Raw genomic sequence first — 144179 nt, forward strand, 5'->3', positions numbered from 1 at the left:
ACCAGTTGTCTGTCTCAGAAATAGTATGGGTATAGGTAAATAGCCTTTCAAACAGAAATTTATCTGTTAGCTACTTTTTGGGCTTTTCATTAATTTACCTATTTGTAGTACATGATACCAGTTTTAACATCTGTCGACAAATTTTTCCCTGTCTCCAGTCTATACAAACCGGGGTTTTCTTGTAGGTGAGGTTTGAAATTTTTGTACTCATAGATCGTCTTAGGCTCCTGGAACACTAATCCATAACTGATTAAAAGGAAAACGCCAACTCATAGTAATAACACACACACATTTTTTATCATACTCTTTTGTAAGACACAGTACGTCCGGCAAAGCTAAAACTCAAAGGAGTAAGCTAATCAAAAACGAGCACGGTGAAGAAAAGTATGATGTTAATAACGCGATATGAGACAGACTGCTTCAAGTCGACACCGTGTGAAGCGAGATACCACAGAGCAGCTACACTCGGAACGATAGGTAAGATAAGGAAAGCTTTTATTTGCCGCCTGCTCTTTGTGGGGGGTACTGAAACTTTGTTGTCATGGCACACAGACTGCAGACATCTCGAGCACGTGCTGACTGTCAGGTTGACAATTTTGAAGACATTATAGCATATGTAACCAATGTTTTGTCTCCCTCGTCCTTTTATGTTCTGATTTAGTAAACTATTTACGCTGCTTTTGTCTAGACCTTACAATCGTGAACAAGCGTTAATCGCATATGAGGGCGTTCTCCACAAGCTTGTTATATAGGAGTTGATGAAAAAACAACACTATTTTCTTTCTTTTATGTAAGAGGAAAAGGGAATTTATTATTCAGGTTATAGAGTAACCATTAGAAATATTACATTGGGACAGTTTTTAGAAATATTACATTGGGACAGTTTTTAGAAATATTACATTGGGACAGTTTTTAGAAATATTACATTGGGACAGTTTTTAGAAATATTACATTGGGACAGTTTAACTAAAACATGTAAGAACAGCTGTTGTTGTTGTGGTCTTCAGTCCTGAGACTGGTTTGATGCAGCTCTCCATGCTACTCTATCCTGTGCAAGCTTCTTCATCTCCCAGTACCTACTGCAACCTACATCCTTTTGAATCTGCTTAGTGTATTCATCTCTTGGTCTCCCTCTATGATTTTTACCCTCCACGCTGCCCTCCAATACTAAATTTGTGATTCCTTGATGCCTCAGAACATGTCCTACCAACCGATCGCTTCTTCTAGTCAAGTCGTGCCACAAATTTCTTGTCTCTTCAATTCTATTCAATACCACCTCATTAGTTATGTGATCTACCCATCTAATCTTCAGCATTCTTCTGTAGCACCAAATTTCAAAAGCTTCTATTCTCTTCTTGTCTAAACTATTTATCGTCCACGTTTCACTTCCACACTCCATACAAATACTTTCAGAAACGACTTCCTGACATTTAAATCTATACTCGACGTTAAGAAATTCCTCTTCTTCAGAAAAGCTTTCCTTGCCAGTCTACATTTTATGTCCTCTCTACTTCGACCATCATCAGTTATTTTGCTCCCCAAATAGCGAAGCTCCATTACTACTTAAAGTGCCTCATTTCCTAATCTAATTCCCTCAGCATCACCCGACTTAATTCGACTACATTGCATTATCCTCGTTTTGCGTTTGTTGATGTTCATCTTATATCCTCCTTTCAAGGCACTGTCCATTCCGTTCAGCTGCTCTTCCAGGTCCTTTGCTGTCTGACAGAATTACAATGTCATCGGCGAAACTCAAAGTTTTTATTCGTTCTCCATGGATTTTAATACCTACACCAAATTTTTCTTTTGTTTCCTTCACTGCTTGCTCAATATACAGATTGAATAACATCGGGGAGAGGCTACAACCCTGTCTCACTCCCTTCCCAACCACCGCTTCCCTTTCATGTCCCTCGCTTGACACTACTGAAGTCGCCAGTGATTAAATAAAATATTACTTTCCAGTATTTCTCGGATAACAGTTCCATAAAACGTCAAGATACAAATATTTGTGCATAATGTGGAAACCGTCTATACTCTAACAATGCGGTACTAATTCTCAGACATAAGACCTTACAAAAATACAATTATAGCTGACAAGGTTAGGTACTTTTCCTTAAATATTCTTATTATTACATTCGACGTAAATGAATTATGCAAAGGGTGCATGAAATATACTGACGGGACATAGTCGCAGTTGAGCGACGCAACTGAGAGTTGGTAGGCTCATATATAAACATCTGAGAGATGGTGTATGTTCAAATTTCGCGCCAATCGCCTAAGAGTGACGCTAGTAGCGCCACTATGAGGATAAAAATCGCTTTTGCTTTAAATACACTCTGTAGCGGAAGTAAGAGCTAGTTACGTTTGGACGTGATGAGTTGATGTTAGTCAAGAAGTCCTTTAAGGCGACAAAGCCGCCATTATCACCATCTCACTTCGATTGAAGGAGGTCATATAACAGGGCTATGAGAAGCCGGATGTTCCTTCTGCGATACTGCAGGAATGCAGCCACTGTACGAGACTGACTGCTGCTGCCAGCGGTGGTCTCGAGAATGTACGGTGCAAGGAGACCTGGCTCCGGACAGACATTCGTGCTCCGCCTGGGGCTCTGGCGCATCACACTGCCTCTGCAGCAGCGATTTGAGCATCAGTTGGAACGACAGTGACTCAAAGAACTGTTACAAATCGTTACTCCAAGCGCAGCTCCTAACCAGATGTTTTGTATCGGGCATTCCATTGGTTCCAAGCCACCACCATTTGCGACTTCAGCGGTGTCAAGTGAGAGCTCGTTGGAGGACAGGGTAGAGGACTCATGTTTTCTGTTGAAAGCTGGTTCTGCCTTGGTGCCAGTGATGGATATGTGTTGATAAGCGGAGGCAAAAATGGTTCAAATGGCTCTGAGCACTTCTGAGGTCATCAGTCCCCTAGAACTTAAACCTAACTAACCAAAAGACATCAGTCCCCTAAAACTTAAACCTAACTAACCTAAGGAAATCACACACACCGTAGCGGTCGCGCGGATCCAGACTGTAGCGCCTAGAACCGCACGGCCACACCGGCCGGCTAAAACGGAGGCAAGTTGAGGACCTACAACCAACCTGTCTGCGTGCTAGACACACTGGACTTACATCTGAAGTTATGGTGTAGGGTGCTATTTGGTATGACAGCGGGAACGCTCTCACGCAACCACACCGCAAGTTTATACGTCAGCCTGTTGTGCTGCGATTCATGAACAGCAATCCAGGGGGTGCTTTCGACAGGGTGTTCTCCACATACTTGTCCACATACCGCCGTTGTAACCAAACATGCTCTAAAGAGTGTCACCATGCTGCCTTGGCCTGCTCAATCACCGTATTTACAAATGTTCAGCAAGGAAAAAAACGTATCCGAATCTTCGGAAAAAATTAATATTTTGGTCAACATTTGTAAAACTCTAATTCCTCTGTCTCAAACCCCACCCTACGGGGAGAGTGGGAGAGTTTTACTTTTAGCAAATCAAAATTTACGAAGTAAGTATTTTTTATTTATCCGTAACCATCTTCCACTCAAAAATGAGGACATGGATTTTCTTGAATTACAGTGCCAACTGCCAAGAATCAAAACAAATGTTAAAGACAAAATGTACGTAGTTTTTTATGTAGAATCTGATTGTGCAATAAAAAATGGGGGCTCCCATTTGAAATTTTAAAGCTGCCTCCTGCCCCACCCCCAGGGGCCGGGTGGCTGGCTAATTTTAGCACTCTTCAGAAACCCGGGAGTATTACTGGAAAGTACACTCATGTGTAACAGAACAAATGGCCTAGTTTATTCTGTTTTGGCAGTAACGAAGTCAGCGATCGAATTCCGTGACATACTGAAGAACTGCAAGACAATGTACAAGATTACGGTCAACGACGAGGGGGCACAAGCTTTGACAGGATAACGATGGTAAAGGAGATCAGTCCTCTTCTTCGCAAAGGCATCTTCCTGGTATTAGCCTTTATTATTTAGGAAAACAACAGGCAACCTAAATCTGGATAGCTAACTGATATCGGGCATCTCGAATGGGAGTTCTATGCGTTTCATAGCACTGCCGCAGCCACCTCGTTAGGATCAAATTTGTGGGAGGTGTCCTGGTCTTTGAGCGGTCAATCGGCATTAAAATTTCACGGAGACAGATGGTTAGTTCATATAACACACATCCTGGATGTGCTCCATCGGACTAAGTTCACATAACCTGGGCAATTGTTCTCGTGTCTGCTCTGTGTTACTGGAACATTTCTGACTCAGTTGAAATATAACAGGGTGACATATTGTCAAGCTGAATGTCGTGAATGTACAGGTTATCGTCCAGCTGCTATGAGTGATCAAAATTATGCACTAAAATCTGTGGTCTGTTTGGTATTAACTGCAGTGGGACACACCTGGGCTTTGGTACTCATAGTGAGGAGATAGTTCTGGATTCTATGTTGCTCCCAGGTTGTTGTTGCCGATTATGACTCCACTAATTAGAAGGTGAAGTGTCTTACACGTCGGAGGCCAATGACATGACTACGACCAAACGTGCTGGGAGCGCATACAGCGCTACACTGCCACGCCGGCAACCAGTCGAGGCCAAACACTACCATAAAGTTCTGCCTCAAACACGGCAGGAATCTGTAGTCTACATCTACATCTACATCTATACTCTGTAGAGCACTGTGAAGTGCGTGGCAGACACTACCTCCCTTTGTGCCAGTTACTAGGATCCCATCGCGTTCCATTCACGTATGCATCGCGGGAAGAATGATTGTGCCTCGGAGTGTTCTAATGTTATCCTCACGATCCCTCTGTGAGCGATGCGTAGGGGGCTGTAGTATATTCTTACAGTTATCATTTAAAGCCGATTCTTGAAACTTCGTTGGTAGACTTTCACGGTATAGTTTATGTCGTTCTTCACGAGTCTGCCAGTTCCGGTTCTTCAGTATCTCTGACACTTTGAATCAAACAAACCTGTGTCCACATCTGCTGCCCTTCTCTGTATACACTGGATATCCCCTGTTAGACCTATTTGGTACGAGTCCCACACACTTGAGCAGTAGCCTAGAAACGGTCACATGAACGGTTTGTAAGCAATCTCTTTTGTAGACTGATTGCGCTTCTCCAGCATTCTACAAATAAACCGAAGTCTACCACCTGATTTGCCCACGACGGAGCCTATGTGATCATTCTATTTCATATCGTTACAAAATCTTACACCCAGGTATTTGTATGAGTCGGCCGACTCCAACAGTGACACATAGATACTGCAGTCTCAGGATACCACGTTTTTCGTTTTGAGAAGCGCACAATTTTACATTTTTGAACATTAAAGTAAGTTGCCAATCTTTGCACCATTTCGAAACCTTATCGTGATGTAACTGGATATCTACCCAGCTTCTTTCAGTCAGTTCTTCATAATAGATAACTGCATCGTCTGCAAAACGCCTGAAGTAACTCTTTATATTGTTTACAACGTCATACTGTATAACATGAATACCTAGGGTCCCAACACACTTCTCTGGAGCACAGCCGAAGTCTGACGGTGACTCTCCGTCCAAGATAACATGTTGCGTCCTCCCTACCAAAAAGTCCTCAATCAAGTCACAAATTTCACTTGATACGATCGGACTTTTGACAATAAGTGTATGTGTGGTATCGGGTCAAATGCTTTTCGGAAATCAAGAAAAACCGCTTCTACGTGATAGTCTTGGTCGAAAGTTTTCAGGCTATCGTATGACAAAAGTTGGCATGGAGGAAGTCGTTCTGTTCGGGATACCTCACTACGTTTGAGCTCAAAATACGACCTAAGATTGTTCAACAAATCTATGTCAAGGATATCGAACGCTAGTTCTGTGACTCACTTCTACCACCCCCTTGTACACAGGTGTGACCTGTGCCTTTTTTTCCAAGAATTGGGCACGATTTTTCGTTCGAGGTATCTACGATAGTTTATAGTTAGAAGAGGTGCTGACTCAGCCGCAAATTCAGTATAGAATGTGATAGGAATTCCATGGGACCCTTGAGCTTTGTTCAGTTTCAACGATTTCAGGTGTTCCTCAACACCACTGACGCTAATACTTATTTCTCTCATCTATTCAGTGGTACTAGGATTAAATTGGGGCAATTCTCCTGAGCTTTCCTTTTAAAGGAACGTTTCAAAATGGAGTTAAGTGTTTCAAGTTTTGCTTTGATACCCTCAACTTCCTGTCTCATTCGCTAAGGACTGGACACTAACTTTGGTGCCGCCAACGGCCTTTACATTACAGCCTTTCTTTGGGTTCTGCGAAAGATCACTTGACAGTATTCTGCTACGGTAGTCATTGAAGGTTTCAAGTATTATTCTCTTGGCAGCCAAATATATTTCATTCAGCATCTTTTTGTCTACAGCCCTATACTTTGTTTTACACCCATTATGCAGCAATCTCTGTTTCTTAAGAAATTTCTTTACAGTGATCCTTCCATTATGAACTGTTCTACTGGGCACATGTCTATCCAATGCTGGATCAATTATTCTTTTAAACTTGAGCCGTGCTACCTTTATATGCTCCTTCCCCGTGCTGAAAGTTTCAAGTTCCTCACTGAGACATGACACTACTGATTTTTCATCTAGTTTATTGAACATATATCTCTCTCTGCTTGTTTTATTTATCCTTTATACTTCGATAATCATTGCTGCGTCATCGTCATTGATACCACTTTGGGTGTGGACGTCCTCAGAAATCAGGTCTACTTGTTGCCATTAGATCCTAGAAGGCACTTAGTAATGTTTCGCATGTCTTATATCCCCCACCACTAACAGAATTATAACTTCCCCAACTGATTGTTGGATAATTGAAGTCTCCACCCTGATTGCAGTGTGATTGGGGAACTTACGTACAAGTAACTGCGGTTTCCTCTAATGTTTTCGGTAACATCTGGAGATGGGTCTAGTGAGTGACAGAAGGATAGAATTACCTTTTTATGACCGCCGCTGACACTGAGTATTGCCCAAACAATTTCACATGCAGATTCAATTTCTGTCACGGTGGATTTAAGTTTCTTGTCTACTGCGACAACTACAGCACCTCAATTTCCCATTTGCCTATGCTTTTGATATAAACTTAAACATTCTTCAAAAATCTCACTGTTGTCAATTTAAGCTTTCAACCAGCTTTGTGTACCTCTTATCGTTTGAGCCTGACTGCTTTTCAGTAGTTCATCAAACTCTGGCACTTTGCTGCGAATGCTTCGGCAGGTAACCTTTAGGATCTTAACACTCTCACCTGCGGGAGGTATTTCTTTTGATCTTTCACTTATACTTCTACAACTATTTTTATCCAGTTGCTCCTCGTAGCTATGTAATGGCAAGGTTTTTAATTCATTAGTATTCTGATTGGTTCGGCGCGGCCCAGTTAGTATACTCTAAGGAAATCGGAGCTTTAACCTTAGTATCAATACAGACAGGTACGTTGATAGACCCTCGCATTCATCTAGCAGTAACGATGATTGCCGCTTTGAATATAAAGTGTTTATTTCTGTTTAGCTTGTTATACTTCAGGATGCCAAGGAAGTTCAAAATGGTTCAAATGGCTCTGAGCACTATGCGACTTTACTTCTGAGGTCATCAGTCGCCTAGAACTTAGAACTAATTAAACCTAACTAACCTAGGGACACCACACACATCCATGCCCGAGGCAGGATTCGAACCTGCGACCGTAGAGTCGCTCGATTCCAGACTGTAGCGCCTAGAACCGACTACGCCAAGGAAGTTCTCACATAGTATTTATTTTACCATACGACGAGGGAAGCATTTTATGATATTATTTTGTACTTCTATTTGTCTGGACAGCAGAACATGACACTGGTGACAAGTTTAGCTGCGAATGTCCATCAGTTGTATGTGCTGCGCCTGGCGTAGTTCAGTTTGGACCTTTGATTAAATCGATTATGCCATGAAACCAAGATTACAGTTTCTAGAAACATCTTTGAAGTACACTCTAAGACAAAAAAAACGGTGCACCAAGAACGAATATCGGAATGGAACAGACATCAGCAGGTGTGATGTACATGTGCAGAAAAACAAATGACTACAATTTCAGAATGAGCTTCACAGACTAATGGAGTCAATAACGCGTTGGTCCATCTCTGGCCCTTATTCCAGCAGTTATTCGACTCGGCCTGGATCGACAGAGTTGTTGGATATCCTCCTGAGGTGTATCGCTTCAAATTTCGTCGTAATGGCGCGTTAAATCGCCAGAATACTGAGCCGGTTGGACGGCCCTCCATATAACGGTTATGGGTGGGGCACAGCAACCGTGTCGAGATTGTGATGATCTAACGCGCCAGTTGGTCATAATTTGGCATGATATCTGTCAGAAGGACATACTCTGTAAACCGTGGCAGAGGCGAATAACTGCTTGGATAAGGCCCAAAGGGGGACCAACGCGTTGCTGACTTGCTCAGTTTGTGAGGTTCTTCCTCTTGATCCAATCATCCAGATTTTCTGAAATTGTAATCACTTGTTTCTATGTACTTGTATATCACAGCTACCGCTTTGTGCCCCATGTCGATAATTCATTGTGTGTGTGTGTGTGTGTGTGTGTGTGTGTGTGTGTGTGTGTGTGTGTGTGTGTGTGTGTTTGGTAATTCACGACATACAATCTAGATTTGTCAAAAGCACAGCTACGTTGACAAGAGGTATGGAAGTGACTCAGTGTTTTCACCCCTGTGCCCCTTTGAAACGTTGTTTATGTATTATTTGAAGTCTCCTGAGTGAGCACGCCAAGTTTCCGTCACTTCCGACAGATAGCGTAGCTGCAGGAGAGTTTCAAAATGACGTCTCTAGGTGATGTACGTTACAAGCAAAGGGCCGCCATTGAATTCCTCACTGTAGAGAAAGAAACTGTGGGGAATATTCACAAACGCTTGTGCAAAGTCTATGGAGCATCTGCTGTCGACAGAAACGGAGCATGAGGTCATCAGAAGGCGGTTCGGCAGAGCTCCACGATTTTCAGCGGTCGGAGCGACCACCCACGGCTGTCACACCTGACAGCCCTGACCTAGCCCCCTCAGACTTCCACTTGTTTGGACCATTAAATGATGCCATTCTTGGAAGACATTTGGAGGACGATGAGATGATTCACGCAGTGAAGCGCTGGCCCGACCAGCAGGGCAAGGGTTGGTACCGACAGGGCATGCATGAACTTGTTTCGCGATGCAGGAAGACCATAAAATGGAATGGAGACTACGTGAAAAAATAGTATGTGTAGCTGAAACACCAGTCTTTCGTGTGTGTAAGTGTCATTATGTTCAATAAAGAATTGTTGAAGAATAACTGCGGTACATTACTTTCTGGACAACCCTCGTAGAATTAGAGTACGTTTCACCCTTAGATACGAAGCACCCGCCACTCTCATGTCGCTTAGTCACTGTTGCAATTTTGCTCTTTTTAAGGAAACGTTTGACGGTATCGAGTATTTAATGCCTTCATACATCACACTCTTAATGTAATGTTGCAGAAGTCTACTCTCAAGCCTCGAAATCTTCTGTTTAAAATTTTACATCTACTGCCTAGTATGAAAAAGAAAGTAACTTCTTTATTATTCGCTCTTCATTCAACCTACAGATCATTGAAATTAAGCATGGTAACGGATCATTCGGCCTCTTTATGGTAGATCGATTTCATATTCAATAACAAATACGGTGGATTGTGTTCCACTAATATTTGTTTGTTACATATCGGTTTCGGCTTTTAGGTAACAACTTTTACCTGATGACGATCTATAAAAATTAATTTAATCTTGGTGGAGATGCAGTAACTGCATAAATTTATGACAAAGCTTTTCAAAGAATTATTAAGTGTTTCTCAGTGAAGAGACTCGTCCTCAACCTCGATAAATAAAAAGATGGCAGCGTATTCACTTCTCCATGGTTTTCAGAAATTCCCTTACTTGTAGAGGGGAGTGAATACATACTGTTTCCGTTCTACGATGGTTTCAATTCAGGTGTTTAAGTCATCCAATTCTGTTCGAGGAACTAAATTAGGTTTGTACATGGTAACGGGTAAATATGGTAAAAAAATTTTATTGTATTCTGCTTCCGGCATTTTAACTTAGCCTCAGGCAGTGGCGTGAGCAGCTACGTTAACTACTCTGCAGTACTTGTGGTCGATTCCAACGCTATTACGCTCAGCTAGGGACGCCACCTTTCTGCCACAAACCCACCAATTGGACGACCGTGTGCCTTCACGTGAGGTAAGAGAGAGGGTCGGCGAGGTAGCGGCCGCAACAGCGGGTCGCTTTCTTGCCTGTCAGCTTCCTTACCCTCTACACGTGTCCACCTTCCTATTGAGGGCAAATTGCTCTTTCCGCACCATGTACGGTTCAATCCGAACCGTAGCCAGTTTCCATGAACATTGTGTCTCTTAGTGGTAGTTCTTGGGAATAAAACCCATTTTTTCCCCTGAATCCTGGCATTTATCATTTTACGTGTAGGAAAAACACCCCGGGTGCCCACCTGATGTGATCTTGACATGTACAGTTTGGTTCAAATGGCTCTGAGCACTATGGGACCTAAATTCTGGGGTCATCAGTCCCCTAGAATGTAGAACTACTTAAACCTAACTAACCTAAGGACATCACACACATCCATGCCCGAAGCAGGATTCGAACCTGCAACCGTAGCGGTAGCGCGATTCCAGACTGTAGCGCCTAGAACCGCTCGGCCACCCCGGCCGGCACAGTTTGATAATACTGACGCATTACAACAGCGGCTGGATCTGGCGACGACCGCCGTTGTCACAGACACTGTACACGTCATCCTGTCTGTCTTATTGCAAACCAGAACAGGCAACTCTGAGACTCTCCTGTTTCCCCAGCAGATCTAGACGTATCACACGTCTGAATTTAAACCGTCGCAGAACGGAAATTGTACGTTTCCGGTTATGGTTTCTATTCAAAATATTCAGTGCTCACACCTCACTACAAGTTCTAGAAGTTTGTAACGGGAATTTCCGAACGCCCTACATGAAACAAATACAACAGCAGTTAAAACATTCGGTGATTATGAGTCACAGAACATGGCAGAATGCTCCTGATTTTTGGGGGGAATGTTCATGAAAACATTTTGATTAGAAATATATTATGAATAGTCGACGTAACACAGAAAAAACGGACTAAATAACAGAATAGAAGTTCAACGAACCTAAGAAGTAATGTAGTCACACAAGATAGTTCATTTCTTTATTCTGCCACTAGCGCTCCATTCTTGTACGTAATTCACTGTATCTGTCGCGTGCTTGCGCAACAATGTAAGAGAACAAAATCACAAGTTTATTATTCTGCCATCAACAAATATTTTCGTATGTTTCTGATCGTGTGCTTACTTCGTTATGTAATACGCCAGGTAACAGTATTCTGGCGGGATTCCAACTGAATAAGGTACACATTTGTATTTCCTTCCGTGGTGAGGTACCAGCAGCACGGCATAACGTCCTAAGCATGAGAGAGGTGTAGACGTTTAACTCGCCGCTATTGAATACTACTGTTTCTGTAGCAATCTTTACATAGTTCTGTAACAGAGTACGTTATCAGTAATGGAGAAGGAATTCTAATGAACAGATGGTCCCTGTCCACGTGAATATTTTGCGAAATATGGAAACGATTTAAACCAGACGCTTGTCCACGAAAATTGAGATGGTCCTCTGTTCACATATAACACTCTGTGAACGCCAGTATGGGTAAGGTATTGCGAATTACTTTCTAAAATGCTGTTTGCTTTTATGTAGCCACAGAACTGTTGTTCTTGGCAAGGTGTTCCGCCTCTTTGAACTACTTCGGGGTTTTTAAATGCCATTATCATTTTTCCAATGTTCTTATATATACAGCCGAAGTATTATAATGGTGTCTAATAGGACTTCTAGTAACAAAAATGTGAACTCGTCTCCCCCACAATCTGTGCAGCGGCTAGCTACCGACCACTGCACTATGCCATGTACCAGGCATAAAGCAGTATTGGTAAATAGCGAGCAACTTCTTCAGCTAGCCAGTTAGTAGTCGTCTTGAGTGTAGGTGAATTCCCTTTCTGGCTCTCTCGTGAACTAAAATTCCTGAAGTCAAAATCAGACCTCCATCGAAAGTCGGTGACTGGCCTGTCGAGAGGAATGACAGATCGTTGAAACAAGTGCTCGGTTAATGCATCATCCATCGTGCAGGAGAAAGTTCACATAAAATACCGAATTCAATTGATGCTGATAGTCGCATTTTAGATTTAGGTATTAGTTTACTTTGATCTGATTAGCTACATTTAGTGACCTCAAATGGAGTAATGTATTTGTACGTCGTGCGTATGACTCCCGTTTTCTTGTTGGAGGGCAGCACCGGACGACGAATCAAAACGATTGGCTTTTGAGGTCGACGGAGGGACTGGATTACCGAGAAAAAATTAGAAGAAATTGGAAGTAGTGGATTGAAAGGAAGCACGTGTGGTTTAATGTGTTTTGCATCAAGAATTTGTTTCACATGTGATTATGTTTCTGAAGGAAGTAAATTGGAAAAATATACAACTTTTGAGCATGAAATATTGTCAGCGTATTTACGGTCAATAAATACTAAAAAATACACAAATGAAAATCATTGTTATTAATGACACTCAGGCAGCTAATTCTTTCTTGTGGAAATTGCAAAGGCAAAAGCACCTTGTTGATTAGCAGAACAGTGGAAGTTGCTAATATACAAAATTTTCCAGATTTCTGTTTACGGCCTATCGATGTTGAAGTTCTTGTCAAGGAGCTTATTAAACCTATTTGTAACTTATCAGTATTAAAGTTCATGATCAGCAGTCTATTGTGAGTAACAAATGAACATAATACTTTGACCACTCTGCCAAACGGAACTAATATTTCAAGAAGATAGAACCATACAAGAACTAGGAGTTTTTTGGGTTAGTTAGCTATGTGTGTTGCTTATTGATTGTATTTTCATATGTTATAACGAGTATTTTCTGTGGTTTAATCGTAATTTTGATTGAATTAAGTATATTTCGTTGTTTGTTTTGGTTGCATTTTGTCATATTTCATTATCTATTGAGCATAAAAATATTTGTTATCCTTAGAGTTGTGAAAGTTGGTTTTTAGATAAACATCTAACAGTCGGCCGGTGATGGTTGAAGTGATCACTATAGCAAACATCTACTAATACCAGTATTTCTGGCCCCTGTTGGGATCATAACCAGGGTAGATTCTCCCTACACGTCAGTAAGCGGCCCGAAGATGGCGTAGTAAAACGCTGACACTGATTCCCAAATAAAATAAGGTTGGAAACTAGACGGCTGAAAGGTGTTTCATTTGACATCCTGTATCAAACACCGAGTCCCGTAACCATATCTACAATTATGGAGATACGTACTCTTACCGGTGTTGTCAACTGTCATAGTCAAGAATGGCTAGAGAAGATATGCTAAGCTGTTGAAGCAGGCATAACTATGTCGTGATAGGCACTGTCAAAAGGAAAATTAAAGAGATCTTTGAAGAATAGAGGATAATTCACAGGAGTAATAAGAGCTCAGATCGTAAGCCAGCTCTACGCAATAAAGGGGTGACGAGCTATTGCTGACCATGGGTTCCTTGGTTCGTTGATTTGGGGGAAAGGACCAAACAGCGAGGACATTGGCCCCATCGGATTAGGAAAGAATGGGGCAGGGAGTCGGTCGTGCCCTTTCAAAGGAACCATCCCGACATTTGCCTGAAGCGATTTAGGGCAGTCATGGAAAACCTAAATCAGGATGGCGGGACGCGGGTTTGAACCGTCGTCCACCTAAATGCGAGTCCAGTGTGCTAATCACTGCGCCACTTCACTCGGTACGGGACCTTTATATCAAAACAGAGTAACCTCGGAAATTTTGTCGGTGGATTTCAGGCTCACGCTTTATCATACAAGGGGTCACTACAGTCTCTACAGGACGAGCTCTGTTTCACAATGCAGGAATTACAGTCAATTTTATGGTGTCATTTTAATACACACCGTTCACTTGTGAATAAGTCATTACTGTTAATATACTGCAAGTGAAAATAGTTATGTTTGTCGCTCTATGTTGCAGGTGACCAAGAGTCTGAGATTGGGTACTTCATGGTGAGTGACAAGGATGGTTCTTCAATCTCGTGTGAGGAGAGTCATTCCAACGAGGAGCACCCGAGGGCCAGCAGGTGTAAGATGACTGTCATGGACGTCGACAACGATGGCCACTGTCTCAATATACAGGCGTCAATTGATTCCTCCACGTCCGTTATCTCTAGCTGTCTGTACCACCTGGACAGCCACGTATATATTGGACACAAGACGACACTCACTACGCTTACGTCACCAAAGAGGTGGAACACGTCGGCATTGCCGTGCGTGACTGACTTTTCTCTGACGGGAGACTGGTCCACATTCTGTCGTACACACCACTCTTCATAAGCCAGATTCGGTGGATTCGTTGTGATTTATCGCTGAGAAAGAGGACCTGTACCCAGAGGAACGAGCTGACAACATTATGGAGTGGGATGTGTGCTCGTTCGACATTGCCAGGGAGGCCCACGAGTACGCCGTCGGGAAGTACCTGGGCAAGCCGACGGCGATCCCAGACGAGCGCATGGCGACGCACCCCATATGGTCGACTTGGGTGCGCTACAAGAAAGACGTCGACGACGAGAAGGTGAGACAACTGGCCGCAGAGATTCTCGCCAACGGCTTCAACAACAGCCACATTCAGGTGGACGACAACTGGGAGACCTGCTACGGCAGTCTCACATTCGACGCCAACAAGTTCCCCGACGTGAGGGCGCTGACGGACGACCTCCGCCAGCTGGGCTTCCGGTCGACGCTGTGGATACACCCGTTTGTGAGCGAGGACTGTGAGCCCTACCACTCGGAGGCGCTGTCCAAAGGCTACTTCGCGACCAACACAGAGGGCAGCACCCGCACACAGTGGTGGCGTGGCTACGGCGGAGTCATCGACTTCACCAACTCCAAAGCCGCAGATCAATCGCATCTGGGTGAGTCAGCTTGCACGGAAAACGTTTTTACTGCGTACACTGAGGGACAAAAGATGTGGGATAGCGATAAGCAGCATATAGAGATGGCGGTAACATCGTGCACACGAGGTATAAAAGGGCAGCGCATTGGCGGAGCTTTTACTTGTTCTGAGGCTATTTCAGACGTGATTGTGGACGCCCGACAGCAATTAACAGACTTGGAAAGCGGAATGTTGGAGCTAGACACACGAGACAATCAACTCTGGAAATCGTTAGGGAATTTAATAATCCGAGACCACTGTGTTAAGAGTGTGCCGAGAATACCAAATTACCCCTCTCGTCAGACAACACACTCACTAACAGCAGCGGCGTGTGCATAAAGTTGTCAGTACTAACAGAAAAACAACACTTTGTGGAGTAACTGCAGAAATTGGAGCGACACGTACAATGAACGTATGTGTTGGGACAGTGCGGCGAACGCTGACGTTAACAGGCCATGGCAACACACGACCGACGTGAGTGCGTTTGCTGCGACGGTTCTCCTGGGCTCGTGATCATATCTGTTGGACCCTAGACGATGCAAAACTCTGGCCTGCTGAGTTTCGATGTCAGTCAAATGGTTCTGACCACTATGGAACTTAACTGCTGAGGTCATAAGTCCCCTAGAACTTAGAACTACTTAAACCTAAGTAACCTAAGGACATCACACACATCCATGCCCGAGGCAGAATTCGAACCTGCAACCGTAGCGGTCGCGCGGTTCCAGACTGTAGCGCCTAGAACCGCTCGGCCAATTCGGCCTGCAATGTCAGTCAGTAAAAGGAGATGGTAGCGTTCATGTGTGCCGCAGACGCCTCGAAGCCATGAATCCAAACTGTTAACAAGGCACCGTGCAAGTCGGTGGTGGCTCCTCAATGGTGTGTGCTGTGTGTACATTGAATGGAATGGGTTCTCTGGTCAAACTGAACTGATCATTGACTGGAAATGGTTATGTCCAGCTACTTGGAAACGACTTGCAGCCATTCATGGACTTCTTTTTTGTCGATTACAGTGCACCATGTCGCCAGGTCACAACTGTTGGCAACTGGTTTGCATAAAGTTCTGGACAATTCGAGCAAATGATTTTGCCACCTAGGTCGCCCCACATCAGTTCCATCGAACATTTATATTATCTAATCGAGAGGCCAGTTCGTGCATAAAATCCAGAACTCGCAAGATTTTCGCAGTTGTGGCAGGCTGTAGATGCAGCATGGATCGATGTTTGTACAGGGGACTTCCAGCGACTTGTTGAGTCCATTCCACGTCGAATTGCTGCACTATATTAGCAAAAGGAGGTCCAACACTATATTAGGGAGTTCCATAGTGCTCAGAGCAATTTGAACCAATTGAATTATATTAGGAGCTATCCCGTGACTTTTGACACCTCATTATAGACACGACACTTCCACTTGCTTATGCGATGTCTCTTTGACTACAGCCTACTGCAGGAAGCTAAAGGAACAGCGAACAAGTACATGTGCTTGAAGCAGAATTACAAACATATATACACTACTGGCCATTAAAATTGCTACACCACGAAGATGACGTGCTTCAGACGCGAAATTTAACCGACAGGAAGAAGATGCTGTGATATGCAAATGATTAGCTTTTCAGAGCTTTCACACAAGGTTGGCGCCGGTGGGACATCTACAACGTGCTAAGTTTCCAACCGATTTCTCATACACAAACAGCAGTTTACCGGCATTTCCTGATGAAACGTTGTTGTGATGCCTCGTGTAAGGAGGAGAAATGCGTACCATCACGTTTCCGACTTTGATAAAGGTCGGATTGTAGCCTATCGCGATTGCGGCTTATCGTATCGCGACATTGCTGCTCGCGTAGGTCGAGATCCAATGACTGTTAGCAGAATATGGAATCGGTGGGTTCAGCAGGGTAATACGTGTAAGTAGGCTGTTCAGGTTTTTTTATTGGTAACGCCACCTCTGTATGAAAATCACTGGCTGTGCTGTGTGCAGTCTGTGGCTGCTTTGCATTGTTGTAATACTCGCCATTGTAGTGTTAGGCAGCTGGCTGTGAACAGCGCGTAGCGTTGCGCAGTTGGAGGTGAGCCGCCAGCAGTGGTGGATGTGGGGAGAGAGATGGCGGAGTTTTGAAATTTGTCATGAACTGCTATATTTATATATGATGATATCAAGGTAAATACATTGTTTGTTCTCTATTAATATCTTTCATTTGCTAACTATCCCTATCAGTAGTTAGTGCCTTCCATAGTTTGAATCTTTTATTTAGCTGGCAGTAGTGGCGCTCGCTGTATTGCAGTAGCTTGAGCAGCGAAGATTTTTGTGAGGTAAGTGATTTGTGAAAGGTATAGTTAAATGTTAGTCAGGGCCATTCTTTTGTAGGGAATTTTGAAAGTCAGATTGCGTTGCGCTAACAAAATATTGTGTGTCAGATTAAGTACAGTCATGTATAATTGTTCAAAAGGGGACGTTTCATACGGAACGCCGCGCTCGATCCCAACGGCCTCGTATCACTAGCAGTCGAGATGACAGGCATCTTATCCGCATGGCTGTAACGGATCATGCAGCCACGTCTCGATCCCTGAGTCAGCAGGTGGGGACGTTTGCAAGACAACAACCATCTGCACCAACAGTTCGACGACGTTTGCAGCAGCATGGACTATCAGCTCGGAGACCATGGCTGCCGTTACACTTGACGCTGCATCACAGACAGGAGCCCCTGCGATGGTGTACTCAGCGACGAACCTGGGTGCACGAATGGCAAAACGTCTTTTTTCTGATGAATTCAGGTTCTGTTTACAGCATCATGATGGCCGCATCCGTTTTTGGCGACATCGCGGTGAACGCACATTGGAAGCGTGTATTCGTCATTTGTCATCGCCATAGCGGCGTATCACCCGGCGTGATGGTATGGGGTGCCACTGGTTACACGTCTCGGCCACCTCTTTTTCGCATTGACGGCACTTTGAACAGTGGACGTTACATTTCAGATGTGTTCCGACCCGTGGCTCTACCCTTCATTCGATCCCTGGGAAACCCTACATTTCAGCAGGATAATCCACGGCCGCATGTTGTAATTCCTGTACGGGCCTGCCTGGGTACAGAAAATGTTCGACTGCTGACCTGGCCAGCACATTCTCCAGATCTCTTACCAATTGAAAACGTCTGGTCAATGGTGGCCGAGCAACTGGCTCGTCACAATACGCCAGTCACTACTCTTGACGAACTGTGGTATCGTGTTGACGGTGCATGAGCAGCTGTACCTGTACACGCCATCCAAGCTCTGTCTGACGCAATGCCCATTCCTGTCAAGGCCGTTATTACGGCCAGAGGTGGTTGTTCTGGGTACTGATCTCAGGATCTTTTTTTTTTTTTTTGTTTTTGGTCATCAGTTTACCGACTGGTTTGATGCGGCCCGCCACGAATTCCTTTCCCGTGCTAACCTCTTCATCTCAGAGTAGCACTTGCAACCTACGTCCTCAATTATTTGCTTGCCGTATTCCAATCTCTGTCTTCCTCTACAGTTTTTGCCCTCTACAGCTCCCTCTAGTACCATGGAAGTCATTCCCTCATGTCTTAGCAGATGTCCTACCATCCTGTCCATTCTTCTTATCAGTGTTTTCCACATATTCCTTTCCTCTCCGATTCTGTGTAGAACCTCCTCATTCCTTACCTTATCAGTCCACCTAATTTTCAACATTCGTCTATAGCACCACATCTCAAATGCTTCGATTCTCTTCTGTTCCGGTTTTCCCACAGTCCATGTTTCACTACCATACAATGCTGTACTCCAGACGTACATCCTCAGAAATTTCTTACTCAAATTAAGGCCGGTATTTGATACTAGTAGACTTCTCTTGGCCAGAAATGCCTTTTTCGCCATAGCGAGTCTGCTTTTGATGTCCTCCTTGCTCCGTCCGTCATTGGTTATTTTACTGCCTAGGTAGCAGAATTCCTTAACTTCTTTGACTTCGTGACCATCAATCCTGATTTTAAGTATCTCGCTGTTCTCATTTCTACTACTTCTCATTACCTTCGTCTTTCTCCGATTTACTCTCAAATCATAATGTGTACTCGTTAGACTGTCCATTCCGTTCAGCAGATCATTTAATTCTTCTTCACTTTCACCCAGGATAGCAATGTCATCAGCGAATCGTATCATTGATATCCTTCCACCTTGTATTTTAATTCCACTCCTGAACCTTTCTTTTATTTCCATCATTGCTTCCTCGATGTACAGATTGAAGAGTAGGGGCGAAAGGTTACAGCCTTGTCTTACACCCTTCTTAATACGAGCACTTCGTTCTTCATCGTCCACTCTTATTATTCCCTCTTGGTTGTTGTAGATATTGTATATGACCCGTCTCTCCTTATAGCTTACCCCTACGTTTTTCAGAATCTCGAACAGCTTGCACCATTTTATATTGTCGAACGCTTTTTCCAGGTCGACAAATCCTATGAAAGTGTCTTGATTTTTCTTTAGCCTTGCTCCCATTATTAGCCGTAACGTCAGAATTGCCTCTCTCGTCCCTTTACTTTTCCTAAAGCCAAACTGATCGTCACCTAGCGCATTCTCAATTTTCTTTTCCATTCTTCTGTATATTATTCTTGTAAGCAGCTTCGATGCATGAGCTGTTAAGCTGATTGTGCCATAATTCTCGCACTTGTCAGCTCTTGCCGTCTTCGGAATTGTGTGGATGATGCTTTTCCGAAAGTCAGATGGTATATCGCCAGACTCATATATTCTACACACCAACGTGAATAGTCGTTTTGTTGCCACTTCCCCTAATGATTGCCGGCCGCGGTGGTCTAGCGGTTCTAGGCGCGCAATCCGGAACCGCGCGACTGCTACGGTCGCAGGTTCGAATCCTGCCTCGGGCATGGATGTGTGTGTTATCCTTAGGTTAGTTAGGTTTAAGTAGTTCTAAGTTCTAGGGGACTGATGACCACAGATGTTAAGTCCCATAGTGCTCAGAACCATTTGAAGCGTAATGATTTTAGAAATTCTGATGGAATGTTATCTATCCCTTCTGCCTTATTTGACCGTAATTCCTCCAAAGCTCTTTTAAATTCCGATTCTAATACTGGATCCCATATCTCTTCTAAATCCACTCCTGTATCTTCTTCTATTACATCAGACAAATCTTCACCCTCATAGAGGCTTTCAATGTATTCTTTCCACCTATCTGCTCTCTCCTCTGCATTTAACAGTGGAATTCCCGTTGCACTCTTAATGTTACCACCGTTGCTTTTAATGTCACCAAAGGTTGTTTTGACTTTCCTGTATGCTGAGTCTGTCCTTCCGACAATCATATCTTTTTCGATGTCTTCACATTTTCCCTGCAGCCATCTCGTCTTAGCTTCCCTGCACTTCCTATTTATTTCATTCCTCAGCGACTTGTATTTCTGTATTCCTGATTTTCCCCGAATATGTTTGTACTTCCTCCTTTCATCAATCAACTTAAGTATTTCTTCTGTTACCCATGGTTTCTTCGCAGGTACCTTCTTTGTACCTATGTTTTTCTTCCCAACTTCTGTGATGGTCCTTTTTAGAGATGTCCATTCCTCTTCAACTGTACTCCCTACTGCGCTATTCCTTATTGCTGTATCTATAGCGTTAGAGAACTTCAAACATATCTCGTCATTCCTTAGTACTTCCGTATTCCACTTCTTTGCTATTGATTCTTCCTGACTAATGTCTTGAACTTCAGCCTACTCTTCATCATTACTATATTGTGATCTGTATCTCTCAGTCTGCTTGTCTCCCTCTGTTCATTTGCTGCTACCCCCTCCACCCATCTCTTCCTACCCCTGTTTCTGCCAGTCTACTCTTCTTCCTCCATTCATCTGCTGCTTCCCCCTCCATCCATCTCCTACCCCCTCTGTCACTGTCAGTCTGCTCATCTCCCTCTGTTCGTCTGCTGCTTCCCACCCTGCCCAACCTGTCAGTCTACTCTTCTTCCTCCATTCATCTGCTGCTTCCCCCTCCATCCATCTCCTATCCCCTCTGTCACTGTCAGTCTGCTCATCTCCCTCTGTTCGTCTGCTGCTTCCCACCCTGCCCAACCTGTCAGTCTACTCGTCTACCTCGTTCATCTGCTGCTTCCCCCTCCATCCATCTCCTATCCCCTCTGTCTCTGTCAGTCTGCTCATCTCTCTCTGTTCATCTGCTGCTTCCCACTCTGTCCAGTCTCCTTCTCTGTCAGTCTGTAGGCCGTGCGTGGCTCGTGTTCATGCCATATCTCATTTGACGTCCTGTTTTTAGTGTACTACCACTTCATTATGTTAATTTCAATTACTGATGTCACTGAGTTGCCGCCTTGCCTCACCGTGAGTGTCGCAGCGGCGCTTATCGATATAAACCCTGGCGTATTATCTTTGCTGACTGCTGTTACTTTCCGACTGTCGTGTGTTCGGAGTTAGTTTGCATCTGGCAGTGAGTTGCAAGGTGCTAGCAGTGCAGTTCGGACCTGGCAGTGTTTGACTTAGGACGCAGCAGAAGTTCTGTCAGGGTGCGGCTTCAGTAAGGACCAGACAGCCATGACTCACGCGACGGTTAACGATACACATCACTTGAGTGTGGACTGCCTTGGTTGGTCGCCGGTCGGTCGTCTTGTCGGACAATGTGTATATTGGCCGCAGTTACTTATGGGTTGCCTGCATGTGGCGACTCGTAATTCGTCCTTGTTATTGAACAGTCATTATCGTTGGTATTGTCTAATCCTTCATGCAAATGTTCGTGAAACTGTGTGTAGCTTGTGATGTCGACTGTTCAGTTATTTTTAGTGCTGTCTCCATGCTGATGTGTGGGCGTCAGTCAGTTGGTGTGGATCAGCCAGGAAATTTCGGCACGGTGCAGTGGTCCGGGCCCACTGGTGGTCTCTACGCAGTGTTGGAGTGTGTGGGAGCAGTTCTGACTGCTATGAGGTTCGTGGCTCACCGATCCAGGACATCAAGGTGCTTATCTTAATGGCAGTCAGACAGTGTTCGAGGATCGGCCTGCCCCGAAAGGACCATCTTGTTTACGAGTTGGCAATAAGGCACCAACGGATTGAGGGCAGTGTTCCGGAACTGGTAGCCAATTTTCACGCTGCTGTTGGTCAGTGGGTTGATGTCACGTCGGCGGTGGTGGGTGAGATAGGAGTGGCAATTTTTGTTTGGGGCTGTTACAGGCCTTGAGCTAACTAGTTGGATTTTGAAAGGAATACAACCTACTGACAGTCAATTAGACAGTGAGCGGGCACTGTTTATGTTCAAGACATCTCCTTCTGGTCTTAAGGTTCTGCTAGCTCTTTGGTTGTCAACTTCGAACAGTTCCTTTAACTTCGTCATCTTGTGAGGCTTAGCTCGGTGGCTTCTTCAGTGTAGGGAATGGGCGTGTTGCCTCTGCATTGTTGAAGTCCGAGTGGGTATCTCGCTATCTTCGTTGCTGACTTAGCAATGACTTTGAATTGGTCGTCTTGCGGGACTTAGGTCGGGCCCTTCGTCGTGCAGGGATGTCGGGTAGCCAGGGGGCATGTTCCGTCTGCAGGGGTGAGCCTGAGCGAGTGCTTCGCTTGCGGCTTTTCTTGGCTATTGTGTTTTGCCTTGATTTTGGAGCTGCTAATCAATTTCATTTCGGCATGTGACCCACGGGTTCATGTTTGAGGGGAGGGGGGAGGGGGGGGGGGGAGGTTGAGCTGTGCGTGGCTCGTGTTCATGCCATTTCTTATTTTACATCTTGTTTTTACCATACTGCCAACCCCTTTTATTAATTTTCAATTACTTGTGTCACTGAGTTGCTGCCTTGCCTGTCCATGAGCAACAGCAGCAGCGCTTATCGATAGAAGCCCTGCCGTATTATCCTTCCTGGACTGCTATCACTTCTCGATGAGTCAGTTGGAACGTGCCAGCAGTTACTTCGGACCAGGAAATCACCCTGCAGCGCAATGGGCCAGGTTCGCTTTCAATCTCTACAAAGTGTCGGAGTGTATGGGAACTATTCCGATTGCTATGAAGTTCAAATGGTTCAAATGGCTCTGAGCACTATGCGACTTAACTTCTGAGGTCACCAGCCGCCTAGAACTTAGAACTAATTAAACCTAACTAACCTAAGCACATCACACACATCCACGCCCGAGGCAGGATTCGAACCTGCGACCGTAGCGGTCGCTCCGTTCCAGACTAGCGCCTAGAACCGCACGGCCACTCCGGCCGGCGCTATGAAGTTCGTGGCTAGCCAATCCATGACATCAAGGTTGGTGATTTAATTGCCGAAGCAAGTCCGTTCACATTGTGCCGTTTGTTTTCATGTTTGGCTGTTGGGGGTATTCACATGAGCAACAGCGAGTGTTCGAGTTGGCGAAAGTTTAGCCACCATCCGGTGGAGCTTAACTGTATTTTGGTTATTGAAGTCCAAGTGCATCAGCGGAATTTTCTGCCTTGTGGCCGTTCGCGTTTCGGTGACCTGCCCTGGCCACCGACGTAAAAATTAGGCAGTGTCCTTTCCTCACTGTGTTGTCGCTGTCCAACACGTGTGTGTAGTTTTGACAGCTTGTGCATACTTGGTTGTGGGCGGCTACGCCTTTTACGTTTTGGCATTGGTGTTCCTTGTGTACTGGTCGGGTGGAAAGCAAGTCGTCTTCTTGGTGGGTCCATTGACTGTCTCTTGGTTGGGTTGCCCGAGGATCGGTTATAGTTGGGCCGACTACCTGTCTTCCCTAATAAAACGTTAATATTTCAAGTGCAGACCGACCATCGGAAACTTCTGAGGGCCGCTGGCTGTACTTCCTCTTCTTGTTGGTGTTCGATTGTGTATTTCAATCACTCATGCCGTTGGTTTGAATTTGTATGGTTTTAGTTGGGTTTTAAATTATGGGCCTTCAGCCGTTTTAAAATAGAAAGTTCCTTACCTGTGAAGTCTTTCATTTTATGGGCCTTCAGCCTCATTTAAATTTTTTTTCTGGATAAAGCTTTAGGTCTTCTGCTTTTTGAAAATTCATTGTAGCTGTGTTTTTCAATCATGGGCCTTCAGCTGTCTTAAAATTTAAATTCATTACTTGTTAAATCTTAGATTGTTTGGGACATCAGCCGCATTTAAAAAAATTATTTAAGGATAAAGCCTTGGGCTTTCTGCCTTCTAAAAATTTATTGTAGTTGTGTTTTGATCATGGGCCTTCAGCCATTTTAACAGTAAAATTCCTTATTATTAAGTCTTAGATTGTTTAGGCCTTCAGCCTCCTTTCTTAAAATTATTTAAGGATAAAGTTTAGGCCTTCTTCCTTTCAAAATTTATTGTAGTTGTGTTTTTAAAATCATAGGCCTTCAGCAGTTTAAAATTAAAATTCCTTATTTGTCAAATGGTTCATATGGCTCTGAGCACTATGGGACTTCACATCTTAGGTCATCAGTCCCCTAGAACGTAGAACTACTTAAATCTAACTAATCTAAGGACATCACACACAACCATGCCCGAGGCAGGATTCGAACCTGCGACCGTAGCAGTCTCGCGGTTCCGGACTGCAGCGCCTAGAACCACACGGCCACCGAGGCCGGCCCTTATTTGTCAAGTTTTAGATTGTTTGGGCCTTCAGCGTCATTTGAAACATTATTTAAGGATAAAACCTTGTGCTTTCTGGCTTTTGAAAATTTACTGTGGTTGAGTGTTAAATCATGGGGCTTCAGCCATTTTAAAAATTAAAGAGGTATTACCCTTAAGCCATAAGACTGTGTGACATATTCAGTCCATACAAAGGGTAGGAAATTTGCTCTGTAACGTTTGGGCAACTAAATAAAATTTTATGTGTTCGAGTGTAACTGACAGCCGCTCATTTTTGGCACCTTTCAACAATTCCAGCTACCTGTTCTGACCTGCGGATTTAACCAGGCCTTACAGTCTGCTCCTCTGTTCATCTGCTGCTGCCCCCTGTGTCCAATCTCCTCCTCCCCCTGACTCTGTCTTTCTCTCCCCCTGTTCATTTGCTGCTTACACCCCCCCCCCCCCCACCCATCTCCTACCCACTGTGTCTCTGCTCGTCTCCCTCTGTCGATCTTCTGCTTTCCCTCCCATCCAATCTCCGCCTCCCCCTGTCTCTGTCAGTCTGATTCTCTCCATCTGCTGCTTCCCCCTCCAACCATGTCCTACCCCCTCTGTCTCTGTAGCCTGCTCTTCTCCCTCTGTTCATCTGCTGCTTCCCCCTCTGTCCAATTTCCTCCTCCCCATGTCTCTATCTGATTCTCTTCCTCTGTTCATCTGCTGCTTCCCCCCCCCCCTGCCCATCCCCTCCTCTCCCTCTCGTTGTGGTCCCCCTCTCTCTGCACATCTTTGCCTGCCTCCTCTCTCTGTCCATTTCCTCCTCTTCCCTGTCCATTTCCTCCTCTTCCCTGTCCATCTCCCCCCTTTCCTTTCTGTGTCTGCCTCCACCTCCCCCTCTCCCCTCTCATTGTGCATCTCCTCCTCCTTCCCTTCTCTGTCCACTTCCTTATCCCCCTGTTCATCTTCCCCTCATTCATCTTGCTGCCTATCTCTACGTCCACCTGCCTCTGACCAACTCCTCGTCTTTTATTTCTCTGTTCATCTCTTCCTCTCCTCTCTCTCTCTCTAATATCACCTCCTCTATCTCTGTCAATCGGTTCTTCAACCTCCTACATGTGTAGATCTTCTCCTTTGCCCTAGTTGTCTTCGAGCCCCTCATCCTTCCTTCTCTCCACGTTATCACATTCCCCCCAATTGGAGGCTGGCGCTTCTTATCCCTACAGTAGTTCCTATCACACTGTAGCTAATATGTGTACCAAAGTTTACTGATGTCGTGACATGGATTTATGATGCGCTACTTACCTGTGACTTTACCCACAAACGCACATGTCAAATATATTTCACACATGTTTAACATATTTCATGCGTATTTGTACCAATGCATCAGCTGTATGCCTAGTGCATTCCATCCTGCAGTTTCACACTCGCGCATCTCAATATTTATGACGTATCTGTTGAACTACGTGCTGTAGAATGATATAATTATGCACGCCCATCCAGTGGTGTATGTACCTACAATCTGCGGAACGTGTTGTGAGTATATTTAATAGAAAAGAAGAAATAAACTAAAACATTATGCATAATGCCGCAGTTCCTCAGGCATCTCACCATTTTAGTCGTATCTCCTGAACTATGTGTCACACAACGATATATTGTACAATTCAGCGAATCACTGACAAAGGGAAATTGACTGCAAAAACTGTTGTGAATAGATTTATTGGCAACGAAGTAATAAATTTAATCGTCTTATGTTGCGATGATTTTTCATGCACTCAGTCTTTGTGACATCGTATCTGCTGAATGAGCTATCGTACAATGACGTAATTTTTCAGTGGTATATGTGAATACTGTATGAAAAATGTGCCACGAATAAAGTTAGTACTAATAAAGTAAGAAATCAAAACGTCATGCTTTATATCGCAGTTTCACTGTAAGAACAGCGAAAATGTAGTAAGGGATAACTTTTTTCCGTTCATCCTTCTGGGGGGCGGGGGTCGTCAGCGAGGAAGAGTTTCGTAGAGGTTTGAAATTTGCAAGTGTTTAAGTGCTCTTATTCTCAAGTGCACCCCCAGCCACCCACCGGCCTCGGCAGTGACGTCACGGCCGCCGCTGCCGAAGGCACAAAGTAGCACCGTGTGGCGGCCGTGACGTCACGGCCGAGGGTCAGTGGGTGGCTGGGGGTCGTTGGCAAGTAGTCAGTCATGTAAAAATGTCCTCATTTGTATTACAAATGAAGTTGCGAGTAGGTATATAAGGGGCAGCGTTGGACTTTATGGTTAGTTCTACTTAGTTAACGATGGGTTATGGAGTCAAATCGTGGGAAGTTTAAAAAGTATACTGCTCGTGGTTAAGAGAAACGGTTACCTTGGTCAGCAATACGAGAGATTAATCGTAAACGTGCCGCAAAACGTAAGAGAGATATTTTAGATGAATCATTGGAGCTAACTACTGAAGACAAGGATTTTTTTGATGCTTTAGAAGGTCTTCATTTAACTGAATTATTTTGTAATACTCCATCTGAAGCGAAACGTCCTAAACAAGACGAAGAACCGACACCAGGACCATCTTCAAGACCTGATAATGAACCTAATTTAATAGACAACGAGTTTCAAGATCAAGGATTACAAATTCCCAGTACTTCTGCAGCCACAGAAATGGAAGTAGAACAACAACCAAGATCTTCTCAACAACTACGGCATGGTACTAGTAATACTGATTCATCAAATGGTACAAGTTCTGGACAATTAACTACATTTCAGTTATGGAAGTCAGTAGAAAAAATTAAACAAAACAGTGTGATAATTACTAATACACATAAATTTTTGGTATGGGGTTATGCATATAAATGTTTTGATGTAGTTGCTCCTGCTAATAATAACAAAGTTGTAGCTAAAAGATTAGTTACGTCTGGAGCTCAATTTATGACCAACGAATTAAGTCAGTTTATGAGTAAAGCAGAATTTGATTCATTACCACATAATTCATATGTAAAGAAATTATGGCTGCAGTGTGGGTATTCTCGCCTCATGGGCTACAGTGCTTCTTCACCCCCATCCCTTCCTCTTGTGTAGGTGGATTGTCTTATCCTATAGTGATCCTTTCCAGACAGTAAACCAGAGGCTCAGACGATTCTACGGAGATCTGGAGTCCCCCTGAATAGGTCAGGCGTGCACTACACGCAGGAAACGGCTACAGCGGTAGCGGAGTACGCGTGGAGTGCACATGTGGGTTTTTTAGGTTAGAGAATTCCCTCCCTAGGCCCTATAAGACGACTCCTGAGACGCGACAAGGTAGCAGTAGGCAAAACATAACAGGGAATGACAATATTAATGAGGTAATAGTAATCTGCTGGAGCGTCAATAGAAAGGTCCCAGAACTGCTCTCATTAATAAACAGTCACAGCGCCCACATAGTACTAGGGACGGAAAGTTGGCTGAAACCAGATGTAGACATTAATGAAATTCTACACTCAGATTCGAATGTATACCGCAGAGACAGGCTGGACAGCGAAGGGGGAGGCGTGGTTATAGCGATAAAAAGTACAATAGTATCGATGGAAATCGACGGAGATCCGAAATGTGAAATAATTTGGGTGAAGGTCACGGTTAAAGAAGGCTCAAACATGGTAATTGGATGTCTCTACAGGCCCCCTGGCTCAGAAGCTGTTGTGGCAGAACACCTGAAGGAAAATTTGGAAAGTATTTCGAGCAGATTTTCCGACCATGTTATAGTTTTGGGTGGAGATTTTAATTTACCAGATATAGACTGGGAGACTCAAACGTTTATAACGGGTCGCAGGGACAAAGAATGCAGTGAAATTTTTAAAGCTCATTATCTGAAAACTACTTTGAGCAGTTAAACAGAGAACCGACTCGTGGCGATAACATATTAGACCTTCTGGTGACAAACAGACCCGAACTATTTGAAACAGTTAACGCAGAACAGGGAATCAACGATCATAAAGCGGTTACAGCATCGATGATTTCAGCCGTAAATAGAAATATTAAAAAAGGTAAGAAGAGTATTCTGTTTAGCAAATGTGACAAAAAGTAGATATCAGAGTACTTGACGGCTCAACACAAAAGTTTTATCTCAAGTACAGATAGTGTTGAGGATCAGTGGACTAAGTTCAAAACCATCGTACAATATGCATTCGATGAGTATGTGCCAAGCAAGATCGTAAGAAATGGAAAAGAGCCACCGTGGCACAACAACCGGGTTAGAAAACTTCTGTGGAAGCAAAGGGAACTTCACAGCAAACATGAACACAGCCAAAGCCTTGCAGACAAACAAAAATTAAGAGAGACGCGTTCAACGAATTCGAAAGTAAAGTTCTATATACTGACTTGGCAGAAAATCCTAAGAAATTTTGGTCTTACGTCAAAGCAGTACGTGGATCAAAACAAAATGTCCAGACACTCTGTGACAAAAATGGTACTGAAATAGAGGTTGACAGACTAAAGGCCGAAGTACTAAACGGCTTTTTCCAAAGCTGTTTCACAGAGGAAGACTGCACTGCAGTTCCTTCTCCACTGTCGCACAGATGACAAAATGGTAGATATCGAAATAGATGACAGAGGGATAGAAAAACAATTAAAATCGCTCAACAGAGGAAAGGCTGCTAGACCTGATGGGATAAAAGTTCGATTTTACACAGATTACGTGAAGGAACTTGCCCCCCCTTCTTGCAGCGGTGTACCGTAGGTCTCTAGAAGAGCGTAGCGTTCCAAAGGACTGGAAAAGGGCACAGATCATCCCCGTTTTCAATAAGGGACTTCGAACTGATGTGCAGAACTATAGACCTATATCTCTAACGTCGATCAGTTGTTGAATTTTGGAACACGTATTATGTTCGAGTATAATGACTTTTCTGGAGACTAGAAATCTACTCTGTAGGCATCAGCAAGGGTTTCTAAAAAGACGATCGTGTGAAACCCAGCTCGCTCTTCGTCCACGAGACTGAGAGGACCATAGACCCGGGTTCCCATGTAGATGCCGTGTTTCTTGACTTCCGCAAGGCGTTCGATACAGTTCCCCACAGTCGTTTAATGAATGGACTATCAGACCAATTGTGTGATTGGATTTAAGAGTTCCTAGATAACAGAACGCAACATTTCATTGTCAATGGAGAGAAGTCTTCCGAAGTAAGAGTGATTTCAGGTTTCCCGCAGGGGAGTATCGTAGAACCGTTGCTATTCACAATATATATAAATGACCTTGTGGATAACATCGGAAGTTCACTGAGGCTTTTTGCGGATGATGCTGTAGTATGTCGAGAGGTTGTAACAATTCGAAACTGTACTGAAATGCAGGAGGCTCTGCAACTAATTGACGCATGGTGAGGGAATGGCAATTCAATCTCAATGTAGACAAGTGTAATGTGCTGTGAATACATAGAAAGAAAGATCCTTTATCATTTATCTACAATATAGCAGGTCAGGAACTGGAAGCGGTTAATTTCATAAATTATCTGGGAGTAGGAATTAGGAGCGATTTAAAATGGAATGACCATATAAAATTAATCGTCGGTAAACCAGATGCCAGACTGAGATTCATTGGAAGAATCCTAAGGAAATGCACTCCGAAAACAAAGGAAGTAGGTTACAGTACACTTGTTCGCCAATTGCTTGAATACTTTTCACCGGTGTGGGATCCGTATCAGGTAGGGTTAATAGAAGAGATAGAGAAGGTCCAACGGAGAGCAGCGCGCTTCGTTACAGGATTATTTAGTAATCGCGAAAGCGTTACGGAGATGATAAAAGTCAAGTGGAAGACTGTACAAGAGAGACGCTCAGTAGCTCGGTACGGGCTTTTGTTGAAGTTTCGAGAACATATCTTCACCGAGGATTCAAGCAGTATATTGCTCCCTCCTACGTATATCTCGCGAAGAGACCATGAGAATAAAGTCAGAGAGATTAGAGCCTACACAGAGGCATACCGACAATCTTTCTTTCCACGAACAATACGAGACTGGAATAGAAGGGAGAACCGATAGAGGTACTCAAGGTACCCTCCGCCACACACCGTCAGGTGACTTGCAGAGTATGGATGTAGATGTAGATATGTGGAACGAGTGTGGTTGAGGGGCAGATGTGGAACATACAAACATATACATGCATATGTACATATATATGTATATCTTTTTTTTATAATTTGTATGGACTGCAGCATGGAATTCAGACAACTGGTTATTCTTAATTTCGCTCGTACTATTCTTTGGAGCTGAGACACGCCTGGAGCTGTGGAGCATTATTACCACAGCCGGATGCGTACTATAGGGTCGCAGCTATTATTCCTATACTTGTAAAATACTGTTTTCAGGGAATGTTTATTTTAGGCTTCTAATAGCGGTGGCTCACATGATTTAGACTGTATAAAACTTCAACTTAGACTTCGGTTACAAATCACTGTTTACAGCTGTTTGAAAATGGAGCCACTTCACCTCTCGAAACTTGTTATCGGTTTCTAACTACCTCATCGTCGAGGCGTTTTTACTCCGGAGTCTCATTTCGCATGTATCTCTTGAGAAACTGGTGTCGCTGTTAGTCGTGAGAATATCGTTCACAAGGTGAAGCTGATCAGAACACTTAATGTGGTTGCAAAAATGTGCCATTTTAATGCACTCTATCAAATGATCGCTTGATAAGAAATACGTTACGATTGAGAAAAGCAATTACACCTACGTAAATGGAAAAATGGTGTCTGATAACGGCTACCTATATATTCGAGTGTCGACAAAGAGAAATCGTTTACAGTACTGTCTACCAGCTGGGGAAATGTTTAAAGGTGAGTTAATGCTTTCAAAAGATATTTATTCTTAATGTAAACTCGATAGAATGACCACGTTGAGTGTTGGATGTATATTACACATTTTTCTAATTCTAAATTTAGCCGCCGTTCGTTGGAAAAAACGAGTAGCTACAATGCATAGGATGCTAATGCCTCTCCTGATCCATGCGGCCGGCCGGGGTGGCCGAACGATTCTAGACGCTACGGTCTGGAACCGCGTGACCGCTACGGCCGCAGGTTCGAATCCTACCTCGGGCATGGATGTGTGTGATGTCCTTAGGTTAGTTAAGTTTAAGTGGTTCTAAGTTCTAGGGGACTAATGACTTTAGAAGTTAATTCCCATAGTGCTCAGAGCCATTTGAACCATTTGATCCATGCGGAGGGGAAAAAAAACGACAGCTCAGATAATAAGAGCGAAATACTCTTCAGCATGTCCAATATACATTTAAAGAGATTGTTTTATGGTGAAACTTTCGAATGAAAACCAACAGAAGCGTGAGCTGCAGATTCATTAACACTCAAAGTACTTAATTTCGGTGTGAGACCATTTTGAAGTATCCTATTAAAGAGAAGAAACATGAATTCAATACATTAGTAATCGGTTAAAAGTTAATCTTATCTTTTATTAATTCCAGCATATTTTAAAATCTGCTTTGTTTCTACGTTTCAATTTTAAGGGATTCCTAATATACTGAACCCAAGTTCTTTCCGTTTAATATGATACTTAAAAATTGTCCAACATCGAAACTGTGCAATAGTACAACAGATAAAGAAAAATGTCACGTGCAAGTGGTAGAAAATTATTTAAAAACTCAAAACACTGAACTTCACTGCTTTTAAACCAACGAAAACTGCAGCACACAGGATATTGAGATGAAAGAGGCTTTAAAAGTGTCTCAAAAATAAATTTCATTTCGCACTTTCATCACTTGTCGTATATGTCTCATAAGACAAGACTTCGTTTAAGAAATTTGTTTGTTAACCACTTCTTGCAAATTCATCACTCACATTTCTTAGATGGTACGGACTTATAGCACATCTTATCAGTTTTCATCCTTCGCCAGTTCTTTCTCTGTCTTCAATTGATACAAATAAAGAATATTGTCAACGCAATGTAAAATTTTTGTACTCTCAGATCGGCAAGGTCTGCTGGAACAGTAAAGTTTTTAATTTAATACATTAAAAAGAAAAATCCAACACATAGAAATAAAAAACACAGTTTTTAGTAAACTGCTTTCTGAGATACAGCGCGTCCCCTTTTTTTCAGTAGGTAGAAGTGGGCAGCTTGTGTCAAATTTTTTTTGTTTTCTGCAGTACAGGCGTACACTAAGCAGTAAGAAGAAAAACAAGCATGAAAAATATGTAGTACTTTAATAATGTGACAGCAGACAGGCTGCATCACAATGCACAGTAGAAACCAACTGAGATGTCGCGAAGTGAGATGCGTCTCCGGCTACGCAATGGTGTCGTAACCAAATGTCAACACGGCAGGCCTGAAGTACAAACAAGCTGGAAGCTCATTTCATCACACTATGTGAGAGGGAAGCCAAGAAAACTGATTCGGCACTTTGGCAACACTGTGGGGTAGACACAACGCTCTACTACAAAAAATATTGTTCAAATGGCTTTGAGCACTATGGGACTTAACATCTGTGGTCATCAGTCCCCTAGAACTTAGCATTACTTAAACCTAACTAACCTAAGGACATCACACACATCCATGCCCGAGGCAGGATTCGAACCTGCGACCGTAGCGGTCGCGCGGTTCCAGACTGTAGCGCTTAGAACTGCTCGGCCACAGCCGCCGGCGCTCTACTATAATGAGGCTAAATGTAGTAACCCAAATGTAGCAACTTCACCTAGAGATGTCGCAAGAATGCCTTTCCGGTTGCAAACTTCGCATGAAGAAACGTTCTGAAACCGTGAAGTTAAGCGCTAGAGCAGCCGAGAGCGCTGACAGGCTCAGAGAACAACGACAGCACTTTCGGTCACCAGTTTGGTGGCGCGGAGAGGGGGTTGGGGAGGGGCGGGAGGAGGAGGAGGAGGAGGAGGAGAGATCACGTCATAACCTGCTACAAAGCCCCCACCCTTTCAAAGTCATTCTGAGGTTGAGGCCATTCAGTCTGCATCATGGATACCAATGGAAGCCCAGCTTTGTTAAGTTGCAGGAATTTAGTAAATGTCTACATGCTGACGCCAACTTGGAGTCAACTGCTACAAGTTCACAGCCGTCTGGCTGTGAAGGGGTCTTCTGATCTGCAAGCCGCAGTCCTGACGGTCATAACAGTTTCTGACTGAGGATTGGGAACGGGATGATCTCCCGTGGATGAAGAACCAGTCCACTTGTCCACATGCTGTTCAACTTGGGTTCCTGGGGCCTGTGTCGCCGTTACTGCGGCAGTACAAGTTCTGCTTTACCAGGGATTGCCACTCAGGCTGTCCTTCATATTGCCGTTGAGTCTTCCGACACCACACCATTTCGCCAATCGACTACATAAGTATGCAGTATTCTGGGAACGAGCCAAAGCGCAGTTTCACTGATCGAGAGCACTGAACCTCCATCAGAAGCCTACAGCCTCGCTGGGCTCTGGAGACGCACAGTCGCTGTACCCCCTGCAGGACGCAGCACTGACCAAAGCCAACGCCAGAGCCTGCTCTCAGAAAGTTCCTCACTTCGCCTTTTCACGCTACGCGGGCTCACCACGGTCGCTACTAGGCAGAGCCGGGGACAACGTAATTGTCAAGCTCTCGTTTCGTTCCAGAGGTCCACAGGATCACTCCCTCCCCCCCCCCCCCTCCCCCTCTGCTCTCGACATCGTGATAACAACACGACCTCGACTCAGGTCGTAACATTACTGTTAAGAGGCGGCGTCGACACTTAACATTATTGTTAGCAGTGGTTCTGGTACACTACATTCGCGCCAGAACGTGGTTCTGACACGCTGCACGGTGACAGCAGGACTTGGAGTCCTATAAAGGGCCACCTGAGGTACTGACGTCTACGGTCGCCGCCATCGACGAGCCTCACCTGTACATTAGCAGCCACTGGCATTTGTCATCATCCGGAGCAGTGACTGACCAATTTCTATTCGCCTGTTCCGTTTTTCATTGCTGGGGGGCCCTATTAAGTGGCTAGAATCTGCATAGTAACTTGAAAGTGACATTTTATAGGCCACAAGAGCCTTTAGAACTATCATAGCTCGGGATAACCGTAGGGATGAATATTTACGTCTGAATAGGTGCCAGTTTTATAACATATCAGGGCATGAATCACCTTGTACTAAGGCAGTGCTAGTAATATGTGAAACCTGCACACGAACTGGCCAAGAAGCACGGCAGTGAGCTAGTCTCGCCGGTCTATGATACGTAGAGAAACGTTAATACAGTTATTTTTTCTGGTTGATTGTGACGGTATAAAGAGATCCCAGTTGTTCTGAATTCAGGCACAACGACCAGAAACGCATTCAGTAACTTTGAGTGAAACCATTCAAGTTTCGAAAAAAATCATGAAGCTGCATTTCTCCAGGGTAAAACAGAGCAGAACAAGGCTAGCGAAGAATTGCATAGGGAACTAGAAGCATTAGCGCAGCAGAAGGGCCGACGCAAGCACAAGGAGGAGATACCAAGACAGTAGTTAGCGTACCAATTCTATCTATTGATCTTATTGCAGCTAGTCTCATAATACCTTTTCCTTGGGAAACATCTGAGGATGTGTCAGCTTTTCTGGGTGACGGTAACGAAGCAACTCGGTTAGGCAGTTGTCCGATGCAATATATCTTTCTATGGCTAATTTACGGTTAACAGCTGACATGTATCACGTGCCATAAAACCCTTAGTGAACACAAATCTTTAAGCAGCTGGCTGAAAGACTGACCCAATGTTATCGTAAGCAAAATGGTGCTATATTTCTCAGGGAGGAGCTCATGTGGTCAATGCGGAAACATAATGAATCAGCAGAAGCGTTGTCTGACAGGATTAGTAAGCTGAATTTGAAGACTTGTTCTAGCGCACTAGGCAGAAGCAGATACAGTCCACTTGTAAGAAACAAGAGGGGTACTTCAGCCAATATGTCGTGAACAGTAAGAATGGATACTCCTCGTGATATGTCCTCTGCTATCGGAACTGCCACACAACGGGAAAAGATTTTGCCATTCAACAACGGTGTGACCAAAGTGCTTTCCGCTCTAATGTTAAATGTCGCAGATGTGCACAAATGGCCCACGTGAAGAGGCAGTGACGCCAAACACAATGCTTTTCCCTATGGTGAGCTGCGAGGTAAGGTGTGTGACTGCAAAAATAGTAAGCAGAAGAAGCACAGTAAGAAGAACCGTTCGTTAACCGCGAAACGGGAGTGCCTCGACCGTCAGTAGCCATTCATAATAAAACGGTACATTACAAGGACGAGTGCAGAGACAGAGTGTAGGAAGGAATAAGGAGCGTATTTATTGGTGGGCAAAGATGTTCATGGTCTGGACCTCTCTGGTAGGAAGGGACTTCAGGGCAGCTCTAGTAGAAAGATTTCAGTCTCTGCGATATAGGGTACATGCAGTGGATATCGACGAGGTAGAATAAGCGGAGGTAACACTTCTCACTTTTAGCATTGGGGCTGAAAAACTAAATAAGCTCATGGAAGTGTTGCCACACGTTGATGAGTACTGTGCAATTCTTGGATCCGATTATTTGAATAAACATCGCGCAGTAATTGATCTTGTGTGCCATATGATGGAACTTGGTGGGACTTCGTTATGGGAGAGAGCTACTAGTGAAATAATGTCGCCAGGTGCGCCTGTCGTGAAGTTAGTACCAGCTGAACTCCGTACACATGCACTGCTGGCTAATTCACGGGATAACGTACCAGGAGACACAGGAAAACCGATATGTATTATTGTAAGTATGGACTTGCCAAGTGAATTGTTGTGCATGGTAGAACCATTGCCATGGAACGAAGAGGTAGATAAGTCGTCGCACGGTGTGATACACAGGAGCGTAGTATGCATTATGGATATAGATGGAGAATTTGTGCTTCCCGCGAGTTTAGGCAGTTTTGGCATGGACGAGATGATTCTTCCTAGACCTAGAAGATGATACTGACAAGTCGGGTGATGTCCACAGCCACAGGCATATGGTTAACAATTCTTCACTATGTGGTAAATTTAAACACTTGCAAAGGAAAGATAGGGATAGCATGAAAGCTTTATTGCTTACATTCATGGATGCGTTCAATTCAGTTGGTCCATTACCAGCGACACCACTACACAGCATAGAACACCAACAGGAAGCAATGCTCCAGTACATAAGACACCATACAGGGTCCCAAAGCAGTTACAACTGCTAATGGAGGAACTCACTGACCTGCAGTTAGCTGACGCAATCGCTGAGAATAGTGATATTACGTGGAATGCAAACGTTGTCATTGTGCTCAAAAAGTCATTGGATGGTTCCGTGTCAATTATTACATCTTAAATGCAAGAACAGTCACCGATCCATGCAATGAAAAGATTACTAGAATCTAGAAAACCTTTTCAAATGCTTTGTTTAGATATTCATGGACCTTTTAATATGACAGCAGCTGGTAACAAGTGTATTCCGACGATAATAGATCATTTCCCCGTTCACAGTAATAACAGCAACTCCGGACCAGCGAATACAGACATTCAGGAACGCAGTGGTTCACAACTGTATAGTACCGTGTAGTATTTCTGATGCTATAATTACAGATCAGGGAACAAATTGTATTTTAGACCTTTTGAAGCAGTTGTGTAGCCTCCTTCACATCCAAAAACTTCACATTACCCCTTTACATCCACACAAACAGCCATATTGAACAGGTCCAAAGATGTTGAGCCATTATGTGAATAGTCAACATGATAATTGGGACACATAGATGCAATATGTCGTCACAGCATATATTTCAAAAGTACACAGTAGTACAGATCTTTCACCATATGAGGTTGTATTCGGTAGAAACATGCCCTCTCCTATCTAGGTTATGATGCCTCAATTAGATGCTAATTAACAGTCAGTGAAGAAGTTCACGAAACATATAAGAGAAGTATGGCAGTAGGTCAAACGAGCGAATACAAAAGCACTCGAACATCAATAAAAGATGAGGCAACTTACAGCGATATTGCCACAACATTAAGTAGATCAGTGGGTTTAGGTAACCAACCCATTCGCACCACAAGAAAGAATAAACAAATTTTTAACTAAGTACTAAAGCCCATATCAGGTGATAGAGATGACATCCCAAGTGAATGTGAAGGTACAGCTTCTGACAAAAACATCGATTATTCATGTAAGCCAAATCAAACGTTTCAGTGGAGTGGTAGACGCTTTGTCACAGAGTCCAACACCATAGGTGGTATGGAATAAGAACTCTAGGAAGGCGATGAATCCTGTAGTTCGAACTGTTCACTCATCAGTGGACGCTTGGTTTAACTCTGAATGCATGGAAGATGAGAAATTAGGTGTGTAGGTTAAAAGATACTTTTGCGGAATTTTAGAAAGAAGCAGGGAAAAAGGGAGTTCTAGTGAAAATGAATACAGCGGATTGCAACTCTATTATAATAAAGTCAGGGAACTCTTGAAGAAGGCAATCAACCTGGTGCCAAGGACATCGTTTCTGGGAAAGAAAGGATGGGTAAACACAGTGGAAAACTTTTGAAGGTAGTGTCTGGAACAGCATTGGAAAATGATATTCGACATTTAAATTACACACTAGGCCAGGTACAAGCAGTAGGAGACGTTACAAGGAGTAATGTAGAATGGCATATCACCTAGCTGAGGAATATGGAACAAGCTGTATTAAATAACACAAGAGTGGCACGGAAACTGGCAACGGATTTAATGCAATACGGTAGAAGCACTAAGCAGATAATAAATGAAGATTGAATAAATGAAGGTCTTAAACAGGTGCAGCACCAACCACAGGAAATAGACGAGCAGACAGTTATAGCCAGACTCTTACGACTTCTGTCAGCTAGTATCAGTAACGGAAGATTGGAGACCGCAACACTGCAGGAATCTGTTTTCCATGCCATATATGGCTAGCTAAGCGCTACACTACTGCCACTGCAGCACTTCTTAGCAGGACTACGAGAAGAACAAAAGAATTTTGTAACTGAACTACACAGTAAAGCGGAACCGACTGAGGGCAAATTAGCATTATTTTCCAGCATATTGTCAGTTGAGAACAGATGGTGCGCGGCTACGTGTGTCAATACATCTTGCAGTGGTTGTCTTAAACACCCAATATCAATGTTTTCTTATACATCCTGCCCCTGTAAACTTGAGCACGGTAGGAAAATTGGTAAAAGTACGCACTAGCGAAGTAAAGATAATTTCAGAAAACAGGAAAATATATACGCTGATGTCCAGGGAAGAGTTACGGGATTCAAAATGGTTCAAATGGCCCTGAGCACTACACTACTTAACTTCTGAGGTCATCAGTCGCCTAGAACTTACAACTAATTAAACCTAAGTAACCTAAGGACATCACTCACATCCATTCCCGAGGCAGGATTCGAACCTGCTAACGTAGCGGTCGCTCGGCTCCAGACTGTAGCACCTAGAACCGCACAGCCACTTCGGCCGGCCTGTTACGGGATTACCAGCAAAACAATGTTACTGAGTTGTTCGGACTGACACGCATGCATGTGAGGTACACTTGTTCTTGAGACAATACATAGCAACAGAGTATTGGAGGGAAGTACTAACCCGTTATCTGCATTTCCAAAGAATGAGAGCGCGCTGGATATATTCATTATACACTCTGGGGATCATTATTTTGAATTTCTATAAAAAAAGGAAAGGAATGAGGCAAGTCCCAAATGGAGTTAAAAATAGTAGAATTTTAATATATGGAACATTTTATGATATATATAGAACAACGTTTCGCTTATCATCAAGAGTTATGTACAACAGTAATGAAGTTGACAAACAGCTTACTGTTTTGGGCAGAGAAGCTGTTAGAGATACTGCTAGTCCAAAAGCTCACATTTTTTAAGTATACCCAGAGCCCTGATATCCTTCTTTCAGTAGACCAACTATTAGCACATTCCCACAGAACAGTACATCCAGCAGTGCTGCGTGAAGCAGTGTAATCGGGTTATAAACATAATCATTTCAGTTACGAGTACTATAGAGATTTGGTGGCTATTTGTGTAATTTACGTTTGCTACAAGAAGAAACATATACAACGCCCAGAATTACCTGTGCACGGGTTAGCTATTCCTTGGGTTGCTTATATGACGGTAAGCACCACAGAGTAGTTAGAGTCTAAGCACTAGGAAGTAGGAATAAGCAATGGTTAGGAATTGGTACAATATTTTAAGGGCATTAAAATTTGTGATATCAAATTCGATTTTTATAACAACGAAATTCCATAAAGGATGGATGTATAAGACTTGTAGACTAATAGGAACACGTGAAAATTTGGGATGAATTTTATAAAGGATGGGGGAATATTGCGCAGGAGAATGATAAGCTGGTGCAGGAATAAAACTGTGTTAGAAACCGACTGAGAACTCGCCAAGCTGGGTGCATCTGCCAGCTACGCAACGATGTCGTACCCTACTGTCAACATGGTAACCCCGATGTACATACAAGATGGAATGCTCGTTTCATCAGACTGGGCAAGACGGAAGCCATGAACAACTGATTCAGCACATTGACAACAGTGCGCAGTAGACTGACTGCTGTACTGTAATGAGGCCAAATGTAGTAACTTCACCTAAAGACGTCACAAGAATGCCTCTCAGGATGCAAACTTCACGTAAAGGAATGTTCTGAAACCCTGAACTTACTCAGAAAACGAAAGCACATTTGGACAACAGTGTGGGGGTGGCGAATCACGTCATCGCCTGCTATCAAACCTTCACCCTCCTCAAGCTCTGTATTGGGGAATGGCCATTCCATCTGCATCACAGATACCGATGGAACACCTATTAAGCTGCGGAATGCTCTGGTGAATTCAGCAAGTGTCTAAAAGCTGCCGCCAACTTGTAGTCCACTGCTACAAGTCCACAGCCGCCTGGCCACGGAGAGGTCTCCAGAACTACAAAAAAATGGCTCTGAGCACTATGGGACTCAACTGCTGAGGTCATTAGTCCCCTAGAACTTAGAACTAGTTAAACCCAACTAACCTAAGGACATCACAAACATCCATGCCCGAGGCAGGACTCGAACCTGCGACTGTAGCGGTCTTACGGTTCCAGACTGCAGCGCCCTTAACCGCACGGCCACTTCGGCCGGCCCAGAACTACAATCAGTAGTCTTGCGGTCGCAGTGGTGATGGTCTGAGGATGATGGCCAGGTCGATCTACCATGGATCAAGAACCCACCTCCCCATCTGCAAGCTGTTTAACTTGGGTGCCAGACGCCTGTGTCGCTGCTACTGGAGCAAGACAAGCACCATCGCTCGGGCTGGCTGTCCTTCGTGTTGCTATTGCGTCTTCCGTCTTCACGCCATCTTAGCAACTGACACAGGGGTAGCAGTGTTCTGGAAACAAGCCTAAGCGCAGTTTCACTCATCGGATGCACTGAGCCTCTAACAAAAGTCCACAGCTCCGCTGGGCTCCATCGGTCCAAGGCTGTGGTGCTGACCACAGGGACTACACTCGGTAAGCTCCTCGCCAGAGAAAGACGCACTCCTTTCGCTTTCAAGCAGTATAGTGACAACTCGGCAGCACCGGGAAGAAGACGGAGTGATCGTGAAACTCTCGCCGGTAAATCATGGTTAATTAAATGTGTTTCATTGGCGCCCCAGCGCTCTACAGGATCTCACACCCGTGGTCTTCGCTCGACCTCCTGATAACAATAGGACCCTAGCTCTGATCGAGACAGTACTCTCAGCAATAAATTTCATTTCTTGCTTTCACCACTTAGACTGTCTGTTTCATAAAATATAGGCAAAACGAGAAATTTGTGTGTTAGCTACGTCTTGGAATTTCATTCATTTACATTTGTTAAATTGTAGTCATTTATAGCACATCTACAGCTATAGCATTCATCTGTCGGCAGTTTTATTCTCTGTCATCGATTTATACAAATCAAGACACTCGTGTCGACGGTATGTAACATTCTTGTACTACCAGATCGACAAAGTCTGCAGGAACAGTAAAGGTATTAATTTAAAGGATTAAAAGGAAAAACTCGGCACATAGAAATAACACAGTGTTTATTAAACTACTTTGTGAGACACAGTACGTCCGCTTTTTTCCTCAGGTAGAAAAGAAGTAAACAGCTTGTGTCATCTTTTTCTGTTTGTGAGATATGTTGTCTCTGAAGTGGTATGGTGGCAAGACAACAACACAGACGAGTAAACTAATCAATAATATGAAGTAAAACAAATATGGAATAAATATGGAACTTCAGCATTGCGATAGCTGGGAGGTTGCATTACATCGAAACCAGAGGAGTGAGATACCACGACGTGACCACACTCGTAACGATAGGTGAGACAGTAAAAGCCTCTTTGACGACCGCTCTTTACGGGAAACTATGAAAATCTGTTGCCTTGGCACATACACTTCAGATATCTGAAGCACGTGCAAACTTACACGTTGACAATTTTTTTCCAAGGCACTGCAGCTATCTCTAACCAATGGCTTACCTCCATTTCATATTCTAAAACTGTAACGTAATAACTGTGCCCTTATCTTGGTGAGTAGATTCCACACTACGGAAATTTCTTGATGCTAGATGTGGTTTCCCACGGCACTAGACCCAGCAGACCACTTTTGGAGACAGATACAGCACTTATAATTATGACCAAATCATAATCACATAAGGAGGCATTCTGAACAAGCGTATTTCATAGGTATTGGTAAAAAAGGCAATCTATTTTCCTTTCTTTTTGTAGGAGAAAGAGGGAGTTTAGTTTTTAGGTTATAGTTTCGCCATTAGAGATATTCCATTGGGACTGATTAACTGACAAACAGTAAGGATAAATAATTCAAATGGCTCTGAGCACTATGGGACTTAACATCTGAGGTCATCAGTCCCCTAGAACTTAGAACTGCTTAAACCTAACTAATCTAAGGACATCACACATATCCATGCCCGAAGCAGGATTCGCATTTGCGACCGTAGCAGTCGCGCGGTTCCAGACTGAAGCGCCTAGAACCGCTCGGCCACCACGGTCGGCTAAACAGTAAGGTTAGATAGTCATCATCATCATCATTTAAGACTGCTTATGCCTTTCAGCGTTCAGTCTGGAGCATAGCCCCCTTATAAAATTCCTCCACGATCTCCTATTCAGTGCTAGCATTGGTGCCTCTTCTGATGTTAAACCTATTACTTCAAAATCATTCTTAACCGAATCCAGGTACCTTTTCCTTGGTCTGCCCCGACTCCTCCTACCCTCTACTGCTGAACCCATGGGTCTCTTGGGTAACCTTGCTTCTCCCATGCGTGTAACATGACCCCACCATCTAAGCCTGTTCGTCCTGACTGCTACATCTATAGAGCTCATTCCCAGTTTTTCTTTGATTTCCTCATTGTGGACACCCTCCTGCCATTGTTCCCATCTACTAGTACCTGCAACCATCCTAGCTACTTTCATATCCGTAACCTCAACCTTGTTGATTAGATAACCTGAATCCACCCAGCTTTCGCTCCCATACAACAACGTTGGTCGAAAGATTAAACGGTGCACAGATAACTTAGTCTTGGTACGGACTTCCTTCTTGCAGAATAGAGCAGATCGTAGCTGAGCGCTCACTGCATTAGCTTTGCTACACTTCGCTTCCAGTTCTTTGACTATGTTGCCATCCTGTGAGAATATGCATCCTTGGTACTTGAAACCGTCCACCTGTTCTAACTTTGTGTTCCTACTATTTGGCACTCAGTCCGTTTATATGTGTTTCCCACTGACATTACTTTCGTCTTGGAGATGCTAATCTTCATACCATAGTCCTTACACTTCTGATCTAGCTCTGAAATATTACTTTGCAAACTTTCAATCGAATCTGCCATCACAACTAAGTCATCCGCATATGCAAGACTGCTTATTTTGTGTTCACATATCTTAATCTAACCCAGCCAATCTATTGTTTTCAACATATGATCCATAAATAATATGAACAGCAGGGGAGACAGGTTGCAGCCTTGTCTTACCCCTGAAACTACTCTGAACCATGAACTCAGTTTTCCGTCAACTCTAACTGCTGCCTGACTATCCATGTAAAGACCTTTAATTGCTTGGAAAAGTTTGCCTCCTATTCCATAATCTCGTAGAACAGACAATAACTTCCTCCTAGGAACCCGGTCATATGCCTTTTCTAGATCTATAAAGCATAGATACAATTGCCTGTTCCACTCATAACACTTCTCCATTATTTGCCATAAGCTAAAGATCTGGTCCTGACAACCTCTAAGAGGCCTAAACCCACACTGACTTTCATCCAATTGGTCCTCAACTAATATTCGCACTTTCCTTTCAACAATACCTGAGATGATTTTACCCACAACGCTGATTAAAGAGATACCTCTGTAGTTGTTACAATCTTTTCCGTTTCAATGTTTAAAGACTGGTGTGATTACTGCTTTAGTCCAGTCTGATGGAACCTGTCCCGACTCCCAGGCCATTTCAATTATCCTGTGTAGCCATTTAAGACCTGACATTCCACTGTATTTTATGAGTTCCGACTTAATTTCATCCACCCCAGCTGCTTTATTGCACTGCAATCTATTGACCATTTTTTCCACTTCCTCAAATGTGATCCTATTTCCATCATCATTCCTATCTCATTCTACCTCGAAATCTGAAACATTACTGATCGTATTTTCACCTACATTGAGCAACTCTTCAAAATATTCCCTCCATCTGCCCAAGGCATCCATAGGATTCACCAGCAGTTTTCCTGACCTGTCCAAAATACTTGTCATTTCCTTCTTACCTCCCTTTCGAAGACTGCTAATTACACTCCAGAATGGTTTTCTAGCAGCTTGACCCTTAGTCTCCAACCTGTTTGCAAAGTCTTCCCAAGATTTCTTCTTGGATGCTGCAATTATCTGTTTGGCTTTGTTTCTTTCTTCAACATAACTTTCGCTGTCTACTTGAGTTCTAGTATGTAGCCATTTTTGATACGCCTTCTTTTTCCTTTTACAGGCTGCCTTGACTGTGTCACTCCACCAAGCTGTTTGCGTCTTCCTACTTTTACACACTATTGTTCCAAGACATTCTTCAGCCACTTCTAGTACCGTGTCCCTATACCTTGTCCATTCCTTTTCCAATAACTGTAATTGACTACATTCAACTAACTGGTACCTTTCTGAGATCACTGTTATGTACTTCTGCCTGATTTCCTTATCCTGAAGTTTCTCCACTCTTATCCTCCTACATATGGACCTGACCTCCTGCACTTTCGGCCTCACAATCCCAATTTCACTGCAGATTAAATAATGATCAGTGTCATCAAAGAATCCCCTGAATACACGTGTGTCCCTCACAGCCTTCCTGAATTCCTGATCTGTTATTATATAGTCAATGACAGATCTGGTTCCCCTGCCTTCCCAAGTATACCGGTGAATGATGTTTAAAAAAGGAGTTTGTGATTACTAAGCCCATACTGGCACAGAAATCCAAGAGTTGTTTCCCGTTCCTATTGGCCTCCATATCCTCTCCAAATTTACCCATAACCTTTTCATACCCTTCTGTTCGATTTCCAATCCTGGCGTTAAAATCACCCATGAGCAGAACGCTGTCCTTGTCCTTTACTCTAACAACTACATCACTGAGTGCCTCATAAAAACTATCTATCTTGATCTGTCCCTTCACAATGCGAATATACTGACACAATCCTAATTTTCTTGCTAGACACTGTCGTTCGTTTACATACCTTATTGCAACTACGCTGGGTTCCATTTCTTTCCTGATGTAAAGCCCTACACCCGATTGTGCTATTCCTGCTTTGACTCCTGACAGGTAGACCTTGTATTCTCCCACTTCCTCCTCTTTCTCACCCCTTACCCGAATGACACTAACAGCTAAAACGTCCAGCCCCATCTTACTGGCAGCCTCTGCCAGCTCTACCTTCTTCCCAGAGTAGCCCCCATTGATATTAATAGCTCCCTATCTCATTACCATTTGTTTGCCAAGTCGTATCTTAGGAGTCCCTGGTTTGTCAGTTAGAGGTGGGACTCCGTCACCTCCAAAGGTCCGAGGCATTTTGCTCTGATTGTTGCCAGCATCATATTTAAAGTACCAGGGAAGCAGATTGCTAGCCTTACTTGCCCTGAGTCCCATTGGGTATTACCCCTAACAATTGAGGGACTAACCGGTGGATTTGGTAGTCTTTGCCGTATGAGCACAAAGGTGACCACGACTCAGAATATGTCCGAGATGCCCTGCCTTATTCCAAAGTAACTGGTATTCCGACTGTCGGGACCACTTACTTGGCCAGTCATAGGTTGCCCGTGGTTCATGAACTAGGACATGACTACAGGAACCCACACCATGAACCACAGGATAGATAGTGATCAACTGAAATATTACAGTTCAGCATTTGCGTGATATCAGTACGTGATCGAGTGAAATATTACAGTTCAGCATTTGCGTGATATCAGTACGTGATCGAGTGAAATATTACAGTTCAGCATTTGCGTGATATCAGTTTGATAAAAAGCAAAGATATTAGTAGCTACGCACAAGGCTGAACTTATGTATGCTCTGATAACTCTCAAGTGCTTCCCGGATATAACCCCCCAGGGAAATTGGAACTATAGCTGCGATGGCTGAGAACTTTAATATTTTTACATTCGTCGAAAATGTCTTATGCGAAATGAGCAAGATACAAGATGGAACTCAACCTGCGACCAGCTTAGAGACAGAAGTGATGACACTTTCTACAGGACCTGACCATCAATTTGCAGGACAATTCTCAAGCACGTACAATGCAAGCTGTTACTGATTTATTTGACTGATGGGGCTGCTAAGTGCTATACCACCTACTGCACCCGCTTGACTTAGGCCCTCGTGAGTTCAACTCGATTTCTCAAGACATTCGCTTCAGAATTGCTACAAATTCGTCCGGCAATAGACCGCGCCGCTCGAATTGTCAACACAGCTGGAACTACTAAGAGTATCCTACGACTTCCACATCGCATACATGTACGCAATGCTGGTGACTGTTTTGATGGTCAGTAAAACTTAACACGCATCTATTTTGTACGAGCTGTAAATAAATAGTTGCCACTATTAAAATTCCAACCCTCGTATAAATACTTCTATTTGGTTCTTTGTTTTTTTTGTCATCAGTCTACTGACTGGTTTGATGCGGCCCGCCACGAATTCCTTTCCTGTGCTAACCTCTTCATCTCAGAGTAGCACTTGCAACCTACGTCCTCAATTATTTGCTTGACGTACTCCAATCTCTGTCTTCCTCTACAGTTTTTGCCCTCTACAGCTCTCTCTAGTACCATGGAAGTCATTCCCTCATATCTTAGCAGATGTCCTATCATCCTGTCCCTTCTCCTTATCAGTGTTTTCCACATATTCCTTTCCTCTCCGATTCTGCGTAGAACCTCCTCATTCCTTACCTTATCAGTCCACCTAATTTTCAACATTCGTCTATAGCACAACATCTCAAATGCTTCGATTTTCTTCTGTTCCGGTTTTCCCACAGTCCATGTTTCACTACCATACAATGCTGTACTCCAGATGTACATCCTCAGAAATTTCTTCCTCAAATTAAGACCGGTATTTGATATTAGTAGACTTCTCTTGGCCAGAAATGCATTTTTTGGCATAGCGAGTCTGTTTTTGATGCCCTCCTTGCTCCTTCCGTCATTGGTTATTTTACTGCCTAGGTAGCAGAATTCCTTAACTTCACTGACTTCGTGACCATCAATCCTAATGTTAAGTTTCTCGCTGTTCTCATTTCTACTACTTCTCATTACCTTCGTCTTTCTCCGATTTACTCTCAAACCATACTGTGTACTCATTAGACTGTTCATTCCGTTCAGCAGCTCATTTAATTCTTCTTCATTTTCACTCAGGATAGCAATGTCATCAGCGAATCGTATCATTGATATCCTTTCACCTTGTATTTTAATTCCACTCCTGAACCTTTCTTTTATTTCCATCATTGCTTCCTCGATGTACAGATTGAAGAGTAGGGGCGAAAGGTTACAGCCTTGTCTTACACCCTTCTTAATACGAGCACTTCGTTCTTCATCGTCCACTCTTATTATTCCCTCTTGGTTGTTGTAGATATTGTATATGACCCGTCTCTCCTTATAGCTTACCCCTACGTTTTTCAGAATCTCGAACAGCTTGCACCATTTTATATTGTCGAACGCTTTTTCCAGGTCGACAAATCCTATGAAAGTGTCTTGATTTTTCTTTAGCCTTGCTTCCATTATTAGCCGTAACGTCAGAATTGCCCCTCTCGTCCATTTACTTTTCCTAAAGCCAAACTGATCGTCACCTAGCGCATTCTCAATTTTCTTTTCCATTCTTCTGTATATTATTCTTGTAAGCAGCTTCGATGCATGAGCTGTTAAGCTGATTGTGCCATAATTCTCGCACTTGTCAGCTCTTGCCGTCTTCGGAATTGTGTGGATGATGCTTTTCCGAAAGTCAGATGGTATGTCGCCAGACTCATATATTCTACACACCAACGTGAATAGTCGTTTTGTTGCCACTTCCCCCAATGATTTTAGAAATTCTGATGGAATGTTATCTATCCCTTCTGCCTTATTTGACTGTAAGTCCTCCAAAGCTCTTTTAAATTCCGATTCTAATACTGGATCCCCTATCTCTTCTAAATCCACTCCTGTTTCTTCTTCTATCACATCAGACAAATCTTCACCCTCATAGAGGCTTTCAATGTATTCTTTCCACCTATCTGCTCTCTCCTCTGCATTTAACAGTGGAATTCCCGTTGCACTCTTAATGTTACCACCGTTGCTTTTAATGTCACCAAAGGTTGTTTTGACTTTCCTGTATGCTGAGTCTGTCCTTCCGACAATCATATCTTTTTCGATGTCTTCACATTTTTCCTGCAGCCATCTCGTCTTAGCTTCCCTGCACTTCCTATTTATTTCATTCCTCAGCGACTTGTATTTCTGTATTCCTGACTTTCCCGGAACATGTTTGTACTTCCTCCTTTCATCAATAAACTGAAGTATTTCTTCTGTTGCCCATGGTTTCTTCGCAGCTACCTTCTTTGTACATATGTTTTCATTCCCAACTTCTGTGATGGCCCTTTTTAGGTGTGTCCATTCCTCTTCAACTGTACTGCCTACTGCGCTATTTCTTATTGCTGTATGTATAGCGTTAGAGAACTTCAAACGTATCTCGTCATTCCTTAGTACTTCCGTATCCCAATTCTTTGCGTATTGATTCTTCCTGACTAATCTCTTGAACTTCAGCCTACTCTTCATCACTACTATATTGTGATCTGAGTCTATATCTGCTCCTGGGTACACCTTACAGTCCAGTATCTGATATCGGAATCTCTTTCTGACCATGATGTAATCTAATTGAAATCTTCCCGTATCTCCCGGCCTTTTCCAAGTATACCTCCTCCTCTTGTGATTCGTGAACAGGGTATTCGCTATTACTAGCTGAAACTTGTTACAGAACTCAATTAGTCTTTCTCCTCTTTCATTGCTTGCCCCAAGCCCATATTCTCCTGTAAGCTTTTCTTCTACTCCTTCCCCTACAACTGCATTCCAGTCGCCCATGACTATTAGGTTTCAGTCCCCCTTTACATACTGCATTACCCTTTCAATATCCTCATACACTTTCTCTATCTGTTCATCTTCAGCTTGCGACGTCGACATGTATACCTGAACTATCGTTGTCGGTGTTGGTCTGCTGTCGATTCTGATTAGAACAACCCGCTCACTGAACTGTTGACAGTAACACACCCTCTGCCCTATCTTCCTATTCATAACGAATCCTACACCTGTTATACCATTTTCTGCTGCTGTTGATATTACCCGATACTCATCTGACCAAAAATCCTTGTCTTCCTTCCACTTCACTTCACTGACCCCTACTCTATCTAGATTGAGCCTTTGCATTTCCCTTTTCAGATTTTCTAGTTTCCCTACCACGTTCAAGCTTCTGACATTCCACGCCCCGACTCGTAGAACGTTATCCTTTCGTTGATTATTCAATCTTTTTCTCGCGGTAACCTCCCCCTTGGCAGTCCCCTCCCGGATATCTTTTGCCAATGGAGAGATCATCATGACACTTCTTCAATTACAGGCCACATGTCCTGTGGACACACATTACGTGTCTTTAATGCAATGGTTTCCATTGCCTTCTGCATCCTCATGTCGTTGATCATTGCTGATTCTTCCGCCTTTAGGGGCAATTTCCCACCCCTAGGACAAGAGAGTGCCCTGAACCTCTATCCGCTCCTCCGCCCTCTTTGACAAGGCCGTTGGCAGAATGAGGCTGACTTCTTATGCCGGAAGTCTTCGGCCGCCAATGCTGATTATTTATCAAAATTTAGGCAGTGGCGTGGATCGAACCCGGGACCGAAGACGTTTTTGATCATGAATCAAAGACGCTACCCCTAGACCAACGATACTACATTTGGTTTTTAGGCATTTTTAATACTTTTGAGACCGTCTTTCTCATTTACCTTCCCGTTTCTGTATCGTTCAGTGAAAGCAGACATATTCAGCCATTCTAGAGGCAGAAAAGCGCATCGGGCGCAGGAACAGTACACGTCAGTGTCTTGCAACGTAGCAGCCGCAGTAGCGGTAATCAGTGTGACGGAACTCGGGGAACTGCATTCAACAAACACTTCAAAACAGTCACATTAAAGTCGCATTTACCACGGTCCATGACTTCTGGAAAACAATACAGTTATTAACTGACATATAGGATACAAAACACGAACGTGTGTGACATGGTCCATTGCTTCCTACTAGATCCGACGCGATAATTCGTTCTTAACAGAGCGGAATCTTTACCTGAAGAAATAACTTTGGGGTACCACAGGGGACTGTAGAGGGGCTTATAGTCCAGTATATCTGTGGGTAGCTTAGGAAACTCTGCTAGGCTATTCGCAGATCAGCCGTATATATGAAATCTGCAACGCAAAAAAAAAAAAAAAAAAAAAAAAACTGAAACGAAATACAGGAAGGCTTAGAGAAGATCGATACATGTGTAAGAGATTGGCAGTTAACCTGACAGTTCATTAATCTAACATATAGTGCACCTGTAATCGGGAGAGACCGTTACTGTTCGTTTAAAACATTGGTGCCAACTCGCCGGAAACAGTACAGCAGCATAGCCGTAAACTACCTGGGAGTATCTGTCCGGAGCGATATAAAATTAAACTACTTGAAGGAAAAGCAGAAGCGAGGTTAAGATTCAGTGCAAGTATTCAAACGAGAAGTAGTCCGTCCAAGAACTGGTGCCCTCTCGAAAAAAACATCAGCAATCTACACTTCAACTGCTCGTGCCTGTATTGTTTCTAATGAGAATACTGTAAGGAAGTCGCAGTTTTAACCTGTGTGTGAATAAAAGCAGATATGCTGATAGATGCTCAGTTCATCTAGCACTTCGATAACTGCAAATATGAATATACATTACGAAGATTTTTTTATTTTAGTTATTAATTTTTTAGTGTACCAACCTCTTCATCTCAGAGTAGCACTTGCAACCTACGTCCTCAATTATTTGCTGGATGTATTCCAATGTCTGTCTTCCTCAACAGTTTCTGCCCTCCACTGCTCCCTTTAGTACATGGACGTCAGTTCCTGACGTCTTGATGTCCTATCAACATGTCCCTTCTCCTTGTCAATGTTTTCCACAAACTCCTTTCCTCTCCGATTCTGCGAATAATCTCCTCATTCCATTTCTTATCAGTCCACCTAATTTTCAGTATTCGTCTGTAGTACATCTCAAATGCTTCGATTCACTTCTGTTCCGGTTTTCCCATAGCCCATGTTTCACAACATACAATTCTGTGCTCCAAAGCCGGCCGGTGTGGCCGTGCGGTTCTAGGCGCTTCAGTCTGGAACTGCGTGACCGCTACGGTCGCAGGTTCGAATCCTGCCTCGGGCATGGATGTGGGTGATGTCCTTAGGTTAGTTAGGTTTAAGTAGTTCTAAGTTCTAGGAGACTGATGACCACAGATGTTAAGTCCCATAGTGCTCAGAGACATTTGTGCTCCAAACGTACATTCTCAGAACTTCCTCAAATTAAGGCCTATGTTTGAAACTAGTAGACTTCTCTTGGCCAGAAATGGCCTTTTTGCCAGTGCTAGTCTGTTTCTGATGTCCTCCTTGCTCTGTCGGTTAGAGATTATTTTGCTGCCCAGTTAGTAGGATACCTTAACTTCATCTATTTCGTGACCATCAATCCTGATGTTAAGTTTCTCGCTGTTCTCATTTCTGCTACTTTCTTTGATTTACTCTCAGTCCATATTCTGAACTCAGTAGAATATTCATTCCATTCAGGAGATCGGGTATTTCTCCTTCAATTTCACTCAGGATAGCAATGTCATCAGCGGATCGTATCACTGATATCCTTTCACCTTGAATTGTAATTCCACTCCTGAACCTTTCTTTTATTTCCATCATTACTTCTTCGTTGTACAGATCGAACAGTAGGGACGAAAGACTACATCCTTGTCTTTCACACTTTTTAATCCGAGCATTTCGTTTGGCTCTTGTATATGTTATATACTACTCGTCTCCCCCTACAGCTTACCCCTATTTTTCTCAGAATTTCGAACATCTGCACCATTTTACATTGTCGAACGATTTTTCCAAGTCGACAAATCCGATGAAAGTGTCTTGAATTTTCTTTAGTCTTTCTTCCATTATCGGCTGCAACGTCAGTATTACCTCCCTGATGCCTTTACCTTTGCCAAAGCCAAAATGATCGTCAAACAACACATCCTCAATTTTCTTTTTTATATTAGTCTTATCAGCGGCTTGGATACATGAGCTGTTAAGCTGATTGTGCGATAATTGCCGCACTTATGAGCTCTTGCAGTCTTCGAAATTGTGTGGATGATATTTTTCCGGAAGTCAGATGGTATGTCGCGAGTCTCATACATTCTTCGCACCAACGTGAATAGTCGTTTCGTTGCAACTTCCCCAAATGATTTTAGAAGTTCTGATGGAATGTTATCTATTCCTTCCACTTTATTAGATTTTGAGTCCTCCAAAGCTCTCTTAAATTCCAATACTGGATCCCCCATCTCCTTAAATCGACACCAATTTCTTCTTCTGTCACATCAGACATATCTTCCCCCTCACAGACGCCTTCAGTGTACTCTTTCCTCCCATCCGCTCTCTCCTCTGCATTTAATAGAGGGATTACCGTTGCACTCTTAATGTTTCCCGTCTTGCTTTCAATTTCACCGAGGATTGCTTTGACTTTCCTACATGCTGAGTCACTCCTTCCGAGAACTATTTCTTTTTCGATTTCTTCACATTTTTCATGCAACCATTTCGTCTTAGCTTCCCCGCACTTTCTATTTATTCCATTCCTCATCGACTTGTATTTCTGTATTTCTCAATTTCCCTGAACGTTTTTGGACTTCCTTGTTTCATCGATCAACCGAAGAATTTCTTCTGTTACCCATCGTTTCTTCTCGGTTACCTTCTTTGTACCTATGTTTTTCTTTCCAACCTCTGTGAATTCCCTTTTTAGACATGCCCATTCCTCTTTAACGTCACTGCAAAAATGGTTCAAAAGGCTCTGAGCACTATGGGACTTAACATCTGAGGTCATCAGTCCCCTAGAACTTAGAACTACTTAAACCTAACTAACCTAAGGACATCACACACATCCATGCCCGAGGCAGGATTCGAACCCGCGACCATAGCGATCGCACGGTTCCAGACTGAAGCGCCTAGAACCGCTCAGCCACATCGGCCGGCAACTTCACTGCATATTGAGCTATTCCTTACTGCTGTACCTCTAGCCTTAGAGAACTTCAAGCGTCATTATTTAGTACTTCCGTATCCCACTTATTTGTGTATTCATTCGTCCCGTCTAATCTTTGAAACTTCAACCCACTCTTCATCACCACCATATTGTGATCTGAGTCTATATCTGCTCCTGGCTACGGCTTACTATCCAGTATCTAATTTCGGAATCTTTGTCTGACGATAATGTAATGTAATTGATATCTTCGCGTATCACCTGGCCTTTTCCAAGTATATCTCCTCCTCTTGTGATTCTTGAACAGAGTATTCGCTATTACGAGCCATGTCCCAAACCCACATTCTCCTGTAATCTTTTCTTCTACTCCTTTCCCTACAACTGCATTCCAGTCCCCAATGACTATTAGATTTTCATCTCCTTTCACGTACTATATTACCCTTTCAGTATCCTGATATGCTTTCTGTATCTCTTCATCTTCAGCTTCCGACGTCCGCATGTATACCATAACTATCGATGTTGGTGTTGGTTTGCTGTCGATTCTGATAAGAACAAACCTATCACTGAACTGTTCACACTAAGACACTCTCTTCCCTACTTTCCAATTCATATCGAATCCTCCTCCCATTACACCATTTTCTGCTGCTGTTGATATTACCCCTTACTGATCTGGCCATAAATCCTTGTCTTCTTACCATGTCTAGATTGAGCCTTTGCATTTCCCTTTTCAGATTTTCTAGCTTCCATACCACGTTCAAGATTTTGACATTCCACACCCCGACTCATAGAACGATGTCTTTTCGTTGGTTACTTAATCTTTTTCTCAAGGTCACGTCCCGTTTGGCAGTCTCCTTCCGGAGATCCGAATGGGGGACTATACCGGAATCTTTTGCTAATGGAGACATCATCGTGAAACCTTTTCAATTACAGGCCACATATCCTCTGCATACATGTTATGTGCCGTTGATGCAGTGGTTTCCATTGCCTTCTGTATCCTCATGCTGTTGATCATTGCTGATTCTTCCGCATTTATGGGCAATTTCCCACCCCTAGGACAAGAGAGAGTACCCTGAACCTCTATCCGCTCCTCTGCGCTCTTTGACAAAGTGACATGAGGGTGACTTCTTACGCTGGAAGTCTTCACCAATGAACACTTAAAGATTAATTATTCAGATGCACAGAACGCATTTTTTGCCGCCATCATACACCAACTACAAAGTTGCTTGACCGTGATATGCCATAACGTTTCTTCCGGCAGATTCTTAATGTAATTACATCACCAGTATAGACAGACACAGCTCAAGAGCGTCAAGTATTTTGCACACAGGTTTTATAGGCACTTTTATTATTAGCATTCCATATCTGCCTGAAAGCAAGGGGAAATTACGGCAGTTGTTTTTCCTGGGAGCCTGCAGAGCTATTGTGTTGTCAGATCGTGATGGCCTCGTCTTGGGAAATATATTCCGAGGGTAAAAATGATATCCCGTTCGAAACTTTTGACAGGTACCACTCAGAAATACGTCGTTATCAAGAAACAGAAAACTAGCATTCTATGAATAGTAGTGTAGAACTTTAGGTCCGTTACTTAGGTAAGTAGATTAGAGAATTTAAGAAGGAAATTCGATAAGTTGAAATTAGTTGTGGGAATTACTGAAGTAGCAGAAAGACTGTAGGGTTATAAATACTAGACCAAACAGGGGTAATGCACTAGTAGGTACAATATGGGAATACGGGAATGTGGTTGTCCTATGACCAGCACAATGAACGCATTATCTTAGCCAGAGAAGCCAACACCCATCCCAGTAGTACTAGTTTTTATATCAGATTACAAAGAAGTTGACATGATGTATCACGAGAGTAAAGAAATTATTCAAGTCGTTAAGGAACACGAAAACTTAATTGTGATTGGAGACTGGAATTCGATACTAGGAAAGGAAAGAGAAGGCAAACTAGTAGATGAACATGGACTGGGGGAAAGAAATGAAAGAAGGCGCCATCTGGCAGAACTTCGTAGAGAGCACAACTTAATCATCTCTAACACTTGGTTTAAGAATCACGCAAGAATGCTGTAGACGTGAACAGACCAGGAGACCTTGGACAGGTTGATGATATAATGGTAAGTTAGAAAACTCTAAATCAGATTTGGAATTGTTTCCAGTGGCAGATGTGGACTCTGACCATAACACGGGTCAACGATAGAAAAACTTTTTTGCTAAAAATACCTTATTCTTATGTTTTTAAGGGTGGGAAATCCAAATATGACACTTAAAAAACTGTTCCACACACCATTTCTTCACATTTTACAGTTAAATTTATTGAATTAAGCGATTTTTTAAAGAATTTAACAGCTATTACATACTCAAAATAATTTAAAAATGAGGTGTAACGAATGCAAGTGACGTTGGTAGCACTGCTGAGAAACATTTGCTGGCAAAAAATGCACAGTATTACTGTTCGTTTTTGGAACATCACCTGCGACCAACTTTGCGAAAGAAGCTGCGACTTGTTCTGCGCAGCCCACCCGTCATTTTTCTCGACAATGCGCGGGCGCATACAGCGCAAGCTGTGGCTGCTCTGTTCGTTCGACGGGACTGGGAAGTACTGTACCATCCACCATACTCCCCGTACTTAGGTCCTTGTGACTTTGATTTGATTCCGAAGATGAACGAACCGCTTCGCGGCATTCGCTTCAGAACTGTTCCACAGATTCGACAGGCAGTAGACCGCTCCATTCGCACCATCAACAGAACAGGCTCTGCTAACGGTATACTACGCCTTCCACATGACAATGGGTTCTACATAACGCTGGTGTCTTCTTTGAAGGACTAACAAGTGCAAACATGTGATTCTTTTGTATCGGTTGGGAATACATAGTTACCACTATTTAAGTTCCAACCCTCATAGATTGCGTAATTACTTACAAGAGAACCTCCCCATCGCACCCCCTCAGATTTAGTTATAAGTTGGCACAGTGGATAGGCCTTGAAAAACTGAACACAGAACAATCAAGAAAACAGGAAGAAGTTGTGTGGAACTACGAAAAAAATAAGCAAAATATACAAACTGAGTAGTTCATGTGCAAGATAAGCAACATCAAGGATATTGTAAGCTCAGGAGCGCCGTGGTCCTGTGGTTAGCCTGAGCAGCTGCGGAACGAGACGTCCTTGGTTCAAGTCTTCCCTCGAGTGAAATGTTTATTTTCGAAAAGTTATGATGTGTCCGTTCGTTCATTGGCGTCTCTGTTCACTGTAATAAGTGTAGTGTCTGTGTTTTGCGACCGCACCGCAAAACCGTGCGATTAGTAGACGAAAGGACGTGCCTCTCCAATGGGAACCGAAAGCATTTGATCGCAAGGTCATAGGTCAACCGATTCCTCCACAGGAAAACACGTCTGATATACTCTATACGACACTGGTGACGGCATGTGCGTCACATGATAGGAATATGTTGTCGACCCAACTAACTTGTACACTTGACGAATGGGTAAAAAGATTATTCTACCTTGCCCGATATAGGTTATCTTGTCGATGTGACAATCACTCCCAAAAAAGTGATGAAAACATAAGAGTTTGTGACATAAACTGCAACAAATGAATGCAACAGTTTCACAGTCGCACAGTTTTCCCTTTAGCGGTGAGGACGCAAAACACAGACACTAAACTTATTACAGTGAACAGAGACGTCAATGAACGAACGGACAGATCATAACTTTGCGAAAATAAAGAAAGTAAACTTTTGGCTCGAGGGACTTGAACTAAGGACCTCTCGTTCCGCAGCTGCTCACGCTAACCACGGGACCACGGCGCTCCTCAGATCCCACTATCCTTGATGTTGCATATCTTGTTCATGGACTACTCAGTTTGCATATTTTGCTTATTTTTTTCATAGTTCCACACAACTTCTTCCTGTTTTCTCGATTAATCTGTGTTCAGTTTTTCAAGGGCTATTCACTGTGCCAACTTATAACTAAATCTGAGAGGGGTGCAATGGGGAGGTTCCCTTCTTAGGAGGTTCTGAATTGAAGTGGGGAGAAAATAAATCTGCTGCAGAGTTTGACTAAATGAAGTCATCAGTTGACAGGACACGTTGTGAGGCATCACAGAAATCACTTTGGTAATGGAAGGATGTGCATTGCGGGAGGGACTGGGAGAGAGGAGGTAAACATTTTGTAGAGAGACCAACGGATGAATACAGTAAAAAGGTTCAAATGTGTGTAGGTTGCATTAGTTACTCAGAGATGAAAAAGGCATGCACAGGGTTGAGCAGCATATAAACCTTCCTTCGTGCTAAAGACCACAGCACCAACACATGGAATGGATTTTCCTAAAGGCTCATAACAGACAAACATTTTATATCGTCTCGTTGTCTCAGTAGACTTGTACCAAGGGAGCAAGGAAAGGACATAGTTTGGTGGCCAGTATCCTATTTCTGTAAGATAAACTGCAAACATACATTAACTGGCTTCTTTACTCCTATGAATAAGAAATCTACTTATGATAGTCGTTCTGGTACAAGTTCTCTGTAATAGTCCACGTTAGCCTTACTGCTGTTGAAGCACGAAGTTCGCTATGAACACTATTCTGGTCACTGTGTGTTGCCTGATTCTGAACTAGAGGCTGTGACCGCAGATCCGACTCGGCTGCGACTAATTACAGGCTCGTACTCACTCGGCGTAACAGACTGCTACAAACTGACCCACCGGTCCATGGCGGCGATCTAAATACTGGTCGCCGGGAGGCCGTTGGTGGCGCGTTTCCTGCGAGTGTGTCGTTGGCCTCTATTGATCTTCTCGCAACCCCTTTGCCGCCTGGTGTGCTGGCGTCAGCTTGCGCCAGCACAGAACATAGGAGCACTTCACTTGTTTATGAAAAGTTCAAATGCCACTATTTTCGTTATAGGAATAGAAGGTATGTCCATTGCTATTCCTATATCATTTTGCTGCATCTCTGTTGTTATCAATTATGCTCCTGCAGCATTGCAAAGTTATTTCCCAGTACGCCAAAGTGGAAGTTTCCCTAAAAAGGTGGAATCTGGAGCATTCTCACAATAAATAAAAAACTATTTCCTCCAGGTGAGAATTAAAATTTTATGAGTATGCCTTGTATGCATCTCAGCACGTCACTTTTGTCAAAAAGTACATCAAAAGTGCAAAACATGCCGAACCGAACTGTTTCCTTATTTTATTTGTGATCGATTTCTATTTAGCTTGTCATCCATCAGGATACCAAGAAACTTCTCGCATAGTGTGTTTTACAGTATAATTATATCAATGTTTTTAGTCAGGAATACGGTAACGCGAGTCTTCGTATGGTTAAAGCTTTAAATATGGCTGTTCAGGTACCACATGTGCTGTGCGCCGTGTGGGTTCAGTTTTTACCCCTGGGTAACACTTCTGAGTTGATATCATGCAACATTACAGTTTCTGAAGAATTCTTGAATGTGTTTGGTATTTCGCGCCGTATAATCTAGACTTGCCAAGAGGATATCTGAATTAACAAAAGAGCTATGATGTCTGGGAGTGATTCAACATTTCCGCCTCTGCACCACAGTGTCTTGTTGCAGCCTGGAGGGCGACGGCGCTGCTGGTGGCGTGGGCGGTGGTGTGTCCCGCGGCGGCCGAACTCAGGACCGGCTACGACGAGGACAGCGGCCGGTTGCTGGTGCTGTCTGCCACAGGTGAGGCGCGCAGCTGCCGTCCCCACCGCGAGAAGATGGATCGCCGTGATCCTAAAAATAATCCTTCTTCCATCAAGGTCTCTTGTTCTGCGGCGAACAGAATAATGTATTACATGAGTACTTTTCAGCGTAAGATACTGGATACCCGCCACTCTCATTTTGCTTACTCACTGTTCACTTTTTTCTTTTTTAATAAACGCTTGACAATATCGACAAGGTACATTCATTTTATTCGTATGTAGCCCTGTTAATCTGATCTTTCAAAACGTCTTCTCTAACGTCTAGACAACATGTTGCAAGCTCTACAACTACTGCCTAGTACAAAACTGAGAAATAACTACTTTGTCCGTAGCTCCTCATTCATCCTGTAGATAGTTGTCATCAATCATGTTTTAACAGACGCCATAGTGGTTCCTGAGCAGGGTGGACAAGGTGTCGTGTTCTAAGACGAGACAGTGACAAGACAGGCGGTTACAAATTAGTATGCACTTTCTGAGCGGTTACGAACACGGGCAGAAAGACAAACTTCCAGTGAAGGCGGGTTGGTTGCGTGGATCAGCGGTAAATACTGTCACACCTACTGAAGGCGCGAATTTTGGGAGTCCATAGGATACTCTAAACAGAAGACTCCAGGATCGTCTGGGGCGTGCCTAACAATATTTAATTGCATTCCGACAAGCTAGTACACTGAAAGCTAGTACTAAACGTTAGAAAAAGGAAAGGGTGCAACTATATGGACAACAGACGTCAGTGTCTGAGTCTGTGGAGTGAGAATTACTCGATGTTGGCAGTGTTTGACATGGAGTTGGAACTCCAACGATCTGACTAAACTCTGTCTGAATAGAGAAACATTGGTTTTAAAGGACACTGTTTCTGTTTTCCTACAGTTGGCCTACCAACCCATCAACACTTTACACACTTCAGCCAATCGTATGATAGTTTCTGCGCCTCCAAGGCGGCTCTGTCCCCCCTCATTCTTCTACTTAGTAGGTAGGGTGTTTCTAGACTTTACATTAACAAATTTCAAGTTCGGTAGCAACAGCGTTCAGCTGAAAGCTTAACGTCTCTGCTCTTCCTCTTATGGCTATCAGTGTTTTACGTCACTTGGCCTCGCCCTGAGAGATCTCGTGAGTGGGGACTGCTGCTGTAGCACTTGTGTAAACCCACTGATGTTACGGTTCTCAGGGGCATGTGTCAAGCTTGCTAGCTTCCTGTGACCTTCTTCTATTGTGAAGGCGTACGAAAGGGTCTCGGCTATCGTTGGAGTTAGCAGTTAATTCTCTACACTGAAACTTTTACCTTGGGACAGCTGCCCAGCGTGTCTGCAATTCGCAGGGTTCTACCATTACTGCTTACCTCAGGTAACCTAAACGCTACCACTTTTGCATGCTCTCTGCACTGTCTCTGATTTCCTATCTTGGAGTGCCCTTACTGGCTTCCAACAATCTTAGGCTTAACAATATACAAGTTATTACATCGTCAATATATAATAAAGGATGTATGCGTCTGAAACCTACAGAAATGAACCAGTAGGTTTAAAAGGTGAAAGTGGGGTATATTCACTTTGATGTATAATTAGGCGCGCTGTAGGTCGGTGAACAAACCACCAACAAATTAGAATGCTCATGGTAGTCAACCAGAGGTGGAGCAGAGTCTGAAAGACCAAGGAGATAGGGGGAAGGGAGAAGACGTCTTGCCGAGAGCGTAGAGAGAGAGAGAGAGAGAGAAAGAGAGAGAGAGAGGGAACGCTTCTCGACCGACATTCAGGACGCGTCTCTGCTCTCTGCTGCCGGTACGAAATTCCGCCCCCACTCACCTCATAGGCTGCTCAGCAGTGGCGCGACAGAAACTGACATTCGCTGCGTTACCATCTGCAATGGACTGCTTTTATGTTAAGGTGTTGGTTCGATCCGATATGTAGGCTGCGAAAGTAACTATTACAGTACCAGCAGTGAATTTAAGGGTAAACAAGATACTTGGTTTATTGATGCAACATTCCCGATACTCCCTAGACTGGTGGTGGCTGCACATGTTAATCAACTGTTCCGTCACATCTTTGTGGGGCTACTTAGTATGTAATGGTAGAAAAAACAAATGGTGTTTTGTTGTAGCACTATTTGTTTATTATAAATCGGTTTTCGGCTTTTTATGCGTCAACTGCCAGAGTATGGACAAAATAACTTGCACAAGCTGTGTGGAAGAGGAGAGCACAGCACTGCTGGGCAGGGGGCAGGGCTCCACTGTGGACGAGCACCGTGTGGTAGGGCAGGTGCAGCTCCACAGCTCATGCCTACACACAAACGCTCACCTTTCACATGTTGTAAGCTTCAGCTATTGAGTCTTCAAACGAATGTATCAACAACACATAGCACGTGCTACATTTCGTCAAATATAGTCGTTTTAAGTCAGTATTTTTTTTTTCACTAGAGTACCGAAAAAGAAGTACTCACATATACAGAGGGTCAAACGAAACAAAACAAGATCGACCATGCACTGACTGAAATAAATTCACAAAACAAAAAAGGAGGTAAAATGTGTAGTGTACTGGACGTCACTTACTACAATCCTGGCAATATAAAATTAATAACACGTGCTACATCGAAATTATGCGTCAGACATCTGACAATCTTTTTGGCAATATTACGTTAAAAAATACATTTTTCTTCTCCTTTCTGAAATCGTGAAGCATTGGGAAGTACTTGTGGGCTTGCTTCGTTCTCTTTATTGAGGGTCTGGAACAGCTACTGGTTCCTGCAAGCCTCTTAAAGTATAGTTTTAACAAAACTTTGATCGAAAGCGCTGGAAGAATCCATGATTCCTCTGTTCCCAAGGGGAATCCGTCCCAGTTGTCTGCCGTTTGCAAGCCTGCACACTTCGAGCGTCCACGTTCCTGTCTCTTTACTGCACAGCATGGCACCAGTTTTCACACACCATAGGTGCAGGGGAAGTTCTGATAATCAGGCATGTGGTATTGTATGCAGTTCCATTAAATTTTTGTTGGTAGAGGCACACGAGAAATCGCGGTGTACACTCGTATGAAGTTTACCATTTTATAATTACACACTGAAGAGCCAAAGAAACTGCTACACCTGCCTAGTATCGTGTAGGGCCCCCGCGAGCACGTAGAGGTGCTGCAACACGACGTGGCATGGACTCGACTAATGTCTGCAGTGGTGCTGGAGGGAACTGACGCCATGAACCCTGCAGCGCTGTCCGTAAATCCGTAAGAGTACGAGGGGGTGGAGATCTCTCCGGAACAGCCCGTTGCAAGGCATCCCAGATATGCTCAATAACGTTCATGTCTGGGGCCTTTGGCGGCCAACGGAAGTGTTTAAACTCAGAAGAGTGCTCCCAGAGCCACTCTGTAGCAATTCTGGACGTGTTGTAACACGCGCGGGGGTACAATGGGTGCGGTGGTTCCTTCAACTGGCATCTCGTTTCGTGACCGTGCGCCCTGTCCACACCACGTACCTGGTAGTCCCGCGGCGGTCGTATTGTTGCTGTTGACTTGCCTGAAATTATCTATCGAAGTATGCAAGCGGGTTTAGGCGAGCCACTCAACGTTCAAACACAACACTGTCCTATGTCTCGTATGAACATCTATATTCTGAGACGATATGGAAACCACAGGTTGCACTGTTTACACTCTACATCGTAAATGGTTATCCCAATTAACAATCTTGATGATTAACAGTCCAAAATATCATTCAGACGAGCGTACGCGTTACCGACACGACGCGGGTGATTGTTGATGATGCGGAAGCCGAATGATCGAACGAAGTTCTTACGCTCGTCACACGTACAGATATCTGGTAATAGTGCTCCTTGTCACTAGTAATGATATAACACTGTTCGTAAAGTTAATTTTTCAGTTCTGACTTGTACGAGCGTGCGCGTAACCGTCGCAGCGCGGCTGATTGTTGATAATGCGGAAACGCGATGATCGAACGCACGTCCTCACGCTCGCTACAAGATACTGGCATTTGACTGCACTCTTTTATGGTAACAAATTTTTGCTGATTCACATCAGATCATTCTGGGAGACCGAACACGGCACGAATGATTGATACTGTGCGACACGCAACGAGAGGATACACAAATACGTTATCGGCGGCACTGCCCGTTTTTAATTACATCTTGACGCACTTTCCTCTGAATTACTTCCATATTTAATCACTTTACTGTAATAGCACTTGCAGCAACACTTCAACCTGAATACTAACAATGCTTCTTACATGCAGAGGTACACACTACACAACAGTTTTTTGTGTCCCGTGGTCGACTCTCTAGACACGGCTGCCCGCAAAGATACTCCACAACTAAACCAGCGATATGACAGTACACTTACAGTGTGGGGTGTCGCATTATCTTGCTGGTATTTCCCAAATCCATCGGAATGCACAATGGACATGAATGGATGCAGGTGATCAGACAGATTGCTTAGTACGTGGCACCTGCCAGACTTGTATCTAGACGTAACAGGGATCCCATATCACACCAAATGCACACTCCCCACACTATTACAGAGCCCTCCACCAGCCTGAACAGTCCCTGCTGACATGCTGGGTCCATGGATTCATGAGGTTGTCTCCACGTCCATTCGCTCGATACAGTTTGAAACGTGACTCCTCCGACTAGCCGACATGTTTCCAGTCATCAACAGTCCAACGTCGGTGTTGGCGGGCCCGGGCGAGGCGTAAAGCTTTGTGTCGTGCAGTCGTCGTGGGTACACGAGTGGGCCGTCGGCGTTGACACTTGTTGATGGCCCAGCATTGAAATCTGCAGCAAGTTGCGGAAGGGCTGCACTTCTGTCACGTTGAACGATTCTCTTCAGTCGTCGTTGGTCCCGCTCTTGCAGTATCTTTATCGGCCGCAGCGATGTCGGAGATTTGATGTTTTACCCGATTCCTGATATTCGAGGTACATTCGTGAAATGGTCCTACGGGAAAATCCCCACTTCGTTACTACCTCGGAGATCCTGTGTCCCATCGCTCGTGCGCCGACTATAACACCAAGTTCAAACTCAAACTCACTTAAGTCTTGACAACCTGCCATTGTAGCAGCAGCAACCGATCTAACAACTGCGTCAGACACTTGTCTTATACAGACGTTGCCGACCGCAGCGTTGTATCTTGCCTGTTTATTCATCTCTGTATTTGAATACGCATGCCTACACCAGTTTCTTTGACGCTTCAGTGTATAATAATTATTATTGAGGGATCATGAATATTTGATTACCCACATACTCATTTTTGGGAACTATATGATAACACTTACATCTAAAGCCATACTTTGAAAATGGACGAGATCGTCCGACACTAATCACAACAAAAAAATTACTATTATCACAACTGCGATGGATATTGGAAGGCAGTCAAAACTTTAAACATGGTTTCAAACCTTTTCTAAACTTTTTCTTGCTTACATCGTTAACTTCAAATGTTTAATATGTTAACTGACTTTAGAATAAACAAATATTTGAAGCAGTTTTGTAAATGGGAGTTAAGCAGTTTTGTACATGGGAGTTCAATCCCTCAATGGCTATGGTTTACTGCTCTGTTTCTATTACGAGGAGAAGAACTTTTTGCGAGCTTCCGCATCGCAGAAGTCTACCTTGTCGGCTGCCATTCAACAACCTTTACGCTGGTGGCACGATTCTATGCTATCCGCTTCATGTTAACAACCCTTTACCGCGGTATATTAACTGACGTGAATGACGGGGAGTGACTGCAAAGCCGTTACCTTTTCGCTATGAGTTGTTAAATGGAGCGTCTGTCACTTGAGGATGCGTCTTCAGTTGACGCGAAACAGGTCGTGATTTTCAACAGAAGTCTCTTACTTTTGCAAGACGCTCATTTGATTGCTGGTTGTGTAACAGCTATACGTTAAGGCCTGTCATCGTTTATCAATGTCATTATATGGGTCATCAGTGATATGATATCGAGTTGTAGTACTCTGTGATAAGGATTTGAGTATCTCACCTGTCTAAAGCGCGTTCATCATCTAAGTATAGGGTTGAGACATAAACGGTACGATTGAGTGCTGGCTGAGGTCGTTGTGGTGCGTTTGATCCTGATTCCTGCTTGGCTTCTTGTTATCAGGTCTTCCCTACCTGCATATTTTAGGTGGTTTGGTAACGATAAATTCGAATGTTTCCTGGCAATAGAAAGACAGCTCTATATCGCTGATAATTTGGTGGCTTTCCGGGGTACAGTAGCATGGTCACGAGCGCTGAAACTAAATTCGGATTCGACTGAATCGAGTCGCTCAGTTAACGAGAGTCCTCGGAGTGGAGATTACATCCATTTCTGTAATATTTCGTAGTTTATATTCTACTTCACTCGTTACATCGTAAAATGAAGAATGGGTATGGGAGAGGAGAGTATGTTTGAAGGGTCGACGATTCATGTCGGACGAGGATGTGCAACAGGCAGTTACGGATTTCTTCACACAGCTGGAGACAGTGTTTTATCAACGGTATCTTCAACTTGATGCGTCGGTGGGATGATCGCCTCGCCTCAATGCTCACGGCGATTTTGCCTGACTGTCATACCGATTCTGGGCTGTATGGCTCTCGGACTTTTTGATCGCCGCTTGTATTAACAACGATGAACCGTAAAAATTTACTTTCAAAATCTCTTCTTGAAGAATTTACTTTATTTACTAGCCATTCATCAAGAACATTAACACATTATGTGAGCGTGGAAGTAGTTGCCAAGGAATAACTTATGGAAACAAATTAAATTTCAACTAAGGGAAATTTTATTCTTAAAAGCCTTTTCAAAAACAGATTTAAAACTTATAAGCAGAAAAACACCTTCGAAAAATCAAGTTACAATTATTCGGAGGCAGTATAATTTTTTTTTTTTTTTATTTTTTTTTATTTTTTTTTACAGTAGGAGCCTTCGGACTGAGAAGCTTGCCGCTCCCTTTCAACACGGCCGTAGTCACGGCCGCTCACAACGACCTCTGAAAAACTACACTGGTGCAAATCTCCAACACACCAGATTACTTTGAACTAAAATTTTTAACAACTCACACTAACACATTAACTATGCTCCCCGTAAGAGCGATGGAAATGGTACAAACACTCACACTAAGAAGTTATTTTCCACCAAAAGTGCAATTTTTTTAAAGGAACTCCTACGGTGGAAGGGTGGCAACTTTATAAAAATGACTATTTAAATAAAACCCATGAAATTCAGGCTTACATAAAGTGTACAACATGCTCTACGTTACACATATACCGGGTCGCAAGATGATAGGCAAGATAAAAACATATTTCAGGAATTCGGCCTTGACCTTAACTCTATAAATTCGTTAACGCAGAATCCGACAAACATGACAGAGGCAGCTATTAACGTACGACAGACAGACAGACACTAACTGCCTAACCAATGCGGACGGGAGACAGACGAGCTAGCTGGGGACGAGAGACTGACTCAGAAAACAAGTAGAATTTAACAACTAAATGACACAACATATCTCCAGTCACTTAACTTCTAATAATCTGCGATTTCTGGCAGAGACCTGGCGCAGCACCCACAAAACGCTCTCCCGAACCGCCTGCTGCCAGCCGCTTCCACGGACGCAGGAAGGCGCGCCGATCTTCTGTCTCACGGCGTCGCAGCTCGCCCCGGCCAGACCGATGTCTGGGTTGACTCCTGTTGCTCTCGCGTCGGCCGCGAAGCCACTACGCCCCGCTATACGGCGCGGCCCACTGGACTCACGTGGCGACCTCACATGCGCCGACGATCCAGGAGGACAAGTCAACTTCTGTCCCAGCGCGCGACCGATCAACCGATCGATCCAACCGCCAATGACCATTGCCTGAGCAAACTCGAGCAGACTGGCGGCCTAACACATACTAGCACTCCGGACGACCGACAGACACTAACCGCCTCACCAATGCGGACGAGAGACAAACCCAGACTAACTTGGCTGAACAACTGACAGACTGCCCTGGCTGACTAACTGCCTCCGACTGACTGACGCCCTAACGAGATTTTTTTTTTCCTTGCCCCACCCTAACGAGCTCATAGCGCCCCTTAAATGCACGTGAACAACCAAACTTTCCCCTTTCACACCAGAGGGAGACACCAAAGCTGCGATTGCCACAGCGACGCCACTGCCAGAAACGGAAGGCGACTGCTTTACACTACGCGCTGCGGCGCGCTCTTCATAACAGCAAATTTTACCACGGCTCAAACGCTTCTGTACTGTTATAGAAGGGAATAAACCTAAAACAACTACACAAGCATTTACTTCATGATGCCATGCTCCATTACTCGGAAACCGACTGTTACTGACTGTTTCAAATCCAGACTCGTCCCTCTCAGAGTGACAGTTAGGTGTCATTCTCCATTGAGTATCGCATACAAAATACAATGTACTTTGCGAACTCACGTAATTTGAACGGATACGTTATGTACAGGTTGAACCTGAATTCTACGCACAACATTTCGAAGTTCGTTAAAGGATATTTTTTATCTTGGTTCGAGCCGCTTGTGATCTCCAGTGGGTCGCTACAGAGTAATTCAATTTCCTTTGCTTTCTTGTACTGCACGAAATAAATCCGTACAACAATGTGGAACTCGACGGTATATGCTACGTGCTTTGTTTGAAAACTAACTTTTTTCCACTCATTCACGGTTCTTGCTGTTGACAAAGGTACTGTCCACTTTACTCTTCGCCCTCGCACTAGCAGTCACTACTGCTCGGTCCTACCTCAGATTTCATTTTCCAGAAAATAGTTGCACGTTAGCAGCGATACAGAGGAGTTTGGGCTGCTTCACTGACGAGGAGTTGGCCATTAGGCATCTCCTGTAAGGGTTCACTGAATGCAATGGACGGCACAACGGCGGCACGCTGGGTTGTTCCCGCAGTGGCGGCAGCCACCTCACAGCATTGTTGCAGCTGCACACAGCCACCTACGAGATACCGGATCCTTCGGGTTTGGCCTGTAATATGCCAGTATCTTTCATTCTATTTCATCATTATGAACGTATTTTCACGAAAAGAAAGGTACTGGGAAATGTAATGAGCCACTGGAGTCCAACAGTCCCTCACATCAAAATACTCAGAAAATATACCACAACAACTTACCAAAGTTAGTCGGTGGATTTCAGGTTCACCCTCTATAATATAAGGGATAACTAAACTCGCTAGAGGATAACATATGTCTCCCAGCTGCAGGTGAAGACATTTTTTATCACTTTATGTTGCAGGTGACGAAGAGTTTGAGATTGGTTACTTTGTGGTCAGTGACAAGGATGGCTCTTCAATCCCATGTGGGGAGAGTCGTTCCAACAAAGAACACTCCAGAGCCAGCAGTTGTAAAATAACTGTAGAGAATGGAGACAGTGATGGCCACTGTCTCAATATACAGGCGTCAATTGATTCTTCCACGTCCGTTATCTCTAGCTGTCTGTATCACCTGGACAGCCATGTATATGGCGGGCACGAGACGATATACCCAAAGTGGCCGATGGAGTCCAAGGAGTACGACCACATGCCGTATGTGACCGTGAAGACAGATCACATCGGCATCGCCGTGCGTTACTGGCTTTTCTCTGACGGGAGACTGGTCCATATCCCGTCATACATACCACTCTTCATAAGCCAGAACACTAACGATTCAGTGAATTCCCTATGTTTTATCGCTGAGAACAAGGACCCGTACCCACTGGAACGAGCTGACAACGTTATGGAGTGGGACGTGTGCTCTTTCGACGACGCCAGGGAGGCCCACGAGTACGCCGTCGGGAAGTACCTGGGCAAGCCGACGGCGATCCCAGACGAGCGCATGGTGACGCACCCCATATGGTCGACTTGGGTCCGCTACAAGAAAGACGTCAACGACGAGAAGGTGAGACAACTGGCCGCAGAGATTCTCGCCAACGGCTTCAACAACAGCCACATTCAGGTGGACGACAACTGGGAGACCTGCTACGGCAGTCTCACATTCGACGCCAACAAGTTCCCCGACGTGAGGGCGCTGACGGACGACCTCCGCCAGCAGGGCTTCCGGTCGACGCTGTGGATACACCCGTTTGTGAGCGAGGACTGTGAGCCCTACCACTCGGAGGCGCTGTCCAAAGGCTACTTCGCGACCAACACAGAGGGCAGCACCCGCACACAGTGGTGGCGTGGCTACGGCGGAGTCATCGACTTCACCAACTCCAAAGCCGCCAGCTGGTGGATCAATCGCGTCTGGGTGAGTCAGCTTACACGGAAAACTTTTTTACTCCATAGCCTTATGTAGACACGATGCTTGCACTTGCTTATGAGATATCTCCGTGATTACAGCTTATTTCAGGGAGCTACTACGACAGCGAACAAGTACATGCGCTTGAAGGAGAACTGAAAATCTTTATGTCATTATTCCAGTCATAAACTTTTCTCGTTATTACCGTCACTATAGTTATGAAGGAAAAAAGTTAAAAAAGCAGGTAGCAATTATCACATATCTTTTTCAGTGAAGAGGTTACATCGTAAGGAAGCAAGAATCATTTGATACTGACCCATCACTGGGATGATAAGAGTGAAAACATATATTCTCTTATTCTTGGGTGATTCAAACGCTTTCATATACATCTGGTTGGCTTTCCCTTTATGAACATATATTTTAAGGATCTCGCCCCACCTGCCCATAAATTCTATGCAAAACTGACAGAGATAAAGTAATAGTCGCCACTGACATAAAACGCCATCAACACCTTGACTGGTTTTTACACTTCTAATAAGTATATCATCTTGATTCAGTCGCATCATCCTGATTAACAATTGCTCCTTGGAGGCACAAGCATAAATATTTTAAACATTCGTGTATACATTCTGAATTCCTTTATTAACAAGTACTTAATGGTAAGGTTGGTGTGTTGTTATCATTACTAGCCTCCATACTGAACCCAAATGGTATGTGAGAGCTGATTGGAAACATTGTACTTCATGATCTGGTTTCTATGCTTAACATTGTAAAAGACATGAAGAGGCTGTAACAAATTGCTAGCTCCATGACATCGATCAGTACGATACTGTCAGCTGTTGAATAATCTGTTCTTTAAGCATAAAGTTCGTCCGCACAATAAAGAGCAGACATACCTTTGCAGCTGATGTAGTTTCTATTTCAGTGGTTAGCCAGCCATATTTTACTGTTGCGCCATTTTATATTACATAAATGAACTGCTTTTTACAGAAAGCATCTCTTTTTCTCTGTATGTGCGCATGCGCACGAGGATGGGCGTGTGTGTGTTGGGTGGGAAGGAGGTTTTGTGAGTTTATGCTACTCATGGTGTTCTTAAATTCTAATTCCTGTTAAATTACTGTTGGACCACTTTTAGCAGTATTTGTCTCAAAAAAAGATTATAGTAAGTTCACTAAAGATCTGTCGCCAGAACCAACACATCATCATCCTCATCAGAGTTCTGCGGCAGAAGACATGACATTTTTGTCTACAGTTCCTAAGCTGCAAACAACGTGTAAGAACTGGAAGATCATTAGATCATTATTGGTATTTACCTCTCCACCTCGTGTTGCAGCTTTCAGAAGCTGTTTTTCCCCTGTCCCACCCACTTGCTACTCGATCCAGTTGGAAGGAACTTACCGACTTCCTCTCCAATTGTGAGCTGCATTACATGTTCTATCCATAATTTTCTATAGACTTTCTTTCCTTGGTGTACTCTTTAATTGTTTGTATTTCCATTATATGTTGAAGCATCCATACCATCCCTGAGGTTTATTTAAAGTTGGTTTACGATTCATTTTGTGATTCTTCCGTAGCACGCTCGTCTGTGCTAATCACATAACTTGTTCAGGTAGCCAATATACTTGCATGAAGATGTAGATGAAATTTAGATAGTTCACAGTGCTGATACACATGCACATGAAAATTACCATTGGAGCCAGACTCAACAGATAGTGTTTCTTTTCCTAATTTCACAGACTGCGACATGCACTGAAGCGCCAAAGAGACTGGTATTCGCATGCGTATTCAAATACAGAGATATGTAAACAGGCAGAGTACGGCGCTGCGGTCGGCAACGCCTATATAAAACAACGAGTGTCTGGTGCAGTTGTTAGATCGATTACTGCGGCTACAATGGCAGGTTATCAAGATTCAAGTGAGTTTGAATGTGGTGTTATAGTCACACACCAGCGATGGGACAAACCATCTCCGAGATAGTGATTAAGTAGGGATTTTCCCGTACGACCATTTCACGAGTGTACCGCGAATATCAGGAAACCGGTTAAACATCAAATCGGCGACATCGCTGCGGCCGTAAAAAGATCCTGCAAGAACGGGACCCACGACGACTGAAGAGAATTGCTCAACGTGACAGAAATGCAACCCTTCCGCAAATTGCTGCATGTTTCAGTGCTGCGAAATCAACGTATTGCGACTGATGTGCTTCGGGTTTTCTGCCAGATTTAAAGAGAGATTTTCGTTGTGGAATGTATCTCACATTGAAGTTCGCACTAAATTTTGAGCTTTTGTAAAATTGTGAACAATGATACCATTTTTTAAAAAAATATTTGTTAATGAGAGCGGTTTTTTGGTCTTTGCCTTGACTTAAGTAGTCATTAAGCAGATGTTGCTCCCCAAGTTTGACTCAGCGAGCCTAGCGGCTGGCTAATTTAGACAGTGACGCTCGTCTGTCGCGCGTCCACGTCTCCACTGCGTGCACGTTTACCGCCGCCGTCTTCTTCCAGGCGCTTCGGAACGAGACGGGGCTGGACTCCTTCAAGTTCGACGCCGGCGAGACCAGCTGGCTGCCGCAGCTGCCCGCCATCACGCCCCTGGAGGTCAACCCGGTGCGCTTCACCGACGACTACGTCCAGACCGTCTCGCAGTTCGGGCCCATGATAGAGGTGCGCGCCAGTGTCGAGAGCCAGCACCTGCCTCACTTCTTCCGAATGATCGACAAGGACAGCAGCTGGAGCGCCCAGAACGGTCTGAAGACGTTGATACCCACACTGCTGCAGATGAACATAGTGGGCCACCCTTTCGTTCTGCCAGACATGGTGGGCGGTAATGGCTACAAAGGTGACGTGCTTGACAAGCAGCTGTTCATACGCTGGCTGCAGGTCAACGTCTTCATGCCCACTATACAGCTCTCCTCCGTGCCCTGGGACTACGACAACGAGGTACGTGTTGTGACTGAAAATTCGCAATTTTTCACAAACTTTTCTTGATGTAAGTTCACAAGGTTTATGACTGAACAAAAAACGAAAGGTAACAATAACGGTGCCAGTAAAAGTCTCCTAATTGAGGCAAACAAAAGTTCACTTCTAATTTGCCACAAAGGTTTGTGGTAACACATACACACACACACACACACACACACACACACACACACACACACACACACACTAGTAACCAATTCAGAGACGAAGACGTAAACCTCAACAGTCGAAGTACACGAGATCGGCATCCAGAGTGAACTGAACTTCGGGGCTGGTTCTAGCCACTACATAGCTGTCTCTGGCCAATCAGGTTTTGACATAGTGATACTTCCTGCATTCCGTGGCTCGAGCTTCCCCTGCAGGAATTAGTGCTCGGCATGTCTGTTTCCCTTATCTTGTATGTAAATAGCCGGTGTTTACCATGGTGCGTTAGTTACGCCTTGGACATAGACAACCTCGTACTCTGTGGTGTAATGTGGGTTGCCGGCCCTCAGGGGCTACCTTGGCTCCAGTTTACATCTTTATCATCTATAAGATCTATCAAGATCATCTATAAGACTATCACTATTTTTGCTGAAATTCAGACGCTAGTCGAATGTAGGTTTTCAATTTTCTTTAAATTCTAAGTTCACAGCTTTGCTGGAATTTAGCTCTCGAAGGATGTAAGTAGTCAACAGCAACGCTCTGGTCCTATCTATAAGTCACATCAGCAGTTGCAAAGTTCTGCAACTTGCATTTCCTTTGGTATAAAGTGTGGTTTCTCTGAACCCTAGTCACGTACTCGCCTACGAGAACGTCATGGCTGCCAACCAACTTGCCCCACTCGCTCATCAATTGGTTCCATCACCTACGATAGGAGCACTGCGCCGTGGGGTTTTTCTCCTTGTATCCCACAGGCCCATGGATGTGCATGTTGATCGTGCTCTGGCAGCCAAGCATATTTGTTTTACTCCAGTCTTCACCCTTTCACTGATTGTGACGCGTATACCTGTCGGGAATTTACCCATCGCCTGCACTAACAATGTATACAGGGCAAAACAGGTCTCCCCCAATCAAATTTCCGGAAGTTATTCGGGGATGTCTTCTAATTATTTTGGTATAACACTGACTCGTTACAGAGCAGTAATTTAACAATTGTTGATTCCGTTTCTGTCCTCGAAAAAATTGTTTCTGTGAAACTACTGAAATGTCTACGTCACTTGTTGTAATTGTGCTATGTGCGAGTCGACTTGAGTTCAGCATTCGTTTGAACAAGCTGTCTCCCACACTCGTGAACTCAATACACAAATGACCAAATAAGTGATCCTGTGCCCATAAGGAATCCAACATAATCGCAAAACGGTTAAATTGATAATTATACACTCTGCTGAGTGTTATTGCAGTTGAAGTTTCATTATCCACAAAGCAAAATTTAACAGAATTCATATAATTAAAAAGGACCAGCTGACTTTCCAGATTAAAGGAAAAGAGTGGGTTCCTCGTAATGGCACCTGTATTACTTCGCAAATACCGTCACAGTGAGGCTGCAATTCAGTGAGCTAGAATCTTCTCACGATATTTATTTTTAATGGTAAAGGTCGCCTCATCACGATGTTGGAGGAGTAAATCATAAAATGAGAAAAAGTGATCTTAAAAATACTAATTTATTTGTTCTCAATCAACATTGTTCAAATTAGAGTTGGACTGATTTACTACTGTTTTCATAAAAAGTGAAAAAAAGCAGTACACGTACAATGTTAAGATTTTTATGAATCACCAGTGTGATAATATCTAGACTTGTACACGCTTTATCTGTACAGAAGGAAGGCAAAGGGACATATACTGAATAGCATTAATAGTTGATCCCAATATGATAGAGGATTAATGATAAAAAGCCGTCACAAGTTGAGAAACAGACACGGAAATTGTGAGCTATGCAGTGTAAAGCCAATGCATTCGCTAAACGTGACACTTACTCCAAAACAGCTAAAGGAGAGCCAAGCTGAAGCACAGCACCGAGCAATGACTCTCCAGAGAAGAGACGCAAACTGCCACCATGTGCTCACCACAAAATCTACTGACTGCCTGCTCTCACACACTTGTCATAATTACCGAAGGAGGGGAGGAAATGGCGAAGCTTGCCACAGTGACAACTGGAAGTCTCTCTCTCTTTTCCTGCATGCAGGAAAAGATAGCAGAATTTTCTTCTCTAGCACTTTTCGTATTCTCTGCCAAGGAAGTAAAAGTTGGCAGTGTGCTGGCCCTCGCCTTATGATTGGCGGAATGATGTCTGAGCATGTAAATGCAGCTCTGCTCCCATGTTGTTTTCGGCCACATAGTGGTGGTTCTGTTCTCTGCTTTCGCATTTAGGGCACCCTGTGGGCCTTTGTTGAAATCCCTTGGGAGCTCATATGACTCACACTGTTTTGAAAGGCACTTTTGTAGTATTCTGACTTAAGTGGAACCCAAAGCGGCTGACTCACATGTCCACTACTCGTGCCGGTTTCTTGTGGAAAATCTCCCAGTTTCCAAACATTGCCTAACCAGCACCTAAAACCTGCAGGTGAAACGTCTCGTCATATTCCAACAACTCGGAGAAACATGGGCTAATATATTAGAATCACAGAGTCGGCTCTTCCATTTAGAAATTTTGCAAGAATACAACACAAAATAATTCTATATTATGTATCGACTGTTGCTTATACACTGACCTCCTGATGTCAGACACTCAGATCAGTACCAAATGTTGTATGTCGATAGAATATCAACCAAAATTCCGATTTATTTCGTATTGTATGCTGTCGTCCAGCAGAACGTTAATTAAAAGTAACAACAGAACAACGGAGCAGACGAAAAGCATAACTGTGAGTAACTAATACTTACAGCTTCCGTGGGGAAGTTGGTAGAGCATTAGACCGTCATACGAAGACTGCTGGGTTCACACCCCAATTATGACAACTTTCTTTTTTACTGCATTTAGGGGAAAGTTTTATATGGGATTATTAAGACTTCCGCCAGTGTGATGCAATTGTTTCTTTATTCTACTGTTCCGATTGTTTATGTGTATTCTAAAATGGTTCAAATGGCTCTGAGCTCTGTGGGACTTATCATCTGACGTCATCAGTCCCCCAGTACTTAGAAGTACCTAAAGCTAACTAACCTAAGATCACACACATCCATGCCCGAGGCAGGATTCGAACCCGTGACCGTAGCGGTCGCTCGGTTCCAGACTGAAGCGCCTTGAACCTCTCGGCTACACTGGCCGGCTATGTGTATGCTATGAAATTACAAATGCACTAGCTGCTTCATCACGAGTGGTGTCTGTTCTGTCGCACATGTCCGACAGAACCCCAAACCTATCTATACAAATGTACTCTATAGGTTTGCTACTTTCAACTAACGAAGCGAAAGTAGCCTGTTACAAGAACATTGCTGCAAATTCCAACAAGTCCTTTTACATGTCAGTAAAATGTTAACCCATTTAATAGTTTCACGCGTAAACAGTTAAAATGAATTTTCATCAGGATTGAATGCGGGACCTTTGCCACGACGAGCTCGTGGTCTATCTACCCACCCACGCGAGATCTATGAAACTAATCACTCACAGTTTTGCCCTTGTGTGCTCCGTAGTGCTCGTGTTACTTTTAATTACCGTTTACGCATGTTCTACCGGAGGACAGCACACAGCACGATAGAAATCTGTGTTTTGATTGATACTCTGTCTACATACAACGTTTGTGGAGTGTCTCACATCTGGACTTTTGCGTGTTAGTGACACGTGACTAACCACTGTCCGCATAATACTTTCAGAACAACGAAACAGCCTCAATGTACCATCCCAAAATGGTACAACACAAAATGTGGAGCAACTCAACAGCTCGCAGTAGCAAAAGTTACTGTACAACAGCTCGCAGTAGCAAAAGTTACTTTACCAGAAGGAATCACAAAGCACAGTGCCGTGCTGCCGCTCTTACACTGCACAGACGCGAGTCGCATATTGGCTAACTCTTCAGCAGGAAAGCTATCCATACTGCTGTGTGCTGCTGTTAATGTACAACTAACATCACCGGTGAAACCGACTGAAGACAGAACTGAGCAGTGCTCAATGCAAGTTTGAGGACGAAGAGTAAATTAGGCAGTACTGTTGCCAAAGCAAGATCACCCGGCAAGGCGAACTGGTTACCCAGTAAAGTGGTGCGCTCTGTTATCTCGTAGCCCAGTCGCAGAAACAAGTCACAGAAGACATCTCTGCGGACAGAGAAGGTGATGGAAGAGCGATTGTTCACACGCAAAAGCAAGGTCAGGAGTGTGCAAATTACAGAAGGACGGACATGTGATGACGAGTGGAGCAGAAGAAGAATAAGTGAAATACAAATTACAAATGTCTCATTGATGATATAGATAAAAGTGTTATTAGACAGCAATTTCTGAGATATTATGAACAACACAAGAAAATATTTTTGCAGAACTTTCACATCTTTTGGCACATGTAACTGGATTTGCAGGTTGGAAGGACACTCTAAAAAAACAGTCCAATCTCTGGTCGTCGATATTGATAGGGACCAGATTCTAGCCATTTTGTGCAGAAGAGAGAACTTTCTTGCAAAAAGAACGCACTATATTATATTTTTATGGAAATATAAACCATCAGAATTGGAGCAGCCTGCGGTTTATTTAGATGAACTGTGGATTCTTACATATTACACAGTGAACAAAATTCGCAAGTGATAGTGCGTGAAGAGTAATGCCAAATGACAGTGTCAGGAAACATTACATTTTTGTGAATTTTTGTGTTCTCTTCTCCGCTGTGGCAACAACAGGAATACATCGTACTGTCATGTAGAAATGGACAGAATAAACTTAAAAATAGATAGCGACAGGGTAAGCTAACTTGTGACATTAAGGAACACCAACCTTCATCTCATTTTTCCATTGAGAAAATTTGGCAAGAAATGGTTCTCTTCGCACTACCGCCATACCATCTAGGTGGTATATCTACGAGGACTTTGATCCATAGTTCAAGCTTCCTCTGCTACTCGGCGCTGCAGTCGGCGACAAATACAAGATGATGCTGGGGGAAAATTCAAAAATCCAAGATGGCAGGAAATTTAAAAAATGCAAGATAGCGGGAGTAGCCTAGTTGTGCTTCGTACCACCTCTCCCTCTCTCCCTAACCCCTTCCCCTTTCCCATTCTCCACCCTATCCCCTTCACCAGTCAATCTCAGTGTACTATGTCAAAGAGGCAGTTAAGTAACTGAATTCCGTAAAAATATGCCTCTGACGTGGAGTATTTCCGAAAAGTTATGTAACATTCATTTGAAATACTATCACGTTCAAAGATTTTCCGAAAAATGGTGTATGTTGAAAGGTATATGCCAGTGAATAGTGCATGCACACACTGTATTTCATAGTCAAATTCTGTACTCCTTGCACATGTTAAAAAATATATTGCCAACTTTTTTCACTCTTCGCTATAAAAAAATTGTTTGTCAAACACTTTATGCCCTCATCAGCAAATTTCAACTGACATTTGTAAATTTCATACGAAACTAGACGCATTCAGCATGGAATATGACAACGAGAATAAACCATTCTTTCCATAAATAGTTACAAACCGATGGTCGCTTATGCACTGTAATTGATGAATTACATATACCAAGATGCTGAGCATGTATTTTACTTTAACTACCATTCTGCAACACTTCAAAATGCGAAGTAAAATAAATTGCTGCTTTACACCTTTCGGTTGTGTTGCTAACAGATGTTTGGCAATGTCTATAGATTGAGTACCATATCACACATTGTGTAAGACAGATCGTATCCTCAAATTAACTATTTTCCACATCTACATTGTACTACGATCATTGTCGAGTGTCACAATGATTTTTCCAAGTCTAAAATGTCGGTAAAACTACGTCAACAACGCAAAAAATGCTATCTTTACATCAAGTGCCACAATTTTTCGCGCGCACACAAACACACACACACACACACACACACACACACACAATAACACAAGAACTCACGCACAACAAACACATACGCAGTGTTTATGCTGTGACCTTACAGGTTAGGTTAAGTTGTACTAGTGAACCTGACCCTGTGTACCATACATGGTGTAAGGTAAATCAGGGGTTCAAATGAATTATTTTCCACATCTAAATTGTCCTATGATGCAGGTATAGTTCACAATGTTCTCTCCAGTTCTAAAAAGATTGTGAAAATATATCAGCAACAAAAATAATGCAATGTTTACGTGCATGTACAACCGCGCGCGCGCGCGCGCGCGCGCGTGTGTGTGTGTGTGTGTGTGTGTGTGTGTGTGTGCCAAACTGAACCTAAAATAAGATTTTGAACAGTAAAATCAGTAGCTCAATGCTACCTACTTCCACACCTAAATTGTTACAAATAACACACCAAACAAACATTTGCCAATTGAAATTAGGCCCCAAACTTCGACGTAGTAAAATTAACCTGACGAGGCTAAAAACTGCAGAAAATACAAGTTATCTAATATAGTATGCTAAGCAGGCAAACATACGTACTAACAAATAGGAAGTTTTAATTACTGCCGGATACAGGGTTAATGTAGCTCACTTTTTTTGGCCTACTATCAGTGTAAGACACAATGCATCTTGAAATTAAGTATTTCAAGATCTACATTTTTCTATGATATTTGCAAGTGTTACAATGGTATCCCAGCACCTGAAATGCGTAAAGGCTGTCGACATTTCAACTAATGCTGTGTTAATGGTGGTACGGGTCTTCCTGAAGGTTTTACAAGTTTTTCAATAATGTTTCAATTTAGAAACCGCTATTTTAAGGTGGAAGAAGGTAATGCACCATGTTCCACAATAAAAAAAGTCGATGATATTGGCTGTCAATTTTTTCTTTTATTGAAAATGATTAATGCTAGTAAAGATTTTGTACAGTAACAGCTCTCGATGATGTCTGCAATATTTACCAACTGAAACTATCATGACAAAGATCTCTGAAAGTGTATGCCCCATAATCAACTACTAAATAACACCAGAATCTAATGAAATTACATGATGTAAAAACAGTAAGTTCACACACAATATAGCAAAAAGACAACCAAATTGTGCAAAAACCATTTTATAAAGGAAGGGAGACTGTGATTTGGTGAGATTTTATTGTGATTAATCACTTAAACTTCATATTTTCGCAGTACACAATAAGAACATTTGTTATGTTTACAAACATCAAAACATGACGGGTGCTGGTCGAAAACAGAGATGAAACGTCACCAAAGACGATGGTGCAACAGACAGAGACTCAGTGTTGATATCTCTACAATAAAATATTTGCAACCAAAGTAAAATTGTCATTTATTGAGTACTAAACACATACAGATTGCTTGTAATAATACGTAAGCAGAATTAGAGATATCTGATCATGAACAAAAATTCGAACTTAACAACAAAATAAAATCGTACTATTTCTCAAAATAGGTAAGATTTGAATCACGAGACACATATGGCACTACTGCCATACATCAATTGTTCTATAATATTTTTAAAATTTCACATTGTTTACACTATTGATAAAACTTTTAACAACTGTTAACGACCAAATTATGATTCTTGTACCACACTCTGCAAGCACAATGGGCCCTAAAACTAAATATTTTCACATCCAAATCGTCCATATCACTTTAACTATTCGTGGTCACTTTGGCACTAGTGAAATAAATTATACGTTACTAGATGAGCAGCGTCTGATCTCTGTAACATGTGTAAATTCATAAAAATACATAAAAATTGGTTCTATAGCGTTACAAAACATGTATGACCACCATTACTGATCGAATATACAGCTTAATGTACACTTGTCGTCGAAGATAACCAAAGGAAAGAATGTCATCATCATATGCTCACAAAAAGGCGGTTTCAGCTAGTTCACCATTCATCCATCATCTTCTTGTGCTTGGGATGCATTTAGCATATGACAAACATAAAACACAATGAAGATGGAGCTTTGAAACACGTATTCCCTCCCCCCCCCCCCCCCCACAATCTTGATTCAGCCATCAACGTTGCAAGGACCTGGCTCACTAGAGTACGTTTGTCACTAATTATCTTTGTTATTTATGTAGGATATAATATTCTCATATGCAATTCACCTTTCTACAGCTGAGTCTTTCACTTCATTTTCTGTGATCATTATAAACTTCAAGCAAGAATCAGTGCTTCTCCTCGATAGATATTATTTCATTATCACGTGAATCACTGCCTGTCGCTTTCAAAGTCATTAAGGAAACTAATCATTTTACCATTTCTTTCAGGTTATTACAGTGGTCATTGTCGATAGCTGTTAACGATTCGTTGGAGACTGTATTACAATGGGGAGAGTCATCTTCCTCATCTAATAATCTCTTCTTCTTCATCATGATTATCTTCTTCTTCTTCTTCAGAATCATCATTTCCACCATCTTCCTTAGTGTAATCATCTACTATTTCTTCTCGTCTTCCTTTGTCTCCAACTTCTGCTTTCGTAAATACATTGTTTGATTTGGCTGTTAAGGCCTGAAATTGTGTTTTCTCCCATGCCAATATGTATGTCATCATCTCTCAATAACGATGCTCCAATTTTATCTAATGCAGGTTTAAAGATATGTTGTATTTGTTTTCCTTTAGGAGTGATATCTCTTTCTTATGAGCGTTAGCAGTCCCGAAAATTTGATTACATTTTTTAAGATATTGTGTTTGTAACACTTTTTAAGATGTTTAATTTTAAACAATGGAGTATGTATTTCTCCACTTTTGTACTTCAGGATTCTAAATTTCCCATTAGACTTCCCTGTCATTGATACGTTTAATTTTCAGTCTCACCTAATGAACGGCTGATGCTGTATAACTTCTTCTTATCAGTCTTTAATACAGGATGCCAACCTTTTTAATCTTGTTTGGAAAAATCCACAGATGATTGCTAGCTTGGGTCACAGGAATGCAGGAAGTATTTCCATGCTATCTCCTGTTGCGATGCAAGTGCAAACCACTGTCTGTGGACATTTCCTTAGCGGTTTGCACACCGGATGTTCTTGAGAAAAAAAACTGCTGAGACTGCCTCCTGGCTTTTCTCTGTGTTCTGAGCCCCTAAGAAGTTTGCGTCTTAACAAGAAGTCCGTCTGTTTGTAGTGAGAAGGCCTTTCAGCCAACATCCCTTTCACCCACACAAGTGTCACAGGTCCTGGAGAACTTGGCGACGTCCCTCAACTGCCAGTCTGCCTTCAAATGAGACACCTCTTTCAGAATTAAGCACAACACTTGTAATCCGTGTCATTCCGTCGTCTGTAACTTTCTGATAAGTCTCGTGACAAAAACTGTGGCTTAACAGGAACTCTTTTGACCAAAGCATCGAACTGCAAAGTATTACACCCATTTATGGCTTTGCAGCAGAATTTGTCGACCGACGAATTGCCAGTCTATAGATAGTCATTTAGAAAGCTAACCATGACGAAGATTTCATTTCAGGAGCTGGGCATGTACTTGAGGAATCCGTGAATTTTCTCCTAGTAAATTCACAAAGGCGTCATACTGAATGCGAAGCAGATATAAACACAGACACTTCAGGAATATAAGATATTATCCACCTCTACCAGCAGTTACGATTATCATTTTTATCGTCTGTAGTTCTTCAGGAAATCGTCAAGTAATGTTTACATTCTGTGATCGGTGCAAAAACAACTGTAGCTAAATACTGTGTTTATTTGTGTACATAGCTTAATAATGCACGTTATAAGAAGCAATCTGATGTTAACACCACAAGGCAAGTGCTGCATCTAGCTACACTTGGTCCACAATATAATGTCCTTATAACACCTGATGATAAACCTGCAGTGGCTCGAAAACATATTCATGGCTGAATTAAGCGTAAAAAAGCCACTTGTTGTGTATTATTACCAGATACGTGCCAATCTAGTTTCTTGACTTTATAGAGTTTATTAATAACATGGTACACTATATCTGGACTACATACCCCTCCATACCGCATCCGATGACGCCATTGGCTGTGGATAACACGTTTGGTCGGGCTCAATTGCTCGTCTAGGGCCAGAATGCGGGACTTTATTTTCTCATACTATACCCGAAGACGATATGTGATAATATATCTGTTCAGATTAAAAATGGTTCAAATGGCTCTGAGCACTTTGGGACTTAACTTCTGAGGTCATCAGTCCCCTAGAACTTAGAAGTACTTAAACCTAACTAACCTAAGGACATCACAAACATCCATGTCCAAGGCAGGATTCGAACCTGCGACCATAGCGGACGCGCGGTTCCAGACTGTAGCGCCTAGAACCGCTCGGCCACCGCGGCTGGCGCTGTTCAGTTTACATGATAGGAAATATGCATTATTTCAACAGAAGTGAAGGCTTTTTTAAACTATACTTGGACAGTTTCTTCTCTGCACAACCATTTCTCAAATGAGCAATTTTTTTTTCTCAGCTTCTAACCCAGCTGAACAGGAAGACTAGGAACTGTAACTGCCCGGACATATACAACTAAGCCACTTTAGATCACTCCAGTAGTTTTCTGCTTTGCGTGTTTTGCTACGTTCCATTCATCATTCCTTTAATACAGAGTATACGCCAGTGTATGTTCAGTAATAGTGATTTTTGTTGCAAATCATTCAACAAAAAACACGGAAAAATTTGCGTCCAGCCATCACCTGGAAGGTACTTGCTGGTGATGTTACAGACGGTGGAGATCTTCCGCAACATGACAGCGCTGCACGCAATGCACGCGCCTCGTATTGTGGAAGCCATGAAGCGGGCGGTGAAGGACGGCACCCCTGTCAACCCTCCCATCTGGTGGCTCGACCCTACAGACTCGACGGCCCTCACCATCGATTCAGGTAAGCTCTACATTTTTCTTGACCCCTACGCGCGTGCGAGTGATTAAGTAGTCTTACAATTTCCTTGTCATTTTGCAGAAATTATTACATATTTTTCACTTTAACATGAAAATGCCTCTACCCACAATTTTCTGTAATTGTCACATATTTTGTGCTCATTAGCAGTCTCCTCTGTAGGAATGAAGAAAAGATCATGCAAACGACGATTTTGTAAATCTGCACTCAGTTCTCGTGTGAGATCGAGAAGGAAGTAAATGGGGGCACTTACACAGAGGCTACGGTTCTCCACTTTCAAAGGCGTTCAGTACAGTTCCTCACTGACGACTAGTGAAGAAGATACGTGCTTATGGACTATCAGGACAACTTTCTAACTAGAGTTGTGGTCGTTTTAGCAAACAATGCGCAGAACGTTATTCTCGACTATCTTCGGGACTACTCCAAGGAAATGTTACTAGGTCGTTTCTGTGGATTACGTGCAGTATGTGCGTGATGTGCTGAATGAGGTGGAAAGTTACATGGGGATATTCAGTGGTGAGTATGTAGAAAACTGTAAGATCAGGAAGAGCTAAGAACATCTATGTTTAGTGAAGGTAGGGACAGTCGACCATCAACATAAACAAAAGCAACTTACTGCGAACAGTAGGTGAAAAAGTCATAGCTTTTCGTTCATGTGGTAAATAATCAAGTAACTGCAGCGATCAAAGCGGTAAAATATATACAGATTGTGTGCGAAGCGATTTAAATTGGAACCAGCACATAAAAGTAGTTGTAAGAAAGGTGACTCCAACACCGATTCACGGCAAATATCCTACGGATTTATATTTAGACTATAGTAGCGGTAGGCCGGAATTTGCTCGTCAGTAATGAGAACTTTCAGTCTTAATTATTTTCCACGTTTGCTAGCTGGCGAGCACACTGGTCATAAGTAACACGATCAGTAATCGATCTCCGAAGTGAATACAGTTACTGGCCAGTCGTTGATGGAAGCCTGGGCCACGTTCTTTCACGGGGAGAATCTAGGGCTGTGAGAACTCTGCGTTGCCTCGTGCCTGGTGAGCGTTCGAAAAAGGACAAAGGCAGGCAAGAGAGACTCGCTGGTGGTTCTCGTCTGCGCTGGTCGCGTGTCGCTGCGTGTGCAGCTCTGTGCTCAGACGTCGTAAGTGGAAGAGACTCACGTGCAGCCTTGCCATGAAACTGCCTCCTGTGTATTACTGTTACGAGCTGCGAACTACAGCCAGGCACTACGCACCTTAGCTTGTTAATTCAGTGCAACGATTTCAAGTTTGTAACGAGCCACTACGAATGGTAGAATTTAACACACTTTGTACTGTAATATACTCCGTCACGATGCACATCGGACAGAAACCAAAAGTATGTCTGACTCGTAGGCGAGCTACATAATTCACGTTCGGATTCATTTAACTATTCTTGACGTTTTCGGAGCATTGATTAATTTTTGGGTACAGTTTTTTAATATGTGGTGGCTTAGACAGCCAAGAGGTCCATATATGAATAATTGTATTCTTCCAGCCGGCCGGGGTGGCCGAGCGGTTCTAGGCGCTACAGTCCGGAATCGCGCGACCGCTGCGGTCGCAGGTTCGAATCCTGCCTCGGGCATGGATGTGTGTGACGTCCTTAGGTTAGTTAAGCAGTTCTAAGTTCTAGGGGACTGATGACCTCAGCAGTTAAGTCCCATAGTGCTCAGAGCCATTTGAACCATTTTTGTATTCTTCCTTATATTATGAGTTGTCTTTGGTTCAAATAATCACTAGCTGGAATAACGTTTCTCCGAAGTTTTTTACATTTACTTAAATTGATAAATGTAACGTAAAAATTCCACGCAACATCCCAAAAGCTCGTGCACTTGGCAGTTAAGCTGTCACAGAGGTCCTGCTATGATCATTTGCCTTCACCAAACGTGTGCTTTTACAATCAACTTTTATTTGTCCTGCAGCACGATTACTTCTAGTTTATCTGCATGATCTTCCAGGTTGAACGCAAGCTGCGTCGAGAATTTCGTAGCAGTTGATTATATATAGCATCGTGCTCGATTCAGTATTTGTTACATAAGTACTTTATAATTTCAGGCTTTGTGTGGAGGAGTGTAAAGACAGCAGACTGAGCCACGTACGCTTATTGCACATGATATGTTTATTGTACTTGCCGCTGCCTATTTACATGTTTAGCAAGTCAGGGCATGAATATGCTGTTAGGAAATTTGGTCGTTTAAGTACCTTTGAACATTCATTTACGCCCATAGATCAACGTCTTGTGTAAAGTAAGCCTTCTCCTTGCCAATTTATTCTTACAATATAGTCAGACAGTGTTTTACAAAAATTGCAGAGCTAAACCATGTCAATGCAAAAGAGGGCCTATCAAACAGGTCAGCTTTCTGTAGAGATTCTTACATGTATCCAGAATTTACCATCATAGGGGAGCTGATATTACTCGATCCTTACCCTAGACCTTTTGCTGGGATCCTTCTCATTAATAATTCATTGCTATTCCTGTCAGCCAAGATCCCATTTTGCCAGTGTTTATCAGTTTCTACACGGGCTTTTCATGTCCTCTGGGTCACCAGCTGTGCAAATAAAACATCATTTACTGTTGCTCATATAGCGAGACATTTTGCAAAGAACATTGCGACAAAATTACCCATTAGTATACTTCTTCGAAGAATATGGTATTAAAGTACAGTGTGTGTACTGTTCTATATATATTGCTGTAATATCAGTGTCCTATGAACCTCACATATTTATGTGAATTATACTTGTTACACGAAACATTCTGCTCATGTATTACATTATTTGTCTAATCCAGTTTGTTTTTATTTAATAGATGTAGCGGAACCGTTTTTTTCTGTTGTTGTGGTCTTCAGTCCTGAGACTAGTTTGATGCAGCTCTCCACGCTACTCTATCCTAAGCAAGCTTCTTCATCTCCCAGTACCTACTGCAACCTGCATCTTTCTGAATCTGCTTAGTGTATTCATCTCTTGGTCTCTCTCTACTATTTTTTCCCTCCACACTTCCCTCCAATACTAAACTGGTGATTCCTTGATATCTCAGAATGTGTCCTGTCAACCAATTCCTTCTTCCAGTCAGGTTTTGTCACTAATTTTTTTGCTCCGCAGTTCTGTTGAGTCTCTCCACATTAGTTATACGATCTAATCATTTAATCTTCATTATTCTTCTGCGGCACCATGTCCCAGAAAATTCTGTTCTCGTCCTTTCTAGACAGTTTATCGTTTATATTTCACTTCCATACATTGCTACACTCCATACAAAAACTTGTTTATAGTACATTACTATTTTAAGGCTAGTGTTGCTTACACCACATGAGAAGTTACAAATTCTGGTATTTTATTTTGTAGATAATTGGGAGGCATTAAGATTGTTGGATATTTAACGCCGTTCATTTCAGTTCTTGGAAATTTTTAGTAAAGTATGAAGACTTTCTCATGTGGAGACTTGCCATACAGTGTGTAGAACGTCTGGTATATGCGTGAGCAGTTCTTTAATTTTAGAGGTTACAGTCCAGTAATATTTACTGTCACTATTCTGCTTGTGAAGAGTACATTCTTTTGCCGAAACTTATATATTACTCGGACAATTAATGCTGGGAGTGATATTTGTATGCATTTTACTATTTTCATCGTATGGTACTTTTACAATCATATATGATGCTGAAGTCTACATCCATTACATTACGCAGATATTTTAAACTCAGCCAGTACTGTAGCATTCTGTAGGTAAACTGTTTGTTAACATGCGCTAAGATTTGATGAAATGACCGTCATTTTTGTCCTGCAGTCTTGGTAATGTACCCAATATTCACGAGAAACATTCTTTTGATTACTGTGCGGATTTGTAATTGAGAGAATTTTCTTTCTGTGATACTGTGGGAAGAATTAATGTCTCATGCGTTATCTGAATGTATAGTGAAATATTTTGGAATATGCTATGTTTGAATGCTGATGTTACAACTTTATAAAAATTTCTGGTACAGCGAAGGTATTTTTTTATGAAACAATATGGTTGTGGCGAACTATTTCACGCATGAATGGTAAGATGTCAGTGTCCAACGGACACAATATTTTTACAAGTGAGCACACTGCTGTTATCAGGTGCAATGATGGCAATGTGGTCACTTGGACACTGATGTCTGACCATTCAAACATGGACTATTTCATTATGAAGTACGCCAAGAGAACTTCACACTTCCTGTCATTCGAAATGCAGTTAGTGGGGGATATCTCTTGTGTTCATATGTGTTTCATAGTAACTTAAGGTGTGGAGTGTTTTAATCAACAATTCAGTGTTTGAAACCTAGAGAGCAATACATGTGGTAGTATAACCTCACCTACTTTGTCTCTTGTCAGATATTTAGCAACGTAATCTTGCTTTAATAAGATTGTTTTTTCAGCGTCCGTCAGCATGATCTCGCGGCATGACCACAGTGCCATCATTGCATCTGATAACAGATATGGGCTCACTTGTGAAAATATTGCGCCCGTTGGACACTGACATCTAACTGTTAATGCATCACAACCACATTATTTCACAAAAAATATCTTCACTGCACAAAAAAATGTATATACTTTTAACAGCAGTATTCAAAGGTAACATGCCCCACAATATTTCACTGTATATTCAGATAACGCATAAGACATTAAACTTCCTAGCGTACCGCAAATTTTATACTTCAAACAAGCTGTGACTTTTACAGTTTTATTGTGCAATGACTCTTTAGCGTTATAACCTGTTATGAAATTGGACGGGCATTTTACTGGTAACAACACTTATTACCGTGTTTTTACCTCCACTGAATTTGCTGTAAGATGTTTCCACATAATTTATCCGAAGTATTTGGTGGATGTGGGGTTCAGTCTTCCACACAAAATACATTAACAATACGCTTTACTGCACTGCCTATCTGCGATATCGTCTTAATAACTTGAGTTGCATCGACTGAACAAGCAAGGCTTGAATTCAGTATCAGGATGAGACAAGACCGAAGTCAACATTAATCTTCCCATCCGAAATAAATACCAAACAAAAAATCTGCCCGCCAGTCCTGAAGGGAAAAAATCTGAATATTATTACTTTTGTAATGAACTGAAATATTTTAATGAAATCTTTTATTATTGCAAAGTTACCTGGAATCAATATGGATGCCATCAACATCTTTGAACCACGTAGCTACAATGTCGAAAAGCTGATCCGAAATAACAGTTAAATATTACTTGATGTTGATGTCGTTGTGGTCTTCATCCAGAGACTGGTTTCATGCAGCTCTCCATGCTACATTATGCTGTGCAAGCTTCTTCATCTCCGAATAACTACTGCAACCTACATCCTTCTGAATCTGTTTAGTGTATTCATGCCTTGGTCTCCCTCTACGATGTTGACCCTCCGCACTTCACCCCAATGATGATTCCTTGATGCCTCAGACGTGTTCTAGCAACCGATCCCTTCTTCTAGTCAAGTTGTGCCACAAATTCCTCTTCTCCCCAACTCTCTTCAGTACCTCCTCATTGGTTACATGATCTACCCACCTAATCTTCAGCACTCTTTTGTAGTACCATATTTCGAAAGCTTCTACTCTCTTCTTCTCTAAACTATTTATCGTCCATGTTTCACTTCCAAACATGGCTACACTCCATACGAATACTTTCAGGAAAAACTTCCTGAAACTTAAATCTACACTCCATGTTAATAAATTTCTCTTCTTCAGAAACGTTTTCCTTGCCATTGCAAGTCTACATTTTACATCCTCTCTACTTCGCCCCCATCAGTTATTTTGCTCCCTAAATAGCAAAACTCATCTACTACTTTAAGTGTCTCATTTCCTAATCTAATTCCCTCAGAATCACCTGATTTAATTTGGCTACATTCCATTATCCTCATTTTGCTTTTGTTGCTGTTCATCTTATATCCTCCTTTCAAGACACTGTCAGTTCCATTCAACTGCTCTTCCATATGCTTTGCTGTCTCTGACAGAATTACAGTGCCAATGGCAAACCTCAAACTTTTTATTTTTTCTCCGTGGATTTTAATTCCTACTCCAAATTTTCTTTCACTTCCTTTACTGCTTGCTCAATCTACAGATTTAATAACATCAGAGATAGGCTACAGCCCTGTCTCACTCCCTTGTCAACCACTGCTTCCCTTTCGTGCCCCTAGACTGTTACACCTGCCATTTGGTTTCTGTACAAATTCTACCCCTTCCACCTTCAGAATTTGAAAGAGTCTTGCAGTCAAGATTATCAAAAGCTTTCTCTAAGTCCACAAAACCTATAAACGTAGGTTTCCTTTCCTTAATTTATCTTCCAAGATAAGTCATAGGGTCAGTATTGCCTGAAGTGTTTCAACATTTGTACGGAATCCAAACTGATCTTTCCCAACGTCTACCAGTTTTTCCATTTATCTGTTAAGATTTCGTGTTGGTATTTTGCAGCTGTCACTTATTAAACTGATAGTATGATAATTTTCACACCTGTCAACACTTGCTTTCTTTGGGAGTATAATTATTATATTCTTCTTGAAGTCTGAGGTTATTTCGCCTGTCTCATACATCTTGCCCACCAGATGATAAGAGTTTTGTCAGAGCTGGCTCTCCCAAGACTATCAGTAATTCTAATGGAATGTTGTCTACTTCTGGGGCCTTATTTCGACTTAGCTCTTTCAGTGCTCTGTCAAACACTTCACGTAGTATCATATCTTCCATTTCATCTTCATCTACGTCCTCTTCCATTTCCATAATGTTGCCCTCAAGTACATTGCTCTTCTATAGACCCTATATATACTTCTTCCACCTTTAAAAAGTCTTCCCTTCTTTGCTTAGAACTGGTTTTCCACCTGAGTTCTTGATATTCACACAAGTGGTTCTCTTTTCTCCAAAGTTATCTTTAATTTTTCTGTACGCAGCATCTATCTTACCCCTGGTGCTATATACCTCTACATCCTTACATTTGTCCTCTTCCATCCCTGCTTAGCCATTTTGCACTTCCTGTCGATCTCATTTTTGAGAGGTTTGTATTTCTTTTTGTCTGCTTCATTTACTGCTTTTTTACATTTTCTCCTTTCATCAATTAAATTAAATATTCTTCTGTTACCCAAGGATTTCTAATTGCACTCTTCTTTTTACCTACTTGATCCTCTGCTGCCTTCACTATTTCATCTATCAAAGCTACCCATTCTTCTTCTTCTGTATTTCTTTCCTCCATTCTTGTCAATCGCTCCTTAAGGCTCTCTGAACTCTCTACAATCTCTGGTTCTTTCGGTTTATCCAGTTCCCATATCCTTAAAATCCCACCTTATTACTGTGTTTACTGTACTCTCCAAAAACAACAACAAATCGAATTTAACTACTGTAAGTCGAAATAGGTTTCATAGCTTTGCTCGTTAATATACTTTGTTAAGTAAATTACACACTAACGTTGCCATTTCAGCTAATCAAATTTACATGAACTGCAGCTACTCAAAAATGAACCTTTTTTAAAAAATGGTTTATGAAACAAGATAATAATTGTATGTATGTAATATTAAAATAGAGAACTGCTGAGAATTGATAAATTATTTTGTTCTTTACGCTTCTAAATATGAGAGTGCATAAAATTTCTTGACTTGTAGCAAATGAACAGCCATGATTGTTGGTGACAAACAGTGTTACACAATTTCTTCCCATATCTGTTAATGTAGACAAATAAGGGCTCACCATGATGCCATCAAGAGGCATTGTTCTTGCTGTACCACTACTTCACCAAAGTTTATATCTGGAAATTCTTGCATCCATGATAAATATCTTGTTGAGACGAATTGTAACCATGTAACTTATTGCCGCCTTACTTTCTTAACCTTTTCATCAGAGTATCGGCACAATGTAGGGAGTATTTTTCACTATACATTTCAGAAAACTGGCTTCACGACTTCACACTGTACAAGACACTCTTTTACGGATCCCAGTTCTGCTCTTGCCCACTGTGTGCATCGCGATCATCCAAAAGGCCTACCAAAGGGAAACAAACTGTGGTTCATCCTCTTATGTGGATCATTATTACAAACATGAATTCAATACAATATAAATCCCTTAGAAGCTGATTTTAAATGAAATGACTGTAATATATTTCACATTATATTACAGTCAACAGTCAATAGATAGAAACGAAGCATTCAGTTCTTTAAATTCACAGCGGTAAAATCTTGATAAGCTAGAATCCATCAACAGAATATTGGCGCTCAGTTAGGTACAATTTTATCAGAAAACATTTAAAATTTTTATATTATAGTTACATATTACATCGTCATTACATTACAGGACAGAATGAGGTCTGGAAGAAAGTTATGAGTACGTCAGATTAAACAACTTTGTTTATTTTCATTAATTATGTAACTACCATTATCTGGGACTTTTAAAAATTCTGTATCTGGAACTGACTAGAGGTACTACTGTACATCCTCAGCTGTGAGGTTTGAGATTTTTTGTGCTTCTGTCAGCAATAATGTGGTGTTCTATGGATATTTGATACTTGAGAAACGATTTTTTAAATTTTTACATATATTTGCAGTGAACTTTGAATATCTTCACGTCATATTTAATTTACTTCAGCTTCCAATTTTTAGATTCTGTGGGCTATTAAGAAAAGAGTTTAAGAATTGTTGTCTTACGTCTTGGCATTGCAATGCTTTATAGAAACGAATATTACATTTCTGTATAGTCATAGGATTTGTGATTTTTTGTGGACCTGTGTGCTGGTGTGTTGCTTTCAAGTGGCTGATCGTTTATTGGCGCTCTTATTGTGCGTTGTATGATGGAGAAACATGCAGTAAATCGAAGTGAGACGAGAAGCAACAGACTTGAGAGGAGCCAGACTAGAAACGAAAAATCTAGTTTAAACAGTCAGTCTGATTCCGGTGTTGTTCCATATACTGGTACTATTGAGGCGATGTGCGTGTGCCGTTTAGTGATTCAATGGGCATGTCAGTTAGTGAATTAGAGAGTGTTGAGGCCAGTAACGTGAACGTGGTGGTTCGTGGTTCAAGAAGTTATAGGTGATACTGCGAGTGAGGGTACTACTAATCTGAACTTGTTCTACCCGTTGAGTCTGCTGCTCACTGTTATGTTTCAACAGATAATTCTGCAATCCTGCAGATTGAATAAGTGTGTTAGTTAAGTTCCAAAAGATATTTCTAATCCATTCTTAATTCATGCTCTGTTCATATCCATAGAGTGGCTAGAGGCTAATAAAAAAGGGAATTTATAGAAATTAAAAGTTAATTTCTGAAGCAAAATTAAAATTTGGAGAGAACAGAAGCTGGTATAGATACATTACTGTGCTATTTTCACTGAATGGTGTAGAACTACACGACAAGAGGATCAAATACAATGTTCATGTTCTTCACACAGAAGTAAGAACAGGCCTCAGTGTGGGAGAATATAGCGACACTAAAATTTGTATGGAAAATTTCTGTGGAAAAATAGGCTAGACTGGGTGTACTACAAGCACAAACTTGAACAAATTTGAAGTCATTGGGGAAGATGTTTCACTGAGATTTGATGTACCTAGCACATAGTTAAGAGGAGAGTTTGCCATATTTTGATGAGATTGTATCTAGTATTGAGAATAAACTTATTATTGTACGGGGAAGTCAAATTAAGTTGCAGGAAATAGTGAGTGAACAAAATAAGCAATTGCAAGAGAGTTTTCAGCTTAAGCTATTAGTATGAGAAGAACAAAACAGATTTGACAGAGATGTTGGATGCTTTCCCAAATGAGGAACTTCTTACACAAATTCATAAATGAAGTTCAAATAATACTGCCTTATTATAAGGATTAGAGAAGGATTTTGGAGAGTTAATGGTTAGTTCAGAGAAAGAGATGTCAGGGAATAGAGAAGAGGTTCACAAGACCACTAAAAAGCCATTTCTGTTGCACAAATAGCTATTGTTGCTAAGCACAGCTCACTTAGTATAGTACCTCCTATTGTTGGTGATTCTAAAGAGGTGAGAACTTTGTTGAATTTGAGAGAAGATCAAAAGGAGGTTGCTGGGAAGAGAACAGAGTTCAGCAGTGGAATGACAAGGTTCCAGAACTCTGATAAAAGTTGGGAGAAGGTATTGGTTAGGGTTCTTGTTATAACAGACCTCATGTGCGCCATTTTGATATGAATTCTGGTGATAAATATGAGCCAGATCCTGCGTCTTATTAAGAGAGGAGAGATAAATTCAGAACTGTTCAGGCTATCCCAAATGGTGACCCTCTTAGTGCAATGCTGACAAGGTATGTAGTGTCAAGAGAGACCACATCATTAGTTAAGCCTGATGTATGTTTGTTGCTGTTCCCTTATGTGCCATTCCGGTGCATTTGAGTGTTAGTGAACTGCACCTGGATGATTTCCATTCAGGCTGTATGAATTCCTTACTGTGCTATTTTCACTGAATGGTGTAGAACTAAACGACAAGAGGATCAAATACAATGTTCATGTTCTTCACACAGAAGTTAGGACAGGCCTCAATGAGGGAGAATATAGTGACACTAAAATTAGTATGTTGTTAGATGAGAGTACCCAGGCTTCTTTGTATGTATGTTAATTAATTGTTGTTCGTTTTGTGTGTGCAACTGGGCAGCTAATATTTGCTATCCTTGAAGAGCTTTTTTTACTTTTTTTACTTGTTAGGACTCGTTTGCATTAGTATGCGTACGAGATAGTTTCTTCTTTGTGGGTGACAGTATGTGATTACAGAGTATGCAGTGATCGATGACATCGATGACTAGATTGTGATTATGCTTTCCATATGGCTGTTTTGTATATTCTTCTTTCACTTACTTTATTCAAGTGGTGAAATAATTTCCCTACTTGCTGCATACAGTTTTCCTTGGTGTTGTGTCTGCTTTCATGAATAGGTTGCGTTGATTTGTCGTACCTGTTCTTTATGTTTTGATGATTTGTTTGATGTGTTGGTACTGGATGTTTGCGAATACTGGATGATGTGGTAAGGTGATGCAGTAGAACGATTTTTGATAGTTTTTTGGTTTGAACTATGCCACGAGGTCATGAGTAAATATTTTTCCATTCAGTGATATTTAATACTTGGTGTCTATAATTTGTAAGTGTGAAGTGATATGCTGTGAAGGTCTACATTTTTCGCTTCTTTTATACTTACTGAACTGCTACTCGTTTGTTTAGGTGAAGTGAGGTTTCTGTCCCATATCTATATGAGTATAGTTCTCTTACTACGAGTCAATCTAAGCGTGGATGTTGTTACAGTCATCTGTGAAAAAATGTACGCAGGTCAATGGCTAATGAAAGTGAACTTGTCATGAAGAATGTGGGATTGTTTGAATTAATATCATCTGTTAACAATCACTTCATGAAAAACAAATTAAAATAAGTATTTCACAGTGACCATGGTTACTGAAAATAAATTCGGTGTGTTTCAGATTTCAAACCATAATAAGTTTGTCAGGGAATAAATAATGTTGCATAAGATCATCAGATGGGTTCTGTTCCAGTGGAGGTTGATTACGTATGACTATTGATGATTTCTCTAGACTGTCGTTGTGGTTGATATTTGTTTGAGGTGAATGTTGCTGGCTGTACTGAATACTGTGAAGATGAAGTTATAAAGTGAAACTACTTTGTGTAGATATGAATTCGCTCTAAAGTAGATGCTGGAACAATGTGCCGCTGTGTTTTTTTGTAGACGAGTATATTCTCCGCTGCATGCAGGCTGTTGCTAGCCGAAGTGTCTTGTTGTGGTTCTTGGTTGAAATTGGACAATAGTCCGAAATGGTACCGTGTGCTTAGCGGTGTTCTTCCGATTATGGACGTTTTAGTAAGGAAGTATTTTACAGGTGCCAGTAGCACTGCTATCTATTTGTGAACTGATGATTTGTGTTTGCCAGTACATGAATAGTATACGATCTATAGATACTGAGCTGTTTTTGGTGGTGTCAGGAGAGCTGCAGCCCAGTTGTTATTAAAGGAAGAATTCAGCACTGCTAGGCAAGAAAAGAGGAACAAATCCTTTTTTATCATTTACGCTAGACCGAGATTCAGAGCGTGTGGAACAATAAGTTTTGAAGGAAACTAACTGATACTTCACTACATTTATTCTGAACAAATGCACAACAATTATTGAAATGCGAAGTGTAGCCACAGCAGGAATAGTGAAACAAGAGCGTCATTTGGAAAAGAACAGTAGTAAAGAACATGAACGTGGACGTGAGTGTAATGTTAAGATGTTAGCTTTTTTCCTTCCTGTACGAGAATTGTCTGTGGTTCTTGTTTGGCATTGGATTCATGGCTCTGTGTGTGCAGCTCGATGCTGGCACATTCTTACTGGAAGAGACTGATGTGCAGCATTGCCTTGAGATTGTTTTCTGCAAACGTTTGTTACGAGCTATGAGTTACAGTGAAATAAGACCTAGCACTGCGCAGCTTGGAGTATTAATTCAATGCAACTATTACAGGTCCGTAACGAGCTGTTGTGAGTGGCAGGCTTTAACATGTTTTGAATTCTGAGATACTAAGTCTCAAAGCATGTTGGCCAGAAATCACTTTCCCAGTAGAGTTCTAGGCGAGCCACGTAATTCACATTATCATGTAACTGTTCTTGATACTTTAATAGGATTCTTGACTAATTTGTGGTTACATTCGTTATCATGTGGTGGTTCATATGTGAATAATTGTATTCTTCTGTTTACGGTGTCTCCAGTTGAAATAATCATTAACTTGAATATTATCTCCATGAATTTATTTTACGTTCCTTTTCCATGTTCAAACTGATAACTAAAACATAACAATTCTATGGAACATGCCATCCACGCTGCATTTGAACTGCTGTAGAGGTTCTGTCACGATCATTTGCCTTCAGCAAACGTTTTCATTCATATGAGCTGCTTTCACAGTGAGCATTTATTTGTTTAGCAGCTCGATTCCTTCTAGTTTCTCTGTAGGATTTTTCATGTTTTTGAAGGTAAGTTGCGTTGAGGTCTTCGTGCCAGATGGTGAAATCTCTGAGTAGTAGGTTTCATCATGGGTTCATTTAGTGATCTTGAGGGCATCAGTGAAGGGCTCTACTAAGTTCAGTGCTAAACGCTACAAGAAAGCTTTTGTACAGCACCATGAGGTCTTAAGAATAAATTCCGGTAATGTAAGGATACATATTACGATATTACTGCCTCTGCCCCGCCGCCCTCCCCCCCCCCCCCCCCCCCACACACACACACACATATATACAGTGAAGTGTTCACGACGGCAGAATCACAGCAATGCGAGCTCTTATGGGGGCTTATCAACAGTCGTTCTTTCAGAGGATCACTTGCGAACGGAATGTTGAAAGTGTGATAACAATGGCACCCAAACTACTCTCGGTCACACATCATAAAATGACACGTAGACTGTAAATGTCTTAGGGGGTCCTAAAGTAATGTCGTATTTTTACATTGAATTTAAACAGATAAATTGTTAACGAGTCTTTCTTTTTAATCAATGGCGTTATCACTCTTCTTACCAACAACCTTTTTCCATACAGTGTGCAAATTTTCAACGTCTGATCGACAAAATTCAATTGGTTTTTGAGCAAAACAACTGGAGATAGCATTTTGGATATCATACACATCTTCACATTTTTTCCACTTAGAAAATGTCGTAATGATCGAAATAAATGGAAATCGGATAGCGGAATATCGGGCAAGTGTGGTGGATGAGGCAATACCTCCCCCCCCCCCCCAATTCATTAATTTTTTCCAGGCTTACTCTTGCGCAGTGCGCTCTTGCATTATCGTGTTGGAGAGTAATGGCCTTTCTGTTGACAAGCGCAGCGCACTTTTCTATTACATATTGATTTACACGATCCACTTGTTCAAAGTAAAGGCCTGCATTCACAGTTTTTCCAGGTTTCAGCACTTCAGAATGAATGACCCCACGAATACTCCATCAACCACACAAGAGCGCCTTTCTAGGGAGTAATACCTGGCTCATCTATACTCCGTGGCGATTCATTCGGAGAAAGCTACTGCCTCTTGGGTTTCGGATTATCGTAGATGACCCATGTTTCAGGTCCAATGATCAAGCGAGCAAAAAACGCTTCTCTGGCGAGTCACTGAAGCAATAATTTGCTTATGGTGGATAGGTTAGCTTGTTTTTTGTCTTTACCAAACTACTGCAAAGTTCTCCGGTGGCTGATCAAGTTTGATTAAGAGTGTTTGACGGTTCCCCAATTGTCTGACACTGATTTGGTTCCACTTCCGCCCTTAACATGTCATTTTCTAAAGCTGTTACCCTTTCTGATCGATACGTGTCAGAAAGATCAAAATAACCGAATCTGAAGTTAGAGAACCGCCTTTGGCATTTGCGAACGTCTAATGCGTTCATGTAAATATCACAAATGTTTTTGGCAGCAACTATTAATACACTTGCGAAACTCAAAAAGCAAGTGATGCCGGATATGTACCTCTTTTGGTATCTGGCTTGCCATTTCACCATAAACTGCAAACAAAATATAAGATTTAACGATTGGCAGGTAAACAAGAGGCTAACCCTAAAATGTCTTTGGCACGACTTTGAAGTACACAAGATCTGATAAATGATAGGCGAATATAGACATGCGCAGAAACGACGTTACACTCCGGTTCCCCTAATATGTCTAGATATGCTTAAAAACTAAAAAGACAGATAAGATATAATAAAAAGTAATAAAATAGTCATATTCAAAAAATGTTACTGACGCTTTGACGCTGATTTCCGTGTACTGAACAGTACTCTGAAGTGCATGGAGTAGGGTACTCAGCGTGGTAGCAGATGTTAGGATTCTTTCTCGTTCCGTTCCAGTATGGACCACGAAAAGTATGGCTGCTTAAATACCTCTGACCACACCGTAGCAATTCTAACTCTATCTTTACGGTCCCTGTGGGCGTAATAGGGAGGAAGATGAAGAATAAGCACATTCTTCATTAAATGCCGGATCATACAATTTTGCAAGTAAGCTTTCGTGCGGTAATTAGTAATTTACCTTCAAATGTCTGCGAATTGAGGTATCTCAACATATTCGTTACGTTGTTCTGTGAGTCGTATTGTCCTCCTCTGTACACGTTCAGTATCCCCCGTAAGTTCTATCTGGTTTGAGTATCACACACTTGAGTAATATTCTAAGATGAGGAGCACAAGTGCTCTGTAAACAATCTTCTGTGTAGACTGATTGCATTCGCCTAGAATTCTACCACTGAACTGGAGTTTCCCGCTTGTTTTAGCCACAGCTGACACTATGTGACCTTTCCGTTTCATATCCCCATAAATTGTTACACCCACGTATTTGTATGAGTTCACAGATTCCACTTGTGACTCGTTGATATTTTAGTCACAGATTACTAAGTTTTTTCGTTTTATGGAATGCACAATTTTACGTTTCTCAACATTAAGGGGGTAGGACATCAAACGGGCCGACTTGGAGCAGGAGAGGCACCACAGGACATTTCAATTTCCAGTGTCTATACTTTCACAAATAAATTCATAAAACTTTGTCAGCATGACCAGGAAGGATTCAGAAATTTCCATATCTATTAAAAACTATGGTAAAAATTGAGGTAATTAAATATAAAATTTGTGTTTTTTCTAAACACGAAGTTTAAAATATAACAGTTCATTCGTTTTTTCATAAATTAAATAAATTCTAGAGTTTCATACAGCTGTGAGTATTGTATGTATGTTGTACAAAATTCATCGAAGAATCTCTCTAACTTATGAAGAAAAGTGTACCTATAGCAACAAATGCAGCCATTAGTAAGTAAAAAAATGATGAAATCTCGCACGTAAAAAAATGTATTTAGTTATGTTTTCGAACTTCCACTGCAATGTGTGTGAATCCTGAATCCGTCCTGGTGATGCTGACAAAGTTTTATGAATTTATTTCTAAAAGTATAGGCACTGGAAATTAAAATGTCCTGAGATGCCTCTCCTGCTCCTAGTCGGCCCGTGTAACGTCCTACTCCCCTCCCCCCCCCCCCCCCCCCTTAAAACAAGCAGCCTACTGTGGCACCCCTTCGAAATCTTATCAAGATCTAACACGTTATCTGTGGGATGGGTACATAGTTCCACATTATCAGTTATTATATTGCTCAGTGTAAATCAGTGAAGATAGAAGGAAAATGATCGCCTCTATTGTGTAAATATATAGCTCCCTTGATATTTGGAATCAGATGACGTCTCATACCATTCTCCAGTGTGTCACATATCTGCCACCATTCCTTGTCCAATAACATACTTTGTTTTTGTTGAAGAATCCAATCCTTCCACTTACACCACATTATCCAATTTTCTCTAGCGTAAAATCAACTGCCGCCAGCAACATCCAGATTATAACATTGTTTTCCAGTATTTCAACATCGCAGGCAGTATTCAACATGACATAACTAGAGCACCAGTAATGTGTCTTGCCTTCTGCACAGAGTTCCTTCTGGGAGAGGACCTCCTGGCAGCGCCCATCGTGCAGCACGACACATACGAACGCGACGTCTACCTGCCCAGAGGCAGCTGGCAGGACGAGGTGGACCCAGAGCACCCCACCATAGAGGGCCCCACCTGGCTCCGCGACTACCCGGCGCCTCTCAACACGCTGCCCCACTTCACCAGGGTCACCTCCTCATAGGTCTCACCGACTAAAATGTTTCACGTTTCGTATAAAAAATAAAATAACTTATGTCTATCATCTTGAGTTTGTAAATGATGCATTTCAGGAAAGTATGACATTTCACCTGCTTTCACCTGATGTCAGTGATAAGCAATACCTTCAGAGTGGTATGTAGTTTTGTGTCGTAATGCGTTTCATAACATAACACAAGTCACTCCAATTAACAGCTCTTGAGCAACTCAGATGCGTCAAAAGGGCGTGTCTCACCATTATTAACCCTTTAATCAATATCCTTACCATCATCTTATCTTAGATGAATCACAAACTTTGAGTAAGGAATGAAAATTATGTTGAAAATGTGAAAACTGAGACCTTCAGGTTGAAACACCCCCTCAGAAAAATTAATGAATTACTGTGCTGAGAAACCTCTTACGTTATTTGATTTTCAAGCAGCTGAGCAGAACTGAACGTACTCAGACATTTCTCTCTTTACTTATTCTGATCAACACTAAACTGACACACAACATTTTTACTGTAACGCAATCTGACTTTCAATAATCCCTACAAAAGAATGGCCCTGGCTAACAATAACCTATACGTTTATCGAATCACTTACTTCACAAAAATCTTCGTTACTCGAACTACTGCAATACAGAGAGCGCCAATACTGCCATCTAAATAAAAGATTCTAATTACTGAAGGCACTAACTACTGATAGACATAGTTAGCAAATGAAAGATTTTGATAGAGAACAAACAATGTATTTACCTTAATAATGTTAAAAAATCATCATATATATCATGATATATAGTATTACATATTTACTCTTTCTGATGGACACACGTCCAGATCGTCCGCTCTCAACATTCTGCCATCTCTCTCGCCACATCCACCACTGCTGGCTGCTCACCTCCAACTGCGCAACGCTACACGCTGTTCACAGCCAACTGCCCAACACTACAATAGTAAATATTCCAACAATGCAAGCCAGCCACAGACTGCATACAGCGCAGTCAGTGATTTTCATACAGAGCGCTACGTGGCGTTACCAACATAAAAACCTAAACAGCCTACTTACAAGGTTAGTATGTAGTGGCGAACAAGTCTCTGGTCACTACCACGTGAGCACTTGCATGGCGACTGCTGAAATCACATACTACATATCAGTTTTTAAAATCTCTCTCCCTCCCTCTCTCTCTCTCTCTCTCTCTCTCTCTCTCTCTCTCTCTCTCTCTTTTATATAAGGGTGAGTCACTAACTATTGCCACCTAGAATAACTCGCAAATAATGATAGTAGCTGAAGAGTTTGTGGGACAAATGTTGCATGGGACAACGGGGGCCATAATATGATATTGATTTTTGTTGCTACGTGGGGTCGCTTCGGAGACTTTGTTTTTTTTAAATGTGATGCTATAGTCTGGTACTTTATTTTCTGATAGCGGCTATCGATAGGAATCTAATGATGTGTAACAGTAAGGTCGTTGAAGGTTAACGAAGGTCACAAAGGTGGCATGAACGTCCATTGACAGAAGGAGTTCGAAGTGATGACCATTGGTATCAATGCAATGATGCAATCTTCTTATCATTGATTGAGTGGTATTCCTTATCACATTTTCTTTTCCTTAGATAGAAAATATTTATGTGTTAATGATGTATTAATTACACACTTTGTGTTCATTTAAGCACTAATTTTATACACATAATCTGAACTTACCTCCCTTATTTATATTGGTGGCTCATCAATTTATAAAGTCTAAGCTTAATTTTTAAGTTAAAGTATAGCTGAAGTCTAAGATTAATTTTCAATTAACTACTAATCTTGACTTTCATTCTAATATTTTCAATTTTGATTATGCTGGGTAATACAAATTAACAGACAACGAAATATTCAATCATTTTAAAAGGAGTCCCAGCGGCTTGTGTGCTCTTTATAGAAATGCATTGACAGAAGTGGGATTATTGCCTGTATAGTTACATTTACACACTAAATTTAGTAATAGACAACGATACCATATTAACAGTGACATCTGTATGGTTACAGTATTTTTTCAGTACATTATGTACGGTTTTAAATTAAATTTAACACAGGTCTGGTATCGTTGAAACACGAAACACCAACACAGATATGTTGTAATCTTAAAAGGATCACCGCGCTCTATATGTAGCTACAATTTGTGCCATGATGTGTAACATGAAGAAATACAAACAACATTTTCATACAAAGCCTTCGCAGAAAGACCCACAATAATGACTTAATATTCTTCTCTCATAATTTGTCACTTTTCAGTGCCATGTTGCAATATACCTGCCATCTCTTACATTGCAAACGTGTACATCTGTACTAATATATTTTACTTTCCTCTTGAAATAAATATTGACGCCCTTCTCGTGTCTGAAATGTGAGGTACAAGGCGTTGGAGGTGGTGCAGTAGTTAAGATACTGCATATCACTCTGGAAGGTGAAACATCCTAATTACAGCGCAACCAGCGTGATTCAGCTTTTCCTTAGCTTCTCAAAATCATCTCAAACGAAACCAGTAAAGTTCCTTCAGCAAGTCGATGTCACATTCGTTCCACCATGTACACCCAACAGTCAGTCTTGAAGCACTTCGATGCTGGGGGGAACAAGAAACTCTCATCTTACTGCTTTCTGTCTGCTGGTGTTCTCGAGGTGTGAAAAATGTAGTCAACTACACTTGCTTGAAAAAAATGCTCTACACGTTGTGGCCTGGCGAATCGCCAGAGTCCTAGTGAATGAACGTTGCCTGTGGTATGCTCACTGTTGAAGTACAACGCCACCCACGAAACAGACAACCCAGCCTATACCAAGGAGCAAACAATGTGCGAATTTCAGGAAAGAAACGTGCATAATTTACAAAAGAAAGGAAGCAACAGTAGAGATTAATGTGCCGTCGTCTTCGCAGCGATTATGGTCGAAGCTTTTGCTTAGCTGGTGGGGTTCTGCAGTACATTTCTTGAACCGTGGCGGCATTTGCCTGAAGTACACCACTGAAGCCACGGAACTCTTCAGCCTACTTGTTAGACATGAACTTCAGGCCTTCCCTGTGGTGACTGAACCATTCAGCCACCTGGTGCTGCCGCGCACTGAACAGATGGTACTCCAAAGCTGGTCTATTCAGTCCTGCAACAGGAATCTTCAACGGCAGCCAGCCTATTAACAAACCCAAGCAACTGTACGTTTCCGTTTTTCGTTTACCCGCCCCACTATTTATCCGATTCTGAAGACATTTACCTCTACATACCCACTCCGCAAGACACTATACGGAGAGTACCCCGTACCACTACTGGTCGTTTCCTTTCCTGTTCCACTCACACATAGACTGCCTTTATGCCACCGTATAAGCCCTAATATCTCATATCTTATCTTTCTGGTCCTTACCCGAAATGTATGTTGGCGACAATAGTAGCTTCAAATGCCGGTTCTCTAAATTTTCTCAATTGCTTTCCTTGAAAAGAACTTCGGCTTCCGTTCAGGGATTCCCTTTTGAGTTCCTGAAGCATTTCCGCAACACTTGCTGTTGTTCGAACCTGTTGTTGTTGTTGTGGCCTTCAGTCCTGAGACTGGTTTGATGCAGCTCTCCATGCTACTCTATCCTATGCAAGATTCTTCATCTCCCTGTACCTACTGCAACCTACATCCTTCTGAATCTGCTTAGTGTAGCCATCTCTTGGTCACACTCTGCGATTTTTACCCTCCACGCTGCCCTCCAATGCTAAATTGGTGATCCCTTGATGCCTCATAACATGTCCTACCAACCGATCCCTTCCTCTAGTCAACTCCTATTCTCCCTAATTCTATTCAGTACCTCCTCATCAGTTATGTGATCTACCCATCTAATCTTCAGCATTCGAACCTAGCGGTAATAAATCTAGGAGCCTACCCCTGAATTGCTCCGATGACTTTCTTTAATTCGACCTGGTGTAGATCTCAAACTCTCGAGCAGTATTCAAGAATAGGTCCTCCTAGCGTCCTACACGCGGTCTCCTTTACAGATAAACTATATTTTCCTGAAATTTCCCCAATGAACCCAAGGCGACCATTCGTTTTCCCTTCCACAATCCTCACATACTTGTTCCTTTTCATATCAGATGGTTCAAATGGCTCTGAGCACTATGGGACTTAACATCTGAGATCATCAGTCCCATAGACTTAGAACTACTTAAACCTAACTAACCGCCGGCCGAAGTGGCCGAGCGATTCTAGGCGCTACAGTCTGGAACCGGGCGACCGCTACGGTTGGAGGTTCGAATCATGGCTCAGGCATGGATGTGTGTGATGTCCTTAGGTTAGTTAGGTTTAAGTAGTGCTAAGTTCTAGGGGACTGATGACCTCAGAAGTTAAGTCCCATAGTGCTCAGAGCCAATTGAGCCTAACTAACCTAAGGACATCAAAAGCATCCATGCCCGAGGCAGGATACGAACCTGCGACCGTAGCAGCAGCGTGGTTCCGGACTGAAGCGCCTAGAACCGCTTTTCATATCGCTTTGTAACGTTACGTCCAGATATTTAAACGACGTGACTATGTCAAGCAAACAATACTAATGCTGTATCCGAACATTCCAAATCTAACGTCTTATTTTTCCAAGATAATCAACATATTGTCCCAACGGGAAGGGGCCAGACATCTGGGTTTTCGACATTACGCTGTGCACATGCTTCATGAAGATCATTCGACGTGGCACACCCTGGACGACCTTCTTGCGGCTGTTGTGTGTGGACTCAACTGGTCCAGATTTGAAAGTGGCCGCCACCAATAGAAAGAACTGTAGCGCTTATTCTGTGTCACCTTTGGTGCACGCCGCTCCCCGGCAGAGCTCTAGAACATGTTCGCTGAGTTTAAACTCTCAACACCGCCACTCTATCTGTGCAAAACGTTTCGCTGCATATATGAAGAACCACTATGTCAAAGAATTCGTCTATTCATCACATCCAGAAAGATACCACTGCACCCGATTTTGACATCAAAACCTGGGGAAATCGTGACCCCTGACATCGCAGAACCATCACCTCAGGCTCGTGGGGTTGCTAAATATCTCGTAGTTGTGTGTGATCTATTTTCTGAATTCTTAGACTTTTATGGCACAAAAACTGCTACCACAGCATTGATTATGAAAAGGATGAGGGCAGACTGTATCACAAGGTTCGGCAAACCACAGGCTCTGCTGTCTGACAATGTCCCAAACTTTACATGTAAACCATGGAAATATTTTCTTCAAGAGCAACATACTAGACAAAGTTTAGTTCCGAAATTTTATCCTGAATCCAATCCCACTGAATGGGGTTCTAGGCAGTTCATCTGATTCATTAGGATGTATCTTTCTCATCAATGGACTGGATCGATCGAGTCTGTAAATCACTTTTGAACAAATAGTGTATAATTTTCATCATACATCCACACACCACACACTGGCTGAAATCATGATAGAAGTTAAAGAGAAGAATGAGTGGGCAAAACTGCTGCACACGCCAGGATGTGACATATCAAGAGAAGAAAAAATAGACCATGCCCTCATTTCCTCCACAGCCTCTGTATGTCTTAGGACATATATGAAAAATACTGGAAAAAATTCAGACTTTACGGCTGGTGAGCAAATGCTGTTGAGAACTCGCCCCAAGACCTCACTTACACAAACGAGAAACGGCAGTTGCTGTACACTGGTCCATACAATATTATCAGAATGCTACATGAAGAATCCCCTCTCATAGCCTATTCGCATTCCAACAAGATTCAAAGATTAAATCGCCAGAGAGATTTAAAGAAATATGTGCACCAGGTATTTTCTACATAGTACATAGTGCCATTTATAAGTATATATTTTTTTTTATGCATCTTCTCGTATTTATACAAGAAGTCGTTTTTACTGTTTGAATATGATAAAGATGGCCCACTGCAAATATATAAACACTAAGTGTTCACGACATTCCTCGTTATTGTACGTAGTAGTCAGTATTACTCCAGAATTCTAATCAAGAACAACTGCTGATATGAGTAACTTAGAAGCAGATATTCTCAGCGCAGTGAAGCAGCTTAAAACACTTATGAAAGGCAAGGCTTCCGGTCCAGACTGTATAGCGGTCAGGTTCCTTTCAGAGTATGCTGATACTATAGCTCCATACTTAGCAATCATATACAACCATTCACTCTTAGAAATATTCGTACCCAAAGACTATAAAGTTGAACAATTCACACCAACACCCACGAAAGGAAATAGGAGTAATTCACTGAATTACAGACCCATATCACCAACATCGATTTGCTCAAATATCATGAATCACCTCAAAGAAAACTATTTATTGATAAATAGCCAACACGGACTCAGAAACTATCGTTTTTTTGAAACACAATTAGCTCTCTATCCTCACAAAGTAATAAGTGCTATCGACGGGGGATGTCAGACTGAGTCCGTATTTTTAAATTTCCAGAAGGCTTTTGACACCGTTCCTCAAACGCGACTTGTAATTAAATTGCGTCCTTATTGAGTATCGTCTCAGTTGTGTGACTGGACTCGTGATTTCCTGTCAGAAAGATCACAGTTCGCAATAACTGACAGAAAGTCATCGAGTAAACAGAACTAATATCTGGCGTTCCCCAAGGTAGTGTTAAAGGCCCTTTGTTGTTCGTGACCTACATAAACAATTTAGAAGACAATCTGAGCAGTCCTCTTAGATTGTTTGCAGATGATGCTGTGATTTACCGTCATGTAAATCAGCAGATGATCATAACTAATGCAAAATTATTTAGAGAAGATATCTACATTGTACAAAAAGTCGCAATTGATTCTAAATCATGAAAATAGTTAAGTCATCCAAATGAGCACTAAAAAGAAACCTCTAAATTTCAGTTACACGATAAATCACACAAATCTAAAGGCAGTAAACTCGTCTAAAAACTTATGTATTACAATTACGAATATCTTAAACTGGAACGTTCACACAGATAATATTGTGGGGAAAACAAACCAGAGACTTCGATTTATTGGTAGAAAATGTAACACTAGTACTAAATGTAACAGTTGTACTAAAGAGATTGCTGTTTTCTTACATTACGCTTGTCCGCCCTCTTCCGGAGTGTGCTGTGTGGTGTGAGATCCGCATCAGATAGCACTGATGGAGAACATCAAAAAAGTTCATAGAAGGGCAGCTCGTTTTGTATTACTGGTACCGGCCAAACACGATTTTAGGATGAACTAGTTTCGCCTAGGTGAAACTCGTTCATCCTGTTACCAATAGGATCAAACAGTTTACCCTAGGTCGAATCGGTTTATCCTAGTTAGAATTTACATGCTTTAGGATAAACTGGTACGTCCTAGTCTGAACTAATTTCATCCAGTTTGTATCTTCTATAAGCTTTTCAAAGTAAACTGAATAAAGGGATACAAATAAAATAGTCAATATGATTCATTAAAGTTATTTATTAACTAATCAGTAATTTCACCTGTATCATTAGATCAGCTTACATATATCCATCCACAGAAATCACCTTATCATCAATTTGCTTATTTACATATTTTTGCAAGGCTTACTTTGGTGGCACTTAGAATTGCAGAGTACTTGGTTTTTCTTACAGCTGCATTTGTTTATTGTAATTTTTCACGCAACTGCACTTCACAAAGCCTTGCCCTGATCCAACAATGTTTTGTGACTGCAGTCCTTAAAGATATTTCAATATCTTGGTTAATATCTCACACATCTAAAAACTTCTGAATGCAAACCTCAAAATCAGTTCTATAAAATAAAAAAGAAGTTAAAACTAATATTTTTTTTAATATTTCACTACAAAAACTGTGGAAAATTTTAATAAAATCATACCTGCAATGATGTTTTTCAAGTAGGTCATGTTTGGTGCCAACTTTGTAGAGGCACTCATCAGTCTTTTGATGTATTACTCCAGTTATGTTTCGAAGGTCACCTCTGCCTTTTGCTACATCTGGAATAGGTATGATTACGTTGTCTAAAATGTCGGCTGGAGGATGGGATTTGTCGGAGGAAGCTTTCATTCTTTTAGCTTGTTTTTTTAAATTTTCTGTCGCAGTTTTTGTAGCACTTTGAATGTCGTTTGTGTCAATTTCCACAATGTTATCATCATCACTGTCTTCATACTGTTCAGTACTGCTATTCTCTTCGATTGCCTTCTTTAGGTCATCTTCATCCTGAATATCATTTATGATTTCTTGAGGCAACGAGGAAGTGTAAAGTCTAGGTTCTATTCCGAATAATGCTTTGTAAGGTGATTCTTTTATGCCAGAGTGGTAAGCTCCGTTTTCCATGCTTTGGAAATACCTTAATTATTCCGACTACTTCGTCGAATTGTTGTTCATTAACCAAGAACTTATATTTTCAATGTCTTGTTTGGCATGTTCAACAGAACCCTGACTTTGGCTGTGCCTTGGTTTTCCATGCACAATTTTCAGTTCTGACGAAAGATTTGCGAGCTCACTTATAACATTATTGACAAATTTTCTGCCATTATCAGACTGAAGAATGCACGGCGCCCCTACACTTAGGAATATGTCACTTCTTCAGCCCTCTTTGATGTTAACGTACGAAGGAGAACAATATTTGTGAAATGGTCTTGATAAACTAGAATGAATTTTAAACTCCAGTCTGGTTGTGTTTGGAACTCAATCAAATCGACTTGGCATCTGCTATTAATTCCGAATGGAGAACTGGCTTTGAAACTAGCCCTCTTTTTTTTGTCTTCTTTTGTTGACATAATATCACGCATTGATAAATAGAGGCATATTATTTCCTTTGAGATATTGGCATATTTTTTTGGTGTCTCGACTAACATCCCATCGCGACCACCATGACCCACAGCTACATGAGCTGTGTCAATTACATCATAAAGTTCATCAGCTGGAACAAAGTATTTTATATTCCTTCACACCGTGCAATGAGTTTTTTCACATCACCAATTTTGAAAACAGCAAAGCGTTTCAGTCTTCTTTTTTGTAAAGATGTTCTTTTCTCCAACTTTTCCGCGTCTTCTAGTTTTTTAACCAAATCCACATATTCGTCTACTAATAACACATTATAGTTAGAACACTTTTTGTTTTCACTCTGCAAAATTTCCTTCAGAAACTTTTCTCTGCACAGATTTTGATTGACTTGTCTACTACACGAAGGCTCATCCATGGAGATAAGCCTCACAGTAATTACACTAGGATTATAATAAAATCTTTTAAACGCAAACAGTAACTTAACATTTGCACTCGTCGATGTAAAATAGCGTTCAAAACAAAGAACAGTGCGAGCGAAGAGCGGTTCAGAGGCACGAGGGGAGAGCCGGAGATGACTCGGGGATTTCCCGTTCGTGGAGGCAGCGACATGCGTTCCGACTAGGCAAACTTAGTTCATACTAGAACGTACCACTTTATCCTAAAGCATTAAATTCTAGCTAGGATAAACCGATTCGACCTAGGCTGAATTGTTTTATCCTATCTGTAACAGGATGAACGAGTTTGACCTAGGCGAAACTAATTCATCCTAAAATCGGGTTTGGCCGATAACATTACCACGAAATAGAGGAGAGAGTGCCACGGATATGATATATGAACTGGGTTAGCAGTCATTAAAACAAAGGCGTTCCTCGATGCGGAAGGACCTTCTTGTGAAATTTAAATCGTCAACTTTCTCCTCAGAGTGCTACAACATTTTGTTGGCTCTCACATTCACAGGGAGAAATGATAGTCAAAATAAGAGAAACAGGGCTCGCATTAAAAGATTTAAGTGTTCGTTTTACCGTGCGCTGTTCGGGAGCGGAAAGGCAGAGAAGCAGTTGAAAAGTGGTTCGAAGAGCTCTCTGCAGACAATTGTGAATTGGAGAGTAATCTTATAGATGTAAAAGATTGAGAACCGACCAAGCAGAATGTAATTAGTTCATCATTGGCTAGCTAATATCCTAATTGGCCTTGCACCTTTAAAGTCATGGACATATGCCTAAAGAATGGAGAGTCTATTCAGCATGAAGCGATCATTTGTAAATTTTTATAATTAAAAAGCAGTTGCCGCATATATGAAAGATCATCACTTGAGAAGGGCTCGACCGATTTGGCTGACTTCGTGTGTGTGTGTGTGTGTGTGTGTGTGTGTGTGTGTGTGTGTGCGTTTGTAATTGTCAGGATAAGGTTTGTACGAAAGTTGGAAAATCCACCGGAAGAACCGGAAATTTGAAATGAAAAAAATGTGACGATCAGTTTGACAGTTCTGTTGTCATATATTTGCATAATAAAAAAAGTGGCATTCAGTTTGACAGTTCTGCTGTAGCATGTTTTCACAACAACAAATTCCGCGTTGAACACTGACTGCGGAAAAGAATACATTTGAAAGCGATATTTCAGTGTGCTATCGGTGATGATCATATATTTATATGTTGCAAAGATTAAATTGATTGAATTGACGTCAATAGACTGGCAATACCGTGTATAGTATCATCGGCGTTACTTTAGTGTATCAATACGGCAGCGAGCGCAAGTAACGTGTAAACAGCGGTTTATTTACTGAGAAAACAATAGTAAGAAATGTGGAAAACTTATATAATCACTTTACCTTTAGAGTTTTGACAAAATGGTTGATACATGCGTCTTGTTTGGTTATAATTTATCGTACAGCGGACGGAAGATACATGTCAGAATGCAAGAATAACTACAAACATCTTACGTATTTTTGCTTTCGTGATGTATTTAATCCTAAATAATTACATTACAGTTTGTCCTATTTGAAATACAGGCAATGATTAAATAGTTTATGTAAATTTTAGGCTGTTTCATAAATCTAGTATTAACAGACGTAGCTGGGTGGTGTGTTGTTAACCAGTTTTCATCAACTTTGGCTTTTCTTCGAATACTACGCTCATTATGAAAGTGCCCCTAGAAGCAGAACGTGCTATTTGTCCTCGATAACAAGTGTTCTTTATTCCTCTGAGTGTTCCTACGAAAACTATGGTCTGTCCTAAACAGGTGTATATACAACTTGAAGTTTTTCTCATAACGCGATTCTACAATATGTGTTAACCTCAACTTTACGCAAATACTTGCTCAACTGCAGAATTTTGTTAGACCACCTCATAAAGGTTGCAGCGTCATTTGGTTTCAGAAAATCGTAGTAGTACCCAACGCCAACTTGCTGATGCCGCTATCTTACCTCACCAAACGTCAGGCTGCAGTAAAAGATACATATTTGCCAGTCTAGTAATTTATGTCTGTGGTTCGTCGTAACCATACAAAGACCACAGATAACATAGACTGTGCGTGACCTCATTACACTGAAACTAACATCTAAGTAACGTGACTCGGGGCAGGACACTGAGTTTCTGTTATCATGCACTCTGAGGAGCTGACAGTTACATTTTTTTCTCATTTATAGTTGAAATCATTCATTTTAACAAGAAAACAATTTGCCTTGTTGCTGTTACACATGTAGTAATGCAGTTAACCTGATCTCTCCGAAATTCCTAATATTAATGCGATGATTATTGTTTTTCCACGTGGGTAGGTGAAACGTACTGACAGTTCTGTTTACAAGCAACAAAATTACAGTTTTCCAGTGAGTACTTGTTTTTGTTGCACTGTGAGTCTCCTGGTACACGGTTTCCACAGGAGTGGAACACAAAATATCAGTTTGGCAGGCAACATTACTTTTCTGACGATTCCTCAACAAAACTTGTGAAACGTTTAGTTGCGATTTTGTATATAAGGTCCAGTGTTTACACAAAATAAGCGTTTACGTATTATGTCTTTTGCCACTTAGTGATGCCAGTATGGTAAACAAGTAAATGATAACAAGGTTACGTTAAAAGAATCTCCTGAGGGCACTTAACTGGTTCGCTCAACAAAAACAGATTTTATTTGTGTAATTAACAGTCTGCATCCATCTTTAGTTTGTATGACGCTGTCAGAAGCAGTTCTGCACCACGAAGGACTTTCGTACTGGCATATAAACTCACTCACGACCCGCTGGAAGTGTTTTTTAATGCTGTGACAAGTCGTGGAGGAACAGCATATCAATCCAGCGGTCTGAAGTTGCTTTCAAGAGATTTTTGGTACACATTCCGATTGGTACATGTACTAGTGCTGATTGCTCTGCCATTTTAATGGAAATGAAATGAGCGTTTGGCGTCATTGGCCGGGAGGCCCCTTACGGGGCAGGTCCGGCCGCCTTGGTGCGGGTCTCACTACATTCGACGCCACATTCAGCGACCTGCGCGCCGGATGGAAATGAAATAATGATGAAGGCAACACAACACCCACGCCGTGAGCGGAGAAAATCCCCGACCCACCCGGGAATCGAACTCGGGCCCGTATGACGGCAATCCGTTGCGCTGATCACTCAGCTATAGGAGCGAACAGCCATTTTAATAAATAATGACTATGTTTACATACCTCATCCAGTTTCTTACACTTTGTATTTGATTGCAAAACTGAACAAAAACCTGGTTTGCCACATTTGGAAAAGTATACCATGTTCCAAAATTTCTAGTACTGGTATCTTGAACAGAAAAAACAAAGGTGGCTTATCTATATCATGTTTATCTGTATCATGTTTATCTGTGGAAAATGGAACAGAAAGTATTAGACAAATGTCCATTTTTCACGTGAAAAATCATTTTCCGAAATAAGTTACCTCAGCTTTGCGGGACATAAAGGATGTTTTTCTTCAGCTGAATAAACATGTTCCAAACAGTCCTCCCTTGATAATAATATACATCAATTGACAAAAGACCTTTACTGATTGAGTATTGGAAAATAAGGCTACATGACGAAGTGAGATTTCAAGGCAAGAAGCATTTCAGTTCCCTGATTAGAAGCGTCCACACCAAAAATAGTTTGTTTAATAATCAGTGGTTTTCTCAGTGTTTTGAAAATACAATTACATCACATGTGGTGGCAGCTGCAGCTGCAGAAGTCAAGTCACTTACAGCTAAACTGTTGTTTTTGAGTTTGTTTGTGTGAAATAAATTAATGAATTTGAATCCCATTCTGTAACCTTTTTCGGCATTTTTTAAACTCTTTTGCTGATAAGTTATAAATTAATGCCTTATGATTGTGTAAGCGTGTAATTCAGAATATCAGTTTCCAAGTTTCTACGCCTTAAAACGGTGTTATGATACTAATTTTTAAGGTGGCTGAGTCATTTATCTTCTTCTGCCGCCTCATACAGAGTTTCCTCTGCAGCACAAACTGGATTAAATAAAGTTGCTTTTAAAAGATCTGTGTTAATCGATACAGTAATGAATTTATAGAGTACAAGGATATAAGTTATGTGTAAGTGCTTTTTTGTAATAAATGAAGAACTTTCATTATTACCATCAGTACTTTCATTTTTCTCTTGTGTTAACTGCTGATTTTAGAATTCTGTTCAACTTTTTGGCACTAGGTCAGGAAGTGGAAATGTTGTCATACAAAATGTCCACCCCTCTACGCTTTACCAGAAAAAGCTGAAACCTTAACACACATAATAAACCCTTTTGCAAATCCTGCAGATATTAAACTGACAAAAATCCTGTTAAAAATACTGTTTACCTAATTCTTCCGAGAGAGAAGTTCGTCTGTAAGAAATAAAAAAATAATATGAAGACAAACACAGTGGTATCAAGTTTGATTAATGTCTGTATAAAGTTTTTAGGGTGTACACTGTTGTCCACGTAAATGGGGGGGGGGGGAGGGGGGGGGGGAGATTTTGGGCGTTAGTGTTGGCATATTTTCACTCAGTATAAATGAATAATCTGGAACAGGACACTTCAAGCAAATAAAGTGTTTTGGCATGTGTAGTAAATAGTGTCTATTGACCAGAAGTGAGCAGCATGATAACCACACATTGTGCAGAACTCTTTTTAAGGCTCTTGGAATTCTTACTGCTGTAAGGATGAATATAACTATGCATTATAGAGATAGGTACATTATTGTTAGTACAGATTGTCTACAATTTGCTTGTCGTTACCGTAGATCTTGACTCATTCTACATACCTGAAGATTCTCCATCTACAGTTTAATTTTAATACAACTCAAATTTTGTGTTTTGTATTAGCAGCATAACTAATGGCGTTCATATATGCCCAGGGAAGTCGTATTTCGACGCTACACATTTCACAAACGGATGAAAATCTCAATTGTGAACGGGAACTGTTTCAAAATCTCTGCAGAGGTATTTCCATGAGTTGATAGTTAGGTTGGATATTGGTCCTTGGATGTAAAACTTTGTTTATATCGTTTCGGTATCGATACTGGATTAAGAAAAAGTCAGAAAATATATGCGCTTATTTTGTGTAAATACCTGACATTATGCACATAAACGAATTTCCTTTCTTACAAAAGCATACTAAAACACTACATACATACACTTGTGGAATCGTGAGAAAAATAATGCTGTGTGCGAAATTGTTCTTTTGTCTTCCACTACCGTGGAAGTGGCGAACTACAAGAATTCTCTGTGCAAGAAAAGGTATTCACTAAAGAAAAGTCATTCAGCCGCTTGTTCAAAAGAAATGTCAATACGTTTCTACTTGGCCACATGTAAAAAACGATAACCATTGCTTTCTTATCAAGGATTTCGGAGAAACTAGGTTAACCACACTACTACATGTGTAACAGTAGTACTACCGTTTCCTGAATTGTCAAAATCAATACTTCATTGTAGCTACAAATGAGAAAAACTGTAATTGTCAGCTCCAATTCACACAGCGCGTAGACAGGAACTCGGCTTTCTCCCCAAGTCACGTGACTTAGATGTTGGTTTCAAGCCTTAACCCGGCAAAGATAGGGACACGAGCGGTCTATGTTACATGATATCTATGTTGTATGATATCTATGGTGGTAACCATAGCGGTAAAATACAAAAAAAGTAAGGGAAGTGTCATTACGTCACAATCTTGAAGCCGACGTCCGCCATCTTAAGGAGCCCAAAACATTAGATTTACCGCATTCATACCTCCACGGTCTACTGCAGGGTACTTCCCCGTGACGTCACTCTGACGCGACCGTGTCCAGTTTCTATAGTGTTGGGTGCTTTGATTGTGTAGAGACGTAGTTATTTCATCAAAAATGCCTGTCACGTTGTTTACGGGTATACTAATCGATCCGATCGTAATCGAAAGTTTAAAGGAATCACATTTTGTTCTTAAGCGGAGCCGTTGAAGCAGTACTTCCTTTTGTATACATGACTTATCGTTGCGGTGCTTATATTTACTGTAGTGAAATTATTTCTGTCATTTAATTTTAGATTTACTTTTCTTTGCTCAGCGTCAGTTCTCTCTATTCTTTCCTATGTTTTCCACTACTTTCTCAATTGTAAACGCTACGACATCCGAGCCCGTCTGTATCAATGGTCTCGTGCCCGCCCCGCACAACACACGGCTATGTAACTGCGCTGATTGTTGGGGCAGAGTCTCACGCCGTAAGTTCCTCCTGCCGATAATGATTCATTGTTCATATTTCCTCCCTCTTTCAAAAAGATTCTGGCTAGAACAGCCGGAGACACTGGTCACGTGTGTATGCTTGCTTCCTTTCCCGACAAGGTTTTACTTGGAATCTTATGTGAACATTCTTTTCGTCGTACCTGCCTGCTGCTGGGCGTGTGACAAACGATCTATCCGTTTCACTTTTTAGTTATTCAGTCATGAAGTCTGTTGTAAGTAATCGACTGCACATCAACAGGAACAATGAATGATGTACATAACGACAATACTAGAAGAAAAAATGCTCAAAGTAAAATTTGAAAATAAAATGAAAACATTTCTCTTTGACAACTCCTCCTATTCCGCAGAAGATTAACTATTACTATAACGTTTAAATGGTGATGGGTAGGAAATATTAACATCTGTCTGTCTTTAATTATAAAATGAAAGAAACTAATAAATGATCAGCGTGGAGGAATATTTACAAAAAAAAAATTATGTCAATATCTAATGACTCCTACCGCATCACAACGATTTGTCGTGCAAATGATACAAGGAATGTGAAACTATTGGCGTATCACAAAGCGTGGTGTATGGTTACACACTCTGAAAACCTCAAAATGAAACCAAGCAGATGATCAAAGCAGACGTACATTCCAGTTGTGCTACGTTTGGTTGTTCCCGTAAACTGACAGAGTTACCAGAGAGAAATATTCCGTGGTAAGAAGCAAATAGGCTACGGTTGGAAAGGTAGAGCTACATACTACACAGGTTAGGCTATCATTACTACAAAATCATTAATACACACATCTTAAAGCTAAATATTCATTCTATGGGGTCTTAAGGATTTGAGAGGATTCCCTTAATCACATTTATAGCAATCACAATGCTTGACAATGTTTAAAAAATTATATCTTTTTTTACCCAGCAAGTTACTGCTATTGGCCACACACTGAAAGACACATTATATGTAAGGTTTCAAAGTGAGAAGATGGGGTAAACTACAGTGAGAGTAATGCACTGACAATCTAATAAAACAAGAAGTCTGTTCGGCATGGAGGTATACCTTTATGCAGTTCTGTTTCAGTAATCATTCACTTAGATGACATGCACAGGATACGATAGGAAGCCCCTGCTTCTATCCTCATTGCGCACGTTTTGGGCTAGCAAAGAACATGTAAGTAAGTTTTCTGCAAACACGAACACTAAAAAAGTTGTGTATGACAAACAAAAACCAGTACCGATACCAGTAAGGCCGGTATTACACTATCAAATTCCTTTGTCAAAGTGTTGATCAAAGATATGATGAAATGTTCGTCAAATTTATTTGACAAAGATCATTGATGTGGCGCTAAAAAGGGGTATTACACTGTCATATTTTTTGCCAAAGTTCAAGATGGAACTTGGTATTAACCGCAGCTGTTGCATGTACCACAATTGCACTGTGTGCACATGTGGAAGAGAAGCGGGGGAAAAAAAGGAAACGTATCAGGGTAAAGGCGTGGGTTTTACGACGAGACGATAAAAGCATCCAACAAAACTTGTTACGTGAGCTTGTAGTGGAGGACGTCAAGTCGTACGTAAATTACTTAAGAATGGATGAGCATACATTTCAGTACTTGCTCAGTAAAGTGTATCCTCATATCACAAAGCACAATACTCACTTAAGAACTACTATATCTGCAGAAGACAGGCTCACTGTAACACTCCGATTCCTTGCTACAGGAGAGAGTTAGGATAGGTTAGGTCAGGTTAGGTTAGGTCTCGAATCTTCTCAATCTGTTTTTGTATTCCGGGTGCCTCACATTGTGAAGCACTTCATCAGCTTCATTCATCTGCATTAATTTTGTAGTTGTCGGTACACACCAGCTGTAATTACCAGCAATGTTTATAAACACACTACAGATGACAGAATGATGCAGCGTTCAACGTGGTAACATGTCACATTGCAGTGAACAGAAAGACAAGCGACTTTTATCATCAAATCTACAGCGAGGCCCTAGATTTGATCAAATTTATTTTACGACAGACGAGATTTGACAAATTGCACTATTACACCATCAAACTTCTTTGACAAAAATATTTAACATATCAGTTTTGACAGAGAAATTTGATGGTGTAATACTGGTCTTAGCAAACATTCGTTGATTTCGGCGCTCTAGTTTCTTTTGCTGTCGATTCAAATGTTGCAAAAGCTGAATTAAATGGATTACGAAAGCATGCGTTTCATATCACTTCCTTGATTTTCTGCTTATCCGAAGCATAGCAGCATATAATAAGTTCCGTTAACGAGGTCAGATGTGTGGTATTACTAGAGCAAATATGTATTCAAGAACAGAGAGACGCTCGAAATTGTCTTCCTGACACTACTGCTATTTATATAACCTCCGTTATTTTTGGTATTTAAAACAGTTGTTGCGCTCACAGACGGAAATAATGAGCAAGAAGCAGTCGTTATCAGTAGTCTGCTAATGTTTTAGGCTACTTAAAATGGCGACAGGCCCCGCCCACTCTGACTTCAAAAGAACGTACAGCTTAAGTCTGTAGTACCACTTCCTTTTTTACCTCCATGGTGGTAACTTGGTGTGTTGCAAACATTCGGTTGATTTCAGTTTATGGTTTAACATCCTTGAAAAAAAATGCTACCAATGAAGTGTCCAAAGCGCAAGCGAAACGCAGGCCAACTACATGATCGTCGAGATAATAAGATCGACGAAGAGCGTAGACAGCGTTTCGAGGTAAATCGAGTACGAATTTCTCAAGAGTGATTCATTTTGACTCCGGAATAACGGATACAGTCGAGTTCGACTAGCTCATTTCGAGCTTACGCGCAATATAATTTGGGAAGTCGACAAAACAGAAGATCAAACGTGTGTTAGCCGGCCGGAGTGGCCGAGCGGTTCTAGGCGCTACAGTCTGGATCTGCGCGACCGCTACGGTCGCAGGTTCGAATCCTGCCTCGGGCATGGATGTGTGTGATGTCCTTAGGTTAGTTAGGTTTAAGTAGTTCTAAGTTCTAGGGGACTGATGACCTCAGGAGTTAAGTCCCATAGTGCTCAGAGCCATTTGAACCATTTGAAACTTGTGTTATCGGCGGTGATCGTAACTTTGGTGTGTTGCTAAGACTGAGTTGACGTCAGTTGTGGTAATTTGGTGTGTTGTAAATATTCAAATGGGTTCAGCTCGTGATCTATTTTTTTGGAGAAATGATACCAGTGAGGAGTCTAAATGGTTTTGTTTCAGCTCACACAAATTCAAGGAAATATTCGGTTGGATGAATTCCTTCTCGAACAACTGGCTGGCTGTCTGAGAGGCAGACAACGCACAGCCTAAATCATTGTGGATAACACATGTTACACAATGAGCACTTTCTATCAAATCGGCTGCGAGGAAGAACACGGTGAGTTGCGCTATAGAAATATGCTTTTCTTTTCCTTTTGGCAGGCATTCTTGGTGTGGTCTTCACTCCGAAGACTGGTTTGATGCAGCTCTCCATGTTACTTTATCCTGTGCCAGCCTCTTCATGTCTGAACAACTTCTGCAACCAACGTTCCGCTGAATCTGATTACTGATTCATCTCTAGGTCTCCCTCTGCGATTCGCAAAATAAGAAAATAATCCTACCGGTTCGTATATTAAAACCATGCGAAATACTGTCATTAAAGCTACCATCCTCACAACTCCAGCAGCTGGAAAGCTCGCTCTCATACCCCGTGTACTAATGATTGCAACCGATTTACACATTCATTTTGTCTTCTACTCTCAATTAAGATTGCGTTTACAATAACAATAGAGCAGAGAGAGGGGGAAGGAGAGTGGGGGAGAGAAGGGAGAAGCAAATGGATGTAAAGAAGGGGAAGGAGGATATGGATAAAGACAAGAGGACGGAGAGTGTGACGGATAAGAGATGTACAGGGAGTGGGGGGAGGAGAAAGAAGGTGGTGAACAGTGGTAGGGGGAGGAGGAGGAGATGGACAAAGGGAGGGGGGAGAGGAGAAGATTGAGAGAGAGGGTAGGAGAAGGAGATAAGGGCGAATCCAATTCCCATGTATTTTTAGCAACTGCGAAGAAGTTTCGGGTTCGCTATTAGTTCAAAAATGGCTCTGAGCACTATGGGACTCAACATCTTAGGTCATAAGTCCCCTAGAACTTAGAACTACTTAAACCTAACTAACCTAAGGACATCACACACAGCCACGCCCGAGGCAGGATTCGAACCTGCGACCGTAGCAGTCCCGCGGTTCCGGACTGCAGCGCCAGAACCGCCCGGCCACCGCGGCCGGCTCGCTATTAGTTGTATAAATTCTAAACAAGAAGAGATATTTGTTTATAAGTTGCTATGGAAAACAGTTTTCTTGCTTGAGTGATATTAGTGAAAAATGGACACATCAATAATGACTACGTTAAACGTAAAGACACTCTCTTAGTGGCACCCGACGAGGTTGTATACAGGGTGGTCCATTGATAGTGACCGGGCCAAATATCTCACGAAATAAAAATCAAACCAAAAAGCTACAAAGAACGAAACTCGTCTAGCTTGAAGGGGGATACCAGATGGCGCTATGGTTGGCCCGCTAGATGGCGTTGCCATAGGTCAAACGGATATCAACTGCGTTTTTTAAAATATGAACCCCCATTTTTATTACATATTCGTGTAGTACGTAAAGAAATAAGAATGTTTTAGTTGGAACACTTTTACGCTTTGTGATAGATGGCGCTGTAATAGTCACAAATGTATAAGTACGTGGTATCACGCAACATTCCGCCAGTCCGGACGGTAGTTGCTTCCTGATACATTACCCGTGTTAAAATGGACCGTTTACCAATTGCGGAAAAGGTCGATATCGTGTTGATGTATGGCTATAGTGATCAAAATGCCCAACGGGCGTGTGCTATGTATGCTGCTCGCTATCTGGACGACATCATCCAAGTGTCCGGACCGTTCACCGGATAGTACGTTATTTAAGGAAACAGGAAGTGTTCAGCCACATGTGAAACGTCAACCACGACCTGCAACAAATGATGATGCCCAAGCAGGTGTTTTAGCTGCTGTCGCGGCTAATCCGCACATCAGTAGCAGACAAACTGCGCGAGAATCGGGAAGTTCAAAAACGTCGTTGTTTAGAATGCTACATCAACATCGATTGCACCCGTACCGTATTTCTATGCACCAGGAATTGCATAGCGACGACTTTGAACGTCGTGTACAGTTCTGCCACTGGGCACAAGAGAAATTACGGGACGATGACAGATTTTTTGCACGTTCTATTTAGCGACGAAGCGTCATTCACCAACAGCAATAACGTAAATCGGCATAATATGCACTATTGGGGAACGGAAAATCCACGATGGCTGCGACAAGTGGAACATCAGCGACCTTGGCGGGTTAATGTATGATGCGGCATTATGGGAGGAAGGATAATTGGCCCCCATTTTATCGATGGCTATCTAAATGGTGCAATGTATGCTGATTTCCTACGTAATGTTCTACCGATGTAACTTCAAAATGTTTCACTGCATGGCAGAATGGCGATGTACTTCCAACATGATGGATGTCCGGCACATAGCTCACGTGCGGTTGAAGCGGTATTGAACAGTACATTTCATGACAGGTGGATTGGTCGTCGAAGCACCATACCGTGGCCCGCACGTTCACCGGATCTGACGTCCCCGGATTTCTTTCTGTAGGGAAAGTTGGGTATTTGGTATCGTGATCCACCGACAACGCCTGACAACATGCGTCAGCGCATTGTCAATGCATGTGCGAACGTTACGGAAGGCGAACTACTCGCTGTTGAGAGGAATGTTGTTACACGTATTGCCAAATGCATTGAGGATGACGGACATCATTTTGAGCATTAATTGCATTACTGTAGTATTTACAGGTAATCACGCTGTAACAGCATGCGTTCTCTGAAATGATAAGTTCAAAAAAGGTACATGCGTCACATTGGAACAACCGAAATAAAATGTTCAAACGTACCTACGTTGTGTATTTTAATTTAAAAATCCTACCTGTTACCAACTGTTCGTCTAAAATTGGGAGCCATATGTTTGTGATTATTACAGCGCCATCTATCACAAAGCGAAAAAAGTGGAACAACTAAAACATTCATATTTCTTTACGTACTACACGAATATTTAATAAAAAATGGGGGTTCCTATTTTTAAAATAAAGCAGTTGATATCCGTTTGACCTATGGCAGCGCCATCTAGCGGGCCAACCATAGCGCCATCTGGTTTTCCCCTTCAAGTTAGACGAGTTTCGTTCTTTATATATATATATATATGGTGTTCAAAAAGGTACGGCCAAACTTTCAGGAAACATTCCTCACACACAATGAAAGAAAATATGTTATGTGGACATGTGTCCGAAAACGCTTACTTTCCATGTTAGAGCTCATTTTATTACTTCTCTTCAAATCACATTAATCATGGAATGGAAACACACAGCAACAGAACGTACCAGCGTGACTTCAAACACTTTGTTACAGGAAATGTTCAAAATGTCCTCTGTTAGCGAGGATATATGCATCCACCCTCCGTCGCATGGAATCCCTGGTGCGCTGATGCAGCCCTGGAGAATGGCGTATTGTATCACAGCCGTCCACAATACGAGCACGAAGAGTCTCTACATTTGGTACCGGGGTTGCGTAGACAAGAGCTTTCAAATGCCTCCATAAACGAAAGTCAAGAGGGTTGTGGTCAGGAGAGCGTGGAGGCCATGGAATTGGTCCGCCTCTACCAATCCATCGGTCACCGAATCTGTTGTTGAGAAGCGTGCGAACACTTCGACTGAAATGTGCAGGAGCTCCATCGTGCATGAACCACATGTTGTGTCGTACTTGTAAAGGCACATGTTCTAGCAGCACAGGTAGAATATCCCGTATGAAATCATGGCGGTGAATCGAGGAAGTACAGTACATACTGACGAAACTAAAATGAGCTCTAACATGGAAATTAAGCGTTTCCGGACACATGTCGACATAACGTCTTTTCTTTATTTGTTTGTGAGGAATGTTTTCTGAAAGTTTGGCCGTACCTTTTTGTAACACCCTGTATAGCATAGGTTACGTATTTTCTGTATATGTTTCAACAATCGGACTAAAACAATACACAGAAATCTACTCGTGCGTATGACGCGTGATATAGGAGAAATAAGCAGCCAGTCACACTAGTTTTAAGCCAAGATGCTGTTTGAAAGAAATTTTTTTAATATATATATAAATAAAATCTTTTACCTATTGATAAAACAAGCAGATGACTTTCATTAGTAATTGTAGTGACGAGTATTCTCAGCTGCATAATCTGTTGGTAGCTCGTCATAGTATTCAGTGTAATGCGAATTATGAACTGTTCAATGAGTATTTCACCCTAATTTCTAGTCCTTGATCTCTTTCACGATCGTAGTTTTTTTTTTATTCTTTGTTTTGGTTCGCTTGTCGTATTCGGTCCGAGCTCGCGTAAGTGATGATTTATCGGGTGTGAGCATAAAACTATAGAATTGCAATTTATACCTATATTGCTCTATGTATAAAAGGAATGAAAAAATTATAATTATTTGTAATTATAAGGCCACTGAATTCCATACGAGGAATACGCCATAAAAGATTACACAAAAAACAAAAGGGTTTTGCAAAGACACACAATGAGACACTATATTCTGTATGATATAGAAAAGCTATTGTAGATGTTCCTTGACCGAAGTTCTGTAAAGAAAGTTTTACAATCCGTGGGTCTAAGACACAGATTTTGTTAGTTCTGAGTGAAGTTATTAGTCACACTTGTGGATATAAACCTAGAGTTTCTTTTACTCGAATCCGAGCGGGCAAAGTAGTATGTGCGACGCTCTTGCAAGCGAAGATGCAACTTGGAGCATTCAGACAGGCATTTGAAAGGGCACAGAGCCCGTGTACTCACATCTGATGAACTGGTAGCGATGTGGAAACCAGTCATGAATCCAAGGTTTCTCCTCGCCTCCTGTATACCCTGCAACTGGTGACAAACCCTCTCACCCACGTAAACACGTAGCACCGGCTACAATCCGCTTAGCCGCGGACGTGGATCAGCTTCCTGCGCAAATAGTGGGTGTCAACAATTCCGTGTGAAAGCCAATTGTTGACGTGTTTCTTGTAAACTAAATCACGCACCGTTACGCTGCACTGACATTTGCTTATTGCTAGTCATGAACACTTACATGACATAACCAACAAAATGTTTCATGTAAAATATCTGAGGACAGTCATATTTGTAATTACGTTATGTGTTTGCATCTAGCAAACAGCGTTACCAACTTATAGCTAATGAAAAAACTGTATGTCCCCACAGATTCGGGTCACGGAAGTGCATAAATATTTATATACATATATTTAAATTATAATTTCTCGGAAGTGCATAAATATTTATATACATATATTTAAATTATAATTTCTCTATAACATGAACTTCATCAAAGGGCAACATCGCATGTCACGCCTTAATGAAAAACTGATCCTGGTCCTACGACTGTGTCACGTATTCCGTGACGACCGGTTTGCAGAACAACACGCCAGCCGACCTGAGCGGCGACCGGCAGTTGTCCTTCGCTGACCACGCCCCCGCACCGCAGCAGACTGCGTGTCAGACCTGTCGTTGCCCGGCAACACTCGACGCCTGCTGCTGTCGCTCGCCGCCGCACAACGATGCTGCAATCTCGATTCAGTCCTCGACCTCGTCTTTGTATTTTTATGTACATAATGTTTCTCGAGAACTAAAGTTCCACAAAACTAGAAAAATTAGACGTTAATTAAACAGAAAGATTACGCCACTTTATTCGACAATTTATGTGTGGAAAGGACACAATTTTGAACCCACTATGAACAAACCTTTTTATACGTGTAAATAGTGAAAAGAGTGTAAAATCGGGGATCCTGCATGTACATGAAACATGACTGTGCCTCATGAACACGTTACTAAGTATAAAATTTTTAGTCAAAATACTAAATGTATAGAATGTGATGTCCCACTCTCCGCTGTTTTGATAAATGAACCAATAACGTTAGACTAATTGTTGAGTTCTCATTAAGTACTGAAACATAAAAATCAGTTCTGAGCACTATGGGACTTAACAGCTGAGGTCATCAGTCCCCTAAAACTTAGAACTACTTAAACCTAACTCACCTAAAGACATGACACATCCATGCCTGAGGCAGGATTCGATCCTGCGACCGTAGCGGTCGCGCGGTTCCAGACTGAAGCGCCTAGAACCGCTCGGCCACACAGGCTAAAAATCAGTAACGTTATCATTTGTATACCTGTCAATGAACCAATTATCTTGAATGTTTTTAAGAAGTTAATACATGGATAAAGTTTCCTTAACAATTTAGTCTTCAAATATTTTATTTTTTACATTCAAACGGGCGATAAAACGTCTCATTATATTTTTGCCTGAATTTTTTATTCTCATAATCGGTAATGTAATGATGTCTAATAATAAAACCTTCTTTCGTTTATAAGGAAGCCACGATTTTAACGTACCGGTATGTTCAAAGATTGTGATTAACAAACCCAAATGTCCAGAAGTTGTAAAAGTGGTGCATTCAAAGCTACTGGGAGTAAAAAAAAAAAGAGCGCTGTTTCTTTAGATTCTTCTTCTGTATCACCTGGTCGAACTGAGCAGATGTAAGTGTCGTAGTCGTAATATAATTGTTCAAGGTTACTTAAATCTATCTGTTGTGTTGTCTCCCGTATTGATCCAAGCGCTTACCTTGACTTTTAATCATTCATGTTACGATTCCTGAATATTACAGCAAGTAAAATAGGCGAGGCTGGCGGCGGATTATTTGAACACTCAGATGGGAAGTGATTAGTGTTCTTTCGTTAACGACTTTTCATTGGCGTTATACAACGCAGATCTACAAGTACACTTCCAGACATAGGATTTTTATTAGGTAAATTGTGGTATGAAAGTGGATTGAGGATTGTCTTCATGTTGCAGCTGTTCTATTATTCTAAATTGCTTCATCTGTAAACTTTTAAATTCTTGCCGCAACCCATATGTCCCTCATTAGCGAAGTGGGGATAAGCCTTCACACCTCGAGGGAATCTTCGGAAGCAACCGATTACCAGACGGTTCGATTAATCTTTTGTTCGTACATACAGTTCCGACAATCACTTAGCACTTTAGAATCGCTACAAAAAAATGGTTCAAATGGCTCTGAGCACTATGCGACTTAACTTCTGAGGTCATCAGTCGCCTAGAACTTAGAACTAATTAAACCTAACTAACCTAAGGACATCACACACATCCATGCCCGAGGCAGGATTCGAACCTGCGACCTTAGCGGTCACGCGGTTCCAGACTGAAGCGCCTTAAACCGCACGGCCACACCGGCCGGCGAATCGCTACAGATTCCATCTAGGTTTCCATTGATTTCGTCCTAGACAGGCGGAGTTCATCATGTTCTGGTCCCAATGTGTACACTCTATATGCGCCTCACCTCGCAGTGGGGGGACGAGGCGCCCTGGGAGCGTGAAGGCTGCTGCTTCATCATCCCTTTTCCGTGCAAGCGACGCCTTAAGCTTCCTACAGGTGAATGACCCACGCATACGGTAGACCTCTTGCGCCGTTCTTTCATCTGATATGGCCTCACTCCATTTCGTCTTGTCAGGTTATGTAAATACACTGATCAGGCAGAGTATTATGACTATCGACGTACTACCGATGCAAACCTGTGCACGCTATAGCAGTGTCACCTGGCAAGGAATGACTTGCTAGTCAGACACACGCACGGCACATGTAGTCTCAGCGAACGTGCCGTCCGCGTGTAGAATGGGGCAGGCGCGCGAACTGAGCTTCACCGAGGGCAGATTGTGATGGACGGCACGAGCATTTCGGAAACTGCGCCACTTGTCGGGTTTCCGGGGAGCGCTGTAGTGAGAGCCTTCAACACGTGGCGAAACCGAGCTGAAACAACCTCCAGGCGTCATGGGCCTGGGTAGACTGGTAAAACAGTACAGGCAGCCAACTGTGGTGGAACTAATATCGGATTTTAATGCTGGGCAGAGTACAAGTGCATGTGAATACGCAGTGCACCGAACACTCTTAACGACGGGTCTCCGCAGCCGGCGACCCGTGCAAGTGCCAATGTTAACACCACGACATCGGCAACTACGACTGAAATGGGCACGTGACCATAGCCACTGGACGTTGGGAAAGTGGCAGATCGTTGCATAGTCTGATGAATCCCGATATATTCTTCATTATGCCGATGAGAGGGCGCGAGTCAGTTTTGTGCCAGGGGAACAGCTCCTTGACACTCCGCCGGCCGTTGTGGCCGAGCGGTTCTAGGCGCTTCAGTCTGGAACCGCGCGATCGTTTCGTTCGCAGGTACGAATCCTGCCTCGGGCATGGATGTGTGTGATGTCCTTAGGTTAGTTAGGTTTAAGTAATTCTCAGTTCTAGGGGACTGGTAGCCTCAGATGTTAAGTCCCATAGTCCTCAGAGCCATCTGAACCTTGACATTGCACTACGGGAAGGAGACAAGCTGGCGGCGGCCCAATTATGCTCTGGAGAATAGTCACGTAACCATCTTTGGTACTAGTGCAGCTCGCGGAAGAGACCATGAAACGTCCCCTTAGAAAAATTAATGAATTACTGTGCTGATAAACCTCTTACGTTATTTGATTTTCAAACAGCTGAGCAGAACTGAACGTACTCAGACATTTCGCTCTTTACCTATTCTGATCAACACTAAACTGACACACAATATTATTAGCGCAACGCAATCTGACTTTCAGTAATCCCTACAAAAGAATGGCCCTGACTAACATTAACCTATACCTTTCACAAATCACTTACCTCACAAAAATCTTCGTTACTCGAACTACTGCAATACAGCGAGGGCCACTACTGCCAGCTAAATAAAAGACTCAAACTACTGAAGGCACTAACTACTGATAGGCATAGTTAGCAAATGAAAGATTTTGATAGAGAACAAACAACGTATTTACCTTAATAGTGTTCAAAAGTCTTAATATATACAGCAGTTCATGGCATCCAGTCTTACAAATTTACTGTCTCTGATGGACAGACGTCCAGATCATCCGCTCTCAAAACCCCGCCATCTCTTTCCCCACATCCACCACTGCTGGCGGCTCACCTCCAACTGCCCAACGCTACGCGCTGTTAATAGCCAACTGCCCAACACTACAACAGCATATACTCCAACAATGCAAACCAACCACAGCCCTCACACAGCACAGTCAGTGATTTTCATATAGAGCGCTACGTGGCGTTACCAACATAAAAACCTAAACAGCCTACTTACAACCATGACGGCCAAGGAGTATTGTGCACTGGTTTCAGACAACATACACCCTTTCATGATGGTCATGTTTCCCGATGGCGGTAGCATATTTCAGTAAGATAATGCGCCACGTCATAAGGGCAGAAGTGTGGTGGAGTGGTTCGAGGAACACAGTGGCGAGTTCCAGTTGATGTGCTGGGCCCCCACCTCACCAGATCTGAACCCAATCGAACACATCTGAGATGTGATTGATCGTGGCGTCAGAGCTCATAGGCCCCCTCCCCGGAATTTACGGGAATTAGGCGACTTGTACGTACAGATGTGGTGCCAACTCCCTCCAGCAACATACCAAGGCCTTGTTGCTTCAATGCCACGACGCGACGCCGCTGTTATCCCTGCCAAAGGTGGACATACCGGCTATTAAGTAGGTGGTCATGATGTCCAGGATGGTGAGTGTCATCTCCAAAGGCTGGAGAGGAGTTCATGAAAAAAAATTTCATTGCCTGTGACATTGTGTAAAACATACTGAGATTGTTAGAACTGTGTAATCTGATGACTACACCAATCTGCTGGGGGACTGCACTTTAGTCCAACGTCCTAAAAAAAAGCTGAAATAATATATATTCATTGGCTGCCACCGCAGGTGCCGGAGATCTGCCATCGAGTCAGCAGCTTGGTAAAACCTACGTCACGGGTTTTGAGAGACATTCGTCTTCCGTTACCGTTGTTCAAAGTTCAAATGTGTGTGAAATCTTATGGGACTTGACTGCTAAGGTCATCAGTCCCTAAGCTTACACACTGCTTAACCTAAATTATCCTAAGGACAAACACTCACACCCATGCCCGAGGGAGGACTCGAAGTTCCGCCGGGATCAACCGCTCAGTCCATGACTGCAGCGCCTCAGACCGCTCGGCTAATCCCGCGCCGTTACCGTTGTCTAACGGTTTCATTAGTGACAATCAATTTACTCATTAAAACTGAATACTATCCACTAAGGACAAGGAAACAGAAGTATAATTAATTTTGATTTTGCTGATTGGAAACGGCAGTCTCAATATCGTTATCAGTATTTTGCAAACAGGTGTAGCACGGATCATAAATTTAAGTACCACGCATGCTAAACCACTCTTCGAAGATTGCAGTAGATGATAAGCATCTTTGAAAAAGAGTTTAAATAGCCTTCACGAATACTAAGTTATTGTTCACAAACGCTTTTTATGAAGATGATGATTTATTTGTTTCTTATCATCGTATAACTTCTTTTTGTTCCGGTACATAAGGTCTGATCTTTATGATGACCGTTTTCCAGAATACTGTTATCAGTCTGTGAACAGCTCTGGTATCTCAATCTCAGCTGACGTTTATGACAGTGTGAATTATGTCGATCGTGACACATGGTTTCTTTGAAGATAAGAAACTGATGATTGTGATTTTATATTAACCTTGTCGTTGCGTTCCCTACGGAAGAGACACACGGGGAACTGTAATATACACGTCAAAAAAAGTTTTGTATCATCTCGGTTCCGAGAGTTCCGGAACCCATACAGAAAATTGAAATAGAGATCAACATAAACATCATTTCCGCCCTTATTATTACTCATGAAAACCACACATTGCATGTTGTACCACCATACAGTGAGACCTTCAGAGGTGGTGGTCCAGATTGCTGTACACATCGGTACCTCTAATACGCAGTAGCACGTCCTTTTTCATTGATGCCTGCCAGTATTCGCCGTGGCATACTATCCACAAGTTCATCAAGGCACTGTTAGTCCAGATTGTCCCACTCCTCAACGGCGATTCGGCGTAGATCCCTCAGAGTGGTTGGTGGGTCACGCCGTCCATAAACAACCCTTATCAATCTATCCCAGGCATGTTCAATAGAGTTCATGTCTGGAGAACATATTGGCACGCGCTTTGTCTTACTCCGAGACGCCTGGACACTTCCCTTGTTGAGAGCCCTTACTGGCATAAAGTAACAATGCGCAAGCAATCGAACCGCGGTATTGGCCGTCTAGGCACGGTTGAACTACAGACAACACGAGCTGTGTACCTCCTTCCTGCTGGAATGACTGGAACTGTCGGATCCCCTCCGACTATTAGGCGCTGCTCATGTATGGTTGTTTACATCTTTGGGCGGATTTAGTGACATCTCTGAACTGTCAAAGGGACTGTGTCTGTGATACAAGAGCCACAGTCAACGTCTATCTTCAGGAATTCTGGGAACTGAAGTGATGCAAAACTTGTTTTGATGTGTGTATATTTATAATTTCCTCGCTTAATATTCGGCCTTATAACTTTGTAGAAAGACTTTCTCGGGATACTTGTTGTCTGTCTTCAAGTGTTTGCTGGTTTTACATAAGTTTTCCAGAATTTCCACAGTGCTCTTCAGTAAGTCGAACAAATCTGTGACCCGGAAAGAAATTTTCCAGTCTGCAGCAAGATTAGAACTGTATGCTGGGCCGTGTTGGTCGGACTCGACAACTTGCCGTTCACTGGCAATGCTCGCACAGCGTGGAAAGCGAGAGAGAGGTACTGCAGCTAGCAAAGCTGTGCGCACAGACTGTGACCCGTGGTGTGTTTGCTTGTAGTGAGTAGGAGAGGCGGAGGGGGGGGGGGGCGGTACCCACGAAAGGCAAACATTCGGTTTGTAGTCCCGTCCGGAACATAGTTTCAGTCCGTCAGATAATTTTAGACACGTGACCAAACGTGCTGCCCTTCTTTGTACACCAGTTCGGTACAGGTGCCACACACATTTGTAACATTCTAAGATTGGTCGCAAGGCACAATAATTTTGTTACCATCAAGCTTAATAGGTAACAAAATAAAAAAGTGACCTTATATTTTTTATCCAATTCTCTACATAGTCACCAACGTTCTCAACACATTTCTCCCATCGCGATATCAATTTCACTATGCCCTGTTCGTAGCAGTCCACTTGGTTGGAAAATGGCTCTGAGCACTATGGGACTTAACTTCTAAGGTCATCAGTCCCCTAGAACTTAGAGCTACTTAAACCTAACTAACCTAAGGACATCACACACATCCATGCCCGAGGCAGGATTCGAACCTGCGACCGTAGCGGTCGCGCGGTTCCAGACTGCAGCGTCTGGAACCTCTCGGCCACCCTGGCCGGCATTTGGTTGAATATGGACATGTGTGGACGGCTGTTTTCACTTCTGCATCTGTCATAAAGCGTTGGCTGGCTAGTGATTTCTTCATGAGACTGAATAGCTGAAAATCCGACGTGCAAGGTCCAGAACGTATGGTGGATGCTGGATCGCCTCCCACCCAAATTTGGCGATTTTCTAACTAACAAGAGCAGCAACTTGGGGACGATAGCTGTCATGAAGAAATTTGACACCGTCAGCATTAATGTTGTGACATTTATCATGAAAGACACAATGCAACTTTAACAAAATTCTAATGTAGGCTTCAGCATTGACAGTGGTCCCGTGTTCAACAAAGTCCACTAGTAACACATTACGCATGTTCTAGAACACCGTGAAAAGCACTTCCCTAGCAGACTGAGTCAGTTTTTTTCGTATTGGGGAACCAGCATGTTTGCACTCCATAGAGGTCTGCTTGGTTCGGGCGTGCAATGATACGCCCACGACTCATCACCAGCGACGACTGCTTTCATAAAGTCACGCCCTTCTGCGGGGTAACGCAATAACTGATCCAAGCTTGTCATTCGCTGATCCTTGAGGTTGTCTGTCAGGTTCTTAGGCACCCAGCGAACACTATCACTACGAAATTTGAAAGTGTCACAAACAATATCGTACACAGCACCTTAGGAAATCTTGAACAGCTGCGATAACGTTCGCAGATGCACACGCCAGTCGTTTAAAATTGCTGCATCAATGGCTCCGGCATTTTGCGGGGCTGCAGTTGTTACCGGCCGCCGGCCAGAGCATAGAGAATCGCTAAGGTTCATACGGCCCTCTTGGAAGAATGCACACCAAACGGAGACATTGCTAAGGACCATACAGCCGCGCATGTCCCTGTGACGTTCACTCGGTTTATGCCCTTTGGCCCACAAATATGGAATTACACTTCTGTGCTCTTCACAAGTTGATGACAGTAACATGCGCGCCACGTTTGTTTCGTAGTTCAGGCTCCTCTCGCTAGAGCTGCAGAGATACCTTCTGTTGCTCAAACTCGAAACTACATCGCTGTGAAATTTCAACATTCCAGCTGCAATACCAGAGGAGAAAAAAATACATTGTGCGTCACTTTCCGATCGTCCCTTGTGCTTTATAGACTGACTCCATTTTCCCAGTATCTCGCAAGTGAACCGAACTTTGCAGCCAGTTTTGATTACGATCTACATCTACATACATACTCCGCAAGCCACCGTACGTCGCGTGGTGGAGAATACCACTTACCATATCAACATTCCGTTCGCTCACAAATAAAACGAGGGACACACAACTGTTCGTAGGCCTCCGTACGATCCCTAATTTCTTTTATCCTGTCTTCGCCGTCCTTAGGCCAAATGTACGTTGGCGGCGGCAGAATCGTTTTGCAGTCAGCTGAAAATGCCGGTTGTCCAAATTTTCTCAATAGCGTTTGGCGAAAAGAACGTCGTCTTTGCTCCAGGGATTCCCATTTCAGTTAACGAATCATCTGTGTAATGCATGCATGCTGATCGAACCTGCTGCTAAAAAATCTAGTAGCATACCGCTGAAGAAATTCAACGTCTTCCTTTAAACCGACCTGGTGGGGATCTTAGATATACTCAATAATGGATCGTACTGGTGTTCTATATGAGGTCTCCTTTTATACACTCCTGGAAATGGAAAAAAGAACACATTGACACCGGTGTGTCAGACCCACCATACTTGCTCCGGACACTGCGAGAGGGCTGTACAAGCAATGATCACACGCACGGCACAGCGGACACACCAGGAACCGCGGTGTTGGCCGTCGAATGGCGCTAGCTGCGCAGCATTTGTGCACCGCCGCCGTCAGTGTCAGCCAGTTTGCCGTGGCATACGGAGCTCCATCGCAGTCTTTAACACTGGTAGCATGCCGCGACAGCGTGGACGTGAACCGTATGTGCAGTTGACGGACTTTGAGCGAGGGTGTATAGTGGGCATGCGGGAGGCCGGGTGGACGTACCGCCGAACTGCTCAACACGTGGGGCGTGAGGTCTCCACAGTACATCGGTGTTTTTGCCAGTGGTCGGCGGAAGGTGCACGTGCCCGCCGACCTGGGACCGGACCGCAGCGACGCACGGATGCACGCCAAGACCGTAGGATCCTACGCAGTGCCGTAGGGGACCGCACCGCCACTTCCCAGCAAATTAGGGACACTGTTGCTCCTGGGGTATCGGCGAGGACCATTCGCAACCGTCTCCATGAAGCTGGGCTACGGTCCCGCACACCGTTAGGCCGTCTTCCACTCACGTCCCAACATCGTGCAGCCCGCCTCCAGTGGTGTCGCGACAGGCGTGAATGGAGGGACGAATGGAGACGTGTCGTCTTCAGCGATGAGAGTCGCTTCTGCCTTGGTGCCAATGATGGTCGTATGCGTGTTTGGCGCCGTGCAGGTGAGCGCCACAATCAGGACTGCATACGACCGAGGCACACAGGGCCAACACCCGGCATCATGGTGTGGGGAGCGATCTCCTACACTGGCCGGACACCACTGGTGATCGTCGAGGGGACACTGAATAGTGCACGGTACATCCAAACCGTCATCGAACCCAACGTTCTACCATTCCTAGACCGGCAAGGGAACTTTCTGTTCCAACAGGACAATGCACGTCCGCATGTATCCCGTGCCACCCAACGTGCTCTAGAAGGTGTAAGTCAACTACCCTGGCCAGCAAGATCTCCGGATCTGTCCCCCATTGAGCATGTTTGGGACTGGATGAAGCATCGTCTCACGCGGTCTGCACGTCCAGCACGAACGCTGGTCCAACTGAGGCGCCAGGTGGAAATGGCATGGCAAGCCGTTCCACAGGACTACATCCAGCATCTCTACGATCGTCTCCATGGGAGAATAGCAGCCTGCATTGCTGCGAAAGATGGATATACACTGTACTAGTGCCGACATTGTGCATGCTCTGTTGCCTGTGTCTATGTGCCTGTGGTTCTGTCAGTGTGATCATGTGATGTATCTGACCCCAGGAATGTGTCAATAAAGTTTCCCCTTCCTGGGACAATGAATTCACGGTGTTCTCATTTCAATTTCCAGGAGTGTAGATGAGCTACACTTTCCTAAATTTCTCCCAATAAATCTAAGACGTCCGTTCGCCCTCCTTACGACCGTCAAATGCTCGTTCCAGTTCATATCGCTTTGCAACGTTACGCCTAGATAACTAATCTAGATGATTGCATCAAGCAGCTCACCACTAATACTGAATTCGAAACTTACAGAAGTGTTTTTCTACTCATTTGTATTAACTTACGTTTTGCTACATTTATAGCAAGCTTCATTCATCACTCCAAATAAAAATTTTGTCGAAGTCATTCTCTACCCATCTACAGTCTCTCAGCGACGATATTTTCTCGTGTACCAAGCGTCATCAGCCAACAGTAGTCCTCTCCGTCAGATTATTTATGGATAAAGTGAACAACAGTGATCCTATGGCACTGCACCGGGCACTCATATAGATTATTCAGTTTCGTCTTCCTACAAATTGTCACAGGTGTTTGTTTGAAGTGACTCACACCAGTTGTGATACACTGACATTGGCGTTCTGAGAGGCGCACAGTTGGACGTTTCTGAACATTTAAAGCACTTTCTCGATCTCTGAACCACTTTGAAATCTTACGAAAGTCTGAATGAATTAATCTCGGCTTTTTTTTTTGAGGTACTTTTTCATTACATACAACTGCATGGCCTGCCGATTACTGATAATATTGTCGGCCAAGTAATTACTACACAACATGAACAACAGAAACGTAGTCAGCCATTTTGAATTAGCCGCCTTATTTGTACTACTCACCACTTGGATTTTCTCCTTTTTCTCATTTTTCTTGTCCGTTTATTTTCTTATCTGCTTTTTTTTTTAATCTCCATAATTGTTATGTGTTAATGTCGTTCAAATGGCTCTGAGCACTATGGGACTTATCATCTGTGGTTATCAGTCCCCTAGAACTGAGAACTACTTAAACCTAACTAACCCAAGGCAGGATTCGAACCTGCGACCGTAGTAGCCGCGCGGTTCCGGACTGAGCGCCTAGAACCGCTAGACCACCGCGGCCGGCCCTTAATGTCGTTGCCGTCACAACAGAACTCTTGCATTACGTATTTGCTCCTCCTCTGTTCTATATTGAGCACTCCGTCCTTAGGACACAAGTGGGCCATCGGGACCATCCGACCGACCTGTCATCCTTAGCTGAGAGCAAACCGCTCCCTCGGACGTTACGATGGTTTTCCGTGACTGGAGCCGCTGGCATTCGGCCGAGTAGCTCCTCAATTGGCATGACGAGGCTGACTGCACCCAGAAAAACGGCAACAGCTCATGGCGTCCCGGATGGTTACCCATCCTAGTGCCAGCCACACCCAACAGCGCTTAACTTCGGTGACCCGACGGGAACTGGTGTATCCACTGCGGTGAGGCCGTTGCCTGCTCTATATTCAAGAGCACATATAATGAATTAATGTTTATTTCCAAATTAAGATCTATTTCCAAAGCTGGGAACTTATTCACATGTAAAATTATTTAATGAGCTACAGCCTTGCAAGAAATTATTCTGCTTAAGTGCGCTAAGTGTTTCATAGTACGCTTAGTTGTACGCTTCATTCCTTTTCACAATACTTCATATAATGCGAGTTCTGTTTAACTGACCGATTCCCCTCTGCCGGCCGGTGTGGCCGAGCGGTTCTAGGCGCTTCAGTCTGGAACCGGTCATGGATATGTATGATGTCTTTAGGTTAGTTAGGTTTAAGTAGTTCTAAGTTCTAGGGGACTGGTGACCTCAGATGCTAAGTCCCATAGTGCTCAGAGCCATTTGAACCATTCTCCTCTTATGATGTCTTGTAACAGTAAAACAGCCTGAAGAAGGAGAGTGTAGTTACATAGCCACCAAGAAAATAAAAATAAATTTAATGATATGGCGCAAGTTTATCTGTGGTGCCATCAAACTTTTTCTCGTTTTGATGTTGAGATTTCTTACAGCCAAAAGTAGTAGCTGGAAAATTGTTTGTTGGTTTGTGGTAAGGCTCTGTGGGACCAAACTGCTGATGTCATCCGCCCGTAGGCTTACACACTAATTAAACTAACTTACACTATGGACAGCACACACCCATGTCAAATACACCAACAACACAAGAAACCAACAGACAAACTCAAGACTACCTATCCCTACTAGAAGCTGGCTCAGCCAATCGAAGATCAAGCCTAACGCTGCCAAGACACAACTATTCTGTTCAAACACAACTGAGGCCGCACGCGCAAACAGAACCAAGAAGACTGCAGGTTACAACTATGGGGACAAACCATAAAAGCGAAAGACCAGCAAGATACCTGGGCATTACACTCGACAAATATATGTCATGGGAGGCACACTCTAGGGACATCACGACAAAAGCCAAAACAAGACTAAACCTACTTCGCCTACTCAGAGGCAGGACAAACGGAGCCAAAAGGGATACAATGATCTACACCTACAAAGCTTTTGTCCGCCCCATACTGGAATATGCCGCTCCGGTATGGATGGCGAACAAAACAGTGACACGGAGGATAATGGCAACAGAAAGGAAAATACTAAGGATAGCAGGCCAGATGAACCCCAGGACACGAAATGAATTAGTATACAGGAACACACTGAAACGTCCCCTTTGAACAATTATACGTGACTGTGCTTAAACTGACACACAATATTTTGTTAGCGCAACGCAATCTGACTTTCAAAATTCCCTACAAAAGAATGGCCCTGACTAACATTAAACTATACCCTTCACAAATCACTTACCTCACAAAAATCTTCGCTGCTCAAGCTACTGCAATACAGCGAGCGCCACTACTGCCAGCTAAATAAAAGATTCAAACTATGGAAGGCACAAACTACTGATAGGGATAGTTAGCAAATGAAAGATATTAATAGAGAACAAACAATGTATTTACCTTGATATCATCATATATAAATATAGCAGTTCATGACAAATTTCAAAACTCCGCCATCTCTCTCCCCACATCCACCACTGCTGGCGGCTCACCTCCAACTGCGCAACGCTACACGCTGTTCACAGCCAGCTGCCTAACACTACAATGGCGAGTACTCCAACAATGCAAAGCAGACACAGACTGCCCACAGCACAGCCAGTGATTTTCATACAAAGGTGGCGTTACCAATAAAAAAACCTAAACAGCCTACTTACATACCGAAAACATAAACAGCCTACTTACATAGCCCCCATGCTCCCCACAAAAATTTTTACAAATTGGATTGGGCAGTGGCCAATACAGATTTGAAAAAAATTTTTCATAATTACAATAACAAAGCAATCAAATGCACACACTTATTGATACAATGTTGGTCAAAAGCTAAAAATTTCTCACAGTCCATAAAGACAGTCCACATTGTTCATCACAGTAAAAATGCAGAGTTTTTCTCAAAGTCTGAGCAGTAAAAGAAAATGCACACGGAAATAGTGGATTTCCATGCAGTCTTGAAGAAGTAGCGTTGTCCTTCCAATGGAAAGACAGTGCTGACTCTTGACATGCTGACAGATAATGGGCCACAACAGAGCAAACCCACAGCAGAGTCATTCGACGTTTTGAAGAATATTGGTAGGTAGGTCATCACAGAGCAGACCCACTGGAGTCCTGGTAGAGATTGTGGTATTGGTGGGCCACCAGAGGTGCAGACCCACTGCAGTCCTTGTAGAAATAATGGCGTTGGTGGGTCATCATAGATGCAGACCCACTGTACTCCTTGTAGAAATGGCCAGCAGCCATCTGTTGCGACTGTGCAGGTGCACAATCACCATCGAAGAGTCTTGCAGAGAATATAGCAAGTCCATAGACCACCACTTGAGCACTCACAAAGTGTTTGGAATTGTCCTTAGAACCAGCAATGCTGTTATCCAGTCCCTTGCTGAATTATTAACAGACGTGCAAACACTAACAGTCCCTACTTCTCACATATTGTCCATATACTATGTCCAACAGAAACGTGTGCAGTGAAATGTAACTTAATTTGAAGAACTGGTGTCTGTACAATTATAAATTTACAACATGAAAATACAATTACAAAGGTACAAAATACATCATTAAAAACATAATAATACAGATAACGTTTGTAGTAATAGGGGCTTTACAAAAGAATAGAAATAAACATATACATCAGTGTTACAGGAATTATGACATAAGTAAATACATAAAAGATCAGAATAACTTTTGAAACATCAACTTTACACATGAGCATTAAAACAAAACAGAATTAATAATGTCTAACATCTTGACAAAGTAAATAACATATTATTAACGCAAATTATATTTGAGGATAACAGTATTCCTCATCATAGTTCATGTAGCTGAGTATGAGAAAAATTCTACAACAAAAGTCTGATGAGGTAAACATATAAAGACAGGAAGAACATATATACACAAGGGTACCCAAACACATAGTGGGATAACACAAAAGGAAAGGACAGGGTTTGTTTCATTGCAGTATTTTGCAAACAAAACTTTCTTTGCTTCTTGGAGATCTCCCTTCATTCATCATTATTCCCAAAAGTCCTATCTAAGCCTGCCTTCTGTATTTCGTTCACATCCTCTGTCAAAAATAGTTTTTCTCTCTGCTTTCTGTATTCTGTTCACATCCTCTGTCAATAATAGTTTTTCTCCACTGTACAGTATCCTTTTTATTTTGCCAGACCATTTTCTGATAGCTTCTCAATGCATTTCTTATAAATTTATAATAGTTAGTTTCTTATATAGTCTCCTCTTAAGCTAACTTAAATCTACTGAGCTCAGATACTAAACTAAGGGACGAGGCAATGCAGCAGCACATAACAAATTAACACAAACAGCAATGCAAAAAAATGCCAATTTGCAAAGCAAGCAGCAGCAAATCTAAATTAACAGATAAAATGCAAAATTACAACTAATATGAGCCAATGTGTAGCAACATGAAAAATAAATGAGTAGTAAAATTGGCTTAGCAGAGTAACACAAAGTCAAATTCAGTAACACTACGCCTGGCAAACAGCAGTAACTTATACCTAAACATGACATAGCTCAAGCAGAAAAAATATTACAGTAAAAACAACAATGCAGATAAGGGAAATGTATATTCACATCTTAATATCTATGTAATTAAAGTGGTGCACCACAACAACTGATTGTAAAAAGAAATATTACCATGTACTTGAAAAGAAAATTATGTGTTACTGTCACTAGTTCCTTCTTATTGTTCTTTCCTTTCCAAGTGCTCCTTTTTTAAAGAATGTGGATCATAAAATAATTATTTAATAGATCTGTTGACAGAAAGTGTTCACATCAGCAAATGCATTTTATTTTATAAAAGCAATGCTGCAACACAGCTGGAAACCAGATATCAAGTGAAATAAGCAACTACGAAAAGCAAAGCATAAAAATATCATTCAATAGTCATGTGGCATTTCGTAAGTCAGTAGCTCTCAACTCTCATAGAAAGACACTTGTCATAATCAGGTGTGCAGATGTACGAATATTTCCCATCAATTCATAAGCATTGCAGTAATTAGTACAAAGTACGAGTAATCATATGTTTTCAGGTAATGAGCGTGTAATATTTGCGATGCTTTCTACAAAGGAATGTCAATAGCAAGGTTAATGGAAGTAATGAGGGTGTCGCATTTGCAATATTTTCTCTAAAGGAATGCCAATGGCGAGGATAAAGGCCTGCCTTTTTTCTTTTTTTTTTTCTACCTGTGCTTCCGGAAAGGCACACCCTAATGGCTTGTTCTCCAGGTGTTTGACACAGCTGCGTGCCCACGACGCATTACGTGCAGGTGGTCACTTAACTTTCTCACATAAAAATATTTCACAGGTCAAGAATTAGCGTTGCAAATCTGTAGAAAGAAAATCCTATGAATATAACGTTGTCCAAAAAATTTTCGCCAGCGTCGTGATACATTCACGCATTTACACACATTTCATAACTCTTAAAGTACGATTCTTGGTTTCCAACATCCTTTTTCACAAGTCAAGAGTCCCTACCCACTATTCATTACTCCTTACCTTATTACACATATACGTATCCATCGACACTCGTCAATATTTCGTCATTATAAATATGAAGCATAATCAAATAACTCATATAGCCTCAGCCTATTAATCATAAACATACCTCAGCAGCATAATACACATCGTCGTCGTAAAAATAACATCATAACACCTCAGTCAAATCTCAAAATCGTCGTAGCTTCCTCCAATAATTAAAAAAATTCTCTGGTCATGTCAAAAGTGTCATCTGCCTCAAACGTACTTTAAAAATCATGAATCCATACCAAATACATCATTCAAAGCTCTCATAGTATCACAATGGTTCCGAAAAAATATGAGCATTTCACAAAGCACAGACAAAATACAATTTCATAAGTGTGAAGTTATCCAACTGTGTAATTGCGTAAACATCTGTCACTGATGTAATAAAAAAAGTTTATCTCTCAGTTACATGATCAGATAGCTGTGTAATTTGTGTGTTAGAGAAATATGGTACCGATGTGTAAAGTTGTATAAGCAAATACCATATTAGCTAGGGTTCCTTGTGCTTGCCAAACACATGGTACACAAAGTAGGCGTGTACCCCCCTGAGGATTAATGTAATTATACCCTCAGGTGTTACAGATTACAGCAATGGAATGAAATGTATCACGGAAAACTTTCTTTGTAATTCAAAAATCTTTAAAAATAAATGTTTTAAGTACAAAATTAATCACTGAAATGCGTGTCCTGTAGCGCTAAATGTGCGTCTTGTTGCAACATAATCTCTGTGGAAGTGTCGTAGTTATCGTCCTCCGAAAGCTAAGTTCTGCAGAAGTCAATGTACTTACCTCATAATACACAAAAGTGAAATGCTTTGCGTATAAATGTCTTAGTTATTACGCTTATTGCCGTGATGAGGAAAGTACTGTGCTGTAACGTATTGTTGTGCTACGGAAAAGGCAGTCTCATTGTAGCTATACCACAAAAGTTACTAATAAAACATGTTTTGCTTTCCAGAAGAATTCAGAAAAACTGTGCAGATATAAAACAGATACACCGCAAAAACAACATTGTAGATTGTTACTCATTAGTAGCGTCGTGATAAAACCGTGTAGTTGTCACATAAACTAACCACTGTGTCGTCTGGTATCTCACAGAAAGTACTTTAAACCCAGAATGTATTTTCAAGTAAACCAAAATGTTGCATTAAAATCTCATTAGCAGTACTGGTAAATGTTCTAAATACATAAGCCTGATAGTCGTTATGTAATCGTGCAACTAACAAGCAAGAATGTACAATTAACAACACTGTGTCGTCTGTTCATTATAACAATGCATTCGTAATTTCTGTTTAAATAAGTTCTCTTGGTTCTTGACTGGATATTTCACTTCAAACATTGTTACATGTTAACAGATTCTAAATCTGACAAAGCATACCAGAAATGTGAAGTGAAAAGTTTTATGGCAAAGACAAAGTTAAAAAGCATATTATCTTGCAATAAACGGTTTTACATGTGAAATGTGGTGTAAACCTTTACTCTTCCTAGTACGCAGAGTTTCAACTTCAACGCAATTATCATGTGGTATACGTCGGATTCTGTAAGGTCCATTGTAAACTAGAAAGAATTTGTGACTCAAGTGTTTCTTCTTATGTGACAATGAGTGAGCTTTAATGAGAACTTTCTGACCAATATACAATTTCTTTGCATTTGCTTTACCGTGTAGTTTTCTCCTTTTGTCTGCTGCAGATTTTATATTTTTAAGAGCCAAATCAATTATGTCTTTGTGTCGAAGTTTACGTGTATTTGGGAAAGGTACAAGCTCTCTGATTCTGTTCGGTGGTTCTTCATTCTTTAGTACAAGAGTAGGTGGTAAAGCAGTGGAATCATGAGGCATTTCATTCAGCACATTTTGAAATAAGTGTAAATATCTGTCCCAATGCTGATGCTTTCTGTGACAATAAAGTCTGCAAAGCTTATTGATTTCTTTCATAATCCGTTCAGACGGGTTACAATGTGGTGAGTACAATGAAATAAAAACAGGTTTGATTTTATGGTTGCGAAGCATGCGTGACCAAACAGCAGATCTGAATTGCGGTCCGTTATCTGAAATGACTTTACCAACGTGTCCAACTTCACGTAAGAAATTTTTAACAAAGGCGTTGGATACAGACCGTCCAGTGGCTTTACGTAACGGTGTGAAAGAGACAAATTTTGAAGTAAGTTCAACAGCGACTAGAACGTACGAAAATCCATTGGATGTTCTGACAAGCGGTCCCAAGAGATCAACAGCAGCAAATTCTTTTAATTTAGAAGGAATAATAGGAAACAACGGAGCACGATGTGAGACAGTAGATGGTTTCGCCTTTTGACAAATTTTACAAATAGACAAGACTCTTCGTATTCTTTTTTCCATATTGTTAAAATAACAAGTCGTTCGAAGAATATGATAACATTTTCGTGGACCAAAATGTGCGTAGCTGAAATGAATGTACCAAATGAGCTTATTAACAAAATCGTCAGGAATGCAAAGTACCCATAGCTTGTCATCAACAGTGCAGCGTTTGAACAGTATGTTGTTTCTAACCAGATAATAATGCCGAATCTGTGTGTGTGTCTTTTCATGCCATTTGCTCTTGATGTCTTTCCAAATCGGATCTTTATCTTGTTCATGAGCAATGTCCTTTAAAGATGTGGTGATGAAGTTTTCAAAGGCGACTTTCTGAATGTAAAGAATACTGAAATTTTTCTCGAGGTTCCCTTCTGTGGTACTTTTCTCAAGCCCAGCCGGTGCGCGTGACAGTGCGTCCGCAACAATGTTCTCCTTACCGGGAATGTAGACTATTGTGAAGCGGAATTCTTGCAGAAACAATGCCCAGCGTTTTAACCTGTCATGATTTAATTTTGAAGACATAAGAAATTGTAATGCACGATGATCACTGTATACTTTTACGTGCTTACCAGAAAGAAAGAAACGGAATTTGTTAAATGCCCAAACAATAGCTAAAGCTTCTAATTCAGTAACGGAATAATTTTTTTCAGATTTTGTTAGCACTCGGCTAGCAAAAGCAATGGTTTTCTGAACAGTAGTGTCATTTTCTGTGGCTTCTTGAAATAAATGGGCACCAAGACCGACTTTAGAAGAATCCGTGCTAAGGCAGAAATCTTGTGACAGATCTGGATGAGCTAAGATTGGCGCGTGAAGTAACGCTTCTTTCAAAGAATTGAATTCCAACTGTGCTTGTTCTTCCCAGTTCCAAATAGTATTTTTTCCAGTGAGAGAACAAAGTTTTGGTGTAACAAGAATTTGCATATTCAGAAAACGACGGTAAAAATTTACGAGACCTAGAAAACTGCGGACTTGTCTTTTTGTAGATGGAACTGGAATGGCTCTGATTGCTTCTAACTTTTCAGGATCCGGCTGAATGCCTTCAGAAGAAATAATATGTCCCAAAAACTTCACTTTTGTCCTACCGAATTCAGACTTTTCCAAGTTAACTGTAATTCCAGATTCTGCAAAAATGCGTAACAAACTGTTGAGGATGCGATTATGTTGTTCCCATGAAGCTTCTGCTATTAGAATATCGTCCACATATAAGGTGATGTGACGTTTTAAGAACTCAGGCAATATGGAATTTAGCCCGCGAATGAATGCTGCTGAAGAAATGTTCAAACCAAAGGGAAGTTTCCGAAACTGATAACAAACGCCGAAACAAAGGAAAGCTGTGTATTTTCTACATTCTGGATGAAGTTCGATCTGATAAAAGCTGGATCTGAGATCAATGGAAGACAACACTTTTACACCATTAAAATTTTGAAGAAGTTCTTCCATCGTCTGCGGCCTGTCTGTTTCAGGAATAATGATAGTATTGATTTGTCTCGAATCCAAGACAAGCCTGATCGATCCATTTTTCTTCTCAACAACATGTAATGGATTGTTGTATGAGCTTACTGCAGGCTCAATAATGCCCTCGTCGAGCATAGATTGTATTTCTGTTCTAACACGGTCCCTATAATGTGCCGGAATTACATATGGTCTAACACAAAATTTAGTATGCTCACGAACACGAAATTGGTATTGAAATCCCTTGATTGTTCCTGTTTTATGAGCAAAAACTGTGGAATGTTCTTGTAAAATCTCAAAAAGGTCCTGCCTATCAGTGTCATTACAATTCTCAATTGTTTGAATTTTATTCTGAATTAACTTATTAGTGTCAAATGCGCCGTCGATATCATCCCTGTCAGTACTTGCAGAGTGATTGTTAGTGTCTAGTTCCGTAGAAAATTCCGAACTGTTGTCTAACAGAAGGTAAAGCCGATTAATTTCCTCGTCATGGTTTGAGAGCCAATCTTCAAATTTCAAAGCTATTGACTTACCTTCTTTCTCTAAACTTATTTCAGCATCGTGAAAGTTTAAGATTGCTTTGTATTCATTCAAAAAGTCTACTCCCAATATAATTTCCGTCGACAATAATGGAACAATGAGAAAGTTCGTAGAGAAGCTGTGGCTTTGACAAAAGAATTCTAAATTGGTTTGTTGGCGTACATCTACACTTTTTCCAAAGATTGCACCTTGTAATTTAATCTTACGTAACGGAAGTGTGGGGCAATCGTTCGATTTGTTGCATTTGCTAAAGGCTGTTTCACTGATTACTGAAATGGGACTGCCAGAGTCAAGTACTGCCGCAAATTTTACGTCATTTACTGTAATGTGAATCACAGGATATGCAATGTTGTTATGTTTTACGTCGTGTTCTTGGAGTAAGATGTCCCTAATGTCTTCCATTTTTACGTAATTACT

The 144179-nt window shown here is 42.1% G+C and overlaps 1 protein-coding gene and 1 pseudogene across 1 annotated transcript; one reads left to right on the top strand and one right to left on the bottom strand.

The window, feature by feature from the left end:
* Positions 1–11712: 11712 nt before the first annotated feature.
* On the top strand, positions 11713–100032 carry LOC124622689 (myogenesis-regulating glycosidase-like). The gene is made up of 8 exons (XM_047148479.1): positions 11713–11716; positions 14074–14294; positions 14470–15010; positions 58743–58856; positions 68084–69072; positions 71568–72002; positions 82743–82899; positions 99348–100032. Exons 1-8 carry the CDS (start codon positions 11713–11715, stop codon positions 99545–99547), a joined length of 2661 nt encoding a protein of 886 aa, XP_047004435.1. The 3' UTR covers positions 99548–100032.
* A 34661-nt stretch (positions 100033–134693) lies between these two features.
* LOC124623261 lies at positions 134694–134811 on the bottom strand (annotated as a pseudogene).
* Positions 134812–144179: the final 9368 nt, after the last annotated feature.

The sequence above is a fragment of the Schistocerca americana genome, chromosome 7 (genome assembly GCF_021461395.2).
Source record: "Schistocerca americana isolate TAMUIC-IGC-003095 chromosome 7, iqSchAmer2.1, whole genome shotgun sequence".
NCBI classification, from domain to species: domain Eukaryota; kingdom Metazoa; phylum Arthropoda; class Insecta; order Orthoptera; family Acrididae; genus Schistocerca; species Schistocerca americana.

What these genes read in the sequence shown, in the direction of transcription:
- LOC124622689 (XM_047148479.1), top strand. An exon ending in TGTACCACCTGGACAGCCAC is followed by an intron (nt 14,295 to 14,469) that starts GTATATATTGGA and finishes TTTATCGCTGAG; the next exon opens with AAAGAGGACCTGTACCCAGA. An exon ending in GGTGGATCAATCGCGTCTGG is followed by an intron (nt 69,073 to 71,567) that starts GTGAGTCAGCTT and finishes GTCTTCTTCCAG; the next exon opens with GCGCTTCGGAACGAGACGGG.